Raw genomic sequence first — 144,179 nt, 5'->3', positions numbered from 1 at the left:
TGAACAAAGCTATGCCGCCTGTGTACTCCTGTTACCAATGTTGAACTGCATTTACCTACTTACTTACTTGGGCCTGGTAACTGTGTCAGTCTCTCATTACAGTTGTCCTCCTCCGCTGCACAAAGCAGTGCCGCCTGCGTACTTCTGTTACCAATTTTGAACTGCATTTAGCCTACTTACTTACTTGGGCCTGGTAACTGTGTCAGTCTCTCATTACAGTTGTTCTCCTCCGCTGAACAAAGCTATGCCGCCTGTGTACTCCTGTTACGAATTTTGAACTGCATTTAACCTACTTTTTTATTTTAGGCCTACTAAGTCTGTCTGAGCCACTTATTACAGTTGTCCTCCACTGAACAAAGCAATGCCGCCTGTGTACTCCTGTTACCAATTTTGAACTGCATTTAGCCTACTTTTTTATTTTAGGCCTACTAAGTCTGTCTGAGCCACTTATTACAGTTGTCCTCCACTGAACAAAGCAATGCCGCCTGTGTACTCCACTTACCAATTTTGAACTGCATTTAGCCTACTTACTTATTTGGGCATAGTAACTGTGTCAGCCTCTCATTACAGTTGTCCTCCGCTGACCAAAGCTAGGCCGCCTGTGTACTCCTGTTACCAATTTTGAACTGCATTTAGCCTAGTTACTTATTTGGGCCTAGAAACTGTGTCAGCCTCTCATTACAGTTGTCCTCCTCCGCTGAACAAAGCTATGCCGCCTGTGTACTCCTGTTACCAATTTTGAACTGCATTTAGCCTACTTTTTTATTTTAGGCCTACTAAGTCTGTGTGAGACTCTCATTACAGTTATCCTCCTCTGCTGAACAAAGCTATGCCGCCTGTGTACTCCTGTTACCAATTTTGAACTGCATTTAGCCTACTTTATTATTTTAGGCCTACTAAGTCTGTGTGAGCCTCTCATTACAGTTGTCCTCCGCTGAACAAAGCAATGCCGCCTGTTTAGTTCTGTTAACAATTTTCAACTGCTTTTAGCCTACTTTTTCATTTTGGGCCTATATATGTGTTTCCTCCTCATCCTGCCCATTGCCCAGCCACTGCTAGATGAGCCTGCTGGTACATTGACCCAGACCACTACATTCCCCTTGCACTCTACACAGCCAGAATCTGACCCTGATGAAAGTCAGGTTCCCCTTCCCGCATACTATACCACCTTACACGGGGACAAAGAGGAAGGTGCACATGAAAGTGCAGGTTCCTTCATCAGGTGGGGGGGCATGCTCGTTGGCAGTGGACATGGTTCGAGATTCCCCCTGTGCAGCGGTGGGAAATCGAAACTTTACAATGTGTGTATGTATGTTTATATATATACAGTGGGGAAAAAAAGTATTGCAATTTCAGTGTTCACAGACTGGTGCAGGGCTACAATTTTGTTTCTGGCGTCATTCGACAGCTCTTTAGTCTGCATCATAGTGGAGTTTGGAGTGTGACTTTTTGAGGTTGTGGACAGGTGTCTTTTATACTGATAACAATTTCAAACAGGTGCCATTACTACAGGTAATGAGTGGAGGACAGAGGAGTCTCTTAAAAAAGAATTTAAAGGTCTGTGAGAGCCAGAAACCTTGCATGTTTTTGGGTGACTAAATACTTATTTTCCACCATAATTTGCAAAATAAATCTTGCAAAATCAGACAAGATGATTTTCTGGATTTGTTTTCTCATTTTGACTCTCATAGTTGTGGCTACCTATGATGTGATGATGTGTGATGACCTATGATGTACCTAAATACTTTTTTTCCCACTCTACGCAGTACAAACCAAAAGTTTGGACACACCTTCTCAATGAAAGATTTTTCTGTATTTTTATAACTATGAAGATTGTAAATTCACACTGAAGACATCAAAACTATGAATTAACACATGTGGAATTATATACTTAACAAAAAAGTGTGAAACAACTGAAAATATGTCTTATATTCTAGGTACATCAAAGTAGCTACCATTTGCTTTGATGACTGCTTCGCACACTAATGGTGTGGGGTGGCATTCTTTGGAGGGCTGCACAGCCCTCCATGTGCTCACCAGAGGTAGCCTGATTGACATCAGGTACCGAGATGAGATCCTTAGACCACTTGTGAGACCATATGCTGGTGCTGTTGGCCCTGGGTTCCTCCTAATGCAGGACAATGCCAGACCTCATGTGGCTGGAGTGTGTCAGCAATTCCTCCAAGATGAAGACATTGAAGCTATGGACTGACCCACCCATTCTCCAGACCTGAATCCGATTGAACACATCAGGGACATCATGTCTCACACCATCCACCAAAGTCACGTTGCACCACAGACTGTCCAGAAGTTGGCAGATGCTTTAGTCCAGGTCTGGGAGGAGATCCCTCAGGAGACCATCTGCTGCCTCATCAGGAGCATGCCCATTCATTGTAGGGAGGTCATATAGGCACATGGAGGCCACACACACTACTGAGCATCATTTCTCTGTCTTGAGGCATTTCCACTGAAGTTGGATCAGCCTGTAACTTCATTTACCACACTGATTTTCAGCATCATTCCAACTCCAGACCTCCGTGGGATATTACCGTATATACTCGAGTATAAGCCGACCCGAGTATAAGCCGACCCCCCTAATTTTGCCACAAAAAACTGGGAAAACCTATTGACTCGAGTATAAGCCTAGGGTGAAAATGCAGCATTTACCGGTGAATTTCAAAAACAAAAATAGATCATTATTTCCCCATAGCTGTGCCATATAGTGCTCTGCACTGTTCATATTGCCCCATAGCTGGGCCATACTGTGCTCTGCAGCGTTCATGTCTCCCATAGCTCTGCCCCATACTGTGCTCTGCAGCGTTCATGTCTCCCATAGCTCTGCCCCATATAGTGCTCTGCTGCGTTCATGTCTCCCATAGCTCTGCCCCATACTGTGCTCTGCACCGTTCATGTCTCCCATAGCTCTGCCCCATGCTGTGCTCTGCACCGTTCATGTCTCCCATAGCTCTGCCCCATACTGTGCTCTGCACCGTTCATGTCTCCCATAGCTCTGCCCCATATAGTGCTCTGCAGCGTTCATGTCTCCCATAGCTCTGCCCCATACTGTGCTCTGGAGCGTTCATGTCTCCCATAGCTGTGCCCCATACTGTGCTCTGCACCGTTCATCATGTCTCCCATAGCTCTGCCCCATATAGTGCTCTGCAGCGTTCATGTCTCCCATAGCTCTGCCCCATATAGTGCTCTGCAGCATTCATGTCTCCCATAGCTCTGCCCCATACTGTGCTCTGCACCGTTCATGTCTCCCCATAGAGCTCCACATAAATCTGTGCCATGGCCGCTGCTGCTGCAATAAAAAAAAAAACACACATACTCACCTCTCTTGATTGCAGCTCCCAGTGTCCGGTCCCGGCGTCTCTCCGCTCTGACTGATCAGGCAGAGGGCGCCGCGCACACTATATGCGTCATCGCGCCCTCTGACCTGAACAGTCAGAGCGCAGACGCCGGGAAGATGGAGCGACGCCCGGCGGCTGGAACGTGGACAGGTGAATATAACATACTCACCTAGTCCTGGCGATCCTCGCGCTGTCCCCTCCTGTCACAGCTGGTCTTCGGTGCCGCAGATTCTTTCTCTATCAGCGGTCACCGGCACCGCTGATTAGAGAAATGAATAGGCGGCTCCGCCCCTATGGGAGGTGGAGCCGCCTATTCATATCTCTAATGAGCGGTCCCACGTGACCGCTGAAGAGGGGAAGAAGCTGCAGCACAGAAGCCCGTGGGACGGCAGGGACAGCGCGAGGATCGCTGGGACTAGGTAAGTATTCCTCAGCGCCCTCTCCCCCTCACCCGCCGACCACATCGCTACCGTGACTCGAGTATAAGCCGAGAGGGGCACTTTCAGCCCAAAAATTTGGGCTGAAAATCTCGGCTTATACTCGAGTATATACGGTAGGTTGTGATTCACGTTGATAATTTTTAAGTTTTAATGTTCTCAACAGATTCCACTATGTAATGAATAAAGATTTACAACTAGATTATTTACAGTAATAGATGAAAAATGAAGGTTCTTAGTGCACAAATTGGCCAAATCATGTAAGCCAATCAACCACAGATAAACATATATATCCGTATGGAAGTTGTTGCCCATAGGTCAGATGTTTTATTTATTTTTTTTATTTGATTATATAGAACCATCATATTCCACAGTTCATCATCATTATTACTGTCCCTACTAGGGCTCACAATCTAAATTCAATATCAGTATGTCTGTGGAGTGTGGGAGGAAGCCTGATAACCTGGATGTTGAAATAATATATAACATGAGGTATATGTTCTTATGTGGAATGTCCTTACACAGAAAAACATAACTTTATGTACTTTTCTATACAGACACAGAGATATAGGTATTACTGGCCCAAATTAATTCCAGAAAAACACTCTTTTGGCATCAATTACGCAATTTAGGCCTGTGAATATACAGTATTTAACGTATGTACATGAAGCTTTCTCTATTGATAGAGCACACAAAGGGCTCTAATGTCATGTGAACAAAGTTAGAGACTTAGCTAATTTCACCACAAATTTGTTTGAGAACATAACTACGAAGAGAATCTACCACCATATTTAAACCAACATTAGAATAAGCTCCAAAATCTTTTGGAGGTTTTCAGATAATGGGTTGTAGTTAGTTTATACTGGCCAAATCATTCAGATTCTATCCCTAATGAATCATTAGTCACAATAATTATGTATTGTGAATTGCTTGAGCAACTGAACGATGCGTCCACAAAACACTTGTTGGTTGTTCATAAAATTCTATGCAAGTAAAAAAACTATCATCTTTCGACGGTTGTATAATGGAAATTCAAATAATGAATAGGTAGTAGGTATTATCTGTCAGTGTGAACTATTTGTACAATGTTCGATGTAATGACTAAATGATCGTTTTCCAAAGATTTGTAGCCCGATTCTTATCCAGTGTGAACACTGGTCTGACATGCTTTTCTGCTTGTGAGTTAAGATTGTATCCTTCATTAGTTGAACAGTTACCTGCTTGTATAAATGGACCTTTACTTCCAATATTTAAAGTAATCAACTAACTACAGAATAGGATTGGTGGGAGTCCGATTGCTGGGATCTCTACCAATCCCAAAATGGGCACTGAAATGTGTAGCATTCACTCCATTCATTCACTTCCCTGTAGGACACAGCCAAATGGTGCCGGTGCCAGAAGCATTCAAGTAATGTAGCCTTTATCATTACTGGAGCTATTCCTTAAGATCCTAATAAAAAAGAACAATTAATGATCTTATGTATTTTATAATGACTGTTTTTCCATACCTTACTTTTCAGTAAGCCTTATTTAGTTTATGCTTTACTAGTACACGATTAACTCTGAAAATACATTTAAAAAAAATAAAATATGAGACCATTTTCACTTCAATGTCTCTAGTGTCTAGTTTCCTTCTTTAAGTCCTTACACGCCTAGCACCTGACCCAGTTGCTTTTCTTGTTAACTGCTCATTAACATATAAGTGATTCATATGGCAGGACATTTTCTGTTGATAACACATAGTCTACAAATCTGTACAGGTCTACAAGGTCCGTGTGGAAATGCATTGAGGAAGGTTGCTGAATGTGTTTTGAATTATAAAAAAAATGTAAAGTTTGCCACTTGAAGTCCGTAGTTATAGGAGGTATAGCTCACGGTTTATTGCACTACAACAGCAATCTGCCCAGGTCTCCTGCTGATTTATACCATTTACCTGGATTAAATGCAGAGACAAACTTGTAAAAGAAATCTGTTGGCTCCTTTGGGAATTACAAGGATTAGGTGGATGCTGGTTTCTCATTGAAGTCCTGTAACTGGTTGTCTCAGGTTCAAAAGCCTTTGATAAAAGATCCCAGTGAGACTGCAGTACTATTCGTAAGACAGAAAAAAGGCAAAAAGGACAAAAGTCATCATGTAGTGCAACAACTTAAAGCATGACAAATGTTTAGCCGGTTGGAGCTCGTAGGATGTAGTTTCCAAACAGTGTACACATCCGACCCACTATCTCCACACCATCAAAGGAAACAGGGCACCTCAGATGAATGAAGGTCAATTGTGAGCTAGCCTTGTTCTACCAGATGTGTATTACTAACATACTAGATATGCTGAGGTCATGCTCAGCCTCAGAAATAATAGTGTATGACTCACTTAAAGACTATAGTATTTTAGTACAGGGATAAGCAATTTGTTTTGAAATTATGAATTTATGAGCAATTTTTCAGCGTCAGTCTGGATGATATAGTTTATCGACTTCTAAACTACTCTAACAAAGTACTCTATATGTATACCTATAATATGAATATGGGGAACACAAATGTTTCTTAAATAAAATGTCACATAAAGGCTAATACTCACATTTAGAATGTCTCTTGTTTGCAATTTGAAAGCAATACTAGCCAAAAACATTAAAATGAAAAGGATGAGTAGATTCCTAAGATCCAAGTTTACAGTTGTTATTCATCAGTTATTGCAAATCTTTCACCTGTGAATAATTTCTTCTATCATGTACAGCTAATCTAACATTTCCATTAATATTTTAAAATGCACAAAAATACTCTTCAGAGAGAAAGAGAACTGGAAATCCAATGCCATCTGTTGGGGGCAGCAGTCCTAAAAGTCAATACCGGCCCTTACACAAGCCTTGCCACTTGACTTAGAAGATCTAAGGGAGCTAAATCAGACTCTCTTGTCTGGTTTTGGGTTTTTATCCTGTCAGCGGCCTCTCAGTTAGCCAATCTTAACCTCCTGCTTTGCACTGATGAAGACCAAATACCCCCAAACACTTATCTGCAAATGGAGTATTAGGAGTAGCTTTTTTCCTAAATCATGTGGCAAGTCTCATTAAATGGTCACTATTGGCTTTACCAATAAGTGGCAGTAGAGTTGAAGTCCTCTTCCTATATGAAGACAATATTTGCATATTTAATTTCTCCCAGATTAGCATTGCATGGCGTATCAGTCACCTTATAATTGCAATCTGCACAAAGAGAAATGTTCCCGCTGAGCTCCTCTTTTTTAATATAGGAACTATTTTACTATTTTTGCCAAACTGATCTTGTCCCACATAAGAGCTAGTCCCTGTTAGTAAAGTAAGGATTAGAAACAGGAAAGCACTCCCAGTGCAGATCAATCATTGATGGAATCGGAAAAGGTGAGCTGCTAGGCTTCTTTCACACTTCCGTCGTTTGGCCTCCGTCTCAATTCGTCGTTTTGGAAAAAAAATGCATCCTGCAAATGTGTCCGCAGGATGCGTTTTTTTCAAATAGACTCGTATTGCCGACGGATCGCGACATATGGCCATACGTCGCGTTTGTGGGCACTGGATGCGTCGTGTTTTGACGGACCGTCATCAAGAAAAAAACGTTCAAGGGAGCGTTTTTTCATACGTCGGGTCCTGCATTTCCTACCACGCATGCGCGGCCGGAACTCCGCCGCCTCCTCCCCGGGAATTTTGAATGGACAGCGGATGCCAAATTTTGCCGAATTTTCACAATGTCCATCGGTACATCGCGCCGATGCTTCGTGACGGCCCTGTACCGACGGAAGTGTGAAAGAAGCCTTACACTCACCTGTTAATGTTATGCATGCAGGCACAACACTGATAGACATGTAAATGTGTAGATGATCTCTCCCCATTGGCTGCAGCTGCGTCCACTCGACTCAGGGGCCGTGAGTGTTCACCTGATGAAGGGGCCAGATTGGCTCTGAAATACATAGTTTTAGATAAAAGTTTTTTAAACTAAACCTTCTGGATATTCATCCTCCTTGAAGTTCTCACCAAGTCTGCGATATTTGCTCCATATCTACTATTACAACTTTTGTTATACAGTACGTAATATTGAAACTTGTAAGACTGAATATTTTCTTCTAGTTGGCCGTGCTGCAAGAGGCAGGTACGGAGGTATAGTATGCATAGGGCCCATATTCACTATTTGAAGCAATTCTTGTGGAGTCTAACTCCATAATATGATTTTAGAGGTAGTAAGAAGCTTTTACATCCAATTCAATGAGTGTAGGTGCCCAGAAGAAAAAACAGTCTGCTTCAGTTTATTTGTGTATATTTGTTTATTCTCTTTTATATTGATTTGTTTATAGAAATCCTTGATAAAGGATTTGTATTGTATGTAATCTGTTCTACACTGTGCGTGACACATACATTCTGCCCACCTGAAGTGGTCTACAGGAAGAGAATACATGGCACAACAAGACTCCAGAGAATCCTGTGAGCAACTCCCTCTTGATAAAGACCATAACTAAATTTAGAGCCCATTTCTCTAGAACCGTGCGTAGTAGTAGTCCCATCATCCGGCTACATTCATACATTACATGCAATACATACATATAGACATACAGTACATTAAACATAGGTTACATACTCACCATTACTTGTCATTTTGATCCCCGAAGCCAGTGTCACCTGTAAAAAATATTAAAATAACAAACAACCAATATACTCCCTGATCCGCAGAAATCCATGAGTGTCCCACAATGATCTCCCATGGAAAACGGCAACATCAGCTGATGCGACCACCTCCAGTGGCTCCAGGAACACAATGACGGGAGGAAGGTATCTTTCCGCACTGTATTCCTCCACCACTGTAAAAAAAAAGTCCCCATTCTCACTTATGGCATTGCTGTATGAGAAATTTTCCCACGCAGCAATTGCCATAAAGTGAGACTTTGAACTATAGTAACCTCAGTGATGCACTGCAGGAGCCATTGTCTCCTGTCAGTGTGTCACTGAGGGTCCTATAGAGCAGTGACATCACCCGATGTCACTGTTCTATAGGGGAGATCATCGTTGGACACTCGTTATTAATTGGACTACGGCAGACAGGTAGTATATGGTTTAGTATTTTACGTTTTTTGCAGGCGCTGAAGTATGGTAAGTATGGTTAAATGAAGAATATTAAAATACTTTTTTCCTACTGTGTGTGTGTTTTATTAACCATTTATTATTATTGGATTAATAATGGATAGGAGGCTTAATGTCACCTTACAATAGCAAGGTGACATTAACCCCTTATTACCCCATATCCCACAGCTACACAGGAGTGGGAAGAGAGGGGCTAAGAGCCGGAATTGGCGCATCTTACAGATGTGCCATTTCTGGGGTGGCTGCGAACTGGTATTTGTAGCCGGGAGGCCAATATCCATGGCCCCTTTCTAGGCTATGAATATCAGCCCGAAGCTGTCTTTGTAGCCTTTCTGGCTATAAAATATAGGGGGACCCCCACGTCATTTTTTTTGGGTCCCCCTATTTTAATAGCCAGTAAAGGCTACGCAGACAGCTTTGGGCTGATATTCATAGCAGGCTACAAATATTGACCCCCCGGCCGTCGGCTTTCCCCCTCTGGCGCAGAAAATTGCGCGGGAGCCCATGCCGTTTAATTTCCGTTTTTATTTTTAAACTGAACGCTCATTAAGGCTTCTTTTATACTTGCATTGGTACGGGTCCATCGCTATGTGTCGGGCCGACGTACCGACGCACGTTGTGAAATTTGTGCATGACGTGGGCAGCGGATGCAGTTTTTCAACGCATCCGCTGCCCATTCTGAAGTCCGGGGAGGAGTGGGCAAAGTTTCGGCCCGCATGCACCATAGAAAATGGCGGACGCGACTGACAAAAAAAGTTTACTTGAACATTTTTTCGTGCCGACGGTCCGCCAAAACATGACGGATCCATTGCACGACGGACGCGACATGTGGCCATCCGTCGCGATCCGTCGCTAATACAAGTCTATGGGTAAAAAATGCATCCTGCGAGCACATTTGCAGTATCCGTTTTTTTCCCAAAATGACGGATTGCTAAAAACGCAAGGGTGAAAGTAGCCTTAGAAACATCGGCCTTTCTATTATATATCTATGGTTACTATACTATAACCCTGCAAGTTAACAGCCCAGTTATGGCTCTCATCCAGCCACGTTTCAGTTATCCCCACCATGTCATAATTATGCTCCAAAAACATTAGTTCTAATTCGTCCATTTTGTTGGCGAGGCTTCTGGCATTAGTATACATGCACTTGATGTTCCTCTCTGTACCTCTATTCTTTCTTAAATTATTATCTGTTCTAAACCCACCCCCCATACCACCACCACCCCATCTTCCTTATTTGTGCCCAGGTCTCTACCTGCACTATCTTCCCCTCCTATAAAATGAAAACCCTCCCCCCAATGCCTAATTTAAACACTCCTCCAACCTTCTAGCCATTTTCTCCCCCAACACAGCTGCACCCTCCCCATTGAGGTGCAGCCCGTCCCTAGCGTAGAACTTGTAGCCAACTGAGAAGTCGGCCCTATTCTGCAGGAACCCAAACCCCTCCTTCCTACACCAATTCTTCAGCCACTTATTAACCTCCCTAAATGGATCCGTTTTTTTCAAAACTCGCCGGATTGTGCCTGACGGCAAAAACCTGATGTGTGAAAGCAGCCAGATATATGGATAGATACATCTATGTATCTATAGCTATATATCTATAAATATATTTATAGATAGATGTATCCATAGATATATAATAGAAAGGCCGGACTTGTATTAGCGATGGATCGCGATGGATGGCCACACGTCGCGTCCATCATGCAACAGATCCGTCGTGTTTTGGCGGACCGTCAGCACGAAAAAACGTTCAAGTGAATGTTTTTTAGTCTGTCGCATCTGCCATTTTCTACCGCGCATGCGTGTCTGAAACTCCGCCCCCTCATCCCCGGACTTCAGAATGGGCAGCGGATACGTTGAAAAACTGCATCCGCTGCCCTCGTCGTGCACAAATTTCACAAAGTGCGTCGGTACGTCGGCCTGACGCATAGCGGCGGACCCATAACCAACGCAAGTGTGAAAGAGGCCTTAATGAGCGTTGAGTTTTAAAAAAAAATGGAAAAAAATGGCATGGACACCCATGCAATTTTCTGCACCAGAGCAGGAAAGCCGACGGCCGGGGCAAATATTTGTGGCCTGCTATGAATATCAGCTGTCTGCGTAGCCTTTACTGACTATTAAAATAGGGGGACCCCCCCAAAAAATGACGTGGGGTCCCCTATATTTTATAGCCAGAAAGGCTACGCAGAGAGCTGCGGGCTGATATTCATAGCCTAGGGAGGGGCCATGGATATTGCCCCTCCAGCTACAAATACCAGTCTGCAGCCCCCCCCAGAAATGGCACATTTGTAAGATGTGCCAATTCCGGCACTTAACCCCTCTCTTCTCCACTCCTGTGTAGCGGTGGGATATGGGGTAATAAGGGGTTAATGTCACCTTGCTATTGTAAGGTGACATTAAGCCAGAAAAACACCAAAAAAGGACACATTCAAGAAAAAACACCAAAAAACAGGCAAAGATGCTTACCTGTCTAAATAGGCCTCAATACAAATGCACAAGCAGGGTGTAGCGGACCCAAACAAAATAGCAAGTGCACAGGTGCAATACCTAATGAAACAGCTAGCCTTCAATAAGGGTTTGGCCGTGTGGTACACCAATGCACTAAGATAAAATACTCTGTATGTGGCGTGTTCACACAAGGAAAACAAAGCGTCTGGATACAGCCTATTAATGACGCCATATGGCGGGCTGCCCAGTGCTAAAATGCATCCCGTGCGAACAGAGGCCACAGTGTACAGAACAATTTTTTGGTGTTTTTTCTTGAATGTGTCCTTTTTTGGTGTTTTTCATGCTAGAGTAGAACTGGCAATACGTAAGGACCCTTGGCGTGGGTTGCCAGCTTCCATATTTTGGCCCTAATATCAACTAATACCTTACATATATTTATATGGTTTTTTTTGCACGTATATTTTTTGCAGGGTGCAGCTGGGCCCAAATTGTTCTGTACACTGTGGCCTCTGTTCGCACGGGATGCATTTTAGCACTGGGCAGCCCGCCGTATGGCGTCATTAATAGGCTGTATCCAGACGCTTTGTTTTCCTTGTGTGAACACGCCACATACAGAGTATTTTATCTTAATGCATTGGTGTACCACACGGCCAAACCCTTATTGAAGGCTGGCTGTTTCATTAGGTATTGCACCTGTGCACTTGCTATTTTGTTTGGGTCCGCTGCACCCTGCTTGTGCATTTGTATTGAGGCCTATTTAGACAGGTAAGCATCTTTGCCTGTATTTTGGTGTTTTTTCTTGAATGTGTCCTTTTTTGGTGTTTTTCATGTTAGAGTAGGACTGGCAATACGTAAGGACCCTTGGCGTGGGTTGCCAGCTTCCATATTATGGCCCTAATATCAACTAATACCTTACATATATTTATATGTTTTTTTTTGCACGTATATTTTTTGCAGGGTGCAGCTGGGCCCAAATTGTTCTGTACACTGTGGCCTCTGTTCGCACGGGATGCATTTTAGCACTGGGCAGCCCGCCATATGGCGTCATTAATAGGCTGTATCCAGACGCTTTGTTTTCCTTGTGTGAACACGCCACATACAGAGTATTTTATCTTAGTGCATTGGTGTACCACACGGCCAAACCCTTATTGAAGGCTGGCTGTTTCATTAGGTATTGCACCTGTGCACTTGCTATTTTGTTTGGGTCCGCTGCACCCTGCTTGTGCATTTGTATTGAGGCCTATTGAGACAGGTAAGCATCTTTGCCTGTTTTTTGGTGTTTTGACATTAAGCCAGGTTAATAACGGAGAGGCGTCAATAAGACGCCTATCCATTATTAATCCAATAGTAATAAGGGATAAATAAAACACACACATTAGGAAACAAGTATTTTAATATTCTTCATTTAACCATACTTACCATACTTCAGCGCCTGCAAAAAACATAAAAAAATAAACCGTATACTACCTGTCCACCGTAGTCCATTTAATAACAAGTGTTGCACGACGATCGGGTGATGTCACTCCTCTATAGGACCCTCAGTGAGACACTGACAGGAGACAATGGCTCCTGCAGTGCATCACTGAGGTTACTATAGTTCTAAGTCTCACTTTATGGCAATTGCTGCATGGGAAAATTTCTCACACAACAATGCCAAAAGTGAGACTAGAGACTATTTTTTTACAGCGACGGAGGAATACAGTGTGGAAGAATACCTTCCTCCCATCATTGGATTCCTGGAGCCCCTGGAAAGTGGTCGCATCAGCTGATGCTGCCATTCTCCACAGAAGATCGTTGTGGGACACTCGTTGATTTCTGCGGATCAGGGAGTATATTGGTTGTTTGTTATTATAATATTTTTTGTTCAGATGACACTGGTTTCAGGGAACAAAGTGACAAGTGATGGTGAGTATGTAACCTACAGTATGTTTAATGTACTGTATGTCTATATGTATGTATTGTATGTAGTATGTATATGTTAGGGGTCGAGTTCCCACCTCTGCAAAGGGGGAATCTCGGGCCATCTCCGCTGTGGTCTCCCATTCTTCTCCTGCCACAGTGAAGCCTGCTCAGCGGAGACGTCGGTCCCAGCGTCTCGCTCTGTCTGACTCTGTGCAAAGGGTTACTGCTGCTTTTCCAGCTTCTGCCATTGAAGCCAGTGTTGGGCAGCGGCGAGCAGACGCTTTTGGGACTAAGTCCTGCTTTTCCCCTTCTGAGCATGCCCAGGGTAAGATCTATCATTGGAGATCGAGGGTCATATGCTCAGATACTGCAGCAAGACCCATTGGATCTCCAGGAAGGTCCTGAAGTTCCTCAGGCTCTGTGGCAGCCTCTCATTGGTCCTTCTAGGAAGGTCCTGCACATGCTGCAGCTATATAAGGTTCGCATGGCCGCACGGCCATGCGCTAGTATCAGTTTATGTATGAGCTCAGCGCCAGTGTGGTCATGTTTGTATGCAGAAAAAAACACCAGTACACAGGCAGAGATGCCTACCTGCCCAAGGCCTCCAACAATTGCACTAGCCAAGGTGCAGCGGACCCAAGTTAAGATGACAGATACACAGGTGCAGTAATACCGATAAGGCAGCCACTTATCTGCCATCTTAACTTGGGTCCACTGCACCTTGGCTAGTGCAATTGTTGGAGGCCTTGGACAGGTAAGCATCTCTGCCTGTGTACTGGTGTTTTTTTTTGTCTAGAGTAGTGGAGGTTTTTCCTCTTATGGTGTTTTTCATGTTTGTATGCAGTCAGGGGCCTGGCTGAAATAAGCCCCTAGAATGCTGGCACCTCCGGTGAGGAGTTTTGTGTGTGTGTGTATTCAGGAACCCGGCTGAAATAAGCCCCTAAAATACTGGCACCTCCGGCAAGGAGTTTCATGTTTGCATTTGACTGCATGACCACCATCTGCTCTACTAAGTAGCTGTGTTCCTCTGTGAGCCAAACAGGGCACAGCGTTATATTTACTAACAGACTCTGTGAAGTAACATAGTCTGTTTATACTGCTTTTTGTACCGCCATATCTAGCAGCAGGTGCTTTCCTGCACGGTGGATCCCGGGTTGCGAACGCACCAACTTCTTCTAAATAAATATATATTTGGTTTGTTCCGCCAACCCTAACAGTATGTATGCAGTATGTATGTATGTAGTATGTATGTAGTATGTATGTATATAGTATGTAGTATGTATGTATGTAGTATGTATGTATGTAGTATGTAGGTAGTATGTATGTAGTATGCATGTAGTATGTATGTATGTAGTATGTTTGTAGTATGTATGTATGTAGTATGTATGTAGTATGTATGCAGTATGTATGTAGTGTGTATGTAAGTATGTAGTATGTATGTAGTATGTATGTAGTATGTAGTATGTATGCAGTATGTATGTATGTAGCATATATGTAATATGTACGTAGAATGTATGTAGTATGTATGTATGTAGTATGTTTGTAGTATGTATGTAGTATGTTTGTAGTATGTATGTATGTATGTAGTATGTATGTAGTATTTTTTTTTTTTTTTTACATTCAACACATTAGCCAGATGATGGGACTACTACTGTCACATCATTGGCTAATGTGTCAATCACTGTCACTGTAGCAGGCATCGTCTGATGAGACACACCCACTGAAGCAGGCACACACAGACCCCCAAGAGGCCCGTACAGACCCCCGGCAGCCCGCACAGAGCCCCGGCAGGCCCGCACAGACCCCTGGCAGGCACGCACAGACCCTCGGCAGGCACGCACAGACCCTCGGCAGGCACGCACAGACCCTCGGCAGCCCGCACAGACCCCCAAGAGGCCTGTACAGACCCCGGCAGGCCGGCACAGAACCCCCACCATCACGCACAGATGCTGTCCGCACACCCTTCAGTCTCCGCCCATGCACCGCCCACACTCCATTATAGTGCATCATTGCTCTATGGGAACTTCGGATTTCGGTATCCGATATCGCAAAAGTATCGGAACTTGGTATCGGAATTCCGATACAGCGAATATCGGCCGATACCTGATATTTGCAATCGGAATGATCAACACTAATCCTTAGGCCATGTTCAGTATTTGGTCAGTATTTTATATCAGTATTTGTAACTTTCAGAAGAAGTTGTTATTTTAAGTGTGAATGAGATTCCATTAAGCAGCATGTACTATTCAGTTAATAAAAATAAAGTTTAGCAATCACAGATCTGAATTGCTAATTTCCAGTTCATATGCAGTATAATAACACTTGGCAGGTAGCTAAAACAGCTTTTATTTTTAATTTCCTGTTAAGACATATTAATTATGCAAATGGTGAATAATTTATACAAAACCAGTTTTGAATGAACTATGTTTTCTGGAACAACTAAAAGGATAAATAAAGGTGTTATCCAGGTCTTAAAGAAAAAAACGAACAACAGTGAATGTAAAAAAAAAAAAAAAAAACACTGCAAACCTCACTTTTTACTTCCAGCCATCTATGGCCGCCGTCACACTTGCGAGTTTTACGGACGTAAGAGCGCAGAAACTACGTCCGTAAAACTCGCAAAAAATATGGCACAATTATTCTCTATGCCCCTGCTCCTATCTGCCGTATTAAACTGATCAGTTTTAGACGGCTTTCTACGGCCGTTGAAAATCGCAGCATGCTGCGTTTGTCACCGTACTGCGCAAGAAATACGCCAATGAAAGTCTATGGAAGCGTGAAAAATACGGATTACACACGGACAAGCAGTGTGACTTGCGAGAAATACGCAGCGGTGTTAGAGAGAAAAGCCGGTAATTCAGTGCGGTGTACAGTAAAATCACACTGACAGCTTCCAGTCCAATAGGTAGAATAAATGTGTACACATAGAATAGGGGTATATATTTATATATGTCAGTGAGACACATATATGTATATATATTAATATTTATTCCAGCGCTAGACAGCTTGAAAGCCGGTAATTCAATTACCGGCTTTTTCTTTCTCCTTCCTAAACCCGACATGATTTGAGACATGGTTTACATACAGTAAACCATGTCTTCTCTCCATTTTTTTTTGCAGATTCCACACTACTAATGTCAGTAGTGTGTATCTGCAAAATTTGGCCGTTCTATCTACTAAATTAAAGGGTTAAATGGCGGAAAAAATTGGTGTGGGCTCCCGCGCAATTTTCTCCGCCAGAGTAGTAAAGCCAGTGACTGAGGGCAGATATTAATAGCCTGGAGAGGGTCCATGGTTATTGGCCCCCCCGGCTAAAAACACCTGCCCCAAGCCACCCCAGAACAGGCACATCTGGAAGATGCGCCTATTCTGGCACTTGGCCACTATCTTCCCATTCCCGTGTAGCGGTGGGATATGGGGTAATGAAGGTTTAATGCCACCTTGCTATTGTAAGGTGACATTAAGCCAAATTAATAATGGAGAGGCGTCATTTATGACACCTATCCATTATTAATCCATTTGTAGTAAAGGGTTAAATAAAACACAAACACATTATTTAAAATTATTTTAATGAAATAAAAACAATGGTTGTTGGAGTATTTTATTCTACGCCCAATCCAGTCACTGAAGACCCTCGTTCTGTTACAAAAAAAACATAATAAACCAACAATATCCTTACCCTCCGCAGATCTGTAACGTTCAACGATGTAAATCCATCTGAAGGGGTTAAAATAATTTGCATCCACGAGCTTTGCTAATGCAATGATGCTCATGGCTGCATAAACCCCGGAAAATGAAGGTAAAGTAGGTCAATGACCTATATTTACCTTCATTTGCGGTGAGGCGCCCTCTGCTGGTTGTTTCTAGATCGTGGGAACTTTCCTAGAAAGCTCCCTGGCTCGAGTTCATATGAGGACAACCAGCAGAGGGCGCCCCACCGCAAATGAAGGTAAATATAGGTCATTGACCTACTTTACCTTCATTTTCCGGGGTTAATTTGGCTTAATGTCACCTTACAATAGCAAGGTGGCATTAACCCTTCATTACCCCATATCCCACCGCTACACGGGAATGAGAAGAGAGTGGCCAAGTGCCAGAATAGGTGCATCTTCCAGATGTGCCTTTTCTGGGGTGGCTGGGGGCAGGTATATATTTTTTTTTTTGGGACACATGGATCACTTCTATAGCGGTATGTTGGTTTTGCAAGCCTGCGAGAAAACCATGCAGTACGGATGCCATACGGATTACATACGGAGGATGCCATGCGCAAAAAACGCTGACACACCCTGCCTACGGAGGAGCTACGGACCACTATTTTCGGGACTTTTCAGCGTATTACGGCCGTAATATACGGACCGCATTGTTTTACGCTGTGTGTGACGCCGGCCTATCACTGATGCATTAGCGATCTCTCCAGTCTTTTTTTTACCAGCGGCCAATTAGTGGCTGCAACAAGAAGTCTGTGAACACTTTTTTCTAAAAAAAACCTTTTGTATATGTTTTTATGTTATTATTTTATTTTTTCGTCAATCCAATAATAGTATCCTAGAACTAAATAAAAAAAAACTTGTGGACAAAACACAAAAGTACACATATTAAAAAAATGTGCCGGACTCAGAAAGAACAAAAAGAAAAAAAATCACTTTCTTATTGTGTTAGATTTAAAAAAAATCAAATATATAAAAACGTACAAGACCAGACACAAAAGATAATAATACTAGGTGAGTACTTGCTTCCTATTAATATATATTACCAGCAGTGTAATAAATACAGTCCGTCAAATTATCATGCAATTCATTGAACATAAAACTGAATATAGTAAGAACAAGCAAAATGCTTGAAGAATAGCAGAAATAAATCAACATACCAGCAATTGCCTCAACACACTGAAAAATGGATAATCAAAAAACAATCAATAAATGTAGCAGAAAACAGACAAACAAAAAACAGGGAAGAAAGTAATAAATATAGCAAAAAAAAGGATACAGTAAAAAAAAAACATATGCAATAGTAGCAATGATAGTTCACTTAAAGGAAGGCAACCCATGTACGTTTAGCTTCAAGCTTCATCAGTGGGATAAAAACAGCAATGAATGTTAAAAAACACAAACACATTCAGATGTTCCATCCATCCATTACTGATACTTTTGCTGTCAACTTGGTCATAATTTACAAGCAGTCAGCAAGTTACTGCTATGACCATTTATTTATTTTGAAATTTTGTATTTTTTTTAAACATTTTTACATCATTATATAACGCTGCAAATATGACTAGGGCTGAATGTCAACAGCAACAGATTCCTGTGCAAGAACCATAACAACTTTATAAACTTAAAATGAGAATCAATGAATGCAACTAAAAAATCCTAGCATCCCATTGAGATGTCCATGTTTCACATACGTATTCTATCTGTGAACACGTACCTGTTAGAATATATGGAACAGATTCACATGTCCGTCTATTTTTGAGAACCATTTGTCTGCAAAAACATCACAAAGACATGGGTTTTTATATCCAAGTTATGGATCAAAATTAACCAGTCAAGACAATGGGTCTGTAAAATAATGACTGACTGCACACATTGTCATCCATGTGCTATCTGTATTATTATTATTATTATTATTATTATTTATTGTTATAGCGCCATTTATTCCATGGCGCTTTGCTTTGTGATTACATTTGTAATGGAAAGTGGAAGCTTTGCAATTTATTTACTTATTTTTTCATCTGAGAAAATCACTGATGAAATCCTGATAGTAAATTCTGACACACTGACCAACCCTTGATGAAACTCCTATCAAAAAACACTGATATGCCTGGACATTTTCATTTAGCATTCAAAAAAAAAACACTGACATCTGAATGAGGCCTAACCAGTTCATTAAATGAATTAGTTTTCACCATGTTACATCTTTAATTCTATGGCCTTAAAAAGATAACATTAAGAACACGTATACTAGATGTGGCATTTTGTGTTCCATATTTTGTTAGGAGCTGCAGAAGATATGAAAGTATGTGCTGTGATTCAATCTCAACCACCTTTCAGCTGAACATATTTTCTCAGGGTGGAAACAGCTATGCCTCGCCTGTAAAACAGGGAACAAGCTGGGAACTCCTCTAAACTTTCCCACTCTCCATCTTTTGATCTTACGCCTACGCAAACCTAGGAGTAGTACAGGTATGGCTACTCTGCAGTGGCAATGAATCATATCCTCTTATCTAAGCCAGACTATAACTCTATAACCTGATGTCTTGTTTAACCCCAACACCTCTGCAAATATAAAACTTCAATGAGTCTACACTCCACCTCCACAGTTTTGTGTCTATATATTACTGTACCTGCATGAAATAGACCAATCAGGTCTTGACATGGGAAGTTTTCTGATAGTGGACAAGACAGTTTGTTTTTCTTCAAATACGTGTTGTCTACTCATTTTGAGAGCCCATTGATATTGACTGTAGATCACATGGTGGGGGAGGGGGCAGCAGATGGGTACCCTATAATAAGCTAGTTACTGGAAGATAAACAATCTAAGGTACACTATTTATTAGAGATGAGTGGATCACTTTGCGCAACTCTGTGTTAGGTGGCAAGTTCCGCCTCCGCACAGGGGGAATCTCGAGCCATGTCAGCTGCAGTCTCCCATTCTTCTCCAGACGCAGAGGAACCTGCTCAGCGCAGATGTCGGTCCCAGCGTCTGGCTCAAGCTGATACTGTGCGACTGGTTGCTGCTGCCTTTCCAGGCTCTGCCTTTGTAGCCAGCACTGATCAGCAGCGAGCAGGTTTTCTGCGACTAAGTCCTGCTTTTCCCATACTGAGCATGCCCATGAGACCACCTTCCATTGGAGGTCGGGGGTCACATGCTCAGGTCCTGTTGCAGCTCCTATTGGACCATCAGGAAGGTCCCTTAGCACTATGGCTATAAAGTGTTTGCATGGCCGCTCGGCAATGCGCTAGTGTAAACTTGATAATGTGTGTGTGTAGATGTATGACTGTCGCTCCTTAATCATTCCCCTTCCTAGTGTTGTTGACTGCTCGCGAATGGTGGATGCTATCTAGCGCCCGACAGTGCTACCTGCACACCTAGCACTTGTTACAGTGCCTTTTGCAGTGCCCACTTATATGGCACCATGCACAATCAGTGCGCATTCCTGACAGCCTGTCAGTGTAGGGTGGGAATTCCCACTTGGACTCAGCATCTGACTCAGGGCGTCCTCAGGCACGGGCTCACAAGCCACCGAGGTTCAGAGTGAGTCCAATCACCAGTTTCATGGGGGTGATTCATAGAGATCCCACTAGTGTCTTTCAGCTGCACCCTGTGACTGCTAACAGGATGCAGCGTATATTTGGCGACTCTGTGAAGCAACAGAGTTCGCTTCCATTCACACTGGGTGAGGTCTAAACCCACGTGTGAGCAAGCATCCATCCACCATTAGTCAGCAGCAGGTGTCATCTCTGCACGGTGGACCCCGGACTGCAAACGCACCTCATATTCTCTATTATTATTATTTGGTGCATTCCGCCAGTGCTAACACTCTGTTTCATAGTCCGGGTGAGTGCTTGCTGTCAGTGAACAGGAGCTGCATAAGTTTCCTGAGCTCCTGAGTTTCCTATGCAGCATTTAGTGTGCTGGCCTGGCATTACGTTGTATGTTTGGTGCACAGGTGACGATGCGCTAATTCAGCAACTCATAAGCCAAACCATGGGGTAAGGAAATTTTTACACAGCTCTTGTCCATGGCCAGAGAGCATTGACCTGGTCCTCTGAGTGGGGTTGCTTGAAGCAATCTGCTCATCTCTAGTATCATTAAATCTTTTTGAAAAAAAAATTATGTTTATATAGTTTCTATGAAATTAGCTAATTTGGACCATGCCTACTAGAAATCCCTGGGAACGCCTCCCAACCTTGTGCCTTTTTGCAGTTCGCATTGTACTGGCAAAGTTGTAAGAGTTGGCAAGTCAGTCTTTGATAAAGTGCCAAAGTATACTAAACTATCCATGTCAAACTGTCCTATTTGCCATCAATTGCTGTGACTTGCTCATACAAGATCCACATTTTAACTGATTGCGTGCTTAGACCTGTGGGGTTTTCCAAAGTATGTTTTCTCAAGAAAACCCTGCAGCATTTCAGATTAAAATATACACAGCAGCAACATTAGTGATAGTCTCTATGTTGCAGTCATTCATGCTGCCCGTGGTTTGGACAGTATAAATCTCCTGTCATAGTTTCATAGCTTTAAAGGGGGTGTCCACTACTCGGACAACCCCTCTCAATCTGTATGTTTTCCCTTTGTAAAATAATTATATAGACTTACATAGTTCACTTATACTCACCCTGCACCTGGCTATCCAGGTGATCGTGTGACAAAGTTATAGTTTGAGATGAAGTTGTCCAAGCAGTAGACAACTCTTAAGGTTTAATGAAGACACAAGTGAATCAAGTTCAACCTATAACTGAACTTGTTAATCTGGAAGATCCCTGTCAAGTTCCCTTGAAAATAGTTCCAGAGAGCAAGATGGACAGATTTCCATGGTCCAATACGCTTGTCTAATAGGCTATTCATGATCACAAACCCATAAAACAGAAAATTCAGGAAGTTTAAAACCAGCCCCATGAACCATGTTGTTACATTTACCGGGCAGCACGGTGGCACAGTGGTTAGCACTCTAGCCTTGCAGCGCTGGAGTCCTGGGTTCTAATCCCACTCAGGACAACATCTGCAAAGAGTTTGTATGTTCTCTCTGTGTTTGCGTGGGTTTTCCTCCGGGTACTCCGGTTTCCTCCCACATTCCAAAGACATACTGATAGGGAATTTAGATTGTGAGCCCCATCGGGGACAGTGATAATAATGTGTGCAAAACTGTAAAGCGCTGCGGAATATGTTAGCGCTATATAAAAATAAAGATTATTATTGCCTGATCCTTCTGAATATATATGTCACAAAATGTCGGTGGAGTCCCCTCCATTGTTTTCACTGAACTGCTTTTTGGGAAAATGGCTGCTGGAGGCAAGTTTAAAAAAAACTGGGCGCGCCGAAGGGCATGTGTCGAGTGAGCCAATAAGGACCCAGAAAACAAAACCCAAAGTAGTTGCCCAAGAAAGGATAGGAGGTAGATGCAGCAGGACAGAACGCAAAATGGCCGACAGGGAAAACTAGGTTCAATTAAAAATAACAGCAGATATGGCAAAGAGTCTAAAAAGCCCTTCAGTTTGACAAAACAAAAGTAGCAATCATCACTATGAATGATTTTTGGGTTCTCTCCAAATCATGGGAACAGCAAATGGCATAGCCATATACAATCTCTTGCCCGCTCGTGCCGCTTACACCTAAAGAACATCTCTAGTGGTGGTGGTGGGAGACTCACTACTGAGAGGCACCGAAGCAGCCATCTGCAGACCGGACATAACTGCAAGAGAAGTATGCTGCCTTCCAGGTGCGATGATCAAGGATGTGACCGATAGGATACCAAAGCTCTTCAGCTCCAAGGACGTCCACCCATTTCTTCTGATACATGTTGGCACCAATGACACGGCAAGGAAGGACCTACCGACAATCTGCAAGGACTTTGAAGAGTTGGGGAAGAAAGTAAAGGAACTGGATGCACAGGTAGTTTTTTCTTCTATCCTTCCAGTAGACGGGCATGGCACCAGGAGATGGAACAGGATCCTTGATGCAAACAACTGGCTAAGACGATGGTGCAGACAACAAGGATTTGGATTCCTGGACCACGGTGTGAATTACTGGTATGATGGACTCCTCGCCAGAGACGGACTACACCTCAACAAACCTGGGAAACACACATTCGCCAGAAGACTCGCTACACTCATCAGGAGGGCGTTAAACTAGAAGAAGAGGGGACGGGAAGAAAAACATTAGACTCGAACAAAGACGACCCAGGAAAACATACTCAGAAGGGAGGTAAGAACATTTCTAAAACAATCCACAGTGAGGAGATTGGAACAAAACAAAATCCTCTAAACTGCATGCTCGCAAACGCCAGAAGCCTGACAAACAAGATGGAAGAACTAGAAGCAGAAATATCTACAGGTAACTTTGACATAGTGGGAATAACCGAGACATGGTTAGATGAAAGCTATGACTGGGCAGTTAACTTACAGGGTTACAGTCTGTTTAGAAAGGATCGTAAAAATCGGAGAGGAGGAGGGGTTTGTCTCTATGTAAAGTCTTGTCTAAAGTCCACTTTAAGGGAGGATATTAGCGAAGGGAATGAGGATGTCGAGTCCATATGGGTTGAAATTCATGGAGGGAAAAATGGTAACAAAATTCTCATTGGGGTCTGTTACAAACCCCCAAATATAACAGAAAGCATGGAAAGTCTACTTCTAAAGCAGATAGATGAAGCTGCAACCCATAATGAGGTCCTGGTTATGGGGGACTTTAACTACCCGGATATTAACTGGGAAACAGAAACCTGTGAAACCCATAAAGGCAACAGGTTTCTGCTAATAACCAAGAAAAATTATCTTTCACAATTGGTGCAGAATCCAACCAGAGGAGCAGCACTTTTAGACCTAATACTATCTAATAGACCTGACAGAATAACAAATCTGCAGGTGGTTGGGCATTTAGGAAATAGCGACCACAATATTGTGCAGTTTCACCTGTCTTTCACTAGGGGGACTTGTCAGGGAGTCACAAAAACATTGAACTTTAGGAAGGCAAAGTTTGAACAGCTTAGAGATGCCCTTAATCTGGTAGACTGGGACAATATCCTCAGAAATGAGAATACAGATAATAAATGGGAAATGTTTAAGAACATCCTAAATAGGCAGTGTAAGCGGTTTATACCTTGTGGGAATAAAAGGACTAGAAATAGGAAAAACCCAATGTGGCTAAACAAAGAAGTAAGACAGGCAATTAACAGTAAAAAGAAAGCATTTGCACTACTAAAGCAGGATGGCACCATTGAAGCTCTAAAAAACTATAGGGAGAAAAATACTTTATCTAAAAAACTAATTAAAGCTGCCAAAAAGGAAACAGAGAAGCACATTGCTAAGGAGAGTAAAACTAATCCCAAACTGTTCTTCAACTATATCAATAGTAAAAGAATAAAAACTGAAAATGTAGGCCCCTTAAAAAATAGTGAGGAAAGAATGGTTGTAGATGACGAGGAAAAAGCTAACATATTAAACACCTTCTTCTCCACGGTATTCACGGTGGAAAATGAAATGCTAGGTGAAATCCCAAGAAACAATGAAAACCCTATATTAAGGGTCACCAATCTAACCCAAGAAGAGGTGCGAAACCGGCTAAATAAGATTAAAATAGATAAATCTCCGGGTCCGGATGGCATACACCCACGAGTACTAAGAGAACTAAGTAATGTAATAGATAAACCATTATTTCTTATTTTTAGTGACTCTATAGCGACAGGGTCTGTTCCGCAGGACTGGCGCATAGCAAATGTGGTGCCAATATTCAAAAAGGGCTCTAAAAGTGAACCTGGAAATTATAGGCCAGTAAGTCTAACCTCTATTGTTGGTAAAATATTTGAAGGGTTTCTGAGGGATGTTATTCTGGATTATCTCAATGAGAATAACTGTTTAACTCCATATCAGCATGGGTTTATGAGAAATCGCTCCTGTCAAACCAATCTAATCAGTTTTTATGAAGAGGTAAGCTATAGACTGGACCACGGTGAGTCATTGGACGTGGTATATCTCGATTTTATATAGTAAAAAAGAAGAATATGTGGCACTCACCCAGAAAAGCTGCTGAATTAGAGTCCTTTATTCATGATGCGATAAAACAGAACACTTTTGGAGAGGCGGCTGGGATCGGGAGATGGTGCTGGGAGGAGGAGAGGTGGACGACGATCGTTTCGCGCAAATGCGCTTCAACGGGTCCACCTCTCGATTTTTCCAAAGCGTTTGATACCGTGCCGCACAAGAGGTTGGTACACAAAATGAGAATGTTTGGTCTGGGGGAAAATGTGTGTAAATGGGTTAGTAACTGGCTTAGTGATAGAAAGCAGAGGGTGGTTATAAATGGTATAGTCTCTAACTGGGTCACTGTGACCAGTGGGGTACCGCAGGGGTCAGTATTGGGACCTGTTCTCTTCAACATATTCATTAATGATCTGGTAGAAGGTTTACACAGTAAAATATCGATATTTGCAGATGATACAAAACTATGTAAAGCAGTTAATACAAGAGAAGATAGTATTCTGCTACAGATGGATCTGGATAAGTTGGAAACTTGGGCTGAAAGGTGGCAGATGAGGTTTAACAATGATAAATGTAAGGTTATACACATGGGAAGAGGGAATCAATATCACCATTACACACTGAACGGGAAACCACTGGGTAAATCTGACAGGGAGAAGGACTTGGGGATCCTAGTTAATGATAAACTTACCTGGAGCAGCCAGTGCCAGGCAGCAGCTGCCAAGGCAAACAGGATCATGGGGTGCATTAAAAGAGGTCTGGATACACATGATGAGAGCATTATACTGCCTCTGTACAAATCCCTAGTTAGACCGCACATGGAGTACTGTGTCCAGTTTTGGGCACCGGTGCTCAGGAAGGATATAATGGAACTAGAGAGAGTACAAAGGAGGGCAACAAAATTAATAAAGGGGATGGGAGAACTACAATACCCAGATAGATTAGCGAAATTAGGATTATTTAGTCTAGAAAAAAGACGACTGAGGGGCGATCTAATAACCATGTATAAGTATATAAGGGGACAATACAAATATCTCGCTGAGGATCTGTTTATACCAAGGAAGGTGACGGGCACAAGGGGGCATTCTTTGCGTCTGGAGGAGAGAAGGTTTTTCCACCAACATAGAAGAGGATTCTTTACTGTTAGGGCAGTGAGAATCTGGAATTGCTTGCCTGAGGAGGTGGTGATGGCGAACTCAGTCGAGGGGTTCAAGAGAGGCCTGGATGTCTTCCTGGAGCAGAACAATATTGTATCATACAATTATTAGGTTCTGTAGAAGGACGTAGATCTGGGTACTTATTATGATGGAATATAGGCTGAACTGGAAGGACAAATGTCTTTTTTCGGCCTTACTAACTATGTTACTATGTAGAATACGCCCTTTTCTCACCATGGAGACAGCTAAAACCCTCACTGTCGCCCTGATCCACTCCCGCCTGGACTACTGTAACGCTCTATTAATTGGCCTCCCCCTCACTCGACTTTCCCCTCTTCAGTCCATCCTTAATGCAGCAGCCAGGGTCGTCCATCTGGCTAATCGTTACTCGGACGCGTCCGCTCTTCACCAGTCGTTACACTGGCTACCCATTCATTACAGGATACAATTCAAAGTACTTGTTCTCACCCACAAAGCTCTCCACAGTGCGGCACCCCCTTACATCTCCTCCCTCATTTCTGTCTATCAGCCTAACAGACCACTGCGCTCTGCAAATGACTTTCGATTAACCTCTGCACTAATCCGTACCTCCCACTCCCGACTCCAAGAGTTCTCCCGTGCTGCGCCAATCCACTGGAATGCTCTACCCCAAGATATTAGGACCATCCATAATTTGCATAGTTTTAGGCGCTCGCTCAAAACACATTTGTTCAGAGCGGCCTATCACGTTCACTAATCAAAGTCATTTTATGTTTGTGTGTGTGTGTGTGTGTGTAGCCCATTCACTATCCCCATCTATTCCCCAACCCCTGAAGATGGCTGGACCATGATTGTAAATACATCATTGTAAATACACACCTGTACTTTGCATCTCCCCCACCTCATTGTAGATTGTAAGCTCTCACAAGCAGGGTCGTCTTATTTTGCTTTAATTATTGTATTGTTAACGTTGTTACTTATGACTTTTGTGTTTGAAACTGTTAAACTGTAAAGCGCTGCGGAATATGTTGGCGCTATATAAATAAAGATTATTATTATTATTATTATTATTATTGCCACTTTCCTCATATTCAACCAGTCACCAAGACCATTTGAACAACTTGAGCATATCACATGAGGGGTCCAGCTTTTGTCTTGATCACCAAGTGGACACTTAGGGTATGTGCACATGTAGAATGATCCTCTGTGGATTTTTCTGCAGCGGATTTGATAAATCCGCAGGGCAAAAACTGTGCGTTTTTCCTGCGGATTTATTGCAGATTTATTGCGGATTTACCGTGGTTTTTGTGCGGAGTCCACTGTGGTTTTACACCTGCGGTTTTCTATTACGGGGCAGGTGTAAAACCGCTGCGGATTTCTCACAAAGAATTGACATGCTGCGGAATATAAACCGCTGCATTTCCGGGCATTTTTTTCCGCAGCATGTGCACTTCAGATTGCGTTTCACATAGGTTTACATTGTACTGTAAACGCATGGGAAACTGCTGCAGACCGGCAGCTGCGGAAACGCTGCGGATCTACAGCAAAAGCGTGTGAACATAGCCTTAAAGTACATCTAGTACATCTTTTTGTGTAAAAGAGCCACAGACAGCAAAATCTGTTTGGATGATTAATACACTGTCAGGGCATTTTTCTCCTTTAAATCAGATCAAACAGTAGAATAAGTTCAGTTAAATGGTGGTGACAAACGAAAAAATAAATGGATGAGCCGATCGACTATATGTAGATATTTCCCCAGAGATGACAGAGGCAGCTTGTGTTTAGAACCGATTTTACTGGAGGTAATCTGTAGATAACTGCAATGCCTGCTGCAGCACAGTATCACACAACCTCCACCAGGGGGTGTGGGTGAAGGAAAAATAGGTATACTCACAGAGAAACCACAGAGCAGCAGGCAGAAATCCACTAGGTGGCAGAAGAGTAGTCAGAAAAGCCAGGTCAGCAACAGAAAGGGAACAAAGTACCAGAGGTCACAGCAATACATGTGGTCAGAAATAAGCCAAGAAGTCAAAGCCGATTGGGAGCAGGAAAGCCAGAGTCGGAAGAAAATCAAACAGGACAGGAGACAAGCTGAGTCAAATACCAAGAGGTCACAACACAGACAGCGAGTACTATGATGAGCGAAGTCACAGGGGAAAACAGGAACGGGACCTAGGTAAACGGGCAGAGGACAAATCAAGGTGTAATGGGGTCAGCTGCTCAAGCCAGAGACTGGAACTATTACTGACACAGCTTGCAGGTAACAGCAGACTGAAATAGCCAGACAGATACCAAAATGAAGCAGGGAAGATTAACTCCCACATGACCATCCCGGGGAGAAAGTAATCAGAAACAAACAATAACTGTATACAGTTGTGAGGTAAACAGGTCAGCCTATTCCATACAGATGAACATTTGCAGACAGGCAGTTTCTCAGTGTGATATTGGTTGCTTTCAGGTTCTCTCTCTATGGCGACCCTCACTCAGTTACACCTCAGTGACTGAGCTGTTTTCTTCCCTCTGAGGCGACTTGCCCTCCCAGAAAAGCAGTGAAAATCCTCTCACAGTGGTGGCTGTCCGCTGCCTTCCCTTCTATCTTCCTGTAGCAGGGCTCAGATCCCAGTAGAGGCCTGTCTCCTCTCAGAGTCTCACATACCAGTCCTTGCTGCCATCACCATCCTTTTCTGACTGACTCAAATCTTACCGACTCATAAAAGTTAGCTCCTCCCCATAACATGTGACTTTCCGAGAAGCAGTCATTGGTTTACTGCACTGTCAATACTCCTTCCCATAAAACTCACTAAAACCTTTACTGATGTTGTCCCTGTAAGAAAATTGACAATTAAGTAAAACAAGCAAAGAAATGGGAATAATATAGGAAAAACCACATACATTGAAAATGCAGAAATAACACAATAACAAAAATACTTCTATCTCAGACATTTTATGTGATGGAGCAAAACTAAGCATATTTTTGGAATCATAACATCAAACTCCATAAAACAGACATATTACCTTTGCTGATGATTTTTTTTGTGTTGACCAGTATTATAGATGTTTCTTATTTATATTAATCTGAAGAAACTTATTCAGATTATTATGACTGTAGTTATTTCACACTTCACAGTGAATGCAGCTGATGTCTTCATATCAGCATTATGGGCCGTAGACACGCATCACCTACAATTATAATAATTTAGTATGGTTTTTGCAATGTGTATGTTAAAAATATTGATTTTTTTACAACCTGCCTAAAGAATAGTCAAATTGGCAACCCTAATGATGAGCTCAGACTTTCTGTTATGACATGTGACAATCCCAGAGCTCAGAGACTGAAGCACACGACACTACTGTGTTTGTTGCAGACTTTGCTTTATCCAATAATCTTTACTCACACAATACCGGTATAAATCTTTATACTATAGGTGTATAATGTGATATTTATTTTCTAGTTCATGTAGAGAAGGGTTAAAACAAAATTCTAAAACAATAAATTCCCTTACAAATTAGATACTGTCAGTCGAACCATCAGTTCAGCCAACCCGGACAACCCCATACACAGGAATGTTCGGCTTAACAGGGCGCTCCTTTGTTCTCTCTGTAGTTGGCTGTCAGACTATACATGTGGGGGCTTATCTCTTGGAGAACAAAAGGATCGGCTGTCAGAAATCCAACTGATCAGGGGTCAGGAGCCCCCATACACATTAGACTGTCGAACAATCCCACCAATATTGGCAGGTTGTCTGACTTGAGTCTAAGGGTACCGTCACACAGTGCAATTTTGATCGCTACGACGGCACGATTCGTGACGTTCGAGCGATATAGTTACGAGATCGCAGTGTCTGACACGCTCCTGCGATCAGGGACCCCGCTGAGAATCGTACGTCGTAGCAGATCGTTTGAAACTTTCTTTCGTCGTCTAGTGTCCCGCTGTGGCGGCATGATTGCATGGTGTAACATATATCGTATACGATGTGCGCATAGTAACCAACGGCTTCTACATCGCACATACGTCATGAAATTATCGCTCCAGCGTCGTAGATTGCAAAGTGTGACAGCAGTCTACGACGCTGGAGCGATATTGTTACGACGCTGGAGCGTCACGGATCGTACCGTCGTAGCGATGAAAATTGCACTGTGTGACGGTACCCTAATATATATGGGGGCCTTTGAAATTGAGTATCTTGAGTTTCTTTTCTGTATGTCCCTCCCAAGTCAAGAGACACTAGCAATTTTTTGAAAAATCTCTACGTGCTAGGATTTCTGACTGATTCTCAATAGTAGTAGCTACTTTTTTGCACTTGTTAAGGTTTTGATTGCATACGAAAAATAAAAAATCTGCAGTCATAGCTTACAGAATGATAATAAAGCTGACTTCTGAGGAACATGCTGTTAATATGGTTGGTTTATCATTTTGTTTGATAAAAAAAAGCACCTGTAGACTTCCCTGCCACTGCGTATGACATCCATAATGATCAGGAGGTTTAGCTCTTCTCTTCACGTTAAATTACTATTGCCACCTAGTGGCATGTTGCTATATTGCATCTCAGTAGTGGTATAAACGATACAAATTAATTGACAGTGACACATATAACGATTAGCAAAAATCAGTTTTTTAATATTTATTTGAAACTTTTGTAATTGGTGGAATGAAAGAAAATGTAAAGTGGAAAATTTATAACTAAAGCATCTAGTTGAAATAGAAAGTCAACTAAAGAGATTGATTAAAAGATTCCCTTAACTTTACATATTACTTACTCTGATACCCCAATTGTGGTGTCGATCGCAAGAGGTCTACATTAACTCTAATCCTTTGTCCTGGGATAGAGTTCTGTGGTTCCTTGCTTGCGCTCTCTGTGCGGTACCGCGACCCTGTGACTTAACAGGGATCGCTTTCTTCATACAGGGTGAAGTTAACCCATGTGTGTATCCTCATTGTAACACCATATAGTCCGTCATTACTTAGCAGCAGGTTCCATCTCTGCACGGTGGACCCCGGGCTGCGAACGCACCTTATTCTACCTTTATTATTATTTGGTGCGTTCCGCTAGCCCTAACATTATACTAGCACTAGGGTCTGGCTAGTAATGACGGACAAGCAGCAATCTTTGCAGTACATCCAGCAGATGGAGGGTAGGTTGGCGGCTCTTGAGCGCAACCTCAGCTGTGGATGTAACCGCAGTTGCTGTTCAGGCTGCTAGCGTGGCAGCAGCAACCTTGTCCACTGCCACCCCTGTTCCGACTCTATCTCGCCTCCCGCTGCCAGAAAAATTTTCTGGTGATAGTAAATCTTGTAGGAGTTTCGTGAGTCAGTGCTCTATACATCTCGAGCTTCTGGCCGCATGTTTCCCCACAGAGCGGGCTAAGGTGGGATTTATTGTGTCTCTCCTGTCGGACAGAGCGTTGGAGTGGGCTACGCCGCTGTGGGAGCGTGGTGATCATGTGGTGCAGAATGCTCCGTTGTTTCTGAGCACTCTGAAACAGGTCTTTTTAGGACCTCGTGTCACCCATGATACGGCGCTCCAACTGTTGGCATTAACTCAGGGCTCGTCCTTGGTACTTTCGCACACTAGCATCTGAGCTGGAGTGGTCGGATAAAGCCCTTATTCCGATATTTTGGAGGGGGCTGGCTGACCATGTGAAGGATGGTCAGGCCACTAGGAAGATTCCAGCCACACTGGGGAGTTAATAGCAGTGGCCACTCGTGTTGACCTCCGTTTTCACGAGTGGAGGTTAGAGCAAGCCCAGTGTAGGCAGAGGTTTCGCCTGGCTCCTACCTTCGCCAAACCTCTGGAATCTCTGGTTCTGGTTCCTGAGTCACATGAGGCCATGGAAGTGTCACGAGCGGGATCTAAGTCCCGGACCGCTCGTGCACTCCAGGTTTGTCATGTTTGCCAGCAGTCAGGACATCTTGCCACCAGATGTCCCCAGCGGTCGAGGAAACGTCAGCGTCTAGTGGTACTAGGTGGAGGTGCACTAGACACGGCGACGTTTGCCTCCAAATTGTCCTATAATGGGACAATTACTATAGGCTCATTTGCCCACTCGGTAGAGCTCTGCGTGGATTCTGGGGCGGAGGGCAATTTTATGTCATCTGCCTTCGCCCAACGTCACGCAATTCCCCTGGTAATGTTAGCTCAACCAGTGACCGTACAAGTGGTAAATGGGTCGACACTGCCCTCACAGATAACACACCAGACCATCCCTTTCACTCTGTCCATGTTGCCATCTCATCAGGAGATTATATCTCTGCTTGTCATTCCTGAGGGAATTGACGAGGTCCTGTTGGGGATGCCTTGGCTACGGTACCACTCTCCTCATATTGAGTGGTCCACAGGCAGAATTTTGGGATGGGGTGAATCTTGTGGGGGTAGATATCAGAGGGAATGTGTTCAGGTTGCTACTACTGAGGTACCCGCAGATCTATCCTCTCTCCCCAAGCAATATTGGCCCTATGCAGATGTGTTCTCCAAAAGAGCTACAGAGACCCTTCCGCCTCACCGCCCCTATGACTGTCCTATTGACCTCTTGCCTAGTGCTGAGCCTCCCCGGGGTCGAGTCTCTCCATTATCTCTCCCAGAGATGAGGCAATGTCACAGTACATCAAGGAAAATTTGGCAAGAGGATTCATTAGGAAGTCAGTGTCACCTGCAGGGGCTGGGTTCTTCTTCGTGCAGAAGAAGAATGGGGAACTACGTCCATGCATAGATTACAGGGGTCTTAACGCCATCACCGTTAAGAATAAGTATCCTTTGCCCCTGATATCTGAGCTCTTTGATAGGCTTCGGGGGGCAAGGGTATTTACAAAATTAGATCTGTGGGGTGCTTACAACCTCATTCGCATCCGTGAGGGGGACGAATGGAAGACGGCTTTTAACACCAGGGATGGGCACTATGAATATCTGGTGATGCCCTTCGGGCTCTGTAATGCCCCAGCCATTTTCCAAGACTTTGTGAACGACATCTTCCGGGATATGCTCTACACCTCAGTCGTAGTCTATCTGGATGATATTCTCATCTACTATCCAGATATTGACTCCCACCGGAGAGATGTTTGCAAAGTCTTTGACCTCCTACAGGCAAACTCCCTCTATGCCAAGTTGGAGAAGTGTGTGTTCGAGCAGGAGTTCCTACCTTTCCTAGGCTATATCATCTCCGCCCAGGGATTGGCTATGGATCCTGCCAAACTACAGGCTGTGATGGACTGGCAGGAACCCCATTCTCTTAAAGCGGTGCAGCGCTTTATGGGGTTCATTAATTACTATCGCCAGTTCATTCCACACTTCTCAACTTTGGTAGCTCCCTTGGTTGCCCTCACCAAGAAGGGAGCAAATCCCAATTTGGGGTCTGAGGAGGTCTCCAAGGCCTTTCTCTCCATTAAGTCTCACTTCGCTAGTGCTCCCATCCTACATCGCCCTGATGTAAATAAGCCATTTATAATGGAGGTAGATGCCTCATCTGTTGGTGCTGGAGCAGTCCTTTTCCAAAAGGATGCTCAAGGTCAGAAGCATCCTTCCTTCTTCTTTTCTAAGACCTTCTCACCAGCAGAGAGGAATTATTCCATCGGGAACAGGGAGTTGCTAGCCATGAAGTTGGCCTTCTCGGAGTGGAGACATCTCTTGGAGGGAGCTCGTTTTCCCTTCCAAGTCTTCACAGATCACAAGAATTTGGTGTACCTGCAGACATCCCAGCGGTTAAATTCTCGCCAGGCCAGATGGTCCTTGTTCTTCTCCCGGTTTCATTTCACCCTTCATTTTCTTTCCGGGGAGAAGAACATTTGTGCCGATGCTCTCTCTCACTCCGTTGTATCATCTGTGGAGGAGGAAGAGAAGCCTCGGCTTATTGTCCCTACCGAGTGCCTGAGAACTGTGGCCCCGGTTTCGCTAGAGTCTGTGCCTCCGGGCAAGACTTTTGTAACATCCAGTTTGCGTCCGGAGGTTCTCTCTTGGGCTCATTCATCCAGGGTGGGTGGACATTTTGGGTCAAAAAGGACATCTGAGTTACTGGCGAGGACATACTGGTGGCCGCATATGGCTCGTGATGTCGCAGACTATGTTCGGGCGTGTATCTCTTGCGCCAAGAACAAGTCTCCTCGGCAATGGCCAGCTGGGTTGCTTCACCCCTGCCGGTGGCGGACAGGCCCTGGGAGATGGTCGGGATGGACTTTGTAGTGGGCTTACCCACGTCTCATAGCTGCAACATTATCTGGGTGGTCACCGACCATTTTTCCAAAATGGTTCATTTGGTGCCACTTCTGTTATGATCTGGTGGTTTAGGAGCAACATGGAACGAGCTCTGAAGGAAGTGGTATCTGTACTGACCGCAGTCCCTAAGCTCAACACAACACTAGAAGTAGCCGTGGGATGCTCCTAACTCTCCCTAGGCACCTCGTCACAGCCTAAGAGCTAACTACCCCTAAAGATAGAAGCAGGAAAACTATCTTGCCTCAGAGAAAATCCCAAAAGGATAGATTAGCCCCCCACAAATAATGACTGTGAGTGGAGAGAGAAAAGACATACACAGAATGAAACCAGGATGAGCACAGGAGGCCAGTCTAGCTAGATAGATAGGACAGGATGGAATACTGTGCGGTCAGTATAAAACACAACAAAAATCCACGCAGAGATTATAACAATCTCCACACCTGACTAAAGGTGTGGAGGGTAAATCTGCTTCCCAGAGCTTCCAGCAACACATAGATAATTCATACTGATAAGCTGGACAAACAAAGAAAGCACAGAACGGATAAGTCCACAATCTGTGGACAGAAAAGAGCAAGCAAGAACTTAGCTTTGCTGAACTGGTCAGGATAACAGGGAAATCCAAAGAGATGTGAATCCAACCAGGGACCATTTACAAGTGGCACTGGCTGAAGGAAAGAGCCAGGCATAAATAGCCGAGCAGAAAAGACAATCAGTAGAAGCAGCTGCTGACAGCTAAATCCAAGGAGCAGCCATACCACTTGAAACCACAAGAGGGAGCCCAAGAGCAGAACTCACAAAAGTGCCACTTACAACCACCGGAGGGAGCCCAAGAGCGGAATTCACAACAGTACCCCCCCTAGAGGAGGGATCACCGAACCCTCACCAGAGCCCCCAGGCCGATCAGGACGAGCCAAGTGAAAAGCACGAACCAAATCGGTGGCATGGACATCGGAGGCAACAACCCAAGAATTATCCTCCTGGCCATAACCCTTCCACTTGACAAGATACTGAAGCCTCCGCCTCGAAAAACGAGAATCCAAAATCTTCTCAACCTCATATTCCAACTCTCCCTCAACCAACACCGGGGCAGGAGGGTCAACCGAGGGAACAACGGGCACCACATATCTCCGCAACAAAGATCTATGGAAAACATTATGAATGGCAAAAGAGGCTGGAAGAGCCAAACGAAAAGACTCCAGATTAATAATTTCAGAAATTTTATAAGGACCAATAAACCAAAGCTTAAACTTAGGGGAAGAAACCTTCATAGGAACATGACGAGAAGACAACCAAACCAAATTCCCCACACGAAGCCGGGGGCCAACACACCGATGGCGGTTAGCAAAACGTTGAGCCCTTTCCTGAGACAACGTCAAATTGTCCACCACATGAGTCCAAATCTGCTGCAGCCTGTCCACCACAGAATCAACACCAGGACAATCAGAAGGCTCAACCTGCCAAGAAGAAAAACGAGGATGAAAACCAAATTTACAAAAGAAAGGTGAAACCAAAGTAGCCGAACTAGCCCGATTATTAAGGGCAAACTCGGCCAATGGCAAGAAAGACACCCAATCATCCTGATCAGCAGACACAAAGCATCTCAAATAGGTCTCCAAGGTCTGATTACTTCGCTCAGTTTGGCCATTAGTCTGAGGATGAAACGCCGAAGAAAAAGACAAATCAATGCCCATCCTAGCACAAAAGGCCCGCCAAAACCTAGAGACAAACTGAGAACCTCTGTCAGACACAATACTCTCCGGAATGCCATGCAAATGAACCACATGCTGAAAAAACAATGGAACCAGATCTGAGGAGGAAAGCAACTTAGGCAAAGGTACCAGATGGACCATTTTAGAGAACCGGTCACAAACAACCCAGATAACAGACATCTTCTGGGAAACAGGAAGATTCGAAATAAAATCCATGGAAATATGCGTCCAGGGCCTCTCAGGGACCCGCAAAGGCAAAAGCAACCCACTAGCGCGGGAACAGCAAGGCTTGGCTCGGGCGCAAGTCCCACAGGACTGCACAAAAGCACGGACATCGCGCGATAAGGAAGGCCACCAAAAGGACCTAGCAACCAAATCTCTGGTACCAAAAATCCCAGGATGACCAGCCAACACTGAACAATGAACCTCAGAAATCACCTTACTTGTCCATCCATCAGGAACAAACAGCTTCCCCACAGGACAGCGGTCAGGCATATCAGCCTGAAATTCCTGAAGCACCCGCCGCAAATCAGGGGAGATGGCAGAAAGAATCACCCCTTCCTTAAGAATGCCAACCGGCTCAAGGACTCCAGGAGAATCAGGCGAAAAACTCCTAGAGAGGGCATCAGCCTTAACATTCTTAGATCCCGGAAGATACGAGACCACAAAATCAAAACGGGAGAAGAACAGGGACCATCGAGCCTGCCTAGGATTCAGCCACTTGGCCGACTCGAGGTAAATCAGATTCTTATGATCAGTCAGGACCACAACGCGGTGCTTAGCTCCCTCAAGCCAATGTCACCATTCCTCAAACGCCCACTTCATAGCCAACAACTCCCGATTGCCGACATCATAATTGCGTTCCGCAGGCAAAAACTTTCTGGAAAAAAAAAGCACACGGTTTCATCAAAGAACCATCAGATTCCCTCTGAGACAAAATGGCCCCTGCCCCAATCTCAGAAGCGTCGACCTCCACCTGAAATGGAAGAGAAACATCCGGCTGACGCAACACAGGGGCAGAAGTAAATCGGCGTTTAAGCTCCTGAAAGGCCTCAACAGCCGCAGAGGACCAATTCGTCACATCAGCGCCTTTCTTCGTCAAATCAGTAAGGGGCTTAACCACACTGGAGAAGTTGGCAATGAAACGGCGATAGAAATTAGCAAAGCCCAAAAATTTTTGAAGGCCCTTCACAGATGTGGGTTGAATCCAGTCATGAATAGCTTGGAACTTAACAGGATCCATTTCTATAGACGAGGGAGAAAAAATAAAACCCAAAAAAGAGACCTTCTGAACTCCGAAGAGGCACTTAGACCCCTTCACAAACAAAGCATTATCACGAAGGATCTGGAACACCATCCTGACCTGCTTCACATGAGACTCCCAATCATCGGAAAAAATCAAAATATCATCCAAATATACAACCATGAATTTTATCAAGATAATTGCGGAAAATATCATGCATGAAGGACTGGAACACAGATGGAGCATTAGAGAGCCCAAATGACATAACAAGGTATTCAAAATGGCCTTCGGGCGTATTAAATGCAGTTTTCCATTCGCCACCCTGTTTAATACGAACAAGATTATATGCCCCTCGGAGGTCAATCTTAGTAAACCAACTAGCCCCCTTATTCTGAGCAAACAAATCAGTAAGCAAAGGCAAGGGGTATTGGAATTTGACCGTGATCTTATTAAGAAGACGATAATCTATACAGGGTCTCAAGCAGCCATCCTTCTTAGCAACAAAAAAGAAACCCGATCCCAATGGTGACGAAGACGGCCGAATATGCCCTTTTTCCAAAGATTCCTTAACATACCTCCGCATGGCGGCATGCTTTGGCACAGACAGATTGAAAACTCGGCCTTTAGGGAACTTACAACCTGGAATCAAGTTAATAGCACAATCACAGTCCCTATGTGGAGGAAGGGAACTGGACTTGGGCTCATCAAATACATCCTGGAAATCCGACAAAAACTCAGGGACCTCAGAAGAGGGGGAAGAAGAAATTGACATCAAAGGAACGTCACTATGTACCCCTTGACAACCCCAACTAGTCACAGACATAGTTTTCCAATCCAGCACCGGATTATGTTCCTGTAACCATGGAAAACCCAGTACAACAACATCATGCAGGTTATGCAACACCAGAAAACGGCAATTTTCCTGATGTGCAGGAGCCATGTACATGGTCATCTGCGTCCAGTACTGAGGTTTATCCTTTGCCAATGGAGTAGCATCAATGCCCCTCAAAGGAATAGGGCTCTGTAAAGGCTGCAAGGAAAAAGCACAATGCCTGGCGAATTCTAAGTCCATTAGGTTCAGGGCAGCGCCTGAATCCACAAATGCCATGACAGAAAAGGATGACAATGAGCAAATCAGGGTCACAGATAAAAGAAATTTAGGCTGTACAGTACTAATGGTAACAGACCTAGCGACCCTTCTAGTACGTTTAGGGCAATCAGAAATAATATGAGCAGAATCACCACAGTAAAAACACAGCCTATTCTGACGTCTGAATTCCTGCCGTCCTGTTTTAGTCAAAATCCTATCACATTGCATAGATCCAGGACTCTGCTCAGAGGACACTGCCATATGGTGCACAGCTTTGCGCTCGCGCAAACGCCGATCAATCTGAATGGCTAGAGACATAGACTCGCTCAAACCAGTAGGCGTAGGGAAGCCCACCATAACATCTTTAAGGGCTTCAGAAAGACCCTTTCTGAAAATAGCAGCCAGAGCATCCTCGTTCCATTTAGTAAGCACAGACCATTTCCTAAATTTCTGGCAGTATAATTCTGCCGCTTCCTGACCTTGACACAAGGCCAACAGGGTTTTTTCTGCATGATCCACAGAGTTAGGTTCATCATACAATAATCCGAGTGCTTGAAAAAATGCATCTACATTCAGCAATGCCGGATCCCCTGATTCAAGGGAGAATGCCCAGTGCTGAGGGTCACCACGCAGCAAGGATATGATGATTTTTACTTGCTGAATGGAATCGCCAGAAGAACGGCGTTTCAAAGCAAAAAACAATTTGCAGTTATTTTTAAAGTTCAAAAACTTGGATCTGTCTCCAAAAAACAAATCTGGAGTAGGAATTTTAGGCTCCAAAGCCGGAGTCTGGACAACATAATCTTGAATACTCTGTACTCTTGCAGCAAGTTGATCCACATGAGAAAACAAACCCTGAACATCCATGCCAGAGCACAAATCCTGCACCACCCAAAGGTCAAGAGGAAAAAAAAAAAGACAAAAAGAGAGCACAGAAAAAAAAATGGCTCAGAATTTTTTCCTTCTTTTTGAGATGCATTTATTTCATTTAAGGCCACTTGTACTGTTATGATCTGGTGGTTTAGGAGCAACATGGAACGAGCTCTGAAGGAAGTGGTATCTGTACTGACTGCAGTCCCTAAGCTCAACACAACACTAGAAGTAGCTGTGGGATGCTCCTAACTCTCCCTAGGCACCTCGTCACAGCCTAAGGCTACGTTCACATTTGCGTTGTGCGCCGCTGCGTCGGCGACGCAACGCACAACGCAAATAAAAACGCACCAAAACGCACGCAAAAACGCTGCGTTTTGCGACGCATGCGTCCTTTTTTGCCGAAATTTGGACGCAAGAAAAATGCAACTTGTTGCGTTTTCTGCGCCCGACGCTTGCGGCAAAAAAAATGCATACGTCGCACAACACAGCACAACGCATGTTAAATATTGGGGCGCATGACGCATGCGTCGCCGCTGCGTTGCCCGACGCAAACACGCAAAACGCTAATGTGAACGTAGCCTAAGAGCTAACTACCCCTAAAGATAGAAGCAGGAAAACTATCTTGCCTCAGAGAAAATCCCAAAAGGATAGATTAGCCCCTCACAAATAATGACTGTGAGTGGAAAGGGAAAAGAGATACACAGAATGAAACCAGGATGAGCACAGGAGGCCAGTCTAGCTAGATAGATAGGACAGGATGGAATATTGTGTGGTCAGTATAAAACACTACAAAAATCCACGCAGAGATTACAAAAATCTCCACACCTGACTAAAGGTGTGGAGGGTAAATCTGCTCCCCAGAGCTTCCAGCAACACAGAGATAATTCAAACTGATAAGCTGGACAAACAAAGAAAGCACAGAACGGATAACTCCACAATCTGTGGACAGAAAAGAGCAAGCAAGAACTTAGCTTTGCTGAACTGGTCAGGATGACAGGGAAATCCAAAGAGATGTGAATCCAACCAGGAACCATTTACAAGTGGCACTGGCTGAAGGAAAGAGCCAGGCATAAATAGCCGAGCAGAAAAGACAATCAGTGGAAGCAGCTGCTGACAGCTAAATCCAAGGAGCAGCCATACCACTTGAAACCACAAGAGGGAGCCCAAGAGCATAACTCACAAAAGTGCCACTTGCAACCACCGGAGGGAGCCCAAGAGCGGAATTCACAACACTCTTCCGCAGCTACCTTCTGCACGGGTTCTGGCAGTGTTGTTCATCAGGCATATCTTTCGCCTACACGGTATGCCGGACAAAATTGTCAGTGACCGGGGTCCCCAGTTTGCATCTCGATTCTGGAGAGAGCTTTGTCGTCTACTCAGTATTGAGTTGAATCTCTCTTCGGCATATCATCCCGAGACAAATGGGTTGATTGAGAGGGCCAACAAGACCCTGGTTACATATTTATGACATTTTGTTTCTGCCAGGCAGGATGACTGGGCATCCTTGCTACCATGGGCAGAGTTTGCGCTTAACAACGCCGTAGCCGACTCAGGATGGCAGACTGGGCTGTGGAGGGATGGGACATCTGGGACTGCACTCAGGATGCCATTCGGGCCTCCAAGGAGAGAATGAGGCCCTCCACCGATGCACATCGGCGTCCCGCTCCGACTTTTGCTCCTGGCGACTTGGTGTGGCTCTCCGCCCGTAACATCAGGCTGCGCGTTGAGTCCACTAAGTTTGCACCTCGCTACTTGGGTCCCTTCAAGGTTCTCAAACAGGTTAATCCTGTGGTCTACCGTCTGGCCCTTCCTCCACGCCTGGGTATCACCGACACCTTTCATGTGTCCCTCTTGAACCCCGTATACATGTCCCGGTTTTCCGAGTCATCTGCCGGGACATTGGGTTCGTCTACGGACGATTACGAGGTGAACGCTATTTTGGGGTGCAAGGTGGTACGTGGAAAAAATTTTATTTGGTGGATTGGAAGGGTTATGGCCCAGAGGACAGGTCCTGGGAGCCTGCTGAACACATTCGAGCTCCACAGCTCATTGCTGCCTTTAAGCGTAGTGAGGTCCAAGGAGGGGGGCCCTAAGAGGGGGGGTAATGTTAGGTGTCGAGTTCCCGCTTCTGCACAGGGGGAATCTCGAACCATCTCCGCTGTGGTCTCCCATTCTTCTCCAGCCGCAGTGGAGTCTGCTCAGCGGAGACGTCGGTCCCAGCGTGTAGCTCAGGCTAATACTGGACGACTGGTTACTACTGCCCTTCCAGGTTCTGTTCTTGTAGCCAGCAATGTTCAGCAGCGAGCAGGTCTTTCTGGGACTAAGTCCAGGTTTTCCCTTTCTGAGCATGGCCACGGGATGACCTCCCATTGGAGGTCGGGGGTCACTTGCTCAGATACTGCAGCAGATCCCATTGGTCCTATATTGGAAGGTCCTGAAGGTGCTAAACTTCTGTGGCAGCTTCCCATTGGTTCTTTATTGGAAGGTTCTGAATGTGTTGCAGCTATATAAGCTTCGCATGACCGCACGGCCATGCGCTAGTATACAATTGTTATCGTGTGTGTGTTGATGAGTGCAAGTCGTTCCTTAAAAAACCCATCCCTTGTGTATGACTGTTCGCGTAAGGTGTATGGCTGCAATCTAGCGCCCGGCTGAACTCACAGCTTTAACGCACAAAACAGCGTCTAACTGCTTTGACCGCTAGTGCAGCGCCGTGCGCTATTAGAGCGCTTACCTTATCCAAGTCTAGGTGGTTTGTGGCATCCACTAGTGTGGTACAGCATGCACTTCTGTGCATATTAGTTACTCTGATACCCCAATTGTGGTGTTGATAGCAAGAGGTCTACACTAGCTCTAATCCTGTGTCCTGAGATAGAGTTCTGTGGTTCCTTGCTTGCTCTCTCTGAGCGGTAGCGCGACCCTGTGACTTAACAGGGATCGCTTTCTTCATACAGGGTGAAGTTAACCCATGTGTGTATCCTCATTGTACCGCCATATAGTCCATCATTACTTAGCAGCAGGTTCCATTTCTGCACAGTGGACCCCGGGCTGCGCACGCACCTTATTCAACCTTTCTTATTATTTGGTGCGTTCCGCTAGCCCTAACAAACAGTCTATAATTTAAAGAGGCACAGATACCAGATACCCACATTGTCTAAATACCTTGCATAAAATTATGCAAAACAAAGACTCAAAAAAGAGGACAGCAAAGGAAACCAACTCCATATACTATCTAGAAAAATTAGGAGGAAAAGGGAGTACTTAAGTTAAAAAGAGTATTTTATTGTGAAAATTTAATGAAGTGTAACACACAGTAAAAATTACAACAGGATGACACGAAAGATCATGAGTGCCATATACCCCACGCAGCTGCCAGTATCACATAAATCAGGAAGGCATGCCATAATAAAAGTGCTAATATAGTGCAATAGTATGGTCTCATTGAATAAATCCTTACACAATAGCACTTCCCTGCAGCAGCACCAAAGGAAATGAGTAGCACTAAAGAAAAAAAAAATTAAAAAAATGAAGTGCTAACCCAAAGTAACCATATAATCATCAAAACAAATAGCTAACACCAGAATGGGGTGGATGGCACCAGAGGAATCCAACACAGCCCCCAGAGGCTCTGGTGCCATCCACCCCATTCTGGTGTTAGCTGCTGGTAAGCGCCATTTACAGCTATTTGCTTTGATGATTATACGGTTACTTTGGATTAGCACTTCATTTTTTAAATTTTTTTTTTCTTTAGTGCTACTCATTTTGATTGGTGCTGGCTGCAGGGAAGTGCTATTGTATAAATTACTGTATATAAATTTATTTGCACTTTGCAGTGAGAAATAAGTATTTGATCCCCTACCAACCATTAAGAATTCTGGCTCTTACAGGCCAGAATTAAATGCTCCTAATCAACTCGTTACCTGCATTAAAGACAGCTGTCTTACATAATCACCTTTATAAAAGACTCCTGTCCACAGACTCAATTAATCAGTCAGACTCTAACCTCTATAACATGGGCAAGACCAAAGAGCTTTCTAAGGATGTCAGGGACAAGATCATAGGTTGCAATAGGAAGAAAATGGAAGAAATACAAAATGCCTGGCAATCGATGCAAAATCTCACCTCGTGGGGTATCCTTGGTCATGAGAAAGGTGAGAGATCAGCCTAAAACTACACAGGGGGAAATTGTTAATGATCTCAAGGTAGCTGGGACCACAGTCACCAAGAAAACCATCGGTAACATATTACGCCGTAAAGGTTTAAAATCCTGCAGTGCCCGCAAGGTCCCCCTGCTCAAGAAAGCACATGTGCAAGCCAGTGTGAAGTTTGCAAATTAACATCTGGGTGATTCTGTGAGTGATTGGGAGAAGGTGCTGTGGTCAGATGAGACAAAAATTGAGGTCTTTGGCATCTCAACTCGCCGTGCTTGGAGGAAGAAAACTGCTGCCTATGACCCAAAGAGCACCATCCCAACTGTCAAGCAATGAGGTGGAAACATTATGTTTTGGGGGTGTTTCTCTGCTAAGGGCCCAGGACTTCTTCACCACATCAATGGGAGAATGGATGGAGCCACATACCGTAAAATCCTGAGTGACAACCTCCTTCCCTCTGCCACGACATTAAAAATGGATCATGGCTGGGTCTTCCAGCAAGACAATGACCCAAAATATACAGCCAAAGCAACAAAGGCGTGACTCAAAAAGAAGCACATTAAGGTCATGGAGTGACCTAGCCAGTCTCCAGACCTTAATCCCATAGAAAACTTATGGAGGGAATTGAAGCTCCAAGTTGCCAAGCGACAGCCTCAAAATCTTAGTGATTTAGAGATAATCTGCAAAGAGGAGTGGATCAAAATTCCTCCTTGCCTCCTTCCAGATACTGACGGACACCTTTGCCACTCTGGGGCAGGGACATTAGTTTGGTCCACCTATCGGATCCACACTTGATCTGTTATCTGCATAGGATACATCTCATACCCCTGAAGCGGAGTACTACTACTCGACCCTCTCCAACATATTATCCTCATTAGGATTGCTATATGGGATCCACGTTAGGACCTTATTTAAACCTTGAACCACATATTCATATTACTCCAAAAGAAGCATAAAAAAGCCAGATTAATGTTTTCAATTGCACACAGGAACAAAGACCATAAATTTTGGAGACGTATCCTGTGATCTGATGAAGCTAAAATAGAACTTTTTGGACACAATGACCAAAGTTACATTTGTAGTAAAAAGGGAGAAGCTTGGAAGCATAAGAACACCATCCCAACTGTGAAACGCGGGGGTGGCAGCATCATGTTGTGGGTTTGTTTTGCTGCAGGAGGAACTGGTACACTTCACAAAATAGATGGCATCATGTGAAAAGAAAATTATGTGGCAATACTGAATCAACATCTCAAGACATCAACCAGGAAGTTAATGACCCAAAGCATACTACCAAAATGGTAACAAAGTGGCTTAAGGAGAATAAAGTCAATCTTTTGTAGTGGCCTTCACAAAGCCCTGATCTGAATCCTATTGAAAACTTATGGGCAAAGCTGAAAAGGTTGGTGCGAGCAAGGTGACCTACAAACCTGTTGTGAATTCTGCTCTTGGGCTTCCTCCGGTGGTTGTAAGTAGCATTTTTGTGAGTTCTGCTCTTGGGCTCCCTCCTGTGGTTTTGAGTGGTATGGCTGCTTCTTGGATTTAGCTTCAGCAGCTGTTTTCACTGATCGTCTTTCTGGCTCGGCTATATTAGTCTGGCCTTATCCCTCATTCAATGCCAGTTATCAATTGTTCCTGCCTGGAGTCATTGCTCTGCGGTGGACTTTTTCTAGTTTTTATTACTGACCGCACAGCGTTCTGTCCTGTACTATTCTATCTAGCTAGAAGTGGCCTCCTGTGCTTAATCTTGTTTCATACTATGTATGTCATTTCCTTCTCCTCTCACAGTCATTACTTGTGGGGGGTGAATCTATCCTTTGGGGATTTTCTCTGAGGCAAGATAGTTTTCCTGCTTCTATCTTTAGGGGTAGTTAGCTCTTAGGCTGTGACGAGATGCCTAGGCAGAGTTAGGAGCATTCCACGGCTACTTCAAGTGTTGTGTCGAGCTTAGGGACTGCGGTCAGTATAGTTACCACCTGCTCAGAGCTAGTCGCATGTCGCTCCTTAATCACCAGACCATAACACAAACCTGGATCAGTTTCACCTGTTTTGTCAGGAGGAATGGATCCAAATTCCAACTATTGCTGTGGTTGTCCGGCACTGCTGAGGGTGTCTGGTGCTGTGGGTGTCCAGCGCTGCGGAGGTTACCAGCGGTGCTGCTGCGGGTGTCTTTGAGGTCTGAGATCTCATCTCCCGAGATCTTGATGCCGAGATCTCCATCTGCGCATGTGCTGCCCCCCGGCGGCTATTTTCCCAGAGTCTACCGCACAGGAAACCATGGAACTGCGGGGGCTCTGGCATTTCACAAAATGTCGGCAGTGCCCCCCCGAGGCACTGGAGACACCTACAGCAGCACCGAAGTCACCCGCAGCAGCACCATAGACACCTGCAGCAGCACTGCCGGACACCCCCTCAGCAGCCCCATACACCCCCTCATCCCAGCCAGCGACCTGCAGCAACGGTACCGGTAAGATATATCCGCATTATAAAATGGATCCACATATTCCCCCCAAATTTGGGGGGAAAAAATGGGTCTTAAAATCCATAAAATACGGTATATATATGTATATATACACAGTATATATATATATATATATATATATATATATATATATGAAAAAAAAGAAAGTATGACGGCACCAGTATGAGTGGTTAATGATGGTAATTGATATAGGCAAACAAGCTGCAAAAAATCAATGTTTCATGCAGCAGGCAGACAAACCGTGGATTAGAATCGCATAGTGGTGCACAACCAAGCAGCAAGTCATATAAGGGCGTCCAGAGAGAAAAAAAAAAGAAAAAAGTTGGCACTCACCCAGCGATGAAAGTAGAAAAGTCCTTTATTAATGGGTCCTGGACCCGTTGAAGCGCAGTCCGCGCGAAACGGCCGTCGTCCGGTTCCCTCCTCGCACCCTCTCGTTTGTACTGCAGCCCTACAGGCATGTCCACATCCCATTGTATGGATAAATAAAGGACTTTTATCGCTGGGTGAGTGCCAACTTTTTTCTTTTTTTTTTTTTCTCTCTGGACGACCCTTATATATATATATATATATATATATATATATATATATATATATATTAAATATACCCGTATTTTTTGGACTATAAGACGCACCGGACCATAAGACGCACCTAAGTTTTAAAGGTTGAAAATAGGAAAAAAAATATTTTGAAGCAAATAACGGGGTAAAATATTTAATAACATAATATTCCACCAATGCAAATGTAAACAGAACTCAGCAGCAACAACCATTACTGATTTAAGTACAGAAACTCCTCAGTCATCAGGGAACCCCAAGAACTCCTCCTCATCACTACTGTCCGTATTTAAGAAGCTCGGTTCCTCAGAATTACTAGTATCACTGTCTTCACTCTGTTCATAGAGGATGTCATCTTCAGAGCCATCTAAGGCATTGCTGATGCCACATTTTTTTTTTTTTTTTAAATTCGTTTATTAATTCCAGAATAAACTGCACAATACACACGTTTGCATTTGTCATTATTAGTAACAGTATGAAATACAGATAGGGGTCATGCATTATTATATCTAAAAGTATTACAAAAGTGACAAACTGTGTATGTTAAATCATTGACGTCTTATAAATCACCTAGTATACAACATTTAACTACATTAACTTAACAATAGCAATAATGCGCCGCCAAAGGAAAATTAATACAGATTTCACCCCGTAAGTGATGCCCCCCAAACCACGAGCCCAACCTCCACATAGTAGCCAAGCTAATGAGGATTATAAAGTATTATAAGAGGAGTTCCATCTACCCCAAATCTTTTCAAATTTGCCTGGGCATCCTCTGTTTTGATATAGTGTACGCTCATACGGGATAATCGAATTCACCAGATCAACCCAGGCTCTGAGAGACGGGCAAGAACCACCCATCCATCGTAATGCTAACACCTTTCGTGCCATAAAAAGTGACTCTCGTAGAAATATTCCGGTGCAATGATCCCAAGCTTCCGCATCCCACACCCCAAATAAGCAGATCAGTGGTTCAAGTGGGACAGGGATCAGTAATAAGGATGTTAAAAAAGACGTCACCTCACTCCAATACTGACGAATAACAGGGCATTTCCAAATCATGTGGATGAAATCCGCATCACCCGAATGGCACCTCAAGCAATCCGACGAGTGGAAGCGGCCCATTTTAAAAAGCCGTACCGGGGTCAAATAAGACTGATGCAGAATATATAATTGAGTCATTTTATTATTAATTGAGGGAGAGACTTTAGTTGGGGACTCCAAAATATCCTCCCATTCTTCTCCCGATACATCAGGAAGAAGTCCCTCCCACTTCCCTTTGACGGAATTTATAGTAGACCCATCTCCCATGGACAACAAATAAGTATATAAGGAGGAAATAAGTCCTTGAGGGCCCTGTGAGTTGAGAATACCTATCAAAGGTAAGGATGAAATAGCTCGATCCCCACCCATACTCCGCATATGTGATTGAAAGGCTGATCTTAGCTGTAAATAACGGAAGAACTGAGACCTCGGAACACTGTGGGTATTCTGTAATTGTACAAAGGATGCAAAGACCCCCTGGTTATATACATCTCTCACCGAGAGAACACCATGCGAGATCCAAAAATTAGTGGATGGATGGTTCAACAGTCCCGGAAAGTAACTATTATTCCATAGAGGCATTTCAGCCACTACATCTACAAATCCAGTAACTTTTTTAATTTGTCTCCATATTGATCGTGCCAGCCGGTGCAACTGCAGCAAACGGGGGGCATTAACTTTCTCTAGTTCTAGAAACCCCAGTGGACAATCAGCCCGGGCACCATGGAGCAAATGGCTCTCCGAGTTAGGCAGGGAATTATTAGGCATCCATTTATTTATCGCCTTGGCCTGGCCGGCGAGATAATATAAGTAGAAATCTGGCAAAGCCGCCCCACCCCCCTGCTTCGGCCTCTGTAATGTCGACAATTTAAGTTTGGGCCTAGTTTTCCCCCATATAAAGGATGTAACCAGGGAGTTTAACCTTGCGAAGAAGTGCTTGGGTATGGGCACGGCACTGTGCTGAAGGCAATAGTTAAGCTTAGGGAGTAGTATAATTTTAATTAGATTAATTCGGCCGGCAACCGAGAGCGGGAGTTTGTTCCAGGTTGTAAATTTAATTCTAACCAAATCTAATAGTGGGTAGATATTAAGTTGCAGATCTAATTGGCTGTATTTGGACATGTGAATACCTAAATATTTGAAACTGGATACAATGGGGAGCGGCGAGAGAGTTTCGAGGCAGGGTGCCTGGGTATGTGAGAGAGGGAACAAGGCAGATTTATCCCAGTTTATATATAGCCCTGAAAATTTACTGAACTTATCTATAGTCGCAATCACCTGTGGTAACGTTTCCTCTACTTTGTCCATAAATATCACCATATCGTCAGCATAGAGACCGATGGTATCCACTCGATCCGCAATATTTATTCCCTTAATACCATCAGAGGTTCTTATGCGTATTGCCAAGGCCTCTATTGCCAAGGCGAAGAGAGCCGGGGATAAAGGACATCCCTGGCGAGTTCCCCTATAAAGGGAAAAGGGCTCAGAAATGGTATTATTCACAACTATACGTGCCCTGGGCTTCCTATATAGTATATCTATCCCTCTTAGAAATTTGTCCCCAAAACCGTATTTCCTCAGACACGCAGATAGAAAGGGCCATTCGAGAGAGTCGAAAGCCTTGGCTGTATCTAACGATGCTAGTGCCCAGTTATTATCTGTTTCTAGAGAGCTATACTGAATCACTGATTGAACCCGTCTAATATTGATGGAGGTGCTTTTTCCAGGCATGAAGCCAGTCTGGTCAGGGTGTATAAGGTCTGATATGATTGCGTTCAGTCTAGTAGCCAGAATTTTAGTAAAGATTTTATAATCCACATTTACCAACGATATAGGACGATATGACCCACATTCCAGAGGATCCTTCCCCTCTTTCCTGAGCATAACAATATTTGCATCATAAAATGTTTCGGGCACAGGTCCTCCCTCCCATATTTCCCGAAGTACCTTCAATAAGAGTGGTGCCAGTTGATCACAGTATTTCTTGTAAAACTCAATAGGAAACCCATCCGGCCCAGGGGCCTTCCCAGTGGCCATATCCGCCATAGCATGTTCTACTTCCTCCATGGTAAATTCAGCGTCCATATAGGCCCGCTGGGTTGGACTCAACAAAGGAAACACTATATCTGATAGATAATCCAGACACTCAAAGACATCAAGACCACTACCAGATTTATACAGCGTCTCATAGTAATCATGAAAACACTGAAGTATCTTATCCGTGGAGGACACCAATGTGCCATCAAGTGTGCGGATTTGTAGTATAGTATTGGAGGTATTATGTTGGCGTACTAAGAAGGCAAGGAGTGTGCTAGCCTGGTTCCCTAGCTCGAAGTAGGATTGACGGGTAAAGAATAATTTGCGTTTTGACTTGGTGTCTGCATGTTGAACATATAACCTCTGAGAAGCAAGCCACTCAGCCCTGTTACCACTAGTTTGACTAGATATATAGGCAGCCTCCGAGTCTTTCAGCCGCTGCTCTATCTCATCATCTTCCCTCGCCGTCACCCTTTTAATGTAGGAAATTGTGGAGGACAAACACCCCCTTAAATAGGCTTTTAGAGTATCCCAAAACAAGCCAAGATTTTGGGGTTCCGGGTGAGTTGAATTAAAGCAATTCAGCTGGTCAACCGTTCTATCATTAGAATCCATTAATTTTAACCAAAAGGGGTTCAACTTCCAGGGCATATTATTATATGATTGGCCATATTTAAGTTTGAGGATAACCGGACTGTGGTCCGAAATCCCTCTACTGCCATGCTCAACACCATCCACCCACAGTGCCAGATTACTAGAACCGAATATGTAATCTATGCGAGATAAAGATTGCCTAGTGGATGAGTGGCAGGTATATCCTTTAGTCTCTGGGTGACGCACTCTCCACAAATCCAGCCATCCACTACCACCCATAAACAACGCCAGTTGGGAGGGGGGCCAAGACCGGGGATCCCCAATTGTCGCGTCATCTAATCTCAATCTGTCCAGGGACCCATCCATGACTAGGTTAAAATCTCCCATACAAATAACACTAGCATCAGGATAATTTAAGGAGAAACCCAATGCCATACGAAGGATCGAAGTACCAGCGGGGGCAGGGGGATTATAGATACATAATATCACATATTCTCGCGAGTTGATAAATGCATGCACAAAGACAAAGCGACCCTCCGGATCCCGCCGTGCCTCCCTGGCCTCCCATCTAACATCTCTATGTATTAACAGAGAAACCCCTCTCGAGTAGCTGGTGTGGAATGCGTGAAGAGACCACTGCACCCACGGTTTTTTTGTATATCGAGCTGTGTCTCTAGTCAGATGTGTCTCCACCAGTGCCACAATGTGTGGGCGATACCGTCTAATCTGCGAGAATACTTTAATTTTCTTCCGGGGGGTTTTGATACCTCGTATATTCCAGGTCATAAATATGATCTCAGATCCCATATTGATACTTAAAAGAAAGGAAGATGTGAAGTAGTACTCGGGTCCGGTTCAGAGGCACCAAACAAGGCTTAAAAATAGTGTTAGCGGCAACCATACACATTGAACAATCAAAACTAATACAAAAAACAACCCAACATAATGTAACTTTAACAGTAGAGAAGTACAATCCTGCACTCCTGTGATCAAATAGAAAAGGGGATACCCTCACTGACTCCAGCGTCCGGTATTAGTAATAAGCTCAGCACCCACACGAAGAGCTCCTTTTTCCCCCCATATTGCCATTGGACAGAAGAAGCCGATTAGGAGTCATTTACAGTGGACACCTTGTAGGACCGCAACCATTCAGTGACCTCCGCCGGGTCCGTAAAGAATAAGGAGGAACCATCATGGACAATACGTAGTCGAGCAGGATAAAGCATGGCGTAGATAATATTTTTATCCCGTAGTTGTTTCTTAATTTCCATAAACCGCGCCCGCTGCTTCTGAAGCTCCATTGAGAAATCCGGGAAAATTGATATGGTAGCATTGTTGAATTTAATAGGACCCTTCTGTCGCGCCAAGCGGAGAATAGCATCCCTATCCCTGCAGTTGAGGAGGCGCGCCAAAAAAGGTCTAGGCGGAGTTCCAGGGGGGAGAGGTCTCGCTGGGACCCTATGGGCCCTCTCCACCGAGAATGTTGAGGAGAATCCATTTCCCAGAGAGGTTTTAAGCCAGTCTTCCAAAAATTGTTCAGGTTGCTGACCCTCCGAGCGCTCTGGCAGGCCAATAATTCGAATGTTATTGCGGCGCAGCCTATTCTCCAGGTCATCTGCCTTTTGTTTCCAGGCGTTTATGGAACCGGCGACTTTTTTCAGAGTAGTCTCCATAGGGGTGATAGTATCCTCCACATGGGACACTCGTGTTTCAACCTCTGAAATGCGTCCTCTCATGGCCTGCATATCATGCCGCAGACGACCCACTTCAGTGTGCACGTCCTCTATCTTTTCAGTAAGGGACGATCTAGTGAGGGATATAGCCTGCATTAATTGCTCAGATGCTTGCTTAAGGGTCAGTTCCTCTTCTTGCTCTCCCTCCTCAATATCATCGGAGGGACGATTTTTACGCTGGGCCGGCGTAGAATTATTCCTGAGAGTACGTACATTATCAGGGGGATCCTCCCTGGAGTATTTCCTCAATTTCTCAGCAGCCCCTGCCCCTTTGGAGTGATACATGGTGGGCAGCAGAAGGAGCCACACAAGTCAGCGGGCACAGGATATAGGGCTGTTTTTTTAGAGAAAAAAGGGCCACAAAACAAGCAGCTGGCGTAAGGAGAGTTGTAAAAAGTATTAAATGTAGCCTGAGGTGTTATATATCAGGACAGGCCCACAGCCACCACAGGAGGACCAGCAGGGAGGGGGTTAATCCCTCCAAAGTTATGGCGCCAGTGAAAGAAATGTCTATCTGGCAGGGGGGGGCGCAGGGCCCAATCTTTCAGGGCACACACACCACGCCGCCCCTGTATATCCCGGGTTATCTGTTCACTTCTTGAGCAGCACCGTTAAAGTAATGAAGAGCGCCTCTTCCCTCACTGTCAGGGCGTGCGCACTGGTAATGGCCGCCGTCCCCTGCAGCCACTGCCGCCCGTCCCGGAGCTCTCAGCCCCTGCACTCCTATGCCACACAGCATTCACCGCCGAAGAGCGCAGCCCCACCGAGTCCACCAGAGGAGAAGCCGGGTGTCAGAAGAGGCCAGTGCCGCGTCTTGTCCCGCCGGAGCGCGTGCTCCAAGATGGCCGCCGCTGCACAGGTACCCTCCGTCCGCCCAGACCACTCACGGATTCCAAGTCCCGGGTCCTTACTGCAGCCTTTTGGGGAGGTCACCTGACTCCCGGGGGTCCCAGGCGCCAGTGCCAGCCGATACCGCTGGCAAATAAGGGGTCTTAATGGCAGGATACAATCAGGATGGCCGGAGCTCTCACGAGGCACGTCTTTCCTCCTCAGTTACATAGCCACGCCCCCGATGCCACATTTTTTGAAGGACTTCACAATGGTTTCATCCTTAACGGACTGCCATGAGGTTTTCACCCACTCACAAACTTGGGTGATTGTGGGTCTCTTCATTCGTCCAGTTGGTGTCAGATCATGGTTTTCAGCAGCCATCCATTTATTCCACTCTTCTCTCATGAAAACTTTAAATGGCTTGTTGATGGAAACATCCAAAGGTTGCAACTGACTGGTAAGCCCCCAGGAATTACGGCAATATGGGTTTTCTCTTCTTTAAATCTCCTTTTTGTGGCTTCAGTGATATGTGCCCTAAACTGGTCCAGCACTGATAGAGCAGTTTTTTTCAGGAACCCTCCAGGACGTTTGGACCACACTTTTTCTATCCATATCTTCATGCCATTTTCATCCATCCATCCCTTGTCGTGAACATGGACAATGACTCCTTTTGGGATTGCCTCTTTTGGCATGGTTTTTCTCTTGAAAATCAGCAGTGGAGGCAATTTGGTGCCATCTGCACAGCAGGACAACACAACGGTATAATGGGTTTTCTCATGCCCTGACGTCTTCACGGCTATAGTTTTGGCACCTTTCACATCAACCGTTTTGTTTGACGGAACATCGAAGGTCAACGGGACTTCATCCATATTGCCAATCTGAGTCATTTCATATCCATTTTTCTTTCTTGCTTCCAGTACAAATTTGTGAAAAGACACAATCTTGGTTTCGTATTCTTTAGGCATTTTTTGTGCAATCCTAGTTTTTGTGCGCATAGCAAGGCCACATCGCTTCATAAATCTATAGCACCATGATGGTGTTCCTGAGAAGTCCTGAATGCCTTTCTCTGCAGCAAGACGTTTAGCTTCATAAATGATCATTTTTGTCGATACAGAATATCCATTGTTCCTGTGACGTATGATCCACACTTTCACATCCACTTCTAAATGTGGCCACTTTGCAGCATGCCCACGTAAACATTTTTTATCTTTGTCCATTTTTTGAAGCTGATCCTCCTGTTTCCTCCATTCCCGTATCATTTTTTCAGTTGGAGGTGGCCCAAAGTGTTTCTCCGCTGCCCTGTTCCCATGTTCTTTGGCGTACTTCACTACCTCCAGTTTAAAAGGGATTTTATATGAAATCCTTCTCTGCTTTGACATCTTTCCAGGAGAGTATGGTAACGTACGGTATCTTTCTGCAAGAAAATACAAAATTATGGTATCAGTACGGTACTTTGTACTGCTGCTGACACTGTTATGGTGGGGGATCTGCTGCTGGATGGCCAAAGGTAGTGCTACACTCTTTTACCGAACAACACCCCACCAAGGAGAACATTTGCAAGGAGTTTGTATGTTGTCCCCAGGTTTGTGTGGATTTCCTCCGTATTCTCTGCTTTCCTCCCACACTTCCAACATATACAGATAGAGATATTGTGAGCCCCAATGGGGACAGTGATGATAATGTCTGTAAAGCGCTGTGGAATAGGATAGTCGAATATACGGTACCGTAGGCAATGCATAAAAAAAAATACGGTAATACCGATACCGTAATTGACCACTACCGTAACTCTGTGGTACGGTAATTTTTCTGTTCACCGTATGTGTGAGGTTTTTTTAGCAAGCTGGAATTTTTATTGGTACCAATTTGTGGTATGGTACCGTAGTTACGGTATGATTTTCAATCACTTTTTTATGCGGCGGGATGAAAAAAAAGTGTGTGTACAGATTGGTGACATCTTGTATTTTTTGATGGGTTAAAAGGGTTTTTCTGGCACCGTTTGCTTCAGGATTGGGAAGTGAGTAGTGCTGACATCCTACCATCAAAGTGAACCAAGGCATCGGCATGACACTGTAGTTACCGTACCAATCATGCATCTGTCCACATGTGAATGCAGCTCACCTCCCAATGCGGAAGTACCGTAAACTCTACGGTATAAAGGGAACCTGACAGCTGATACATGCTACCGTAATCCACGGACAGCATGTATCAGACACTGGCTGTATGATCTACCGTACCGAAAGCCAGGTATGGTATGCTTCACTCTGAAATGCTACAGCGTTTCAGAGAAAAACACACTGTATCGTACCTTTGGCTTTTCCCCTCCTGCTGCCAATCACTGACAGGTCTCTTCCTGTATGCGCACGCAGAAAGAAAATTGTCACTCATTGGGAGCAGATGGGGAGAAGCGGCTGGGGACCTGTCTGACTAGTCTTTAGGTGGCTTTTAAAGTACGGGCTGTTCAATGCATAGTCAGCATGTACGGTATTAGCGTAACAGTGGGCTGTATGACTTTAGCCACTTTTTTTTCCTCTGAAATGCTGTGGCATTTCAGAGAAAAAAGTGGCTAAAGTCATACAGCTTGCTGCTACACTAATGCACGCTGCCTACGCATTGGACAGCCTACGGTATATTTAGAAAACATCACCTTTAATACCGTATGTCATAGGTGCCATTTATTGTACGGTATGTTTCCACGTTCATTCAGGAAACGCAGTGCTTTGGAGGCAGCGGATGCCCCGCTCCACCCAAAGCATCACCCCCTGTTGTATGCGTAGTGATTCCAAATGTGTTAATTGAGCACATGTGGAAGCACCGCATCATATTCATTGACTGGTATGTACGCAAGATAGACATGCTGCAGTCTATAGAGACGCGCTGCATGTCCGGATACACAGGGCCGCCGTATGCGGCCCTGCACGCATAGTGGAGATGGGATTTCATAAAATCCCCTCCACTATGCTGTAACATCTGGACGCTGCGGATTGGACGCTGTGGATGTACGCAGCTTCCAATCCACAGCAAATCCGGATGTATTATGCCACATGGAAACAGGCCCTAACTCCCAACATGCAGCTCCTGTAAGATGCTGGGAGTTAGGCTAAGTTCACATTGCGTTAATGGGTGTCCGCTAGCGGACTCCGTTACATGGCAAAATTGTCGCAATTAGTGCCATGTAACGGGTCCGTTAGCGCACCCATTGACAGCAATGTGCTAACGGGTCGCCAACGCATCGCTAGCGCGTGCCATTTTCGGCACGCGCTAGCGATGTCCCGCTATTTTCAGACGGACCTTGGACGCTGCAAGCAGCATCAGAGGTCCGTTCCTTGCTAGCGCAGATCGGGCATCTGCGCTAGCGGGATCGGCAAACGCGATCCCTAAAGTGACATTGCGTTAGTGCAATCCGCTAGCGCTATGCGCTAAACGGATTGCCCTAACGCAATGTGAACCTAGCCTTAGAGTTCACGAGTGTGAGTGTTTTAGTGTAACTTTTTTTTTTTTTACTTTTAATGCAAATTACCGTGAAGGGAAGACATTTTCCTATCCAGATCACGAGCCGCAGTGACAGTAGCTGATGAGACAGGGCCAGTACATCACTGCAGCACGTGACCGGATGTGAGACCTCCTACTTCCTGTTGCCGCAGTATACCGATTCAGTACAGCGGCTGCTCTAAGACCTCCAGGAGCTGCTCCACCGACAGACCTCAGCGACTCCGCCGGCGGCTCCCACGATGCTGCTCCACCGCCGGTGGCTCCACCAGGGCCGCTGCACTGCTGGTGGCTCCCGCAGTGGCCGCTGCACCGGACTCCGCCGGCGGCTCCCCCACTGCCGGTGGCTCCGGCTGGTGGTTCCTGCAGTGGCCGCTGCACCGACTCCACCAGCGACTCCGCCGGCGGCTCCCCCACTGCCAGCGGCTCCGGCTGGGCCGCTGCATTGCAGGCGGCGGTCGTAGTGGCCACTCCAGCAGGGCCACTCCGGACAGACCTCTGCCGGCGGCTCCCACACTACCGCTTCACTGCCGGCGGCTCCGGCTGGGCCACTGCACTGCAGGCGACTCCCGAAGTGGCCGCTCCGGAACAGAGCTCCGTGACTCCACCGCTGGCGGCACTGGCAGGGCCGCTCCACTGTCGGCGGCTCAGGGAGTTGCTGTAACACCGCCGGCGGCTCCCGCAGTGGCCGCTCCACCGCCGGCGGCTTTGGCAGCGCTGACAGACCTCCGTCCCAGCTCCTGCGAACCCCATCTAAAGGTACATTCCATCTATACGATGCACCCTCATTTCTCCCCCAAATTTGAGGGGGGAAAAGTGTGTCTTATAGTCCGCAAAAAACAGTATATACAAATTTGAATACTTAGCCTTAATTACACTTGTGAAATATTTATGTTATCACAAGGGTAATTACAGCCTACAGATAAAAATTTGTATACAACTCTATTCAATTAATGGTATGTAGAGGTATTGTAGGGCTGGAAACACTTATATAACTGCAATATTATGGCTCTATTTAGGTTAAATGTAGATTTTTATATTTTTATAAGTCTTATTCAGACATACAATTTTTATGTATGAGTGATGATTTAAAAAAAATTGCACTTGTAACTTTAAAGGGAATCTGTCACCCCCTAAATCAAGGGTGAGGTAAGCCCACCGGCATCAGGGGCTTATCTACAGCATTCTGTAATGCTGTAGATAAGCCCCCGATGTATCCTAAAAGATGAGAAAAAGAGGTTATATTATAACACCCAGGGGCGTTCCCGCTGCTGGTCCAGGTCCGGCGCCTCCTATCTTCTTCAGATAACGTCCTCTTCTTGTCTTCAGGCTGCAGGCGTACTTTGTCTGCCCTGTTGAAGGCAGAGCAAAGTACTGCAGTGCGCAGGCGCCGGGAAAAGTCAGAGAGACAGGGCAGATAAAGTACGCCTGCAGCCTGAAGACAAGAAGAGGACGTTATCTGAAGAAGATAGGAGGCGCCGGACCCAGACCAGCAGCGGGACCGCCCCTGGGTGAGTATAATCTAACCTCTTTTTCTCATCTTTTAGGATACATCGGGGGGCTTATCTACAGAAATACAGAACGCTGTAGATAAGCCCCTGATGCCGGTGGGCTTACCTCACCCTCGATTTTGGGGGTGACAGATTCCCTTTAACAATAGCCTATGGTGCCATCCACATGTCTGTAATTATTCATGGACAGTGCAGACCACAGAAAATCATAGACATGTTTGATTTTGATCCAAAATGTGGATCAAAATCGTCAATGCAAGTTTATGGGTCTGTGAAAAAATTGGTCAGCTCTTGCATAACATCCAAGTGTTACGTGATTTTCATAGGCTGTCAGAATGGAGAAACTTTTTTCCCCCTAGGTACAAGAAAGACTGATGACACTGGACCAGACTGTCAAACTCTGATCATAGTCTGATTAAAAAAATTGGTCTGCTTTACTTGTAGGTGGAAAAATCGTACATCTATATGAGGATTAAATCAGATAACAATGTGCCTGTACATGATATTAAACACTAAATCTGTGGGAAACTTAGTGGTGAGTAGAGTTGAGCGACCTTGACCTTTTTAGAGTCGAGCCGGGTTTCGCGAAACCCGACTATCTCAAAAGTCGGTCGAGTGAAATCGCCCGATTATGACGTAAAGTCGGGATCGACCGAAACACGAAACCCAATGCAAGTCAATGGGGCAGCATAGTCGGCAGTGAGTGGGGGCCAGGAAAACACCTAGAGTGCCCATTTTAATGTCAAAACCATCCATTCTTCTTAATGAAGCTTGTCAAGCGTAATTTACCTTATAATAATTGGAAGGCATTTGAAATTGGGGGTCATTTGGCTAAAGTTGTGGTGGGTAGGGCTGGTTCAAGTAATTAGTGGGCCCAGGAAATCTGGACCACGTCACGGCAGTGGAGCAGGGAGAGGTAAGTATTTCAACTTTGCAAGTGCTGTGAACCTGAGCAAGCAGGGGGGGCCCACTCGTTGGCATTGGCACTGGCACAGGGCCCCTCAAAGTACAGCGGTGTGTTTGCACGGCGGGGGAGCCTCCCACCGGCAGCAACACTTTTGCGTACCATGAGAGGCCCTGTGCCAGTGACGTCACCAACTAGTATTCCTCCCCCCACCTGATGAAGGAACCTGCACTTTCATCTGCACCTTCCTGTTTGTCCCCGTGTAAGGTGGTATGGTATGCGGGAAGGGGGACCTGACTTTCAGCAGGGTCACAATCTTGCAGTGTAGCGTGCACGGGAAATGTTGCGTTATGGGTCAATGTACCAGCAGACTCATCTATCACTGGCTGGGCAATGGGCAGGATGAGGAGGAAACACAGATATAGGCCCAAAGAATAAAGTGGGCTAAATGCAGTTCAAAATTGGTAACACAGGACTAATCAGGGGGCATTGCAGTGGAGGACAACTGGAATGAGAGGCTGACACAGAGAGTAGGCCCAAATCAGTAAGTAGTCGAAATGCAGTTCAAAATTGGCAACAGTAGTAAACAGGCGGCACAGCTTTGTTCAGTGGAGGAGAACAGCAAGGAGTGGCAGACACCGATAGTAGGCCCCAACCCAACTAGTAGGCCAAATGCAGTCTAACATTAACACCTACTTAACGAGCGCCTGAAAACGGAATTTCAGGACAGGAAACCAGGAGAACAGCAAGGAGCGGCAGACACCGATAGTAGGCCCCAAACCAACTAGTCCGCCAAATGCAGTTGTTCCGTTTAACCACAATTTAATGAGAGCCTGAAGATAGAAGTTCAGGAAAGGCAACCTGGAGAACACCTTGGAGTGGAACACACCATCTCTCTACACCCCATACCCAATTTGTAGGCCTAATGCAGCGTAGTTTCCAACAACTACTAAACGAGAGCATGATGATCGAAGCATTGGCGAGGAAACCTGGGGAACACCTTGGAGTGGAACACACCATCTCTCTACAGTGGAACACACCATCTCTCTACACCCCATACCCAATTTGTAGGCCTAATGCAGCGTAGTTTCCAACAACTACTAAACGAGAGCCGGAAGATCGAAGCTCAGGAAAGGCAACCTGGAGAACACCTTGGAGTGGAACACACCATCTCTCTACACCCCATACCCAATTTGTAGGCCCAATGCAGCGTAGTTTCCAACAACTACTAAACGAGAGCCGGAAGATCGAAGCAATGGAGAGGAAACCTGGGGAACACCTTGGAGTGTAACACACCATCTCTCTACACCCCATACCCAATTTGTAGGCCTAATGCAGCGTAGTTTCCAACAACTACTAAACGAGAGCCGGAAGATCGAAGCAATGGAGAGGAAACCTGGGGAACACCTTGGAGTGTAACACACCATCTCTCTACACCCCATACCCAATTTGTAGGCCTAATGCAGCGTAGTTTCCAACAACTACTAAACGAGAGCCGGAAGATCGAAGCAATGGAGAGGAAACCTGGGGAACACCTTGGAGTGGAACACACCATCTCTCTACAGTGGAACACACCATCTCTCTACACCCCATACCCAATTTGTAGGCCTAATGCAGCGTAGTTTCCAACAACTACTAAACGAGAGCCGGAAGATCGAAGCTCAGGAAAGGCAACCTGGGGAACACCTTGGAGTGGAACACACCATCTCTCTACACCCCATACCCAATTTGTAGGCCCAATGCAGCGTAGTTTCCAACAACTACTAAACGAGAGCCGGAAGATCGAAGCTCAGGAAAGGCAACCTGGGGAACACCTTGGAGTGTAACAAACCCTCTCTCTACACCACGGAAGGGCTGATTCTTAGGAAGGAAGGCTGTCAGAAAGAAGCAGGGCGCGTCCGAGGGTGATTATATTCTTATTAGGTATATACTCACCCTCGGACGCGCCCTGCTTCTTTATTTGTAATGAATGTTTATTTGCAATGTGGTTTTGACTTACTCTATTTTTTTGGTAAATAATGATTTTATTATTTTCATTGTTTTGCATCTTCTTGGCAATAATATAAAGAAGACGCGACAGGACAACACTCGGTGGATGCCATATCTGTGTTTAAAATTGAAAAAACCTTTCAGTTAACTACTTGCAGTAGAAAGTTATTGTAGCCGGTGGCCATTTTTAGTACTGTACCAGATTTTTGTTGTATGTGTTTGTTTTTAATGTTAAAATGTCTGCATTTGATATCTCTCCAGTATTTTCTTTTTTATAAGCAAAATACTTATTTTTATATTTTCTGATGTTGGTTCCAGGGGTACACGGGCAGCAGTGGTGTGGTCAGTGGAGGCCTAGTGGAAGGAGTGACCGCAGACAGGCATCGAAGGCCTAAAATAATAACACATGGCTGTAGGCAATTTTAAATTGGTTCCAGGGGTACACGGGCAGCAGTGGTGTGGTAAATGGAGGCCTAGTGGAAGGAGTGACCACAGACAGGCATCGAAGGCCTAAAATAATAACACATGGCTGTAGGCAATTTTAAATTGGTTACAGGGGTACACGGGCAGCAGTGGTGTGGTCACTGGAGGCCTAGTGGAAGGAGTGACCGCAGACAGGCATCGAAGGCCTAAAATAATAACACATGGCTGTAGGCAATTTTAAATTGGTTCCAGGGGTACACGGGCAGCAGTGGTGTGGTCAGTGGAGGCCTAGTGGAAGGAGTGACCGCAGACAGGCATCGAAGGCCTAAAATAATAACACATGGCTGTAGGCAATTTTAAATTGGTTCCAGGGGTACACGGGCAGCAGTGGTGTGGTCAGTGGAGGCCTAGTGGAAGGAGTGACCGCAGACAGGCATCGAAGGCCTAAAATAATAACACATGGCTGTAGGCAATTTTAAATTGGTTCCAGGGGTACACGGGCAGCAGTGGTGTGGTCAGTGGAGGCCTAGTGGAAGGAGTGACCGCAGACAGGCATCGAAGGCCTAAAATAATAACACATGGCTGTAGGCAATTTTAAATTGGTTCCAGGGGTACACGGGCAGCAGTGGTGTGGTCAGTGGAGGCCTAGTGGAAGGAGTCACCGCAGACAGGCATCGAAGGCCTAAAATAATAACACATGGCTGGAGGGAATTTTAAATTGGTTACAGGGGTACACGGGCAGCAGTGGTGTGGTCAGTGGAGGCCTAGTGGAAGGAGTCACCGCAGACAGGCATCGAAGGCCTAAAATAATAACACATGGCTGTAGGCAATTTTAAATTGGTTCCAGGGGTACACGGGCAGCAGTGGTGTGGTCAGTGGAGGCCTAGTGGAAGGAGTAACCGCAGACAGGCATCGAAGGCCTAAAATAATAACACATGGCTGTAGGCAATTTTAAATTGGTTCCAGGGGTACACGGGCAGCAGTGGTGTGGTCAGTGGAGGCCTAGTGGAAGGAGTGACCACAGACAGGCATGGAAGGCCTAAAATAATAACACATGGCTGTAGGCAATTTTAAATTGGTTCCAGGGGTACACGGGCAGCAGTGGTGTGGTCAGTGGAGGCCTAGTGGAAGGAGTGACCGCAGACAGGCATCGAAGGCCTAAAATAATAACACATGGCTGTAGGCAATTTTAAATTGGTTCCAGGGGTACACGGGCAGCAGTGGTGTGGTCAGTGGAGGCCTAGTGGAAGGAGTCACCGCAGACAGGCATCGAAGGCCTAAAATAATAACACATGGCTGTAGGCAATTTTAAATTGGTTCCAGGGGTACACGGGCAGCAGTGGTGTGGTCAGTGGAGGCCTAGTGGAAGGAGTGACCACAGACAGGCATGGAAGGCCTAAAATAATAACACATGGCTGTAGGCAATTTTAAATTGGTTCCAGGGGTACACGGGCAGCAGTGGTGTGGTCAGTGGAGGCCTAGTGGAAGGAGTGACCGCAGACAGGCATCGAAGGCCTAAAATAATAACACATGGCTGTAGGCAATTTTAAATTGGTTCCAGGGGTACACGGGCAGCAGTGGTGTGGTCAGTGGAGGCCTAGTGGAAGGAGTCACCGCAGACAGGCATCGAAGGCCTAAAATAATAACACATGGCTGTAGGCAATTTTAAATTGGTTCCAGGGGTACACGGGCAGCAGTGGTGTGGTCAGTGGAGGCCTAGTGGAAGGAGTGACCGCAGACAGGCATCGAAGGCCTAAAATAATAACACATGGCTGTAGGCAATTTTAAATTGGTTCCAGGGGTACACGGGCAGCAGTGGTGTGGTCAGTGGAGGCCTAGTGGAAGGAGTCACCGCAGACAGGCATCGAAGGCCTAAAATAATAACACATGGCTGTAGGCAATTTTAAATTGGTTACAGGGGTACACGGGCAGCAGTGGTGTGGTCAGTGGAGGCCTAGTGGAAGGAGTAACAGCAGACAGGCATCGAAGGCCTAAAATAATAACACATGGCTGTAGGCAATTTTAAATTGGTTCCAGGGGTACACGGGCAGCAGTGGTGTGGTCAGTGGAGGCCTAGTGGAAGGAGTCACCGCAGACAGGCATCGAAGGCCTAAAATAATAACACATGGCTGTAGGTAATTTTAAATTGGTTACAGGGGTACACGGGCAGCAGTGGTGTGGTCAGTGGAGGCCTAGTGGAAGGAGTAACCGCAGACAGGCATCGAAGGCCTAAAATAATAACACATGGCTGTAGGCAATTTTAAATTGGTTACAGGGGTACACGGGCAGCAGTGGTGTGGTCAGTGGAGGCCTAGTGGAAGGAGTGACCGCAGACAGGCATCGAAGGCCTAAAATAATAACACATGGCTGTAGGCAATTTTAAATTGGTTCCAGGGGTACACGGGCAGCAGTGGTGTGGTCAGTGGAGGCCTAGTGGAAGGAGTGACCACAGACAGGCATCGAAGGCCTAAAATAATAACACATGGCTGTAGGCAATTTTAAATTGGTTCCAGGGGTACACGGGCAGCAGTGGTGTGGTCAGTGGAGGCCTAGTGGAAGGAGTGACCGCAGACAGGCATCGAAGGCCTAAAATAATAACACATGGCTGTAGGCAATTTTAAATTGGTTCCAGGGGTACACGGGCAGCAGTGGTGTGGTCAGTGGAGGCCTAGTGGAAGGAGTCACCGCAGACAGGCATCGAAGGCCTAAAATAATAACACATGGCTGTAGGCAATTTTAAATTGGTTCCAGGGGTACACGGGCAGCAGTGGTGTGGTCAGTGGAGGCCTAGTGGAAGGAGTGACCGCAGACAGGCATCGAAGGCCTAAAATAATAACACATGGCTGTAGGCAATTTTAAATTGGTTCCAGGGGTACACGGGCAGCAGTGGTGTGGTCAGTGGAGGCCTAGTGGAAGGAGTCACCGCAGACAGGCATCGAAGGCCTAAAATAATAACACATGGCTGTAGGCAATTTTAAATTGGTTACAGGGGTACACGGGCAGCAGTGGTGTGGTCAGTGGAGGCCTAGTGGAAGGAGTGACCACAGACAGGCATCGAAGGCCTAACATAACAAAAATGTCAATACAATGGTATTGTCAGTGGCAGGCATTGAAGGATGTCAGCGCATAGACTAAACATTGGTGGAGCTGTGAGATAATTTTGCAAGTGGTAAGAGCACTGTTTGAGCTGGGGTGGGGGGAAACTGTCTTGTGGCCGGCGGTACAGGCCCAGGGCCCCTCATATTACAACGGTGTGTCTGACGTTGGGTGCGCACCACCACCGCCAGAGACACTTTATTGTACTAGGAGGGACCCAGTGGCAGTGCCGTCGACCAAAAGCGGGCTCACCCACCTCTTCAGACAAACTGCACTCTCACGGGTGCTGTCGCCAAGTGTCGATACCACGGCCCCGTGTGGGGAGTTTGGCCATTTAGTGAGGTGTAAACATGTCGTATGCTGGACAATCAGGTGCAGAAAATTACGAGATTGGAAAAGGCATTCAGAATAGTCCACAGGAAAGACCTTTTCATAGGAAAGCTAGGTGTCAGCCGGGCAAGGTGGGGCAAAAGATTTCGAAATCCAGTTGTGGTTCATTTTAATGAAGGTTAGATCATCTACATTTTGGGTAGCCAGACGAGTTCTTTTTTCTGTTAGTATTGAACCTGCAGCACTGAATACTCTTTCTGATAGGACACTAGCTGCCGGGCAAGCAAGCTCCTGCAATGCATATTCTGCCAATTCTGGCCAGGTGTCTAATTTTGATGCCCAGTAATCAAATGGGAATGACGGTTGAGGGAGAACATCGATAAGGGATGAAAAATAGTTTGTAACCATACTGGACAAATGTTGTCTCCTGTCACTTTGAATTGATGCTGCAGTACCTGTCCTGTCTGCGGTCATAGCAAAATCACTCCACAACCTGGTCAGAAAACCCCTCTGGCCAACGCCACTTCTGATTTCTGCCCCTCTAACTCCTCTGGTCTGCTGGCCCCTGCAGCTCGTGTGAGAACGATCACGGGCGCTGTGTGCAGGGAATGCCAGAAGCAAACGGTCAACAAGAGTTGATTGTTTGGTTGCTAATATTAGTTCCAAGTTCTCATGTGGCATTATATTTTGCAATTTGCCTTTATAGCGAGGATCAAGGAGGCAGGCCAACCAGTAATCGTCATCATTCATCATTTTAGTTATGCGTGTGTCCCTTTTGAGGATACGTAAGGCATAATCCGCCATGTGGGCCAAAGTTCCAGTTCTCAAATCTGCGGTTGTGCTTGGTTGAGGGGCAGTTTCAGGCAAATCCACGTCACTTGTGTCCCTCAAAAAACCAGAACCCGGCCTTGCCGCGCCACCAATTTCCAGTGGCCCCGGAAAAGCTTCCTCATTAAAAATATAATCATCCCCATCATCCTCCTCGTCCTCCTCCTCCTCTTCGCCCGCTACCTCGTCCTGTACACTGCCCTGGCCAGACAATGGCTGACTGTCATCAAGGCTTTCCTCTTCCTCAGCTGCAGACGCCTGATCCTTTATGTGCGTCAAACTTCAGCAGACGCATTAGGGGGATGCTCATGCTTATTATGGCGTTGTCTGCACTAACCAGCCGTGTGCATTCCTCAAAACACTGAAGGACTTGACACATGTCTTGAATCTTCGACCACTGCACACCTGACAACTCCATGTCTGCCATCCTACTGCCTGCCCGTGTATGTGTATCCTCCCACAAAAACATAACAGCCCGCCTCTGTTCACACAGTCTCTGAAGCATGTGCAGTGTTGAGTTCCACCTTGTTGCAACGTCTATGATTAGGCGATGCTGGGGAAGGTTCAAAGAACGCTGATAGGTCTGCATACGGCTGGAGTGTACGGGCGAACGGCGGATATGTGAGCAAAGTCCACGCACTTTGAGGAGCAGGTCGGATAACCCCGGATAACTTTTCAGGAAGCACTGCACCACCAGGTTTAAGGTGTGAGCCAGGCAAGGAATGTGTTTCAGTTGGGAAAGGGAGATGGCAGCCATGAAATTCCTTCCGTTATCACTCACTACCTTGCCTGCCTCAAGATCTACAGTGCTCAGCCACGACTGCGTTTCTTTCTGCAAGAACTCGGACAGAACTTCCGCGGTGTGTCTGTTGTCGCCCAAACACTTCATAGCCAATACAGCCTGCTGACGTTTGCCAGTAGCTGCCCCATAATGGGAGACCTGGTGTGCAACAGTGGCAGCTGCGGATGGAGTGGTTGTGCGACTGCGGTCTGTGGATGAGCTCTCGCTTCTGCAGGAGGACGAAGAGGAGGAGGAGGGGGTGCGAACGGCTACAGCCAATTGTTTCCTAGACCGTGGGCTAGGCAGAACTGTCCCAAACTTGCTGTCCCCTGTGGACCCTGCATCCACCACATTTACCCAGTGTGCCGTGATGGACACGTAACGTCCCTGGCCATGCCTACTGGTCCATGCATCTGTTGTCAGGTGCACATTTGTGCTCAAAGATTGCCTGAGTGCATGGACGATGCGCTCTTTAACATGCTGGTGGAGGGCTGGGATGGCTTTTCTGGAAAAAAAGTGTCGACTGGGTAGCTCGTAGCGTGGTACAGCGTAGTCCATCAGGGCTTTGAAAGCTTCGCTTTCAAATAACCGGTAGGGCATCATCTCTAACGAGATTAGTCTAGCTATGTGTGCGTTCAAACCCTGTGTACGCGGATGCGAGGCTAAGTACTTCCTTTTTCTAACCATAGTCTCATGTAGGGTGAGCTGGACTGGAGAGCTGGAGATCGTGGAACTAGCGGGGGTGCCGGTGGACATGGCAGACTGAGAGACGGTGGGAGATGGTATTGTTGCCACCGGTGCCCTAGATGCAGTGTTTCCTACTACGAAACTGGTGATTCCCTGACCCTGACGGCTTTGGCCTGGCAAAGAAACCTGCACAGATACTGCAGGTGGTGCGGAAAATGGTGGCCCTACACTGCCGGAAGGGATGTTGCGTTGCTGACTAGCTTCATTGGCCGAGGGTGCTACAACCTTAAGGGACGTTTGGTAGTTAGTCCAGGCTTGCAAATGCATGGTGGTTAAACGTCTATGCATGCAACTTGTATTGAGACTTTTCAGATTCTGTCCTCTGCTTAAGGTAGTTGAACATTTTTGACAGATGACTTTGCGCTGATCAATTGGATGTTGTTTAAAAAAATGCCAGACTGCACTCTTTCTAGCATCGGATACCTTTTCAGGCATTGCAGACTGAGCTTTAACCGGATGGCCACGCTGTCCTCCAACAGGTTTTAGCTTTGCCACGCGTTTTGGGCAAGATACGGGCCCGGCAGATGGAACCTGTTGCAATGTTGATGCCTGCTGCGGCCCCTCCTCCTCCGCTTCAGAACTGCTGCCGCCTGCACCCTGTTCCCCCAATGGCTGCCAATCGGGGTCAAGAACTGGGTCATCTATTACCTCTTCTTGTAGCTCATGTGCAACTTCGTCTGTGTCACCGTGTCGGTCGGTGGTATAGCGTTCGTGATGGGGCAACATAGTCTCATCAGGGTCTGATTCTTGATCAGCACCCTGCGAGGGCAATGTTGTGGTCTGAGTCAAAGGACCAGCATAGTAGTCTGGCTGTGGCTCTGCATCAGTGCACTCCATGTCAGATTCAACTTGTAATGGGCATGGACTGTTAACTGCTTCACTTTCTAAGCCAGGGACGGTATGTGTAAAGAGCTCCATGGAGTAACCCGTTGTGTCGCCTGCTGCATTCTTCTCTGTTGTTGTTTTTGCTGAAGAGGACAAGGAAGCGACTTGTCCCTGACCGTGAACATCCACTAACGACGCGCTGCTTTGACATTTACCAGTTTCACGAGAGGAGGCAAAAGAGCTAGAGGCTGAGTCAGCAAGATAAGCCAAAACTTGCTCTTGCTGCTCCGGCTTTAAAAGCGGTTTTCCTACTCCCAGAAAAGGGAGCGTTCGAGGCCTTGTGTAGCCAGACGACGAACCTGGCTCCACAGCTCCAGACTTAGGTGCAATATTTTTTTTCCCACGACCAGCTGATGCTCCACCACTACCACTACCCTCATTACCAGCTGACAATGAACGCCCCCGGCCACGACCTCTTCCACCATACTTCCTCATTGTTTTAAAAACGTAAACAAACTAACGGTATTTGTTGCTGTCACACAAATTACACGGTGAGCTATAACTTCAGTATGATTTAGCTACCCCTTTACAGGTGAGTGAGACCACAACGAAAATCAGGCACAATGTTACACACTCTGTTGTTGGTGGCAACAAATGAGAGAGATGCCACACACACAGGACTGTCACTGAAGCACAAATGTAAATATTAATCTCCCACTGATTTGATTTTTTTTTTTTTTTTCAGGGAGACTTTAGGAAAAAAAAAATAGAATAAAATGATTTTTTCAGGAAGAATTTAGAAACCAAAGAAAATAAAATGATTTTTTCAGGGAGAATTTAGAAAACAAATAAAACAAAAAAAGGCTTTCTATGGCCCACTGAGTGAGAGATGACGCACACAGGAGTCAGGAGTGGCACACAAGCCCAGAGGCCAATATTTATCTCCCACTGATTGATGTAGTGATTTTTTCAGGTACATTTTGGAACCCAAATCAAGCTAAAAAAAATAATAGGCTTTCTATGGCCCACAATTGGAGAGAGAGAGAGAGATGGCACACCCAGGAGTCAAGACTGGCACACAAGCAGAAAGGGCAATATTAATCTCCCACTGATTTGTTCTTTTTTTTTTTTTTCAGGGAGACTTTAGGAAAAAAAAAATAGAATAAAATGATATTTTCAGGAAGAATTTAGAAACCAAATAAAATAAAATGATTTTTTCAGGGAGAATTTAGAAAACAAATAAAACAAAAAAAGGCTTTCTATGGCCCACTGAGTGAGAGATGACGCACACAGGAGTCAGGAGTGGCACACAAGCCCAGAGGCCAATATTTATCTCCCACTGATTGATGTAGTGATTTTTTCAGGTAGATTTTGGAACCCAAATCAAGCTAAAAAAGATAATAGGCTTTCTATGGCCCACAATTGGAGAGAGAGAGAGAGATGGCACACCCAGGAGTCAAGACTGGCACACAAGCAGAAAGGGCAATATTAATCTCCCACTGATTTGTTTTTTTTTTTTTGTTTTTCAGGGAGACTTTAGGAAAAAAAAAATAGAATAAAATGATTTTTTCAGGAAGAATTTAGAAACCAAATAAAATAAAATGATTTTTTCAGGGAGAATTTAGAAAACAAATAAAACAAAAAAAGGCTTTCTATGGCCCACTGAGTGAGAGATGACGCACACAGGAGTCAGGAGTGGCACACAAGCCCAGAGGCCAATATTTATCTCCCACTGATTGATGCAGTGATTTTTTCAGGTAGATTTTGGAACCCAAATCAAGCTAAAAAAATAATAGGCTTTCTATGGCCCACAATTGGAGAGAGAGAGAGAGATGGCACACCCAGGAGTCAAGACTGGCACACAAGCAGAAAGGGCAATATTAATCTCCCACTGATTTGTTTTTTTTGTTTTTTTTCAGGGAGACTTTAGGAAAAAAAAAATAGAATAAAATGATTTTTTCAGGAAGAATTTAGAAACCAAATAAAATAAAATGATTTTTTCAGGGAGAATTTAGAAAACAAATAAAACAAAAAAAGGATTTCTATGGCCCACTGAGTGAGAGATGACGCACACAGGAGTCAGGAGTGGCACACAAGCTCAGAGGCCAATATTTATCTCCCACTTTTTTTTTTTTGTTCCAGGGAAAATTTATAAACCCAATAAAAAAAATAATAAATAGGCTTTCTATGGCCCACTATCTGAGAGACAGAGAGAGATGGCACGCTTAGGACTGGCACACAAGCCCAAAGGCCAATATTAATCTCCCTTTTTTTTTTAAGGGAGAATTTATAAAACCAAAAAAAAAAAAATAAATAGGCTTTCTATGGCCCACTATTTGTGAGAGAGATGGCACGCTCAGGACTGGCACACAAGCCCAGAGGCCAATATTAATCTCCCACTTTTTTTTTTTTTTTCCAGGGAAAATTTATAAACCCAATACAAAAAAAAATAAATAAATAGGCTTTCTATGGCCCACTATCTGAGAGAGAGAGATGGCACGCTTAGGACTGGCACACAAGCCCAAAGGCCAATATTAATCTCCCACTGATTGATTTATTGATTTTTTCAGGTAGAATTTAGAACCCAAATAAAGCAAAAAAAAAATAAAAATGGCCTTTCTATGGCCCACTGAGTGAGTGATGATGCACACAGGAGTCAGGAGTGGCACACAAGCCCTGAGGCCAATATTTTTCTCCCACTGATTGATGTAGTGATTTTTTCAGGTAGATTTTAGAACCAAAATCAAGCAAAAAAATAAATAGGCTTTCTATGGCCCACTGAGTGAGTGATGATGCACACAGGAGTCAAGAGTGGCACACAAGCCCTGAGGCCAATATTTTTCTCCCACTGATTGATGTAGTGATTTTTTCAGGTAGATTTTATAACCCAAAGCAAGCAAAAAAATAAATAGGCTTTCTATGGCCCACTGAGTGAGAGATGACACAGACAGGGATGGCACTCTAGCAGAAATGTCAATCTTAATCTCCCACAAAAAAAAAAAAAAAAAACAGGGAGTGTCCTTCAATTACTATCTCCCTGCAGTAATCTCAGCCAGGTATGGCAGGCAGCAATAAGGAGTGGACTGATGCACAAATTAAATAAAAAGTGTGTACAAACCAAAAAGATAGCTGTGCAGAAAGGAAGGAACAAGAGGATTTGTGCTTTGAAAAAAGCAGTTGGTTTGCACAGCGGCGTACACACAGCAATGCAGCTATCAGGGAGCCTTCTAGGGCAGCCCAATGAGCTACAGCGCTGAGGGGGAAAAAAAAAATGTAGCTTCCACTGTCCCTGCACACCGAAGGTGGTGTTGGGCAGTGGAAATCGCTACAGCACAAGCGGTTTGGGGGTTAATGGACCCTGCCTAACGCTATCCCTGCTTCTGACGAAGCGGCAGCAACCTCTCCCTAAGCTCAGATCAGCAGCAGTAACATGGCGGTCGGCGGGAACTCCCCTTTATAGCCCCTGTGACGCCGCAGACAGCAAGCCAATCACTGCAATGCCCTTCTCTAAGATGGTGGGGACCAGGACCTATGTCATCACGCTGCCCACACTCTGCGTTTACCTTCATTGGCTGAGAAATGGCGCTTTTCGCGTCATTGAAACGCGACTTTGGCGCGAAAGTCGCGTACCGCATGGCCGACCCCGCACAGGGGTCGGATCGGGTTTCATGAAACCCGACTTTGCCAAAAGTCGGCGACTTTTGAAAATGAACGACCCGTTTCGCTCAACCCTAGTGGTGAGCACTGTTGCTTTGTAGCATTGATGTCATGGATTCAACTTTCACGAAGGACAGCAACGATAAGGAATCTATATGTTATCCCCATATTTGCATGGCTTTCTTCCTATGCTCCAAAGACACACTGCTAGGGAAATTAGATTTGCAGTCTCAAAGGGAACAGTGATGATGATGTCTGTAAAGTGCTATGGAATTAATGTAGCTATATAAGTATAAGAAACTAATAAATACTTTTTGACTCATCTAAGTTATTGGCATCTTGAAGTTAGAACCAAGACAAATTATCAGTCTTGCAGGTTTGCTGAGGTGACTCATTCCCTCCTTATATAAGTTTTCCACAAGAGTTGTTCAGTATTTCAAAATCATATTTTTGAACTCCACGACATAGACAGTGCCACTGATTTCTGCAATGCCACTCTCGCATCAGATTTTGACACGGTTGCCCCTCTCGTTCATGGCAGAGTGCGACGTATCAGTAGAAAACCCTGGCACAATAACACCGCTAAAAAGCTCCGGCAAGTGTCCAGAGTTGCAGAGCAGCATTGGAAGAAAACACATTTACAAGACGACTTCACTGCATTCAAACAGGCAACACTCGCTTTTAAATCTGCTCTCACCTCTGCTAAACAGGCCTACTTCAAAACCCTCCTATCTTCCCTATCCTACAACCCCAAACAATTATTCAAAACCTTTCACTCCCTCCTCCACCCCCCACTGCCCCTCCAACCTCCCTCATCTCTGCTTAGGACTTTGCCACACACTTTAACCCCTTTCTGACCTTGGATGGGATAGTACGTCCGAGGTCAGATCCCCTGCTTTGATGCAGGGCTCCGCGGTGAGCCCGCACCAAAGCCGGGACATGTCAGCTGTTTTGAACAGCTGACATGTGCCTGTAATAGGTGCGGGCAGAATCGCGATCTGCCCGCACCTATTAACCAGTTAAATGTCGCTGTCAAACGCAGACAGCGGCATTTAACTACCGCTTCCGGCCGGGCGGCCGGAAATGACGTAATCGCCGACCCCCGTCACATAATCCCGGGGTCGGCGATGCGTCTCCATTGTTACCATAGACGTCCTTGAGACCTCTATGGTTACTGATCGCCGGTGGCTGTGAGCGCCACCCTGTGGTCGGCGTTCACAGCACACCTGCATTTCTGCTACATAGCAGCGAACAGCAGATCGCTGCTATGTAGCAGAGGCAATCAGGTTGTGCCTGCTTCTAGCCTCCCATGGAGGCTATTGAAGCATGGCAAACGTAAAAAATAAAAGTTGAAAAAAATGTTAAAAAATAGAAAAAGTATAAAAGTTTAAATCACCCCCCTTTCGCCCCAATCAAAATAAATCAATAAAAAGAAATCAAATCTACACATATTTAGTATCGCCGTGCTCAGAATCGCCCGATCTATCAATTAAAAAAAAGCATTAACCTGATCGCTAAACAGCGTAGCGGGAAAAAAATTCGAAACACCAGAATTACGTTTTTTGGGTCGCCGCGACATTGCATTAAAATGCAATAACGGGCGATCAAAAGAACGTATCTGCACCGAAATGCTATCATTAAAAATTTCATCTTGGCATGCAAAAAATAAGCCCTCAACCGACCCCAGATCACGAAAAATGGAGACGCTACGAGTATCGGAAAATGGCGCAATTTTTTTTTTTTTTTTTAGCAAAGTTTGGAATTTTTTTTCACCACTTAGATAAAAAATAACCTAGTCAGGTTAGGTGTCTACAAACTCGTACTGACTTGGAGAATCATAATGTCAAGTCAGTTTTAGCATTTAGTGAACTTAGCAAAAAAGCCAAACAAAAAACAAGTGTGGGACTGCACTTTTTTTGCAATTTCACCGCACTTGGAATTTTTTTCCCGTTTTCTAGTACACGACATGCTAAAACCAATGATGTCGTTCAAAAGTACAACTCGTTCCGCAAAAAATAAGCCCTCACATGGCCAAATTGACGGAAAAATAAAAAAGTTATGGCTCTGGGAAGGAGGGTAGTGAAAAACGAACACGGAAAAATGAAAAATCCCACGGTCATGAAGGGGTTAAAAATAAGATCGACCAAACAAGGCAAGTCTTCATTGTTCAACCACCACAACCCCTTTGTATACCAGACCAATGCCCAAACCCCATAACCTCCCTATCCAACATCATTGAAGGGGGGCTTAATTGTCTCCTCTCCAAATCGCACATCACCACCTGTGCACTCAACCCCTTCCCATCCCACCTCCTCCCCAACCTCACTACCACTCTTATTCCATCCCTAACCCACCTCTTCAGCCTATCATTAACTTCTGGCACCTTCCCTACTGCTTTCAAACATGCCACAATCATGCCTATCCTTAAAAAGCCAACCCTCGATCCAACAGCTATGTCCAGCTATCGCCCAATATCGCTGCTTCCATTCGCTTCCAAACTCCTGGAGCAGCACGTCCACGCTGAACTTTTCCTCCCACCTCTCATCTAACTTGCTCTTTGACAATCTACAATCTGGTTTCCACCCCATCACTCAACTGAGACAGTCTTGACCAAAATTACTAACGAGCTACTTACAGCCAAAGGTAATGGACAATACTCTGTACTCCTCCTTCTAGACCTGTCCTCTGCTTTTGACACAGTTGACTACTGCCTCCTACTACAGATGCTCTCCTCCTTTGGCATCAAAAACCTCGCCCTATCCTGGATCTCCTCATACCTTTCCAATCGCACATTCAGTGTCTCCTGCTACCTCCTCATCCTCATTCTAGGAGCCCTATTCTTCTTAATCTATACACTTGGCCTTGGACAACTCATAAAGTCTCATGGATTCCAGTACCAGCTTTATGCTGATGACACTCAAATCTACCTTTCTGGCCCAGATGTCACCTCTCTGCTATCCTGAATACAGGAGTGTCTATCAGCCATATCCTCCTTCTTCTCTCGCTTCCTCAAACTCAATGTGGACAAATCTGAACTCATCATCTTTCCTCCATCTCATAGATCTTCCTTACCTGACCCATCTATCGCAATTAACGACATCACGCATGATTATATTTGTTCAAACAAAAAAATGTATGCATTCATCACTCTGTGTTAAATGACCCTTAAATCAGCAATCCAAAAGTCACAAAGAAGTCCAAGAAGTTTTACTGTAGACAAGAAAGGGATCTCACACTTGAAAAGTAGTAATTTCTTACGTTGTCCTATAAAAATGGGTCTGCCAGCAAATTTTATATTACAAACTGCATACTTTACTAAATGTATCTAGACCTGATAAGTTTGGCATGCTCACTTTTAAAATCCATGTCATAATGACTGTACAATATTTTTTGAAGATTTAAACTCTCAGTCTAATTGACAGTTCTTCAGTTTCCCTCCTCCCTCATCCCTGCTGAGATCTCACATTGCTCAGTAGAAGCTGCAGTTGTTAGGCTGGGTAAAGAAAGATTTAATACAATTATCACTCACTATTAAAGGCCCCTTCACATTAAGCGATGCTGCAGCGATACCGACAACGATCCGGATTGCTGCAGCGTCGCTGTTTGGTCGCTGGAGAGCTGTCACACAGACCGCTCTCCAGCGACCAACGATGCCGGTAACCAGGGTAAACATCGGGTAACTAAGCGCAGGGCCGCGCTTAGTAACCCGATGTTTACACTGGATACTATGCTAAAAGTTAAAAAAAACAAACACTAGATACTTACCTACCGCTGTCTGTCCTCCACCGCTGCGCCCTCCTTCTCTGCTCTCCTCCTGTACTGTCTGTGAGCCGGAAAGCAGAGCGGTGACTCTGATTATTTGATAAAGTTAAGGCCCCAATTCATCAAGACCACTGATTCTCTTAACAGTCTTGATTAGGGAGAGAGTTGAAGCAAACGCTCCTGATACATTAAGACAGGGGTCCCCAACTCCAGGCCTCGAGGGCCGCCAACAGTGCAGGTTTTCATGCAATACTAAGGAAATCCTGAAAACCTGTACTGTTGGCGGCCCTCGAGGCCTGGAGTTGGGGACCACTGCATTAAGAGGTGTGCGAGTTTTAATGAATCAGGGGAGTCATGTAGTAGTGTCCACCTCACCGCAAATCATACTCCAATCCCTACATGCAGTGTCTTCCACCATCCCAGAATGTCATAGCTGAGGTGAAAATGGCATAAAAATGCCAAAAGTTCAATTTGTTTGTGCAGCCTCATGTCCAAAAAATAGGAATTTGATGAATTGGAGACAAAGTTTATATTTTTCTTATGGTGCTGAATTGCAACTTTTTTCTGCTCTCTCACTCTTTTCCTTTTAATTATAATGTCAGGATTATACATCAGTCTCGTCAGGCCTTGGAGACTATATATAAAATTTATAAATGACACTTTTAAGTAGAGGCTCTGTGGTGTCAATAAAGCATTGGAGCAAACTGCAGTCATACAATAGCTTTAATTCACACGTTTTGAGTGGGCTAAAAATTTATGTCCAAATCTGTAAAAGAAAATAGTCTGTTGAGTTTTTTATTAAAAACAAAGCAAATTATCACAAATTATGACAATACACCTTGCCCAGGCTGGTTTCACACTCTATATTATAATTGTATCCAACAAGTTTTTTTTTATTATGCCTGAGTCGCCCACATCTATTCAAAATCAGACAAAAAATGCTACATGCAGCTTTATTTTTTTTCTTACGCTGAGAGATGTCTTCTATTTTGTTCTACATCTGAAGGAAACAAAACCGGATACTGTATATCAAGGAGGCCTTGGACAGAAATGTTTTTATTTTTAAGAAGCTGTGCCATAGTACAGAAGCTGATCCCTTGTCTCACATTGTGTTTAATAAAATACTATGACGTGTATTTATTATCGGTATCTAAAATCCTAGTTTTCTGAACTAATCTTTTGAAATAATGTAGCTCAGATCTTCAGTATCACATCCATGTAAAGGAGAATCTTTGACACATGTTTATAATGCATCAATGGATTGCTTCTGTTGGTCAGAGACTGAGATGATGACCTGAGGTTCATGTGCACAGACCTTGTTTCCTTACTGGATATGTTCTTTGATGCAGTATTATCGACTGATTTATAAAGCAGATCTCTTATCCCTCAAACCTTTAACAGAACATCAACAGGGTCACTCATCAAAGGTTTTAAGAAGTGCAAACATTGAGGTGACACTACTGTGGGCATGTTCCTCACAGTATCTAAGAGTAAGAACACTGAACTTTTATGACTTTGTGCAGATGAAAAGTCTGGACGGAAGTTATCAAGGAAAGGACTAATACTTTGAAGGAAAGTAAAATGCAAAGGACAAGGCTGTAAAATATCTATCCTGCTTCACTGGGTTTAAAATAAAAAAAATAAAAAAAATATATATATATATAGAGAGAGAGGACAGAAATAGTTATGATTTATTAAAATAACTAAAGATATAGGATCCAGCTGTCACATATATAGCATTGGCTACTGGACACATATATTAAAGGTGTTAAACCCTGACTATAATGTTATGTGAAAAAGTGGTTGCCCCTTCCTAATTTCCTATTCTTTTGTATGTTTGTCACACTTAAATGTTTCAGATCACCAAACAATTTTAAATATTAGACAAAGTTGACACAGGTAAACACGAAATGCAGCTTTCAAATGAAGATCTTTATTATGAAAGGGAAAAATAAATCCAAACCTACAGGGCCCTGTGTGAAAAAGTGATTGATACCCCCTTAAAACATAAATGAACTATGGTTTATCACATCTTTGGGAAGCTGAGTTCAAATACCCTAGCTACATGCAGGGTTGATTACTGCCACAACTTTTCTCAATCAAGAAATAACTTAAATAGGACCTGCCTGACAGAGTGAAGTAGACCAAAAGTTGTAAAAAGCTAGATATCATGCCACAATCCAAAGAAATTCTGGAACAGATGAGAAACAAAGTAACTGAGATCTATCAGTCTGGAAAAGGAAAACGTTATATAGCCATTTCTAAAGCTTTGGATCTCCACTGAACTACAGTGACAGCCATTATCCACAAATTGCAAAAACATGAAACAGTGGTGAACCTTCCGAGCAGTGGCCGGCCAATCAAAATTACACAAAGAGGTCACAAAAGACTCTACAACAATGTCCAAAGAACTGCAGGCCTCACTTGCCTCAGTTAAGGTCAGTGTTCACTCCACCAAAAGAAAGAGACTGGACAAAAATGACCTGCATGTCAGAGTTCCAAGACAAAGACCACTGCTGAGCAATAAGAACATAAAGCCTTGTCTAGGTTTTGCCAGTAAAAATCTTGATGATCCCCAAGACTTTTGGGAAAATACTCTGTGAACTGAGGAGATACGTTGAACTTTTATTACATAAAGTGACTGCAGACTTTAATGCCAAATCTGGACAACACCTTTAAAGTACTCATGTCACTGTTGTATTACATTAAAAATTGTCTGGGCAAGCATTCCACAAAATGTTATCTACCCAGTATAAAATCGGAATGACATGATGGTACAGTATGATATTTTTATGTCTTTGCAACTTGGAGGTTGTTCAGATTTGGAATACACTTTGACATTTAACATAAGACGATCTATGACAAGGAATCCTAATTTCAGTATTTTCTTGTGCTTGAAGGCAGAGATGAGACTGACAATGAATAGAGATCAGTGTACTTCCTTTTTAACATTATGCCACTGGTTCTTGGAGTTGTTCCCATAAGGTTTGTCATGGGTTAATAATTATATAAGCCAATTAACACAGGAAAGAATGTAGCTCCTAATGGAATGTAAACACTCTGCAGGGTAATATACCTCACCAAACAGGGCAGGTAACAAAAACAGTCCAAGTTCAATACCTTATTGTTTCCTCCCAGTGAAACAACAAAGCACTGAACTTCCAGTTGGTCATCAGTCCAGGAAATCCTCAGAAAAGAAACAATCTTTATTGTAACAAGTGCTTAGTATTGGAATTACCGGTTAGGACTTTTGCTAAGTACAGAAAAACAAAGCTGTCTTCAGACCAGTAAGACAGGATGCGTTTATCTGTCATAGATTAATTAGGGTGTAGAACCATTAAATAGGATGCTAAGTATGAAGGCATAGGATATATGTGAGCTTAAATATTTAACTCCTTAATCTCATATGATGTACTATCCCGTCGAGGTGACCTAGGACTTAATTCCCAGTGATGGAATAGTACGTCATAGGCGATCGGCCGCGCTCACAGGGGGAGCACGGCCGGCCGATATCCGCCGGGTGTCAGCTGATTATTACAGCTGACATCCGACACTATGTGCCAGGAGCAGTGACGGACCGCTCCTGACATGATTGCAGCGTTCCTGCTCATATGGAAGCATCGCGCAGGGAGGGGGCTCCCTGCATGCTTCCCTGAGACCCTCGGAACAACGCGATGTGATCGCGTTGATCAGAGGGTCTCCTACGTCCTTCTCCATGCAGGCCCCCAATCCAAAATGGCCGTGGGGCTCCTTCCGGGTCCTGCAGGGAGGTGGCTTGCAAGTGCCTGCTCAGAGCAGGCGCCGGCAAGCCTGGAGCACTGCCTGTCAGATCGCTGATCTGACACAGTGCTTTGCAAAGTGTCAGATCAGCGATCTGACACTATACTGTGATGTCCCACACTGGGACAAAGTAAAAAAGTAAAAAAAATATATATTTACATGTGTAAAAAAAAATTCCTAAATAATGAAAAAAAAATTGTTCCAATAAATGTTCCAATAAATACATTTCTTTATCTTAATAAAAAAACAATAAAAGTACACATATTTAGTATCACCGCGTCCGTAACGACCCGACCTATAAAACTGACCCACTAGTTAACACCATAAAAAAAATACCATACTGCCGAACAAAAAGTGGAATAACACGCGAGCAAAAAGGCGGATATCAATAATCGTGGTATTGCTGAAAACGTCATCTTGTCCCGCAAAAAACGAGAGGCCATACAGCATCATCAGCCAAAAAAATTAAAGTTATAGTCCTTAGCATAAAGAGATGCAAAAATAATAATTTTTTTATATAAAACTAGATGGCAGCCCGATTCTAAAGAATCGGGAGTCTAGAATCCATATATACTTTATTTATTCAAATGTAAGAATAATACAATTAATAAATAATAGTAAGAAAGAACAAAAATAATAGGCAGTATATGGAGAAAACACCAAACAAAAGTTCAAAATTGGTGTGAAAATGTCACTGAACCACTTCACAACTAAATATATATAGTTTTGGTAAATGGTATTATCATTTTTTTGACGAAATTCGGCAGGAGCTTGAAGAGCAACGTCACTGGGCCCGCCTCCACGCAGTAGAAACTTGCTGTGAGGTAAAAATTCAAAAATCACACCAAAATGGCGGGCGGAGTGTGTCACAGTACGGCACGTTTCTGATTGGTCGCTCGCAGCAGGCGGCAACCAATCAGACACTGGACACTGTTGACGTCATTTATCTCCGGACATTAGCTCCGGACATTAGCTCCGGACAGGAAGTTGGCACAAATTGCAGGAAGTAGTATTCTAGGCAATTATATATTAGATAGCACCAAAACATAAAAAAATGATATAAATGAGGTATCGCTGTAATCGCACTGACCCGAAGAATAAAACTGCTTTATCAATTTTATCAAAAATCGAACGGCATAATCGCCCCCCTAAAGAAATACATGAATAGCTGGTTTTTAGTCATTCTGCATCACAAAAATCAGAATAAAAAGCAATCAAAAAATGTCATGTGCCCGAAAATGATACCAATAAAAATGTCAAATCGTCCCGCAAAAAACAAGACCTCACATTACTCTGTGGACCAAAATATGGAAAAATCATAGCTCTCAAAATGTGGAGATGCAAAAACTATTTTTTTGCAATTAAAAGCGTCTTTTAGTGTGTGACAGCTGCTAATCATAAAAATCCGGCTAAAAAAAGGCTATAAAAGTAAATCCAACCCCCCTTCATCAACCCCCTTAGTTAGGGAAAAATAATAAAATTAAATTTTTTTATTTATTTCCATTTTCCCATTAGGGTTAGGGTTAGGGCTAAAGTTGAGGTTAGGGTTGGGGCTAAAGATAGGGTTAGGGTTGGGGCTAAAGTTAGGGTTAGGGCTACAGTTAGGGTTGGGGTTAAAGTTAGGATTAGGGTTTGGATTACATTTACGGTTGGGATTAGGGTTAGGGGTGTGTCAGCGTTAGGGGTGTGGTTAGGGTTATGGTTGGGATAAGGGTTGGGGTGTATTGGAGTTAGGAGTTTAGTTAGGGTTGGGATTAGGGTTAGCGGTGTGTTCGGGTTAGGGGTGCGGTTAGGGCTATGGTCAAGTTTGGGATTAGGGTTTGGGGTGTGTTTGGGTTAGGGTTTCAGTTAGAATTGGGTGTTTCTACTCTTTAGGCACATCAGGGGCTCTCCAAACGCAACATAGCGTCCGATTTCAATTCCAGCCAATTCTGCGTTAAAAAGTAAACCAGTGCTCCTTCCCTTCTGAGCTCTCCCGTGCGCCAATACAGGGGTTTGCCCCAACATATGGGGTATCAGCGTACTCAGGACAAACGGGACAACATGTTTTGTGGTCCAATTTCTCTGGCAAAACAAGGGAAAAAAAAATTTGTGGGGCTAAAAATCAATTTTGTGGGAAAAAATTATTTTTTATTTTCACGGCTCTGTGTTGTAAACTGTAGTTAAACATTTGAGGGTTCAAAGATCTCACAACACATCTAGATACATTCCTTGGGGGGTCTAGTTTCCCATATGGGGTCACTCATGGGGGTTTCTACTGTTTAGGTACATCAGGGGTTCTGCAAATGCATCTAAGTCTGCATTCGAATTCTAATTATGCCCTTTAAACGTCGTTCCTTCCCTTCTGTGCTCTGCCATTCGCCAAAACAATGGTTCCCCTTCACATATGGGGTATCAGCATACTCAGGACAAATTGCACAACAACTTTTAGGGTCCAATTTTTCATGTTATCCTTGAGAAAATAGAAAACTGGGGGTTAAAAATAATTATTGAGGAAAAAAATGATTTTTTATTTTCACGGCTCTGCGTTATAAACTGTAGTGAAACAATTGGGGGTTCAAAGTTCTCACAGCACATCTAGATAAGTTCCTTGGGGGGTCTAGTTTCCAATATGGGGTCACTTGTGGGGGCTTTCTACTGTTTAGGTGCATCAGGGGCTCTGCAAAAGCAATGTGATGCCTGCAGACCATTCCATCTAAGTCTGCATTCCAATCGGCGCTCCTTCCCTTCCGTGCTCTGCCATGCACCCAAACGGTGACTCCCCCATATATAGGGTATCAGCGTATTCAGGATAAATTGGAGAACAACTTTTGGGGTTAAAATATAAAAATGGGGGCTAAAATATAATTTTTGTGGAAAAAAAATAATTTTTATTTTCATGACTCTGAGTTATGAACTTCTGTGCATCACTTGGTGGGTCAAAGTGCTCACCACACATCTAGATAAGTTCCATAGTAGGTATCCTTTCCAAAATGGTGTCACTTGTGGGGGGTTTCAATGTTTAGGCACATCAGGGGCTCTCCAAATGCAACATGGCGTCCCATCTCAATTCCAGTCATTTTTGCATTGAACAGTCAAACGGCCCTCCTTCCCTTCAATGGTCTGCCAAGTGCCCAAACAGTGGTTTACTCCAACATATAGGGTATCAGCATACTCAGGACAAATTGTACAGCAACTTTTGGGGTCCAATTTCTTCTGCTACCCTTGAGAAAATAAAAAATTGGGGGCAAAAATATCATTTTTGTGAAAAAATATTATTTTTTATTTTTACAGCTCTACATTATAAATTTCTGTGAAGCACTTGGTGGGTCAAAGTGCTCACCACACATCTAGATAAGTTCCTTAGGGGTCTCTTTTTCAAAATGGTGTCACTTGTGGGGGGTTTCAATGTTTAGGCATATCAGGGGCTCTCCAAATGCAACATGGGATCCCATCTCAATTCCAGTCATTTTTGCATTGAAAAGTCAAACGTCGCTCCTTCCCTTCTGAGCTCTGGTATGAGCCCAAACAGTGGTTTACCCCCACATATGGGGTATCAGTGTGCTCAGGACAAATTGCACAACACATTTTGGGGTCCAATTTCTTCTGTTTCCCTTGGGAAAATAAAAAATTGGGGGCGAAAAAATAATTTCTGTGAAAAAATATGATTTTTCATTTTTACGGATCGACATTATAAACTTCCGTGAAGCACTTGGTGGGTCAAAGTGCTCACCACACATGTAGATAAGTTCCTTAGGGGGTCTACGTTCCTAAATAGTTTCACTTGTGGGGGTTTCAATGCTTAGGCACATCAGAGGCTCTCCAATCTCGACATAGCGTCCCATCTCAATTCCAGTCAATTTTGCATTGAAAAGTCGAACGGCCCTCCTTCCCTTCAAAGCTCTGCCATGGGCCCAAACAGTGGCTTACCCCCATATATGGGGTATCAGCATACTCAGGACAAATTGTACAGCAACTTTTGGGGTCCAATTTCTTCTGCTACCCTTGAGAAAATAAAAAATTGGGGGCAAAAATATCATTTTTGTGAAAAAATATTATTTTTACAGCTCTACATTATAAATTTATATGAAGCACTTTGTGGGTCAAAGTGCTCACCACAAATCTAGATAAGTTCCTTAGGGGGTCTCCTTTTCAAAATGGTGTCACTATTGGGGGGTTTCAATGTTTAGGCACATCAGGGGCTCTCCAAATGCGACATGTCGTCCCATCTCAATTCCATTCAATTTTGCATTGAAAAGTCAAACGGCCAAATCTTTGGAATCTCTGGTCCAGGCGCCCGAGTCACATGAGGCTATGGAGGTGTCATGAGCAGGATCTAAGTCCCAGACCGCTCATGCACTCAAGGTCTGTCATGTCTGCCGTCAGTCAGGACATCTTGCCTCCAGATGTTCCCAGCGGTCAGGAAAATGTCAGCGTGTAGTGGTTGTAGGAGGAGGTACACTAGACAGGGCGACGTTTTCCTCCAAACTGTCCTTTATGGGGACACTTACCATAGGCTCATCCACTCATTCGGTAGAGCTTTGCATGGATTCTGGGGCGGAAGGCAATTTTATGTCTTCTGCCTTCGCCCAACGACACGCAATACCCCAGGTGATGCTTGCCAAACCAGTGACCATACGAGTGGTGAATGGGTTGACACTGCCCTCACAGATAACACACCAGACCATCCCATGTACTCTATGTCGCCATCTCATCAGGAGATTATTTCTTTACTCGTCATTCCTGAGGGAATTGATAAGGTCCTGTTAGGGATACCTTGGCTACTATACCACTCCCCACATATAGAGTGGTCCACAGGCAGAATTTTGGGATGGAGTGAATCTTGTGAGGGTAGATGTCAGAGGGAGTGCGTTCAGGTTGCTACTGCTGAGGTACGCACAGATCTTTCCTCTCTCCCCAAGCAATATTAGCCCTATGCGGATGTGTTCTCCAAAAGGGCTGCGGAGACCCTTCTGCTTCACCGCCCCTTTGACTGTCCTATTGACCTCTTGCCTGGTGCTGAGCCTCCCCAGGGTCGAGTCTACCCGTTATCTCTCCCAGATACAGAGGCAATGTCTCAGTACATCCAGGAAAATCTGGCAAGAGGATTCATTAGGAAGTCAATGTCACCTGCAGGGGCTGAGTTCTTCTTTGTGCAGAAGAAGACTGGAAAATTACCTCCATGCATAAATTGCAGGGGTCTTAACGCCATCACCGTTAAGAACAACTACCCACTGACCCTGATATATGAGCTTTTTGATAGGCTACGGGGAGCAAGGGTTTTTACTAAATTAGATCTGCGGGGTGCTTACGACCTGATTCGCAGCCGTGAGGGGATGAATGGAAGACAGCTTTTAACACCAGGGATGGGCACTATGAATACCTGGTGATGCCCTTCGGGCTCTGTAATGCCCCAGCCGTTTTCCAAGACTTTGTGAACGATATCTTCTGGTTCTATGCTCTCCACCTCGGTTGTAGTCTATCTGGATCATATTCTCATCTACTCTCCAGATAGAGACTCCCACCGGAGAGATGTTTGCAAAGTCTTCGACCTCCTATGGGCAAACTCCCTCTATGCCAAGTCTTTCCTGGGCTATATCATCTTGGCCCAAGGATTGGCTATTGATCCCGCCAAGCTACAGACTGTTATGGACTGGTAGGAACGCCATTCTCTCAAAGTGGTGCAGCGCTTTATGTAGTTCATCAACTATTATCGCCAGTTCATTCCACACTTCCTGGTTACCCTCACCAAGAAGGGAGCAAATCCCAAATTATGGTCGGAGGAGGTCTCCAAGGCCTTCCTCTCTATTAAGTCCCAGTTTGCTAGTGCTCCCATTCTACATCGCCCCGATGAAGGTAAGCCGTTTATAATGGAGGTGGATGCCTCATCTGTCAGTGCAAGAGCAGTCCACTTCCAAAAGGATGCTCAAGGTCAGAAGCATCCTTGCTTCTTTTTCTCCAAGACCTTTACACCTGCGGAGAGGAATTATTCCATCGGGGACAGTGATTTGCTAGCTATGAAAATGGCCTTCTCAGAATGGAGATACCTCCTGGAGGGGGTTCGTTTTCCCTTCCAAGTGTTTACCGACCACAAAAATTTGGTTTTATTTGCAGACTGCCCAGCAGCTAAACTCTTGACAGGCTAGATGGTCCCTGTTCTTCTCCCGGTTCCACTTTACTCTCCATTATCATTCCGGGAAGAAGAACATCCATGCCAATGCTCTCTCTCACTCCATGGTGTATTCAGTAGGGGAGATAGAGGAGACTCAGCTTATTGTCCCTTCTGAGAGCCTGAGGACCATGACCCTGGTTTCGCTAGAGTCTAATTCCCCAGGCAAGACTTTTGTGTCATCTAATTTGCGACCGGAGGTTCTCTCTTGGGCTCACTCGTCCAGGGTGGGTGGACATTTTGGGACCAAGATGACATCTGAGCTTCTGGCGAGGACAAACTGGTGGCTGCATATGGCCCATGATGTCGGGGATTATATTCGGGCTTGTGTCTCCTGCTCCAAGAATCGGTCTCCTTGGCAACGGCCTGCTGGGCTACTCTACCCCCTGCCTGTGGCAAACAGGCCCTGGGAGATGGTTGGGATGGACTTCGTGGTGGACTTACCCAAATCTTGTAGCTGCACCATTATCTGAGTAGTCACCGACCATTTTTCTAAAATGGTGCATTTGGTGCCGCTTTCACGGTTACTTTCTGCAGGGCCTTGGCGGCGTTGTTCATTAAACATGTTTTCTGTCTACTTGGCATGTCTGACAAAATTCTCAGTGACCGGGGTCCCCTGTTTGCATCTCAGTTTTGGAGAGAGCTCTGTTGTTTACTCAGGATTGAGCTGAATCTCTCTTCTGCGTACCATCCCGACATTTGGGAGCGCACACAGGATGCCATCCGGGCCTCCAAGGAGAGAATGAGGATTTATGCACACCGGTGCCCCGCTCCGACCTTTGCTCCTGGTAACTTAGTGTGGCGCTCTGCCCGTAACATCAGGCTGTGAGTTGAGTCCACTAAGTTTGCTCCTCGCTACATAGTCCCTTTCAAGGTTCTGGAATAGGTTAACCCTGTGGTCTACCATTTGACTATTCCTCTGCGCCTAGGTATCACTGACACTTTTCATGTATCCCTCTTAGAGCCTGTCTATATGTCCCGGTTTTATGAGTCATCTGCCGGGACATCAGGTTCGTCCACAGATGAGTACGAGGTGAACTCTATCTTGGGATGCAAGGTGGTACATGGCAATAAATACTATCTTGTGCACTGGAAGGGCCAGAGGACAGAACCTGGGAACCTGTGGAACACATTCGGGCTCCGCTGCTCATTGCAGCCTTTGAACGTAGCGAGGCCCAAGGAGGGGGGCCCTATAAGGAGGGGTAATGTTAGGTGTCGAGTTCCTGCCGCTGCACAGGGGGGAATCTCGAACCATGTCCGCTGCAGTCTCCCATTCTTCTCCAGCTGCAGTGGAACTTGCTCAGTGGAGACATCGGTCCCAGCGCCAGGCTGGGAGAGACACTGCACGTTTGGTTACTGCTGCCCTTCCAGATTTAGGCATTATAACAAGTACTGTTCAGCGGCGAGCAGGCACTCCTGGGACTAAGTCCTGCTCTTCTCCTTCTGAGCATGCCCAAGGGAAGACCTCTCAATGGAGGTCGGGGGTCACACGCTCAGGTCCTGTAGCAGCTCCTATTGGTCCACTAGGAAGGTCCTGGAGAGCTACAAAGATAAAAGGTGTGGCCATGCGCTAGTATCATTTGTGTTTGCCTGTTGCCAGTGAATACTCTACCACTCAGTTTATATGTGGTGTGAGTTTAGCTTTGGGGCTGTACACTCAGGCAGGCAGCTAGTGTCAGTGGGGGCACTTAGCCTTGGCTGAGCATCTGGTTCCTTCATGTGTGCAGTTAGCACAGAAGAATTCCAGAGCAAGCACAACCCTAGTTAGGGTATTATTCTCTGTTTACAGCGCAACTCTGTGAGGCAACTGAGCTCGCTTTCATTTCACACGGGGTGAAGTTTAACCCACGTGTGAACTCAGTGTCCATCCGAAATTACTTTGCAGCAGGTATCTCTGCACGGTGGACCCCGGGCTGCGAACGCACTTATTATAAATCTCTCTATTACTTAGTGCATTCCGCTAGCCCTAACAATCAGCATAGTCAGAACAAATTGTACAACAACTTTTGGGGTCCAGTTTCTCCTGTTACCCTTGGTGAGCTGAAGTAATTTTTTTTGTGAAAAAAGGTTAAATGTTCATTTTTTTTTAAATATTCCAAAAATTCCTGTGAAATACCTGAAGGGTTAATAAACTTCTTGAATGTGGTTTTGAGCACCTTGAGGGGTGCAGTTTTGAGAATGGTGTCACAGTTGGCTATTTTCTATCATATAGACCCCTCAAAGTGACTTCAAATGTGATGTAGTCCCTAAAAAAAATGGTGTTGTAAAAATGAGAAATTGCTTGTCAAATTATAACCCTTATAACTCACTAACAAAAAAAATTTTGGTTCCAAAATTGTGCTGATGTAAAGTAGACATGTGGGAAATGTTACTTATTAAGTATTCTGTGTGACATATCTCTGTGATTTAAGGGCATAAAAATTCAAAGTTGGAAAATTGCAAAATTTCAACATTTTCTCCAAATCTCCATTATATTCACAAGTAAATGCAGGTAATATCAAAGAAATTGTACCACTATCATGAAGTACAACATGTCGTAAGAAAAAAATTCTCAGAATCATCAGGATCCATTGAAGCATTCCAGAGTTATAACCTCATAAAGGGACAGTGGTCAGAATTGTAAAAGTTGGCCCGGTCATTAACGTGCAAACCACCCTTGGGGGTTAAAGGGTTAAAGGGGTTGTGCATGATTAAAATGAAGCCAGATTAATACTCAAATTGCTGTTCTGCAGTGCAGCAGTGCTAATTAGTGATGAACGAGCGTGCTCTCCACTACTCGGTATTCGCCCAAGTATCACTGTGCTCGGTGTACTCGGCGAGCAACGAGCATTTCCTGGATTATTCGTTGGGAGTTCGGGTCTCCTCCTTTTAATTTTGGCACATTTTAGAATGCCAATCAACATGCAGGGATTGTCTGCCATGCACTGCATTACCGCAACCATCTTTGTTGTGGTATTACAGTGATTAGCTGGCCGCACAGCATCATCAGGTTTATAAGAGACCTGGCACCTCCCTGCTCGCCGCATTCTGCTCTGGACTTAGCTAGTGTAGGGAGTGCTGCTGCTGAGATAGGGTCAGATTCTTACTTTTATTAGTTAGTGTGGGTCTACTAGTGTTCAGTCCACAAATCCTGATAAACCAACAGTCCTTTTTAGGGCTAGTTTGGGGGTACATAGATTGCAGCCCTAGGTAGGCAGGGGAGTCTATGTGCATGTATCCACATCAGTGTAAGGCATGCTGGCACTGTATCTAAGTATATATAGTACAGACCAAAAGTTTGGACATACCTTCTCATTTAAAGATTTTTCAACTAAGCCCACTGCATCATATAACAGGTGCTGTCAGCAACGTTTCCTATAAACCTACATACCAGGCATGCTCACTCCTCAGGCACCATATCTATTATGGCAAGTGCAGACAAATATTCACTATATAAAGTACAGATCAAAAGTTTGGACACACCTCATTTAAAATTTTTTCTGTATTTTCATGACTATGAAAATTGTAGATTCACACTGAAGGCAGCAAAACTATGAATTAACACATGTGGAATTATATACTTAACAAAAAAGTGTGAAACAACTGAAAATATGTCTTATATTCTAGGTTCTTCAAAGTAGCCACCTTTTGTTTTCATGACTGCTTTGCACACTCTTGACATTCTCTTGATGAGCTTCAAGAGGTAGTCACCGGTAGGGTTGAGGGAAACAGATCGGACAATTTCAAAAGTCGCCGACTTTTGGCAAAGTCGGGTTTCATGAAACCCGACACGATCCTAGTGTGGGATCGGCCATGCGGTCGGCGATCTTCGCACCAAAGTCGTGTTTCATATGACGCGTTCAGCGCCATTTTATATATACAGTGCCTACAAGTAGTATTCAACCCCCTGCAGATTTATCAGGTTTACACATTTGGAATTAACTTGGCATTGTGACATTTGGACTGTAGATCAGCCTGGAAGTGTGAAATGCACTGCAGCAAAAAAGAATGTTATTTCTTTGTTTATTTTTTTTTTAAATTGTGAAAAGTCTTTTCAGAGGGTCATTTATTATTCAACCCCTCAACCCACCAGAATTCTGCTTGGTTCCCCTAAAGTATTAAGAAGTAGTTCAGGCACAAAGAACAATGAGCTTCACATGTTTGGATTAATTATCTCTTTTTCCAGCCTTTTCTGATTTTTTAAGACCCTCCCCAAATTTGTGAACAGCACTCATACATGGTCAACATGGGAAAGACAAAGGAGCATTCCAAGGCCATCAGAGACAATATCGTGGAGGGTCACAAGGCTGGCAAGGGGTACAAAACCCTTTCCAAGGAGTTGGGCCTACCTGTCTCCACTGTTGGGAGCATCATCCGGAAGTGGAAGGCTTATGGAACTACTGTTAGCCTTCCACGACCTGGACAGCCTTTGAAAGTTTCCTCCCGTGCCGAGGCCAGGCTTGCCCGAAGAGTCAAGGCTAACCCAAGGACAACAAGGAAGGAGCTCCGGGAAGATCTCATGGCAGTGGGGACATTGGTTTCAGTCAATACCATAAGTAACATACTCCACCGCAATGGTCTCCGTTCCAGACGAGCCCGTAAGGTACCTTTACTTTCAAAGCGTCATGTCAAGGCTCATCTACAGTTTGCTCATGATCACTTGGAGGACTCTGAGACTGACTGGTTCAAGGTTCTCTGGTCTGATGAGACCAAGATCGAGATCTTTGGTGCCAACCACACACGTGACGTTTGGAGACAGGATGGCACTGCATATGACCCCAAGAATACCATCCCTACAGTCAAGCATGGTGGTGGCAGCATCATGCTGTGGGGCTGTTTCTCAGCCAAGGGGCCTGGCCATCTGGTCCGCATCCATGGGAAGATGGATAGCACGGCCTACCTGGAGATTTTGGCCAAGAACCTCCTCTCCTCCATCAAGGATCTTAAGATGGGTCGTCATTTCATCTTCAAACAAGACAACGACCCAAAGCGCACAGCCAAGAAAACCAAGGCCTGGTTCAAGAGGCAAAAAATCAAGGTGTTGCAGTGGCCTAGTCAGTCTCCTGACCTTAACCCAATTGAAAACTTGTGGAAGGAGCTCAAGATTAAAGTCTACATGAGACACCCAAAGAACCTAGATAACTTGGAGAAGATCTGCATGGAGGAGTGGGCCAAGATAACTCCAGAGACCTGTGCCGGCCTGATCAGGTCTTATAAAAGACGATTATTAGCTGTAATTGCAAACAAAGGTTATTCCACAAAATATTAAACCTAGGGGTTGAATAATAATTGACCCACACTTTTATGTTTAAAATTTATAAAAATTTAACTGAGCAACAAAACTTTTTGGTTTGTAAGATTTATGCATCTGTTAATAAATCCTGCTCTTCTTTGAAGTTTGAAGGCTCTAACTTATTTGAATCTTATTAAACCTGCTAAATCTGCAGGGGGTTGAATACTACTTGTAGGCACTGTATATATATATATATATGTATATATATATATATATATATGTCATTGAGACACATATATATATATTTATATTTACTTCAGCGCGATATAGCAGAAAAGCCGGTAATTCAATTGCCGGCTTTTCATTTCTCCTTCCTAAACCCGACATGATATGAGACATGGTTTACATACAGTAAACCTTGTCATATTCCCATTTGTTTTGCATATAACAGACTACTAATGTTAGTAGTGTGTATGTGCAAAATTTGGGCGCTGTAGTTATTAAATCTAAGGGTTAAATCGCTGAAAAAATTGGCGTGGGCTCCCGCGCAATTTTCTCCGCCAGAGTGATAAAGCCAGTGACTGAGGGCAGATATTAATAGCCTAGAGAGGGTCCACGGTTGTTGGCCCCCCCTGGCTAAAAACATCTGCCCCCAGCCACCCCAGAAAAGGCACTTCTGGAAGTTGCGCCTTTTCTGGCACTTGTCCACTCTCTTCACACTCCTGCCTAGCGGTGGGATATGGGGTAATGAAGGGTTAATGTCACCTTGCTATTGTAAGGTGACATTAAGCCAGATTAATAATGGAGAGGCGTCAATTATGACACCTATCAATTATTAATCCAATAGTATGAAATGGTTAAAAAAGCACACACAATATTGCAAAGTATTTTAATGAAATAAACACACTGGTTGTTGTAATATTTTATTCCACTCTCAATCCACCTGATGACCCTCGACCTGTAACAAATTAAAAATAATAAACCAACAATATCCCATACCTTCCGATGATCTGACTTGTACCACGATGTAAATCCATCTGAAGGGTTTAAAATATTTTACAGGCAGGAGCTCTGCTAATGCAGCTGTGCTCATGCCAGTAAAACCCCAGCGAATGAATGGAAAGTAGGTCAATGACCTGTAGTTACCTTCATTCGCGGTGATGCGCCCTCTGCTGGATGTCCTCATATGACCTCGAGGCTGGGAAAATATTCAGAAAAGTTCCCACGCTCGAGGTCATATGAGGACATCCAGCAGAGGGCGCATCACCGTGAATGAAGGTAACTACAGGTCATTGATCTACATTACCTTCATTCCCTGGGGTTTTACAGGCACAAGCACAGCTGCATTATAGCAGAGCTCCTGCCTGTAAAATATTTTAACCCTTTCAGATGGATTTACATCGTGGGATGTGACAGATATATTACAAAAACCTGTGTGTTTATTTCATTAAAATACTTTGCAATATTGTGTGTGTTTTTTTTTAACCATTTCATACTATTGGATTAATATTGGATAGGTGTCATAATTGACGCCTCTCCATTATTAATCTGGCTTAATGTTACCTTACAATAGCAAGGTGACATTAACCCTTCATTACCCCATATCCCACCGCTAGGCGGGAGTGGGAAGAGAGTGGCCAAGTGCCAGAATAGGCGCATCTTCCAGTTGTGCCTTTTCTGGGGTGGCTGGGGCCAGATGTTTTCAGCCAGGGGGGGCCAACAACCGTGGACCCTCTATAGGCTATTAATATCTGCCCTCAATTCTGGCCTTTTTTTTGTACTATAGTATGTTTTGGAGAGACTTACAACATTTTTGGACACCATTTTGCCAAAAAATCTGTAGCTGGCCCAAAAATGTTAAGCTACAGTTCTTATATTTAGAACTTTGATTTGTATGCCACATGCACTGCATATCATTGCCCTAAATATTTAACAATTTTAGTACTCCAATTTTATCTTTTAGTGTCATAGCCTACTTATTGACACAATGGGCCACAGTGGGCCAAAAAAAATAAAGGCCACATTTTGATCAGTTACCCTATGCAGTAATTTGTGGTTAAAAAAAAACAAAAACTCAAGCCACATATTGAAACAGTCTGTTATCTCAGTTAGACACCTGGGCTATCTATGGTGTACCAAATCCTTGCTTTTCAGGCATACATTAAAGTTTTTTACTGCTTCCCTACGTCTATACAGTATTTTGTGGTTACAAATTTTTAAAAAATATAGGCCACATATTGAAACAGTCTGTAATCTCAGTCAGACGCCTGGTCCATCTGTGATGTCCCAATTCTTGCTTTTCAGGCATACATTCCAGTTTATTCTCTGATATCCTTGGTCTATACAGCATTTTGTGGTTAAATTTTGTTTTAAAAAATACAGGCCACATATTGGAACAGTCTGTTATCTCCGTCAGACTTCTGGTCTGTCTGTGATGTCCAAATCCTTGCATTTCAAGCATACATTCCAGTTTTTTGTCTGCTACCCTTGGTCTACACATTATTTTGTGTTTAAATTTAAAAAAAAAATCCAGGCCACATATTGAAACAGTCTGTTATCTCAGTTAGAAGGCTGGTCTATCTGCGGTGTACCAAATCCTTGCTTTTCAGGCATACATTACAGTTTTTTTTTCTGCTTCCCTTGGTCTTTACAGTATTTTGTGGTTAAAAAAATATAAAATATAGGCCACATATTGAAACAGTCTGTTATCTCAGTAAGACACCTGGTCTATCTGTGGTGTCCAAATCCTTGCTTTTCAGGCATACATTCCAGTTTATTCTTAGCTACCCTTGGTCTATACAGTATTTTGTGGTTAAAAAAAATTTAAAAATACAGGCCACATATTGGAACAGTCTGTTATCTCCGTCAAACACCTGGTCTGTCTGTGATGTCCAAATCCTTGCTTTTCAGGCACACATTCCAGTTTTTGGTCTGCTACCCTTGGTCTATACAGTATTTTGTGGTTACATTTTTTTTTTATAAATCCGGGCCACATATTGAAACAGTCTGCTATCTTCGTCAGACGCCTGGTCTCTCTGTGGTGTCCAAATCCTTGCCTTTCAGGCATACAGTCCAGATTCTGCTCTGCTACCCTGGTCTACACAGTATTTTGCGATTAAAAGAATGTAAAAAAAATAAAGGCCACATATTGAAACAGTCTATTATTTCCGTCAGACGCCTGGTCTATCTGTGGTGTCCAAATCCTTGCTTTACAGGAATAGATTCCAGTTTTTTGTGTGCTACCCTTGGTCTACACAGTATTTTGTGTTTACATTTTTAAAAAATCCAGGCCACATATTGAAACAGTCTGTTATCTCTGTCAGACGCCTGGTCTATCTGTGGTGTCCAAATCCTTGCTTTTCAGGCATACATTCCAGTTTTTTGTTTGCTACCCTTGGTCTACACAGTATTTTGTGATTAAAAAATGTAAAAAAAATAAAGGCCACATATTGAAACAGTCTGTTATCTTCGTCAGACACCCCGTCTATCTGTTCCAGTCTTTTATCTGCTACCCTGTGATGGAAATATATATATATATATATTTTTTTTTTTTTTCATATAGCTCTCACTTGCATATAAACTCATATACACTCACAGCTAATATATACACTATAATCAATCAATTGCTTAGAATGGCTGACATAAACTGATATAAGCCAGACAGACTGTTTGGTCTATCTGTGGTGTCGAAATCCTTGCTTTTCAGGCATACATTCCAGTCTTTTATCTGCTACCCTTGGTCTATACAGTATTTTGTGGTTAAAAAAAATTTAAAATATCCAGGCCACATATTGAAACAGTCTGTTATCTCAGACGCCTGGTCTATCTGTGGTGTATCGCACCTGTGCATTTGCTATTTTGTTTGGGTCCGCTGCACCCTGCTTGTGCATTTGTATTGAGGCCTGTTTAGACAGGTAAGCATCTTTGCCTGTTTTTGGTGTTTTTTCTTGAATGTGTCCTTTTTTGGTGTTTTTCATGTTAGAGTAGGACTGGCAATACGTAAGGACCCTTGGCGTGGGTTGCCAGCTTCCATATTATGGCCCTAATATCAACTAAGACCTTACATATATTTATATGTTTTTTTGCACGTATATTTTTTGCAGGGTGCAGCTGGGCCCGAATTGTTCTGTACACTGTGGCCTCTGTTCACACAGGATGCATTTTAGCACTGGGCAACCCGCCATATGGCGTCATTAATAGGCTGCAGCCAGACGCTTTGCATTCCTTGTGTGAACACGCCACATACAGAGTATTTTATCTTAGTGCATTGGTGTACCACACGGCCAAACCCTTATTGAAGGCTGGCTGTTTCATTAGGTATCGCACCTGTGCATTTGCTATTTTGTTTGGGTCCGCTGCACCCTGCTTGTGCATTTGTATTGAGGCCTGTTTAGACAGGTAAGCATCTTTGCCTGTTTTTGGTGTTTTTTCTTGAATGTGTCCTTTTTTGGTGTTTTTCATGTTAGAGTAGGACTGGCAATACGTAAGGACCCTTGGCGTGGGTTGCCAGCTTCCATATTATGGCCCTAATATCAACTAAGACCTTACATATATTTATATGTTTTTTTGCACGTATATTTTTTGCAGGGTGCAGCTGGGCCCGAATTGTTCTGTACACTGTGGCCTCTGTTCACACAGGATGCATTTTAGCACTGGGCAGCCCGCCATATGGCGTCATTAATAGGCTGCAGCCAGACGCTTTGCATTCCTTGTGTGAACACGCCACATACAGAGTATTTTATCTTAGTGCATTGGTGTACCACACGGCCAAACCCTTATTGAAGGCTGGCTGTTTCATTAGGTATCGCACCTGTGCATTTGCTATTTTGTTTGGGTCCGCTGCACCCTGCTTGTGCATTTGTATTGAGGCCTGTTTAGACAGGTAAGCATCTTTGCCTGTTTTTGGTGTTTTTTCTTGAATGTGTCCTTTTTTGGTGTTTTTCATGTTAGAGTAGGACTGGCAATACGTAAGGACCCTTGGCGTGGGTTGCCAGCTTCCATATTATGGCCCTAATATCAACTAAGACCTTACATATATTTATATGTTTTTTTGCACGTATATTTTTTGCAGGGTGCAGCTGGGCCCGAATTGTTCTGTACACTGTGGCCTCTGTTCACACAGGATGCATTTTAGCACTGGGCAGCCCGCCATATGGCGTCATTAATAGGCTGCAGCCAGACGCTTTGCATTCCTTGTGTGAACACGCCACATACAGAGTATTTTATCTTAGTGCATTGGTGTACCACACGGCCAAACCCTTATTGAAGGCTGGCTGTTTCATTAGGTATCGCACCTGTGCATTTGCTATGTTGTTTGGGTCCGCTGCACCCTGCTTGTGCATTTGTATTGAGGCCTGTTTAGACAGGTAAGCATCTTTGCCTGTTTTTGGTGTTTTTTCTTGAATGTGTCCTTTTTTGGTGTTTTTCATGTTAGAGTAGGACTGGCAATACGTAAGGACCCTTGGCGTGGGTTGCCAGCTTCCATATTATGGCCCTAATATCAACTAAGACCTTACATATATTTATATGTTTTTTTGCACGTATATTTTTTGCAGGGTGCAGCTGGGCCCGAATTGTTCTGTACACTGTGGCCTCTGTTCACACAGGATGCATTTTAGCACTGGGCAGCCCGCCATATGGCGTCATTAATAGGCTGCAGCCAGACGCTTTGCATTCCTTGTGTGAACACGCCACATACAGAGTATTTTATCTTAGTGCATTGGTGTACCACACGGCCAAACCCTTATTGAAGGCTGGCTGTTTCATTAGGTATCGCACCTGTGCATTTGCTATTTTGTTTGGGTCCGCTGCACCCTGCTTGTGCATTTGTATTGAGGCCTGTTTAGACAGGTAAGCATCTTTGCCTGTTTTTGGTGTTTTTTCTTGAATGTGTCCTTTTTTGGTGTTTTTCATGTTAGAGTAGGACTGGCAATACGTAAGGACCCTTGGCGTGGGTTGCCAGCTTCCATATTATGGCCCTAATATCAACTAAGACCTTACATATATTTATATGTTTTTTTGCACGTATATTTTTTGCAGGGTGCAGCTGGGCCCGAATTGTTCTGTACACTGTGGCCTCTGTTCACACAGGATGCATTTTAGCACTGGGCAGCCCGCCATATGGCGTCATTAATAGGCTGCAGCCAGACGCTTTGCATTCCTTGTGTGAACACGCCACATACAGAGTATTTTATCTTAGTGCATTGGTGTACCACACGGCCAAACCCTTATTGAAGGCTGGCTGTTTCATTAGGTATCGCACCTGTGCATTTGCTATTTTGTTTGGGTCCGCTGCACCCTGCTTGTGCATTTGTATTGAGGCCTGTTTAGACAGGTAAGCATCTTTGCCTGTTTTTGGTGTTTTTTCTTGAATGTGTCCTTTTTTGGTGTTTTTCATGTTAGAGTAGGACTGGCAATACGTAAGGACCCTTGGCGTGGGTTGCCAGCTTCCATATTATGGCCCTAATATCAACTAAGACCTTACATATATTTATATGTTTTTTTGCACGTATATTTTTTGCAGGGTGCAGCTGGGCCCGAATTGTTCTGTACACTGTGGCCTCTGTTCACACAGGATGCATTTTAGCACTGGGCAGCCCGCCATATGGCGTCATTAATAGGCTGCAGCCAGACGCTTTGCATTCCTTGTGTGAACACGCCACATACAGAGTATTTTATCTTAGTGCATTGGTGTACCACACGGCCAAACCCTTATTGAAGGCTGGCTGTTTCATTAGGTATCGCACCTGTGCATTTGCTATTTTGTTTGGGTCCGCTGCACCCTGCTTGTGCATTTGTATTGAGGCCTGTTTAGACAGGTAAGCATCTTTGCCTGTTTTTGGTGTTTTTTCTTGAATGTGTCCTTTTTTGGTGTTTTTCTATCTGTGGTGTCCAAATCCTTGCTTTTCAGGCATACATTCCAGTTTTTTGTATTTTGTTAGCCTACTTCGTGACAGTAATTGTCTTTTCAAAAAATAAAAAAAGGTCACATATTGAACATTGTGGTTTTTCTGTCAGACGCCTCCTCTATCTGTGTTTGAAAAATTGTTGCATTTGAGTGCTCCTGGTTTTGGTGTGTCTTACCCTAGTTATTAATAGAATTTGTTAAAAACAAAATAAAAAAATTACCAACATTCCATCGAATTAAAAGTGTGTTTCTTCGGAACACTGATCATATATAAGTTTCTCAAAATTAATCTATTTGTATTGAACTTTTAAAATATTTCAGTAGTCCATTTAAAATGCGCAAGGCAAGGGATGGGGAAGTGGATGTGATGCTGATGGTGCATGCAGAGGATGAGGCCATGGCCAAGCTGAAAGTGGGCCACAACAAGGACCCACATCTTCTTGCTCGACCTTCCTGTCCCAGTTTCTAGGGGACCGCAGCACACCACTATTGAAGTCAGAGCAGTGTGAAACGGTTGTTGGTTGGATAGCGGATAATGCTTCCAGTCACTTAGCCACCCACATCACCACCATGTCTTCCACACAGTCAAGTCTGAGTAGCCGTGAGTGTGGACCACATATTACTCACCCTGATCCTCCTTCCCCCACCATGTTGAGTACCCTGAGACAACTGATCCGACACTTGGACACTCCAAAGAGCTGTTCATTCTTACCTTTAAAGATTCTAGACTCTTGGCTGATCAACTTGAAGTGGGGCAAAATGAGATCGCATGTAGCGATGCCCAAAGATTTGAGCAGCCACAGTCACATGAAGGCAATAGTGGTAAAGTGTCACAAAAGGTGGACGATGATGAGACACAATTTCCAGAAAGTCAGGAGGAGGAGAGGGTACGAATGTGGAAGACAAGGTGGTGGATGACAGAGTAACTGGCCCAACCTGGCAGGAAGATATGCAGAGCAAGGACATCAGCACACATGGGGAAGGAGGCATTGCACCTCAACAGGTATGAAGAATCAGTGTGGTGGCCGCAGCCAGAAGGCGTGCATAAATTCCAAGTAACACCAACATGACCGAAGTTGCCATTCCAACTGTAAGATCTTACCGAGTCTGGTTATTTTTCACAGACTCTGCTGATAACCACAAACAGGCAATTTGCAGCACCTGCTATGCCCGCATCAGTAGGGGTCGCAAAACTACCAGCCTGACCACCACCAGCATGATCAGGCAGCAAAGCACCGGACTATGTGGGCCGAACCCCAGGCTCCAGGAACACTGTCTGCAGGTTACACCATTGCTTCTTCCACTGTTTTGCGTACAAGCCAATCCCCTGTCCATGGTGCATGTGAAGAAGCCTCCTGCCCTTCACCTGTCTTGCACATACTCAAGTAGCACCATCATCAAGCTTGTCCACTTCCTTGTCCCAGTGCAGCGTTCAGTTGTCCATACCCCAGTCCTTGGAACGCAAATACACAGCCAACGCCCCACAGGCCATGCTACTAAATTCACAGATTTTTTGACTGCTTGCACTCGAAATGTTGCGTTTTAGACTCATGGATACGGAAGCTTTCTGCAACCTGATGGTGGTGGCCGTCCCTTGGTACTTGGTCCCCAGCTGCCACTATTTCTCCTGGTGTGCCACCCTGCATTACTCAAGCATGTGTCCCACAACAATAGCTGTGCCCTCAGCAATGCAGTTATTGGGAAAGTCCACCCAACCACCTTCTGAGCAGAGACAGTACATCTCGCTGACGGCACACTGGGTTAACATAGTGGAAGCCAGGACCCAGTTGGACCTTGGGATGGATCATGTCCTCCTGACACCAAGGAGTGCGGGCCCTAGGTCAATCAGGGTTGCCCCCACAGTCTACAGCTCCTGCACCTCCTCCTCTTCAGCCTCAATCTCCGAAATGACCACACCAGTCACAAGCTGGAAGCACTGCAGCACTGCCTCAGCCAAGCGGCATCAGGCTGTGCAGATGCTAATATGCTTAGGTGCCAAACCGCACAATGCTGAAGAGATGTGGACAGTTCTGAAAAAGCAGGCAGACCTGTGGCTGACACCGTTAAACCTACAAACAAGTATGATCATGTGTGACAATGGCCGGCACCTGGTGGCAGCTCTAAAGCAAGGGGAGCTCACACACGTACCATGCCTGGCCCATGTGCTTAACATCGCGGTTCAGCGGTTTCTCAAAACCTACCTGGAGCTGCCGGATCTGCTTGTCAAAGTACTTAGTCTTTGCCTGTGTGCCCATTTTAGAAAGTCAGTTACAGCTTCACCCGCCCTTGCAGTGCTACAGCAGTGTTACCAGCTTCCGGGTCACTGACTGGTGTGTGATGTTCCCTCACGTTGGAACTCTACACTGCAGATGTTGGGAAGAATTTGTGAGCAGAAGAGGGCAGTTGTTGACTACCAGCAATAACAAGGCTGTCGGTATTCAGTTTAGACCATACATAAGACCTCAGGAGTGGACATGGATGTCAGACATGTGTACCATGCGCTAAAACTTTGTGGACTCCACCAAGATGGTGAGCGGCGATGACTCCATAATTAGCATCACCATCCCACTTCTCTGTCTTCTGAAATGCTTTCTGCTCACAATCAAAAAGGATGGATTGCAGGTGGAGCACAATAAGATGGAGCAAGGAACCATACAGGCAGATTACACACAGCCCGGCATCGTCTCATCCAAAAATGGATTGGGTGACTGAGGAAGAGGAGGAGGAGGAGGAGGAAGAACAGGAGCTACTTTCATGTGCTGTAGACGGTAGTACCTGCATATCTGTCATACCATCTTTTCAGCATGGATGGCCTCAGGACAGGGATGAGGAGGACAGCATGGTCAGTCATCCTCTTGGTGAGGACATGGAAGCCTCTGCTGTTAGCAGTCTGGCACGCATGGCTGAGTTTATGTTACGCTTTCTTGACTGTGACCCATTATCAAAATTTTTGGTGACACTCATTACTGGTTGGTGACACTTCTAGACCCACGCTACAAGGAGAACTTTCTACTGCTTATTCCTGAAGCGGACAGGTCTACTAAAATGAGGCAGTACCAGAAGGCCCTTGTTGCGGAATTATTTAAAAAATTCCTAATTGAAAATGCTGCCGGCAGAGGTCACATTTCCTTGGATAATCAAGGAGTACAGGTGAGAGAGACACAACTCCAATCCAACTCCAATCCAGCAGAGGCAGGGGAACACTCTCAAAGTTCTGGAATAGTTTTCTCAGACCCTCCCATCGCACAGGCCCTGAAGCGTGGTGTAGACTCACAAGGAGTACAAAGTTTGAGAAGATGCTGAGGCAGTACCTTGCTGACTGTGCCAACATCCTCCTTGATTCCTCTGTGCCTTATAATTATTGGGTCTCAAAGCTGGATACGTGGCATGAACTGGCTCTCTATGCCTTGGCAGTCCTGGCCTGCCCTGCCCCTAGCATTTTGTCAGAGCACGTTTTTAGTGCTGATGGTGGAATTCTTTGCCCCAAACCGTCCGACTATCAACCACATTCGGATCCTTCAGATGGAACCTGAAAACCCACTTCTTCAGGAAAGCCTACAGCCTGCACTGACCCCGCTGCCTTCTCACCACTATCGAAGCTACCACCTCACCAACACCGGAGCTCCTGCAACTCTCAACCGATTGTCTCCTTCCCCACCATCCTGTAGAATGTAAGGGCAGGGTCCTCGCCCCTCTGTATCGGTAATTGTTAGTTTGTTAGTTTGCTTACTGTAAGTGATATCGGTAATTTGTATGTAACCGATTCTCTTGTACAGCACCATGGAATCAATGGTGCAATATAAATAAATAATAATATTAATAATTATAACTGATAAGCGCATCCGCCTATCATCTGAAAATTCTTACAGGCTCTTATAAAAATGAACAAGGTCTAGATTGAGCCAGACTTCTGTACACCACCGAATGATAGCAGTTTAACATAAACTCAAATCCAGTGTCTTTCTTTGGGAGTTCTAATCCCATGCACATCTTCACACCTACATCTGGGTATACGCTTCCTGATTTTGACAATTTGCTGTTGTCCTCCTCCTTCTCCTCATCCTCATCATCCACCACCACTAGATCACCAGGGTAAACGTGGTCCATGATGCAACACCCACATAATTTTTTTAAATGGTATTTATGATGCCCGTACGAAAATTAATGTTTATACAGTATGTTCATGTATAACTCCCAGGGGTAAATGTTTGAAGGAAAGAATGTGTGGTCAGGCTGAGCGCTGGGCATATATAAGTACAGAAGGTTATAAAATGTTCAAACCTTTATTAAAATGCTGAAGGGGTAAATGTTTGTCAGCCCATACACTTAATGTTTGGGCATTACAAGTATAGGAGACTTTATAATGAGAGACTTTTTTCAGGAGGCCCCCCTCTACGTCTCTTCAAAGGGGCATTGGAGTGGCTCAAAATTTTTTCCAGCCCTTGTATTCACTGCATAGGCAAACAGTATGGGATGCTCACTTGCTAATAATGGGAAAATTGCTTTATGAGGCCCTCCTCCACGTGGTTTTGGGATGTGCTCAAATTTGTGGCAGCTCTTGCATTTACTGCATAAGCAAACAGTATAGGCGCCCCACCCCCTTGTGGACCTCCACCCCTTGTTATGACCCCCAGTATGGAGTGTGCTGCTTTCCCACGGAACCTTCCATCCCATGGTATCTCTCAACCAGTCCAATCAGTCCATCGGCATTCTGGGGATCACCCTGGGCAACCCAAGTGTGTACGAGCCTCTGCAGGGAGTGCACAAACCGGTCTATCACCACCCGTTCTACCATCTGCGCAGGCATAAAGAACTCTGGCTGCATCCACTTCTGGACCAGGTGCAACAGGTCAAATATTTGGGAGCACGATGGTTCTCCCAGCGACACGCCCAACGGTGAACCCGCTGTGCCCTGTTGTCATTGTTACCCACAAGCGTGCAAGAATCTCCATTTTCAACTTGCCATACTCTTTAGCATCCTACAAAGCTAAATCATAGTATGCTTTCTGGGGTTAACTTGTCAAGTATGACCTCAGTACCTCTGTCCACTGCTCTGGCAGGAGTTTCTCCCTCTAGGCGACCCTTTCAAACTACATCTGGAAAGCCTCAACATTGCAATTCCCCATTATAGAATCTTCAGTCTCAACAATGCAGTTCTCTACTGCATATTTTTCAGCTTCAACCATGCAATTCTCCACTGTAGGTTCTTCAGCCTCAACACTGCAATTCACTGCAGGTCCTTCAGGCTCAACACTGCAATTTTCCACTGCCGGATCTTCAGCCTCAACACTGTAATTCACCACTGTAGGTTCTTCAGGCTCAAAACTGCAATTGTCCACTGCTGGGTCTTCAGCCTCAACACTGCAATTCTCCACTACACGTTCTTCAGTCTCAACATTGCAATTCTCCACTGCCGGGTCTTTAGCCTCAACACTGAAATTCCATCCACTGCAGGTTTTTAAAGCTCAGCTGTTATGATCCGGTGACCTTGGAGCAGCATGAAAACTTTCACTGGAGCAAGTGGTAACTATACTGACCGCAAATCCTGATCTTAACACCGCAACTAGAAGTAGCCGTGGGATGTACCTAACAACCTAGACACCTCGTCACAGCCGGAGGACTAAATACCCCTATAGATGGAAATAGGAATACTATCTTGCCTCAGGATAGGCAGCACCCCACAAATATTGGCTGTGAGTAGGAGAGGAAAAACACACGCAGGCAGAAAAACAGGATTTAGCACTAGAGGGCACTTCTAGCTAAAATAGGAAAGGATAGGACAGAGTTCTGTGCGATCAGTATTAAAACCCTTCCAAAAATATCCACAGCAGATTATACAAAAATTCCTCCATCTAACTAAAGACGTGGAACGTATATCTGCAACTCCAGAGACTAATACACTCAGAGCAGGAATACAATCAAAAAACAAGCACACAGCTTGTGTGCCATGGAAAAAGAAACAGACACTTATCTTTGCTGAATTGGCAGCTAAGCAGGAGAAGCCAGACAGTGATCCAACACTTCCCTAGAAACATTGACAACTGGCAAGGACTAATGAGTCCTGCAAACCTAAATACCCCAGTCAGAATTGCAATCAGCAGATACACCTGTCCAGGACTGCCGCCCAGGGACAACTGCATTACTACCTACAACCACCGGAGGGAGCCCAAAAGCAGAATTCACAACAGTACCCCCCCTTGAGGAGGGGTCACCGAACCCTCACCAGAGCCCCCAGGCCAATCAGGATGAGCCAGATGAAAGGCACGAACCAAATCAGCGGCATGGACATGAGAGGCAAAAACCCAAGAATTATCCTCCTGGCCATAACCCTTCCATTTGACAAGGTACTGAAGCTTCTGCCTCAAAAACGGGAATCCAAAATCTTCTCAACAATATATTCCAACCCCCCATCAACCAACACATTGGCCGGAGGATCAACAGAGGGAACAACGGGCTCCACATATTTCCGCAATAAAGATCTATGGAAGACATTATGGATCGCAAAAGAGGCCGGAAGCGCCAGTCGAAAAGACACCAGATTAATAATCTCAGAAATCCTATAAGGACCAATAAACCGAGGCTTAAATTTAGGAGAAGAAACCTGTTGTGAATTCTGCTCTTGGGCTCCCTCCGGTGGTTATGAGTGGTAGTGCTGCTGTCTTTAGATCGCAGCATTCATCAGGTGTGTCCACTTATTGCAATTTGGACTGGGCTATTTAGTCTTGCTTAATTCTTTAGTCAGTGCAGGTTGTCCATTGTTTCTGGAGGATTCACATCCCTGCCCGGTCTCTCCTGCTTTGCTATTCATATCAACAAAGATAAGTTCTGGCTTTGTTTTTGCAGTCCACATGCTGTGGGCCTTATAGTTCAGCGCATTTCCATGTTTTGTCTTGTCCAGCTTTGTCTGTGTAAGGATTTTTTCAGCCTAGCTGGTATCTCTGGAGATGCAGATATACCCTCCATATCTTTAGTCAGATGTGGAGATTTTGCATTTTCTGTGGTGGATATTTTCTAGTGTTTTAATACTGACCGCATAGTACTCTGTCCTTTCCTTTCTTTTTAGCTAGTCTGGCCCCCTTTGCTAAATCCTGATTTCAGTCTGCGTATGTCATTTCCCTCTCCTCTCACAGTCAATATTTGTGGGGGGCTGTCTATCCTTTGGGGATTTTCTCTGAGGCAAGATAGTTTTCCCGTTTCTATCTCTAGGGGTATTTAGTCCTCCGGCTGTGTCGAGGTGTCTAGGGAGTGTTAGGTACAACCCACGGCTACTTCTAGTTGTGGTGTTAAATTCAGGGTCTGTACAGGTACCACCTTCTCCAGAGTACGTCTCATGCTGCTCCTAGGCCACCAGATTATAACAGAAACCTTCATAGGAACATGACGGGAAGACAACCAGACCAGATCCCCAACCCGAAGCCGGGAATCAACACACCAACGACGGTTAGCAAAACGTTGAGCCTCCTCCTGAGACAACACCAAATTGTCCACCACATGAGCCCAAATCTGCTGCAACCTGTCAACCACAGAATCCACACCAGGACAGTCAGAAGGCTCAACCTGCCCAGAAGAAAAACGAGGATGAAAACCAAAATTACAAAAGAAAGGCGAAACCAAAGTAGCCGAACTAGCCCGATTATTAAGGGTAAATTCGGCCAATGGCAAGAAAGCCACCCAATCATCCTGATCAGCAGACACAAAGCATCTCAAATAAGTCTCCAAAGTCTGATTAGTTTGCTCGGTCTGACCATTTGTCTGAGGATGAAACGCAGAAGAAAAAGACAAATCAATGCCCAGCCTAGCACAAAAGGCCCGCCAAAACCTAGAAACAAACTGGGAACCTCTGTCGGACACAATATTCTCCGGAATACCATGCAAACGGACCACATGCTGAAAAAACAACGGAAACAAATCCGAAGAGGAAGGCAATTTAGGCAAAGGCACCAAATGAACCATCTTAGAGAACCGGTCACAAACAACCCAAATAACCGACATCCTCTGGGAAACCGGAAGATCGGAAATAAAATCCATAGCAAAATGTGTCCAGGGCCTCTCACGGACCGGCAATGGCAAAAGCAACCCACTAGCACGGGAACAACAAGGCTTGGCCCGCGCACAAGTCCCACAGGACTGCACAAAAGAACGCACATCACGCGACAAAGAAGGCCACCAATAGGTCCTACCAACTAAGTCTCTGGTACCAAAAATGCCCGGATGACCAGCCAACACCCAACACGGAACAATGAACCTCAGAAAGCACTCTACTAGTCCATCTGTCAGGAACAAACAGTTTCCCCACAGGACAGCGGTCAGGTTTGTCAGCCTGAAATTCCTGAAGAACCCATCGTAAATCAGGGGAAATGGCAGAAAGGACCACCCCCTCTTTAAGAATACCGACCGGTTCCAAGACCTCAGGAGAATCAGGCAAAAAACTCCTACAGAGGGCATCAGCCTTAATGTTCTTAGAACCCGGAAGGTACGAGACCACGAAATCAAAATGGGAAAAAAACAAGGACCATCGAGCCTGTCTAGGATTCAGCCGTTTGGCAGACTCGAGGTAAATCAAATTTTTATGATCGGTCAAGACCACAATACGGTGCTTAGCTCCCTCAAGCCAGTGTCGCCACTCCTCAAACGCCCACTTCATAGCCAACAACTCCCGACTGCCGACATCATAATTGCTTTCAGCAGGCGAAAACTTACGTGAAAAGAAGGCACACGGTTTCATTAAGAAACCAACAGGATCCCTCTGAGACAAAACGGCTCCTGCCCCAATCTCAGACGCGTCAACCTGAAACGGAAGAGAAACATCCGGTTGGCGCAACACCGGAGCAGAAGTAAATCAATGTTTAAGCTCCTGAAAGGCATAGACAGCCGCAGAGGACCAATTCGCCACATCAGCGCCTTTCTTCATCAAATCGGTCAAGGGTTTAACCATGCTGGAAAAATTAGCAATGAAAAGGCGATAAAAATTTGCAAAACCCCAAAATTTCTGAAGGCTCTTCACGGATGTGGGCTGAATCCAATCATGAATGGCCTGAACCTTAACCGGATCCATCTCTATAGACGAGAGAGAAAAAATAAAGCCCAAAAAAGAGACCTTCTGCACCCCAAAGAGACACTTAGACCCTTTCACAAACAGGGCATTGTCACGAAGGATCTGAAACAACATCCTGACCTGTTCCACATGAGACTCCCAATCATCGGAAAAAATCAAAATATCGTCCAAATATACAATCAAGAACTTATCAATATGAGTACAGAAAATATCATGCATGAAAGACTGAAAAACCGATGGAGCATTAGTGAGCCCGAATGGCATCACAAGGTATTCAAAATGGCCTTCGGGCGTGTTAAACGCAGTTTTCCATTCATCACCCTGCTTAATACGAACAAGATTATATGCCCCCCGAAGGTCAATCTTTGTAAACCAACTAGCTCCCTTAATCCTAGCAAACAAATCGGTAAGCAAAGGTAAAGGGTATTGAAACTTGACCGTGATTTTATTCAAGAGGCGATAATCAATACAGGGTCTCAAGGAACCATCTTTTTTAGCAACAAAAAAGAACCCCGGTCCCAACGGTGAAGAAGATGGCCGAATATGCCCTTTCTCCAAAGACTCCTTAATATAACTCCGCATGGCGGTATGTTCAGGCACAGACAGGTTGAAAAGTCAAACCTTAGGAAACTTACAGCCTGGAATCAAGTCAATAGCACAATCGCAGTCCCTGTGCGGTGGAAGGAAACTGGACTTGGGCTCATCGAATACATCCTGAAAATCAGACAAAAACTCTGGAATTTCAGAAGAGGAAGAAGAGGAGATTAACATCAAAGGAACATCATTATGAACCCCCTGACAACCCCAACTAGTCACAGACATGGACTTCCAATCCAACACAGGATTATGTACCTGCAACCATGGAAAACCCAGCACGATAGCATCATGCAAATTATGCAGCACCAGAAATCAACAATCTTCCTGATGGGCTGGCACCATGCGCATGGTCACCTGTGTCCAAAACTGGGGTTTATTTTTAGCCAAGGGTGTAGCATCAATGCCCCTTAAAGGAATAGGGTTCTGCAAAGCCTGCAAGGGAAAACCACAACGCCTGGCAAACTCAAAGTCCATTAAGTTCAAGGCGGCGCCTGAATCCACAAACGCCATGACAGAAAATGATGACAATGAGCAGATCAAGGACACAGATAACAGAAATTTAGGTTGTACAGTACTGATGGTAAATGAACTAGTGATCCTCTTTGTCTGCTTAGGGGAGACTGAAATTACATGAGAAGCGTCGCCACAATAATAACACAACCTATTCTGACATCTGAATCCTTGTCGTTCCGTTCTAGACAGAATCCTATCACGCTGCATTGGCTCAGGAATCTGTTCTGAGGACAACGCCACAGCGCGCACAGTTCTGCGCTCCTGCAAGCACCGGTCAATCTGAATGGCCAGAGACATAGAATCACTCAGACCGGAAGATGTGGGAAACCCCACCATAACATCTTTAACGGATTCAGAAAGACCCTTTCTGAAAATAGCCGCCAAATCATCATTATTCCATTTAGTCAACACAGACCATTTTCTGAATTTCTGACAATACAATTCTGCCACCTCTTGACCCTGAGACAGGGCCAACAAGTTCTTCTCAGCTTGATCCACAGAATTAGGTTCATCATATAATAATCCTAAAGCCTGAAAAAAGGAGTCTACATTAAGCAAAGCCGGATTCCCAGATTCCAGGGAAAACGCCCAATCCTGCGCGTCGCTACGCAGCAGGGAGATGATGATTTTAACCCGCTGAATGGAATCACCGGAGGATCGCGATCTCAAAGCAAAAAACAGTTTACAGTTGTCTTTAAAACTCAAAAATTTGGACCTGTCGCCAAAAAACAAATCAGGAGTAGGAATCTTCGGTTCCAAAACAGGAGTCTGAACAATATAATCCGAAATACCCTGTACCCTAGCAGCAAGCTAGTCTACACGAGAAGCTATTTCCTGAACATTCATGCAAGCACAATGCTCCTCAGCCACCCAGAGATTAAGAGGAAAGAGAATATAAAGCAGACTGAAGAAAAAAAAATGGCTCAACACCTTTCTTTTCTTCTTCTGAGATGCATTTAACTCATTATTGGCCATTTGTACTGTTATGATCCGGTGACCTTGGAGCAGCATGAAAACTTTCACTGGAGGAAGTGGTAACTATACTGACCGCAAATCCTGATCTTAACACCGCAACTAGAAGTAGCCGTGGGATGTACCTAACAACCTAGACACCTCGTCACAGCCGGAGGACTAAATACCCCTGTAGATGGAAATAGGAATACTATCTTGCCTCAGAGCAGAACCCCAAAGGATAGGTAGCCCCCCACAAATATTGGCTTTGAGTAGGAGAGGAAAAACACACGCAGGCAGAAAAACAGGATTTAGCACAAGAGGCCACTTCTAGCTAAAATAGGAAAGGATAGGACAGAGTTCTGTGCTGTCAGTATTAAAACCCTTCCAAAAATATCCACAGCAGATTATACAAAAATTCCTCCATCTAACTAAAGACGTGGAACGTATATCTGCAACTCCAGAGACTAATGCACTCAGAGCAGGAATACAATCAAAAAACAAGCACACAGCTTGTGTGCCATGGAAAAAGAAACAGACACTTATCTTTGCTGAATGGGCAGCTAAGCAGGAGAAGCCAGACAGTGATCCAACACTTCCCTAGAAACATTGACAACTGGCAAGGACTAATGAGTCCTGCAAACCTAAATACCCTAGTCAGAACTGCAATCAGCAGATACACCTGTCCAGGACTGCCGCCCAGGGACAACTGCATTACCACCTACAACCACCGGAGGGAGCCCAAAAGCAGAATTCACAACACTCAACATTGCAACTCTCCACTGCTGGGTCTTCAGCCCCAACACTGCAATTCACTGCAGGTTCTTCAGGCTTAACACTGCAATGCTCTACTGACAGGTCTTCAGCCTCAACACTGCAATCCTCCAGTGCAGGTTCTTCAGGCTCAAAACTGCAATTGTCCACTGCCGGGTCTTCAGCCGAAATACTGCAATTCTAAACTGCAGGTTCTTCAGCCTCAACACTGCAATTCACTGCCGGGTCTTCAGCCTCCAAACTGCAATTCTCCAATGCAGGTTCTTCAGCCTCAACACAGCTATTCTCCACTGCAAATTTTTAAGCCTCAACACTGCAATTCACTGCATAGGCAAACAGTATGGGAGTATCAACATTCTAATAATGGGAACATTGCTTTCTGGTGGCCACCCTGTACGTCTGTTCAAAGGGTTATTGTGGGGCATCCAAATTTGGGTTAGGCCTTCCATCAACTACATTGGCAAACACTATGGGAGTACCAACTTTCTAATAATAGTAACATTGCTTTCAGGTGGCCATCCTGTAAATCTGTCTGTTCAAAGTGTTAGTGGGGTGAGTCCACATTTGGGAAAGGCCTTGCATTCACTTCATGGGAAACAGTATGAGAGTACCAACTTCCAAATAATAGAAACATTGCTTTCAGGTGGCCATACTGTACATCTGTTCAAAGGGTTATTGGGGTGCGTCCACATTTGGGGAAGGTCTTTCATTCACTTTATGGGCAAACAGTATGGGAGCACCAACTTCCTAATAATGGTAACATTGCTTTCAGGTGGCACTCATTTACATCTGTTCAAAGGGTTATTGATGTGTGTCTAAATTTGGTGCTGGCAGACCTTGCATTCAATACATAGAGAAAGAGTATGGGAGTACCAAATTCCTAATAACGGGAACTTTGATTTCAGGAGGCCCTCCTGTACGTCTCTTCAAAGGGGTATTGTTGTGTGTAAACATTTTGGGTAGCCCTGCCACTCACTTCATATGCAACAACAGTATAAGAGACCCACTGTTCAATAATGTGAACAAAACATAGCCGGCTGATGGCTCTCTAAGAGTAGTAAGGGCTGATGGCTAGCTATTGAAGAATAATAATTGCCACCTGAAGGCCTTATAAGAATAGGCTTTGAGACTTTCAGAGTCCTTCCATCATAAATGAAACAGGATGTGTAAGATGATGTGTCACACACCACATGGCCAGACAAGGTTGTAAAATGACATTTCCCAGTGAATGCATTTGTCTTGGTTGAAAACAATGCTAAAGTTGAAAAATGCATCAAAAACACTACGTGTGAACATAGGCCATGTGACGGAGGAGAATTTTTGTTTTTGGTCATTTATTTTGCCTTTTATACAAGTCATATGTTCCTTAACATATTTCCCAGGAAAATCCATATTGGTTTAGTTTTTGTATGTTTTATTGTGAGTCTGTAAAAGTGGCGTAAGACTTTGACAACATTGTTCACAGCAGTGACCTGGGAGTCAGAAATACTTCAAGGGGTCTTCCCCAAGCTGTTCCCATGTCATTTGAGCACTGTTCCCATCAATTTGCTTGACCCGAGCAACGAGCACCCAAGCATTTTAATGTTCGCACATCACTACACACCACTAAATGATAGGGTGGGATATGGCATGCTGTTTCATATTTAGCAAGTGAAAAAAGAAAATTTAGAATGGTCTACTCTTGCATGGACCACAATAGAAGCAGTGCACAACACAGTTGTGTGATATGCGCCCTGCTGGCTTTGTCTGTGGACCTCAGTAAAGGCACACAAAAAAATTGCTGGAAGGTCGATTTCACAGCCACACAGGACACTAGCTAGCTAAACTATCTGACTAAGGAACAACCACCTAGCTAACTAGCTAAAATCTAGCTGCTAACAGTGCCAACATCAGGAGCAGCCTCTCTGCGCTGTAACAGTGTCAAAATGGCACTAAAACAAGATGTCCGCTCTTTATATGGGGAGGAACATGTGATTTCAGCAGCCAATGTCACAGGCCATTCAGGACATTGTGGATATTTCCTGCTCCCTGACTGGCTAGCTGCAACGTACACACATGAAGTTAGGAAAAAATAAAAATTACTGTTTACAAGCACGCCATGCCTCAGAGCTCTGCCAACCCACTCCCTTCATTAAACACTTGCCCCTCGCTCAACATACACCACCATTATCGCAGCCAAAGTGCTTAAAATACTTTAGTGGTAACACAAATATTTTCTCGCACTTTTTACCAAATGTTTCTGTTTTTATAAAATTTTGCTCATGTTTCCGATCACGAATCTGAATGTGCCATATTCGTGATGATTTTATGTTTGGTGATCATTTTTCAAACAAATTCGCTTATCATTAATCAGGATGAGATGAGATAATGTACTGTATTGCATATATAGTGTAATGTCGGCCCTCCCCCGCACATAATAAAAACATTATAGGGGGGGTCTCATGGCCTCACAGGCCCTGAAGGAACCATTATTTATTATTGTGAAGGGGCTGTGGTGAATTTTGAGGAACAAGTAAGCTGTGGTTTTTATTCCACGAGCAGCTGGAACTGGTTTTATCCAGTCCTTTGGCGCCTGAAATAACGGCTGTTCATTGGCTGGTTAAGTGTTTGGCGGGCTTTTATTTGAATATAAAAAGCCCTGTTTGCGCTGAGTTACCTCACTCAGATGTGGTTTCTGAAAAAACTGAAGTCGACTGACCTGGATGGAGAACCTTTTGCAGCAGCTGTTGTCGAGGGCCGGCCAGGAGGATGGGGCGGACTGGATTAAGAGCTGTCTAGCTATAAAACCTCTGCCGGCAGCTTCTGACTCCGTCCCCCCTACTCCTGAGCCGTGCTTCCCGGTCCAGACGTCGGGTCAAGAAGCCTCTGCAGCGATGGAGCGTTCCAGCCGGGGGAGGAGGAAGACGCCCCGGAAGTCCTACTCACCGCCGTCCATGCCGTCAAGATCCGGCTGCCGCGCACCGGACGTGCGCAATAGGCCCCGCCGCCCTTCTTCAGTGAGGTCTCGCAGTCCAGCGCGAGACCGTCGGAGCGGCCATCAAGCGACGCTGACAGCGTCATCAGAAGCTGCCGGCAGGCCGCCCATCCCCCGTGGCCGTAAAAGCGCTGCGGCAGCGTCGGCCTGCCAGGCGGTATGTGCCGCTACAGCACCAGCTTCTGGGACTCATTCTACAGCATCGCCTGTCAACTTGGAAGAAGAGGAGTCAGACGATGGCCAGATCCCTGCTCAGACGGAAGAATCACAGCTGTGCTCGCCCTCTCTTCAGGGCTGGAGCGCTGGCTGCCCAACTGAGCGAACATCTACAAGACAACCGGCAGGAAGGGGTGAGATGTTAAATGTGCCCCTGTCTGTGCCACACAATCAGCTTAGGGACATTATAAAAAGTATTGTAACGGAAGCATTAGGGGAATCAGTTCCCCCCCCTCAGCTCCTTTAGTTAGCCCAGTAACAGATTGTGTCCCTTGCCCGCAGAACCCATTTAAGGAGGCTTTAATGTGCAAACTTTCACCCCTAGAGTTCCATCTGAGCTCCACGGTTAAGGATCTCATTTGGAGCAATGGGTATGTGGATTTATTTTCATTACTTCCCCGCAAGGACAGCCTGAGTAGATTTGAAAAGAGGGAAGATAAGCCTGATAGTGAGGATTCTAAGCGCAGCTCTCTTAAGTCGTTTAATAATTGGATCCAGGCTTTTTCAATTTACTCAGCTGTTTTGGGGGAAAAGTTTCCCAACCTATGCAGTAAACTTTTCCAGCATTTGGATATTATCCTGGAGGCCTATCGCAATTTTGGTGGCTTAGCTTGTCTTCACTACGATGAAGCTTTTAGATAAAAGTTGGCGGTTCACCCTGATCTTAATTGGGGTGTGAAGGATGTGGGATTGTGGATAAACCTTATGCTCCCACAGAGGCAGTACAGCAGCAAACAACAGCCCGCCAGTGCTACGAGGAAGGGTGTATGTTTTGCATACAATGAATCAGTGTGCAAATGGAATAATTCATGTAGGTTTCGCCATGAATGCTCCTTCTGCGGAAATTCTCATCCCGTGTTTAAATGCTTTTGTAAGCAGTCCTCTCAATTATCTTCCAGAGATTCTAACCCAAAGAGCTCCGACTCCGGTGAAACTAGCAGAAATGGTTTAGTGGCTAAGCAGGTTGCCAAACAAGGAGATTAGTTCACTTCTATTTAATGGCTTTTCCAGGGGTTTCGATATTCCTAAATTTAAAGGCCCGGGTTGTTCAATTGTAAAGAATTTATCATCTTTAAATCTTCATCAGGAGGTGGCTAGGAAAAAGATTTCTGATGAACTAAAGCTTGGTAGGATTGCTGGCCCTTTTTCTTCCCCCCCTTTTGCTAATTTCCGTATTTCCCCCCTTGGCATTGTTCCTAAGGAGGAGCCGGGTAGTTTTTGTATGATACACCATTTATCTTACCCCCACGGTTCCTCCCTAAATGACGAAGTGGATAAATCTGCATGTTCAGTTTATTACTCCTCTTTTGATACGGCTATCGAATTACTCAGAAAATTTGGCAGAAATGCGTTCATGGCGAAATCTGATATTAAATCCGCGTTTAGGCTACTTCCGGTTCATCCGTCAGGTTTCAATTCCCTAGGTTTTCATTTTGATAATCAATTTTTTTTTGATAGATGTCTCCCTATGGGCTTTTCCATATCCTGTTTTTATTTTGAAACTTTCTCGTCATTTTTACATTGGGTTTTAGAATCCAGCACCAATGAAGCAGGCATTCTCCACTACCTGGATGACTATCATTTTGTCGGTCCTCCTGGTTCTGGTGGTGGTTTAGCAACCTTAAACAGCTTTATTAGTATGTGCAACAATTTTGGGGTTCCCCTGGCTCACGACAAAACATGCTTCACGACGACCGTGATTGAATTTTTGGGCATTACCCTGGATTCCAATGAGATGGAATGTAGGTTGCCCATGGACAAAATTTTGAAGTTACGCGATTCCTTAGAGACATTTGTGGCAAAGAAAAAAGTGACACTAAAGGAAATGCAATCTTTATTAGGCCTCCTTAATTTTGCCTTACGCGTTATCCCCATGGGTAGGGTGTTTTCTAGGCGCCTTTATAATTCAACTGTAGGTATTTTAACCCCTGGGTCCCATATCAGAATTTCATCGGATTTAAGAGAAGACGCAAAAATTTGGCTTTCGTTCATTTCGGATTTCAATGGCAAATCGTGTTGGCAATCTTCTTTTGTTTTGGCAGACACCTTACCACTTGCTTTTTCCGTGGATAGCAGCTTCGGCATTGGCATTCTTTTTTCTACGCATTGGTTTGCTCACCCTTGGCCTGATTCATGGGTGGCGAACCAAATTACCGGAAACGCGATGGTATTAGAACTTTTTGCCATGTTCGTCAGCTTAAAACTATGGGGTCCTCAATTAAAGGATGCTAGATTATTAATTCTATCCAATGACAAAGGTGTTAATATGTCTATTAATACCCTTTCCTCCAAAAATGTATGGGCTACCAGGATCCTGAGACAGTTAGTTTTGTTATGTTTGAAATTTAATATCTGGTTGAAAGCCAAAATGGGGTCAAGTGTTTTATCCTCAGTAACGGATTCGCTTTGTTATCATCAATGGCAAATCTTTCGCCAACAGGTTCCCAACACGGACGTGGAAGCGACGCCCTGCCCACAAGAGCTTTGGGACATAGTTTTGAAATAATTCCTCATTTTATTGAACATTCTTTGTCGGCACGAACATGGGCTGATTATTCGGCTGCATGGCAACAATGGGTAGCGTTTTGTAATCTGAATAATTTTAATTTCTGTATCTCTAGTACTATCTCTGGGTTGCGTTTTGTCGAGTTTTTATGCAGCAAGGGGCTATCTTATTCGGCGGTGGCCAAATCCCTTGCTGGCATTTCCTTTTTTCTTAAGTTATTTGGTAAACCCCCCCTAACGGGTTTATTCCCAATTAAGCAATTTTTGAAAGGTTTCAAGAGAGTTAATTTTAGACCAGATTCTAGACGCCCTATTTCTCTTCCACTTTTAAAAGACCTGTGCCTAGCTCTTCGAGAAGTATGTATCAATTCTTTTGAGGAGCTTTTGTTCTCTTCAGCTTTTTCGTTAGCCTTCTTTGGGGCCTTGCGGATAGGCGAATTAGTATCAATTAAGAAGTCCGATCCGTCGGGACTGTTGGTTTCAGATGTGACTTTATTTGATACCCATTTAATTTTATTTGTTAGGAAATCCAAGACCGATCAGCTGGGTAGAGGGTTTAGATTAAAAATTGACCCCACATCGGAACAGGTTTTTTGCCCATTAGCTAACGCCAGGAATTGGTTACTCGCTAGGCCTTGTTTTCCTGGCCAGTTTTTTATTCATGCGGATGGTACCCCTGCAACTGTTTTTCAGTTCAATTCTGTTTTGAAAAAGTGTTTAGAATTTTTGGGGAAAGGACATTTGAGATTTACCTCACATTCCTTCAGGATAGGTGCAGCAACTGAGGCATCAAGATCGGGCCTTCAGGACTCTCAGATAATGCAATTGGGCAGATGGGAATCGGGTAGATTTAAAATTTATGTCCGTCACAATTTATATGTTAATTAACTCTGAATTTGTTTTTAGGTCCCAAAGTTGTATGGATCATGGGACACTCCTATGTGTTTTGGGCGCAGAAGAGAGCCAGTCAACGCTCATATTCTGAAAACCTTTCGTTTAGCCAGGAAGTCGTACAAGTTTTTTGGCACAGTATTAGAGGAATGTCTTGGTTTAATTTAGTTCTGGAATTCAAAAGATGTGTTATTAATCTGCCCTATCCTGATTTAGTTATCCTTCATTTATCGGGACATGATCTCGGAAAAATCAAAACTCTTGATTTATTGGCTATCCTTAGGTCCGACTTTATTCACCTCAAGCAGTCTTTTCCATACGTTTCTTTTGTTTTTTCAGAGATCATCCCCAGATTACTTTGGAAAAAAGGTAATCTTTCCTTTTTGGAAAAGATACGTAAGAGGGTTAACAGGGAGATGTCTAAATTTCTTCCTATGCTTAATAGTTTTTCATTCAGGCACGAGGACTTAGAGGGATTTTTACCTGGTTTTTATAGGAATGATCTAATTCATCTATCAGATATTGGCTTGGATATATTCAATTTGAATCTTCAGACAATGGTGGAAAGATGGCTGTGGTTCAATGGGGGGGCCACGTCTCTTTGAGCCTTGGCGGTTGGAAAGTTACCCTTATTGGGTGGATTGGTTCTATGGTGTTTAAACTGATGGTTATTTAAAAGTAATTTAAAGAATTTGGTGTATAGGAATTTAAGTAACTCAAAAATAAATGACACGGCCATTTTTTCCAAACATTGTCTGGAGTATTTATTTATTGTATGAATGGGCCTTGTTAGGCCATGTCGGCCCTCCCCCGCACATAATTAAAACATTATAGGGGGGGGGTCTCATGGCCTCACAGGCCCTGAAGGAACCATTATTTATTATTGTGAAGGGGCTGTGGTGAATTTTGAGGAACAAGTAAGCTGTGGTTTTTATTCCACGAGCAGCTGGAACTGGTTTTATCCAGTCCTTTGGCGCCTGAAATAACGGCTGTTCATTGGCTGGTTAAGTGTTTGGCGGGCTTTTATTTGGATATAAAAAGCCCTGTTTGCGCTGAGTTACCTCACTCAGATGTGGTTTCTGAAGAAACTGAAGTCGACTGACCTGGATGGAGAACCTTTTGCAGCAGCTGTTGTCGAGGGCCGGCCAGGAGGATGGGGCGGACTGGATTAAGAGCTGTCTAGCTATAAAACCTCTGCCGGCAGCTTCTGACTCCATCCCCCCTACTCCTGAGCCGTGCTTCCCGGTCCAGACGTCGGGTCAAGAAGCCTCTGCAGCGATGGAGCGTTCCAGCCGGAGGAGGAGGAAGACGCCCCGGAAGTCCTACTCACCGCCGTCCATGCCGCCAAGATCCGGCTGCCGCGCACCGGACGTGCGCAATAGGCCCCGCCGCCCTTCTTCAGTGAGGTCTCGCAGTCCAGCGCGAGACCGTCGGAGCGGCCATCAAGCGACGCTGACAGCGTCATCAGAAGCTGCCGGCAGGCCGCCCATCCCCCGTGGCTGTAAAAGCGCTGCGGCAGCGTCGGCCTGCCAGGCGGTATGTGCCGCTACAGCACCAGCTTCTGGGACTCATTCTACAGCATCGCCTGTCAACTTGGAAGAAGAGGAGTCAGACGATGGCCAGATCCCTGCTCAGACGGAAGAATCACAGCTGTGCTCGCCCTCTCTTCAAGGCTGGAGCGCTGGCTGCCCAACTGAGCGAACATCTACAAGACAACTGGCAGGAAGGGGTGAGATGATAAATGTGCCCCTGTCTGTGCCACACAATCAGCTTAGGGAAATTATAAAAAGTATTGTAACGGAAGCATTAGGGGAATCAGTTCCCCCCCTCAGCTCCTTTAGTTAGCCCAGTAACAGATTGTGTCCCTTGCCCGCAGAACCCATTTAAGGAGGCTTTAATGTGCAAACTTTCACCCCTAGGGTTCCATCTGAGCTCCATGGTTAAGGATCTCATTTGGAGCAATGGGTATGTGGATTTATTTTCATTACTTCCCCGCAAGGACAGCCTGAGTAGATTTGAAAAGAGGGAAGATAAGCCTGATAGTGAGGATTCTAAGCGCGGCTCTCTTAAGTCGTTTAATAATTGGATCCAGGCTTTTTCAATTTACTCAGCTGTTTTGGGGGAAAAGTTTCCCAACCTATGCAGTAAACTTTTCCAGCATTTGGATATTATCCTGGAGGCCTATCGCAATTTTGGTGGCTTAGCTTGTCTTCACTACGATGAAGCTTTTAGACAAAAGTTGGCGGTTCACCCTGATCTTAATTGGGGTGTGAAGGATGTGGGATTGTGGATAAACCTTATGCTCCCACAGAGGCAGTACAGCAGCAAACAACAGCCCGCCAGTGCTACGAGGAAGGGTGTATGTTTTGCATACAATGAATCAGTGTGCAAATGGAATAATTCATGTAGGTTTCGCCATGAATGCTCCTTCTGCGGAAATTCTCATCCCGTGTTTAAATGCTTTCGTAAGCAGTCCTCTCAATTATCTTCCAGAGATTCTAACCCAAAGAGCTCCGACTCCGGTGAAACTAGCAGAAATGGTTTAGTGGCTAAGCAGGTTGCCAAACAAGGAGATTAGTTCACTTCTATTTAATGGCTTTTCCAGGGGTTTCGATATTCCTAAATTTAAAGACCCGGGTTGTTCAATTGTAAAGAATTTATCATCTTTAAATCTTCATCAGGAGGTGGCTAGGAAAAAGATTTCTGATGAACTAAAGCTTGGTAGGATTGCTGGCCCTTTTTCTTCCCCCCCTTTTGCTAATTTCCGTATTTCCCCCCTTGGCATTGTTCCTAAGGAGGAGCCGGGTAGTTTTTGTATGATACACCATTTATCTTACCCCCACGGTTCCTCCCTAAATGACGAAGTGGATAAATCTGCATGTTCAGTTTATTACTCCTCTTTTGATACGGCTATCGAATTACTCAGAAAATTTGGCAGAAATGCGTTCATGGCGAAATCTGATATTAAATCCGCGTTTAGGCTACTTCCGGTTCATCCGTCAGGTTTCAATTCCCTGGGTTTTCATTTTGATAATCAATTTTTTTTCGATAGATGTCTCCCTATGGGCTTTTCCTTATCCTGTTTTTATTTTGAAACTTTCTCGTCATTTTTACATTGGGTTTTAGAATCCAGCACCAATGAAGCAGGCATTCTCCACTACCTGGATGACTTTCTTTTTGTCGGTCCTCCTGGTTCTGGTGATTGTTTAGCAACCTTAAACAGCTTTATTAGTATGTGCAACAATTTTGGGGTTCCCCTGGCTCACGACAAAACATGCTTCACGACGACCGTGATTGAATTTTTGGGCATTACCCTGGATTCCAATGAGATGGAATGTAGGTTGCCCATGGACAAAATTTTGAAGTTACGCGATTCCTTAGAGACATTTGTGGCAAAGAAAAAAGTGACACTAAAGGAAATGCAATCTTTATTAGGCCTCCTTAATTTTGCCTTACGCGTTATCCCCATGGGTAGGGTGTTTTCTAGGCGCCTTTATAATTCAACTGTAGGTATTTTAACCCCTGGGTCCCATATCAGAATTTCATCGGATTTAAGAGAAGACGCAAAAATTTGGCTTTCGTTCATTTCGGATTTCAATGGCAAATCGTGTTGGCAATCTTCTTTTGTTTTGGCAGACACCTTACCACTTGCTTTTTCCGTGGATAGCAGCTTCGGCGTTGGCATTCTTTTTTCTACGCATTGGTTTGCTCACCCTTGGCCTGATTCATGGGTGGCGAACCAAATTACCGGAAACGCGATGGTATTAGAACTTTTTGCCATTTTCGTCAGCTTAAAACTATGGGGTCCTCAATTAAAGGATGCTAGATTATTAATTCTATCCAATGACAAAGGTGTTAATATGTCTATTAATACCCTTTCCTCCAAAAATGTATGGGCTACCAGGATCCTGAGACAGTTAGTTTTATGTTTGAAATTTAATATCTGGTTGAAAGCCAAAATGGGGTCAAGTGTTTTATCCTCAGTAACGGATTCGCTTTGTTATCATCAATGGCAAATCTTTCGCCAACAGGTTCCCAACACGGACGTGGAAGCGACGCCCTGCCCACAAGAGCTTTGGGACATAGTTTTGAAATAATTCCTCATTTTATTGAACATTCTTTGTCGGCACGAACATGGGCTGATTATTCGGCTGCATGGCAACAATGGGTAGTGTTTTGTAATCTGAATAATTTTAATTTCTGTATCTCTAGTACTATCTCTGGGTTGCGTTTTGTCGAGTTTTTATGCAGCAAGGGGCTATCTTATTCGGCGGTGGCCAAATCCCTTGCTGGCGTTTCCTTTTTTCTTAAGTTATTTGGTAAACCCCCCCTAACGGGTTTATTCCCAATTAAGCAATTTTTGAAAGGTTTCAAGTAAGTTAATTTTAGACCAGATTCTAGACGCCCTATTTCCCTTCCACTTTTAAAAGACCTGTGCCTAGCTCTTCGAGAAGTATGTATGAATTCTTTTGAGGCGCTTTTGTTCTCTTCAGCTTTTTCGTTAGCCTTCTTTGGGGCCTTGCGGATAGGCGAATTAGTATCAATTAAGAAGTCCGATCCGTCGGGACTGTTGGTTTCAGATGTGACTTTATTTGATACCCATTTAATTTTATTTGTTAGGAAATCCAAGACCGATCAGCTGGGTAGAGGGTTTAGATTAAAAATTGACCCCACATCGGAACAGGTTTTTTGCCCATTAGCTAACGCCAGGAATTGGTTACTCGCTAGGCCTTGTTTTCCTGGCCAGTTTTTTATTCATGCGGATGGTACCCCTGCAACTGTTTTTCAGTTCAATTCTGTTTTGAAAAAGTGTTTAGAATTTTTGGGGAAAGGACATTTGAGATTTACCTCACATTCCTTCAGGATAGGTGCAGCAACTGAGGCATCAAGATCGGGTCTTCAGGACTCTCAGATAATGCAATTGGGCAGATGGGAATCGGGTAGATTTAAAATTTATGTCCGTCACGATTTATATGTTAATTAACTCTGAATTTGTTTTTAGGTCCCAAAGTTGTATGGATCATGGGACACTCCTATGTGTTTTGGGCGCAGAAAAGAGCCAGTCAACGCTCATATTCTGAAAACCTTTCGTTTAGCCAGGAAGTCGTACAAGTTTTTTGGCACAGTATTAGAGGAATGTCTTGGTTTAATTTAGTTCTGGAATTCAAAAGATGTGTTATTAATCTGCCCTATCCTGATTTAGTTATCCTTCATTTATCGGGAAATGATCTCGGAAAAATCAAAACTCTTGATTTATTGGCTATCCTTAGGTCCGACTTTATTCACCTCAAGCAGTCTTTTCCATACGTTTCTTTTGTTTTTTCAGAGATCATCCCCAGATTACTTTGGAAAAAAGGTAATCTTTCCTTTTTGGAAAAGATACGCACGAGGGTTAACAGGGAGATGTCTAAATTTCTTCCTATGCTTAATAGTTTTTCATTCAGGCACGAGGACTTAGAGGGATTTTTACCTGGTTTTTACAGGAATGATCGAATTCATCTATCAGATATTGGCTTGGATATATTCAATTTGAATCTTCAGACAATGGTGGAAAGATGGCTGTGGTTCAATGGGGGGGCCACGTCTCTTTGAGCCTTGGCGGTTGGAAAGTTACCCTTATTGGGTGGATTGGTTCTATGGTGTTTAAACTGATGGTTATTTAAAAGTAATTTAAAGAATTTGGTGTATATGGAATTTAAGTAACTCAAAAATAAATGACACGGCCATTTCTTCCAAACATTGTCTGGAGTATTTATTTATTGTATGAATGGGCCTTGTTAGGCCATGTCGGCCCTCCCCCGCACATAATAAAAACATTATAGGGGGGTCTCATGGCCTCACAGGCCCTGAAGGAACCATTATTTATTATTGTGAAGGGGCTGTGGTGAATTTTGAGGAACAAGTAAGCTGTGGTTTTTATTCCACGAGCAGCTGGAACTGGTTTTATCCAGTCCTTTGGCGCCTGAAATAACGGCTGTTCATTGGCTGGTTAAGTGTTTGGCGGGCTTTTATTTGAATATAAAAAGCCCTGTTTGCGCTGAGTTACCTCACTCAGATGTGGTTTCTGAAGAAACTGAAGTCGACTGACCTGGATGGAGAACCTTTTGCAGCAGCTGTTGTCGAGGGCCGGCCAGGAGGATGGGGCGGACTGGATTAAGAGCTGTCTAGCTATAAAACCTCTGCCGGCAGCTTCTGACTCCGTCCCCCCTACTCCTGAGCCGTGCTTCCCGGTCCAGACGTCGGGTCAAGAAGCCTCTGCAGCGATGGAGCGTTCCAGCCGGGGGAGGAGGAAGACGCCCCGGAAGTCCTACTCACCGCCGTCCATGCCGTCAAGATCCGGCTGCCGCGCACCGGACGTGCGCAATAGGCCCCGCCGCCCTTCTTCAGTGAGGTCTCGCAGTCCAGCGCGAGACCGTCGGAGCGGCCATCAAGCGACGCTGACAGCGTCATCAGAAGCTGCCGGCAGGCCGCCCATCCCCCGTGGCCGTAAAAGCGCTGCGGCAGCGTCGGCCTGCCAGGCGGTATGTGCCGCTACAGCACCAGCTTCTGGGACTCATTCTACAGCATCGCCTGTCAACTTGGAAGAAGAGGAGTCAGACGATAGCCAGATCCCTGCTCAGACGGAAGAATCACAGCTGTGCTCGCCCTCTCTTCAGGGCTGGAGCGCTGGCTGCCCAACTGAGCGAACATCTGCAAGACAACCGACAGGAAGGGGTGAGATGTTAAATGTGCCCCTGTCTGTGCCACACAATCAGCTTAGGGACATTATAAAAAGTATTGTAACGGAAGCATTAGGGGAATCAGTTCCCCCCCTCAGCTCCTTTAGTTAGCCCAGTAAGTGTTTGGCGGGCTTTTATTTGAATATAAAAAGCCCTGTTTGCGCTGAGTTACCTCACTCAGCGGTGGTTTCTGAAGAAACTGAAGTCCCCACCCTCCCTCCCTTATTTATGTATTCTTCCCTGTCGTGATCATTTTTTTTGTGGGAAAGTCACCCTTATTGGGTGGATTGGTTCTATGGTGTTTAAACTGATGGTTATTTAAAAGTAATTTAAAGAATTTGGTGTATATGGAATTTAAGTAACTCAAAAATAAATGACACGGCCATTTCTTCCAAACATTGTCTGGAGTATTTATTTATTGTATGAATGGGCCTTGTTAGGCCATGTATTACCAGCGCAATCAAAGAATTTCGTGTGCTATGGGCAGCACGGTGGCTCAGTGGTTAGCACAGCAGCCTTGCAGCGCTGGGGTCCTGGGTTCTAATCCCACCCAGGACAACATCTGCAAAGAGTTTGTATGTTCTCTCCGTGTTTGCGTGGGTTTCCTCTGGGTTCTCTGGTTTCCTCCCACATTCCAAAGACAAACTGATAGGGAATATAGATTGTGAGCCCCATCAGGGACAGCGATGATAATGTGTACAAACTGTAAAGCGCTGCGGAATATGTTAGCACTATATAAAAATAAAGATTATTATTATGTGCAATTTAATTTCTCTTGGGTAACTAGAAATATTGTAAAAAAAAACTTGTTTAGGTTTTTTTAAAAGCAAAAACAATAAAAATTCCAATTTTCCCAATAAAAAGTGGTTTTATCTTGAAAAAAAAACATGATTCCAAAAAGACCAGTTTAAACCCACACAGGTAAATTAAAAAGTGATTAAAAAAGAGTCTGACAACATCATGACCAAAAAAAAAAAAATCAATAACCACCGTATACTGTAAAAACTTTCTTTTTTTTGTCCTTTTTATTTTAAACTTATTAACCCCTTCATGACCCAGCCTATTTTGACCTTAAAGACCTTGCCGTTTTTTGCAATTCTGACCAGTGTCCCTTTATGAGGTAATAACTCAGGAACGCTTCAACGGATCCTAGCGGTTCTGAGATTGTTTTTTCGTGACATATTGGGCTTCATGTTAGTGGTAAATTTAGGTCAATAAATTATGCGTTTATTTGTGATAAAAACGGAAATTTGGCGAAAATTTTGAAAATTTCGCAATTTTCACATTTTGAATTTTTATTCTGTTAAACCAGAGAGATATATGACACAAAATAGTTAATAAATAACATTTCCCACATGTTTACTTTACATCAGCACAATTTTGGAAACAAAATTTTTTTTTGTTAGGAAGTTATAAGGGTTAAAATTTGACCAGCGATTTGTCATTTTTACAACGAAATTTACAAAACCATTTTTTTTAGGGACCACCTCACATTTGAAGTCAGTTTGAGGGGTCTATATGGCTGAAAATACCCAAAAGTGACACCATTCTAAAAACTGCACCCCTCAAGGTACTCAAAACCACATTCAAGAAGTTTATTAACCCTTCAGGTGCTTCACAGCAGCAGAAGCAACATGGAAGGAAAAAATGAACATTTAACTTTTTAGTCACAAAAATTATCTTTTAGCAACAATTTTTTTATTTTCCCAATGGTAAAAGGGGAAACTGAACCACGAAAGTTGTTGTCCAATTTGTCCTGAGTACGCTGATACCTCATATGTGGGGGTAAACCACTGTTTGGGCGCACGGCAGGGCTTGGAAGGGAAGGAGCGCCATTTGACTTTTTTAATCAAAAATTGGCTCCACTCTTTAGCGGACACCATGTCACGTTTGGAGAGCCCCCGTGTGCCTAAAAATTGGAGCTCCCCCACAAGTGACCCCATTTTGGAAACTAGACGCCCCAAGGAACTTACCTAGATGCATAGTGAGCACTTTGAACCCCCAGGTACTTCACAAATTGATCCGTAAAAATGAAAAAGTACTTTTTTTTCACAAAAAAATTCTTTTAGCCTCAATTTTTTCATTTTCACATGGGCAACAGGATAAAATGGATCCTAAAATGTGTTGGGCAATTTCTCCTGAGTACACCAATACCTCACATGTGGGGGTAAACCACTGTTTGGGCACATGGTAAGGCTCGGAAGGGAAGGAGCGCCATTTGACTTTTTGAATGAAATATTATTTCCATCGTTAGCGGACACCATGTCGCGTTTGGATAGCTCCTGTGTGCCTAAACATTGGCGCTCCCCCACAAGTGACCCCATTTTGGAAACTAGACACCCCAAGGAACTTATTTAGATGCCTAGTGAGCACTTTAAACCCTCAGGTGCTTCACAAATTGATCTGTAAAAATGAAAAAGTACTTTTTTTTCACAAAAAAATTATTTTCGCCTTAATTTTTTCATTTTCACATGGGCAGTAGGATAAAATGGATCATAAAATTTGTTGTGCAATTTCTCCCGAGTACGCCGATACCTCATATGTGGGGGTAAACCACTGTTTAGGCACTCGGCAGGGCTCGGAAGGGAAGGCGCGCCATTTGACTTTTTGAATGGAAAATTAGCTCCAATTGTTAGCGGACACCATGTCGCGTTTGGAGAGCCCCTGTGTGCCTAAACATTGGAGCTCCCCCACAAGTGACCCCATTTTGGAAACTAGACCCCCCAAGGAACTTATCTAGATGCATATTGAGCACTTTAAACCCCCAGGTGCTTCACAGAAGTTTATAACGCAGAGCTATGAAAATAAAAAATAATTTTTCTTTCCTCAAAAATGATTTTTTAGCCTGGAATTTCCTATTTTGCCAAGGATAATAGGAGAAATTGGACCCCAAATATTGTTGTCCAGTTTGTCCTGAGTACGCTGATACCCCATATGTGGGGATAAACCACTGTTTGGGCGCACGGCAGGGCTCGGAAGGGAAGGAGCGCCATTTGACTTTTTTAATCAAAAATTGGCTCCACTCTTTAGCGGACACCATGTCGCGTTTGGAGAGCCCCTGTGTGCCTAAACATTGGAGCTCCCCCACAAGTGACCCCATTTTGGAAACTAGACCCCCCAAGGAACTTATCTAGATGCATATTGAGCACTTTAAACCCCCAGGTGCTTCACAGAAGTTTATAACGCAGAGCTATGAAAATAAAAAATAATTTTTCTTTCCTCAAAAATGATTTTTTAGCCTGGAATTTCCTATTTTGCCAAGGATAATAGGAGAAATTGGACCCCAAATATTGTTGTCCAGTTTGTCCTGAGTACGCTGATACCCCATATGTGGGGGTAAACCACTGTTTGGGCGCACGGCAGGGCTCGGAAGGGATGGCACGCCATTTGGCTTTTTAAATGGAAAATTAGCTCCAATCATTAGCGGACACCATGTCACGTTTGGAGAGCCCCTGTGTGCCTAAACATTGGAGATCCCCCAGAAATGACACCATTTTGGAAACTAGACCCCCAAAGGAACTAATCTAGATGTGTGGTGAGGATTTTGAACCCCCAAGTGCTTCACAGAAGTTTATAACGCAGAGCCATGAAAATAAAAAAAAAAAATTATTTTCTCAAAAATGATCTTTTAGCCTGCATTTTTTTATTTTCCCAAGGGTAACAGGAGAAATTTGACCCCAGAAGTTGTTGTCCAGTTTCTCCTGAGTAGTCTGATACCCCATATGTGGGGGTAAATCACTGTTTGGGAACATGCCGGGGCTCGGAAGTGAAGTAGTGACGTTTTGAAATGCAGACTTTGATGGAATGCTCTGTGGGCGTCACGTTGCGTTTGCAGAGCCCCTGATGTGGCTTAACAGTAGAAACCCCCCACAAGTGACCCCATTTTGGAAACTAGACCCCCAAAGGAACTTATCTAGATGTGTGGTGAGCACTTTGAACCCCCAAGTGCTTCATAGAAGTTTATAATGCAGAGCCGTGAAAATAATAAATACGTTTTCTTTCCTCAAAAATAATTATTTAGCCCAGAATATTTTATTTTCCCAAGGGTTACAGAAGAAATTGGACCCCAAAAGTTGTTGTCCAGTTTCTCCTGAGTACGCTGATACCCCATATGTGGGGGTAAACCACTGTTTGGGCACATGCCGAGGCTCGGAAGTGAAGTAGTGACGTTTTGAAATGCAGACTTTGATGGAATGCTCTGTGGGCATCACGTTGCATTTGCAGAGCCCCTGATGTGGCTTAACAGTAGAAACCCCCCACAAGTGACCCCATTTTGGAAACTAGACCCCGAAAGGAACTTATCTAGATGTGTGGTGAGCACTTTGAACCCCCAAGCGCTTCATAGAAGTTTATAATGCAGAGCCGTGAAAATAATAAATACGTTTTCTTTCCTCAAAAATAATTATTTAGCCCAGAATTTTTTAATTTTCCCAAGGGTAACAGGAGAAATTTGACCCCAATATTTGTTGTCCAGTTTCTCCTGAGTACGGTGATACCCCATATGTGGGGGTAAACCACTGTTTGGGCACACGTCGGGGCTCAGAAGGGAAGTAGTGACTTTTGAAATGCAGACTTTGATGGAATGGTCTGCGGGTGTCACGTTGCGTTTGCAGAGCCCCTGGTGTGCCTAAACAGTAGAAACCCCCACAAGTGACCCCATTTTAGAAACTAGACCCCCCAAGGAACTTATCTAGATATGTGGTGAGCACTTTGAACCCCCAAGTGCTTCACAGACGTTTACAACGCAGAGCCGTGAAAATAAAAAATCATTTTTCTTTCCTCAAAAATTATGTTTTAGCAAGCATTTTTTTAGATTCACAAGGGTAACAGGAGAAATTGGACCCCAGTAATTGTTGCGCAGTTTGTCCTGAGTATGCTGGTACCCCATATGTGGGGGTAAACCACTGTTTGGGCACACGTAAGGGCTCGGAAGTGAGGGAGCACCATTTGACTTTTTGAATACGAGATTGGCTGGAAACAATGGTGGCGCCATGTTGCGTTTGGAGACCCCTGATGTGCCTAAACAGTGGTAACCCCTCAATTCTAACTCCAACACTAACCCCCCCACACCCCTAACCCTAATCCCAACTGTAGCCATAACCCTAATCACAACCCTAACCACAACCCTAATTCCAACCCTAACCCTAAGGCTATGTGCCCACGTTGCGGATTCGTGTGAGATATTTCCGCACCATTTTTGAAAAATCCGCGGGTAAAAGGCACTGCGTTTTACCTGCGGATTTTCCGCGGATTTCCAGTGTTTTTTGTGCGGATTCCTATTGAGGAACAGGTGTAAAACGCTGCGGAATCCGCACAAAGAATTGACATGCTGCGGAAAATACAACGCAGCGTTTCCGCGCGGTATTTTCCGCACCATGGGCACAGCGGATTTGGTTTTTCATATGTTTACATGGTACTGTAAACCTGATGGAACACTGCTGCGAATCCGCAGCGGCCAATCCGCAGCCAAATCCGCACCGTGTGCACATAGCCTAATTCTAAAGGTATGTGCACACGCTGCGGAAAACGCTGCGGATCCGCAGCAGTTTCCCATGAGTTTACAGTTCAATGTAAACCTACGGGAAACAAAAATCGCTGTACACATGCTGCAGAAAAACTGCACGGAAACGCAGGGGTTTACATTCCGCAGCATGTCACTTCTTTGTGCGGATTCCGCAGCGGTTTTACAACTGCTCCAATAGAAAATCGCAGTTGTAAAACCGCAGTGAAATGCGCAGAAAAAAACGCGGTAAATCCGCCATAAATCCGCAGCGGTTTAGCACTGTGGATTTATCAAATCCGCTGCGAAAAAATCCGCAGAGGACCAGAATACGTGTGCACATGCCGAAACCCTAACCCTAGCCCTAACCCTACCCCTAACCCTAGCCCTAACCCTAGCCCTACCCCTAACTCTAGCCCTAACCCTACCCCTAACCCTAACCCTAACCCTAGCCCTAACCCTACCCCTAACCCTACCCCTAGCCCTAACCCTACCCCTACCCCTAACCCTACCCCTAACCCTAACCCTAACCCTATTCTAACATTAGTGGAAAAAAAACATTTCTTTATTTTTTTATTGTCCCTACCTATGGGGGTGACAAAGGGGGGGGTCATTTATTATTTTTTTTTATTTTGATCACTGAGATATAATCTATCTCAGTGATCAAAATGCACTTTGGAACGAATCTGCCGGCCGGCAGATTCGGCGGGCGCACTGCGCATGCGCCCGCCATTTTGGAAGATGGTGGCGCCCAGGGAGAAGACGGACGGGACCCCGGCAGGATTGGTAAGTATGATGGGGTGGGGGGGGACCACGGGGGGGGGGATCGGAGCACGGGGGGGGGAATCGGAGCGCGGGAGGGGTGGAACGGAGCACGGGGGGGCTGGAATGGAGCACGGGGGGGTGGAACGGAGCACCGGGGGGTGTGGATCGGAGTGCAGGGGGGGTGATTGGAGCACGGGGGGGTGATTGGAGCACGGGGGGAGCGGACAAGAGCACGGGGGGGAGCGGAGCACTGGACGGAGGGGAGCCGGAGCAGTGTACCGGCCAGATCGGGGAGCTGGGGGGGCGATCGGTGGGGTGGGGTGGGGGTACATTAGTATTTCCAGCCATGGCCGATGATATTTCAGCATCGGCCATGGCTGGATTGTAATATTTCACCAGTTATAATAGGTGAAATATTACAAATCGCTCTGATTGGCAGTTTCACTTTCAACAGCCAATCAGAGCGATCGTAGCCACGAGGGGGTGAAGCCACCCCCCCTGGGCTAAACTACCACTCCCCCTGTCCCTGCAGATCGGGTGAAATGGGAGTTAACCCTTTCACCCGGCCTGCAGGGACGCGATCTTTCCATGACGCCACATAGGCGTCATGGGTCGGATTGGCACCGACTTTCATGACGCCTACGTGGCGTCATGGGTCGGGAAGGGGTTAATATTGTAATTATGCCTAATCATCTATGTCTAATATAACGTTTCCTTATGCTTTTCAACAGTTCTAATGCAATATAGAAGATGTCCACTAGGAGTCACCATAGGACCATTATTACATTTTCCTGGCTTTCACTGTGTGTACTCTACAGAGATTCTTTAGTTTCTGTCATATTTCATACAATGTTAGCACAATGTAGATTTTTTTTAATGGAAGTGTATGTATGGATTAGACTAGTCAAGCATAAACACAGCTTTTTAGTTTTCTAGGGTAATACAGCAAAGTCTCACTATTATATAAATACTGATTTTCAGAATAAAATCATTATCTCTGTAAGCCTCTAGGAAGATGTTTGATATTTCTGGCATTCATATGTAGCTCCAGCTTTACATTATACTTTCATAATTATAGATTTTAAAGCATCGGCTGGCTCCAAACGGCACTAGTTTTTATCATTGCCATTAAAGGGGGTCCTCACACTAGAGATAGTGATGACATCTCGCTTGGATATGCCATCAGAGAGCAATCATTGGTGGTCTGCCTGCTGCAACTGCTACAACTGTGCATAATGACATATTGAAAAGTTCGAGTTAACAGAAACTGAAGAGTGACAGCTCTTTTCTAGTCCTTGTTGACATCACAAATAGCGATGAGCCGATCGATAAGAAAAGGATCGAACGTGAGTTGAATTTCCTGATATTTGTGGTTCCACGTGAATTCAAACACTGAGATTTGATTCACAATTCACAAAAGAACCCTGCTCGGCATTATTTCCATATTGCTGTGGCATCAGTGAGCGGACTTGTGTTATTTGGCGTGGCCACGCTGGCTTCCTCATTATCCACTGCAGTTGTGGCATCTATCAGATTATCATATCAGTTATATCAATGTACAAGCTTCTACATTGGCGCCTCTTTTCATTCTGTACAGCAGTCTCCATCTCCAGATCCCATTTAGGTTTGCAGACCATCCAGAAATTCCAGGAGAGTCCGTAAAAATAGGGCAGTTTTTTGTTCTGTCGATAAAAAAATGTAAAGCATTTGTGAGTTTTTAAAAAAAAATTAAAAGAATTTTTATTATTTTACAGTGAATGCAGGTAATGTCTCGATATCAGAATTATGGGCTGTAGAATTGAATCACTTATAATCATAATAATTTATTATGGTTTCCCATAGTGTCCTTAAAAAAAAAATATTGTCTGTCCATGATTTTTTTATATACTTTTTTTCTGGTATAATGGAACTAAGTGAGTTTACTGTTTGGTGGTAAAGTTATTGAGGCACTCCTGCTTGCTCTATAATGGAGGAACAATTGCAGTTTCCCTTGATTTGTTACAGGAATGGGAAATCCCAGGCCTGAGGGGACCCTATAACCTTTTCTCCAGCAGATTTCCAGAGACTGTAGTGTAGGAACCAGCAGCTAAGTTTTAACCCTGCTGTTTTGTTCGCATTTACTATACACTTGTAGTGTTCCGGGTCACTATGACCCGGCTTATTAAACCTTGATTTTAGACACTCTAACTCCATTTTTTTTATACTTTTTGCTTACTAGACTGTTTGTGAACATGTTTGTGATAAAAAATTAAAGATACGGTAATAAACATTACAATGTGAATATATTTACATGATCATATACATTTATGGATTCTTGCATGAAAAACAATACACATGATTTTTGCATAGAAATGTTTTACAGCCAGAACATGTTATACTCGTCTTGTTGTCACAAGTAGAAGGGCAATAGCTGCATCTTTTTCTTTTGATGCCGGAAGAGGCCATGGGGGTAGAAGCACACAGCTGCTCTCCAAAGAAACTGAAAGGTAACATGTCTGGGCTAGCATATGTGTACTGATAAGAGCAGAGAAGATAAGAACCCTTCTGAAAACAAGCAGATAAGCCAGGAAGACAGACTTACTTAGCAAAAAAATTATTTGCAAGACTTTACAGCTCAGCTTTACAAAAAAAACGTCTTAGACAGCGCGTTCTGAGCAGTCCGTTCTGCGCATAATATACACGTGTAGTGCACACCTAGTGATCTCTCCGGATGCACTCTACATTTTAGAATAGACTGCGCACCAAAAATAATCAATATAAAGCCATTTTTATGGTGCGCAGATCTCAATGCATACCCCCGGTAGAGCGCATGTACGACCCCATTGAAATAATTTAGGAAATAAATCAATTCATATACAATAGTAGATGCAATAAATAGACCCAACTGAGGTTATAACTCCTTTATTTCACTGAAAATATGGCCTCACAGCTGTAAAAAACGATGTCGGGTCACTATGACCCAAACACAACAAGTGTAACTTTTTGCATGTAGCAAAAAGTAAACGAAAAAAAAAAAATACTCATAGGTAGGTCCCCCAAAATGAGGAAAAGTCAAGGAGTCTCAAGTTTTAGAGACTTACAGAAAAAAATCTACAGGGCCGCAAAAAGTCTGTTCGGGTCACTATGACCCGAACAGAACAGCAGGGTTAAGGGCTGCAGGATCTTTCATTTCTTCTTACTTTGTGAGTGTGAGCATGCAGTGTTCACTACCGAATGCAGCAGCGTGTGCAATGAAATATTACACCAGCATAAGCATCAGGACTTACTTCGTGGGTGGAGTTAGTGCACAACGCACTCCAGTCCCACTGCGGTCCTGTGTCTTTCCTTGTGATGTATTTACTGCAGCCTTGCGTCTCCTCCTGTGATGTATATATCACAGCCCCATGTCTCCTCCTGTGATGTAAATATTGCAACTCTTTTTTTCCTCCTGCGATGTATGTACTGCAGACCCATGTGATAATGTATATACTCCAGACCTGGAGTCTTCTAAGTGTTGTATGTGCAACAGTCTCAGTTTCTTCTATGTGAGGTCTACGGCAGTTTTGGTGTCTCCTATGTAATATATACACAACAGTCTTGGTGTCTCATATGGGATGTATGCGACAGTCTCAGTGTCTCCTATATGATGTATATACAGTGGCATGTAAAGGTTAGGGCACCACTGGTCAAAATTACCGTAATTGTGCATATAGATGAACTAACCTTTTGACGTTCGGTTCAGTGAAATATTTAAATGTTTGCTGACTTATTCAACCAACAAAACCGAACGTCAAAAGCCACACCTCCACTCCTGCACTTTTTCAAGCACATAAAAGTTAATCTGATCAGCTGTCATTTGCCATTAATAGCAATAGGTGGAATTGCGATCCACCCATGGCTGTTAACATTTTAATGCCGGTGTCGAGTTACCAGTGGCATTTACCATGCACGCATCGGAAGCGTGTCACAAACCATAACCATCAGCGCCCCTGTCACATGACTGCAGGGTGTGGATGGGTTGGTATGACAACTAAGGGTCTGCCGGAGACCCTTGTGGTTGTCATTGCAGATCTGTCAAATGACTCACAGCTGTGACCAGAGGTAAAATTTTTACCTCCGGTCACTGGCGTCAGCTGATGTGACTACTGCTCCCATTAGCGTACGCCTGCTACCACTCATAACAGCTAGAGCAGGCACCACAGATGGGGATATTCATCAGTTGATGCCTGGACTATAAATAAATGAAAAAATGACATGGGTTTCCCTGTATTTTTGATAACCAGCCAGGCAAAACTGGCATCTTTGGGCTGCAACCCGCAGCTGTCAGCATTAGCAGAGCTGAATATCAAGAGCAGAGGGGTCCAAAGCAGTTTTAAAATTATTTAAATAAATTTTAAAAATGGCATGGGGTCCCCCCCAGTTTTGACAACCAGCCAAGCTAAAGCAAACAGCTGGGGGCTGGTGTTCTCAGGCAGAAAGGTCCTGGAAGTTCACAGCCAATTAAATAACTTCACCTAACTAATAGCACGGTGCTTGTGCAGACTTTAGTGAGTTGAGCTGAATTCATTGGCTGTGAACTCCCAGAACTCTTTGACGGCACCGCGACCAAGAGAATTTTATCATGTTCATGGTGATGCCAGTCGGGTTATAGGAGTTCAACGTGAGACACCAAGAAGTGGTAGCACAAGCTGCTCAATGTCTCTGCTAGATGGCAGGCTGAATAGTCGCATCATGCAACAATGCAGCATGCCATCTTATTCCCAGGCAGCGGTACATGTCACACTAATGATACAGTGTGCATGCATGTGGGACATTTAGTGGCCCGTGCTGCTACAGGAAACACTGACATCTGAAAAAGCCCTTACTGAACTCAATCATATACCGAACTTTAGCCAACCCTCGCCAATTTTTAGAAAAAATGCTTGGGAATCTGAGCACGAAGCCAAATGAACTACATTCGTGCCGAATTTGAGATTGGCAAATGTTTTCCGAACAACTTTGCTCATCTCTAATTGTGCACAGTTAAGCAAGTTGAAGATAAAGTGATCTCTAAAAGGCCTAAAGTTAAATATTTACACATTTCCTTTATATTTTAGGCAAATAAATTTGTCATTTTTTACATTTTAAAAGTTACAAAAAGGAAAATGGATGTATATATGACCATTGAGGCTGCTATATGGCTCTGCTTTGAGTTCAAGTAGCCAATTATGTTTTCATGAGTCACTTTTAGAAGCAAAAAAATGAAACATAGTAAAGCACATAGTATGAGCACTTTATGTCAATATATTGTAATTAACCATATCTAGCTAATGTCAAGAGCCTGTTGAGTGGATATCTGTTACTGTATAGAGGCAACATGAGAGGCAATATTTGTATATCTTTTAATGGAAAATTTAAGTTGAACAGGTCATTCAACAACACATATTTTATTGCCTTAGTTGCTTGCATTATTAAGATGCCTCTAATATCTTGTGCAGTTTGACAAAATGATCTTTCTGCTACCATTCAAGAGGACTTTAAGGAGGATTTTGCATAACTAAAAGTTATTTAAATGTTAGTGGTGCCATATGCATATTACTGTTGCCACTCTGTTGTTTGGTGTCCCGAGACCAGAGGCTCCTTTCCTATCCCTAATGCTAGGAGCGCCATAGCTTGCCTTGTTCCCCGGATTACTTCTAATGGTGAAGACACCGAGGCCACGTACCTTGCCTTACCTCCTGAATCAACCCTCAGTATGTTCCCTTTCCACCCAGGGAAGAGGGGAGTAGTATCGTACCGTAATACACCAACCAGACTAACAAGGTAATATGAACAGGGGTAACGAAAAATACCAAACATAAAAGTATACACACACGAATAGCAGAGAGATGCACAATGGAGTGGAGGAAGGGGTTAAACCAAAATAGAGGAAGAAATGGAATAATCACACACTGAAAACCTAGTAACAGTCCCAGATAAATCTACCAACTGCCTTCTCTAATAACCACCACCAACAACCTCCAGCCATGCAGCAAAAGCTCGCTCTGGCAATAAGAGCTAGCCAGGACCCACCTTATATAGGAGATGGGAGTGGCTAACAGTGCACAGCTGAGAGCCTAAACTTTTCAGGAGCTCTCAACTGAACAGATTAACCCTTGCACTGCCAAAAGAAGTTTAATATGATGGTGAAGAAATACTAACCAGTGCAGGAGTAGGAAAAATCAGACGCTGCGGTCTTTAGGCTCCTCTCTGTCACGGTAAACCCGTGACATGTACATTGGCCATTCCAAAAAAGTTGAAATCCAAAGTAAAATGTAAAAACAATCAAGAATGCAATTATTTGGAAATCTCTTAAAGCAATCCTTTATTTATAATTGAACATAGAGAAATGATAAGAAGTTTAAAGTAAAGCAATTTTCCATTTCATTTGAAAAAAATACATAATTTACAAATTGATTGCAGCAAACCATCTCAAAAACGTTGGCAAAGGGTTAATACTAGGTTATAAATGTAAGTGGTTCTAGTGAAAAACAGCTGCAGGGTCAGTTTTCAACTACATTTTATGAGAGAGTTTCAAGAGACAATGTTAGGGTATGTTTCTATGTTCAGTAAATACAGCGGGTTTGACGCTGCATTCATCTGCAGCGTCAAACCCGCAGCGTCCAGATGTGACAGCATAGTGCATGGGATTTGAAGAAATCCCATCTATGCGTACAGGGATGCCACCGGCTTCCCTGCATAAATGGATATGCAGCGCGTCTTTCGAGACCGCAGCATGTCAATTTATCTTGCGGAGATGCTCCGTCTCCACAAGATAGATTTCCCGTCCAATGTATTGGATGCGGTGATTCTGCATGGTTCAGTGAACACATGCAGAATCACCTGTGTCCAAAAGGCCGGCAGCTCTTTGGACGCAGCCGATATGTGCTGCATCCAAAGTGCTGCCGGTTCCTGACCGTGGAAACATACCTTAGAGTGGCAGATTCTCTCAGAAGAAAATATGGTCAGAGGTTCACAATTTGTGAATAACAATAGCATCTCATCTCTTGCAGGGAAAGCTTTGTATATTTCAACAATACAATGCTAAACCACATACTGCATCCATCTCCACAGCTTAGCTACACAGAAGAATTTGGGTGATGAATTTAACGCTTAGCACTTTATAGTAGGAGCTTCTTAATATACACTTTTCATAAGTACCTATATATTATGGAGACGGTTGATTGTTGAGTAAAGTGATACAGTACAGATCAAAAGTTTGGACACACCTTCTCATTTAAAGATTTTTCTGTATTTTCATGACTATAAAAATTGTAAATTCACACTGAAGGCATCAAAACTATGAATTAACACATGTGGAATTATACTGTATACTTAACAAAAAAATGAAACAGAAAATATGTCTTATATTCTAGGTTCTTCAAAGTAGCCACCTTTTGCTTTGATGACTGCTTTGCACACTCTTGGCATTCTCTTGATGAGCTTCAAGAGGTAGTCACCGGAAATGGTGTCCACTTCACAGGTGTGCCCTGTCAGGTTTAATAAGTGGGATTTCTTGCCTTATAAATGGGGTTGGGACCATCAGTTGTGTTGTGCAGAAGTCTGGTGGATACACAGCTGAGAGTCCTACTGAATAGACTGTTAGAATTTGTATTATAGCAAGAAAAAAGCAGCTAAGTAAAGAAAAACAAGTGGCCATCATTACTTTAAGAAATGAAGGTCAGTCAGTCCGAAAAATTAGGAAAACTTTGAAAGTGTCCCCAAGTGCAGCTGCAAAAACCATCAAGCGCTACAAAGAAATTGGCTCACATGAGGACCGCCCCAGGAAAGGAAGACCAAGAGTCACCTCTGCTTCTGAGGATAAGTTTATCCGAGTCACCAGCCTCAGAAATCGCAGGTTAACAGCAGCTCAGATTAGAGATCAGGTCAATGCCACACAGAGTTCTAGCAGCAGACACATCTCTACAACAACTGTTAAGAGGAGACTTTGTGCAGCAGGCCTTCATGGTAAAATAGCTGCTAGGAAACTACTGCTAAGGACAGGCAACAAGCAGAAGAGATTTTTTTGAGCTAAAGAACACAAGGAATGAACATTAGACCAATGGAAATCTGTGCTTTGGTCTGATGAGTCCAAATTTGAGATCTTTGGTTCCAACCACCGTGTCTTTGTGTGATGCAGAAAAGGTGAATGGATGGACTCTACATGACTGGTTCCCACCATGAAGCATGGAGGAGGAGGTGTGATGGTGTGGGGGTGCATTGCTGGTGACACTGTTGAGGATTTATTCAAAATTGAAGGCATACTGAACCAGCATGGCTTCCACAGCATCTTGCAGCGGCATGCTATTCCATCTGGTTTGCATTTAGTTGGACCATCATTTATTTTTCAACAAGACAATGACCCCAAACACACCTCCAGGCTGTGTAAGGGCTATGTGACCAAGAAGGAGAATGATGGCGTGCTACGCCTGATGACCTGGTCTCCACAATCACCAGACCTGAACCCAATCGAGATGGTTTGGGGTGAGCTGGACCGCAGAGTGAAGGCAAAAGGGTCAACAAGTGCTAAGCATCTCTGGGAACTTCTTCAAGATTGTTGGAAGACTATTTCTGGTGACTACCTCTTGAAGCTCATCAAGAGAATGCCAAGAGCGTGCAAAGCAGTCATCAAAGCAAAAGGTGGCTACTTTGAAGAACCTAGAATATAAGACATATTTTCAGTTGTTTCACACTTTTTTGTTAAGTATATAATTCCACATGTATTATTTCATAGTTTTGATGCCTTCAGTGTGAATTTACAATTTTCATAGTCATGAAAATACAGAAAAATCTTTAAATGAGGTGTGTCCAAACTTTTGATTTGCACCTTATATAGTTAATATTTGTCTGCACTTGCCATAATAGATATGGTGCCGGAGGAGAGACCATGCCTGGTATGTAGGTTTATAGGAAACGTTGCTGACAGCACCGGTTATATGTTGCAGCAGGCTTAGTTGACGTCACAGGGGATTTCCCCTACCCCCCACATCATGTTGGAAGCTGGAATCAAAACCATTTCCAGGGAATGAAGCACCAGGCATGCGCTGGATAACAATGCCAAGCACTATTGTGATAGTGAGGTACACCTCGGTGAGTCCTACTTATACCAAGCATGTCACACAGTATGCCATAGCCCCCCAAGGAAGCTAATGCAATACGAGCATTGGGGCTGCTGCGGTGACATTCTACACAGGTAATTCTTGGGTAAGAGCCTGTGTCTTGTTGTTCAGGTGACTGGTGAGCCTCAAGATTTCTATTGTGAATGGGTGGTCACACTGCTTGATTATATGTAGTTTATGGGTTGTAGACACAGAAGTCATTCTAAGTCAATACTTTGGGCATTAGTGCCATGACATGAGTTTTATGTAAACTGACATTAAGTCTTCCCATCCCCGTTAAAAATAATTTGTTTTCTACGTATAAACCTATTTTAGGCTCTCAAGAAATGGAAGAGTTAAAATTAAGTTTCTACTCAAACTGCATTCTGTATTGTTATATTGATCATGTCGTTCCCAGAGCCGCCTGAGGCATTCTCCAGAGCATGCAAAAAGCCACGCTAGTAAAATCTATCTTTTATCATTTTACCTAAAAGTGAGAGATAAAAAAAACACAGAAAAACAGGCACCCTGCATAAAATGTCAACTCATTTCATAGTGTGCCATCAATGCCATGCTGTTTGTAAATTACATTACTTGTAAAAATAGCTAAAGATTAACACTATAACTAGTGATGAGCGAACGTGCTCACCACTACTCATTACTCGCCCGAGTATCGCTATGCTCGTACTCGGCAAGCAGCGAGCATTTCCGGTATTATTCGGCAGCAACTGCAGTCTCCACCCAGTAGTTTTGGTGGACTTTAGAGACCCAATCACGGTGCAGGGATTGTCTGCCATGCCATGAAACGCCGCAGCCATCTTTGTTGTGGTCATGCAGTGATTGGCTTGGCTGTACAGCATCATCCCGAGTATAAGAGACTAGGTGCCGCCCTGCTTGTCGCATTCTGTTCCTGTTTCAGCGAGAGTAGGGAGAGCTGCTGCTGAGATAGGGTCAGAATCATGGTTTTAGGCTGGTTTCACATTTGCGGTTGTTGCCGCAACGTTTGTACCGCATATAAACGCATGCGTCGTGTATTCCTATATTTAAAGGGAACAGATGGAGATCGCGGCGGCCATTTTCCCAAAGCCGAGTTTGCATCTCGGCTTCAGGAAAATGGCCGCCGCGATCTCCATCTGCGAACGTGTGGCATCCCGCGGCCATTTTCCTGAAGCCCTGTGCAGCAGAGCACTCCATCTGCGCACGCGCGGCCTCAGGAAGATGGCCGCCCCCACCGATGACAAGGGTAATAGCGCAGATTGCGCCCTTTTTCTTCACCTGCGCGCAGTGGATTCGGCACTTGGACATGCGCACACCACTACACCACCAACGGAAAGCTGGGGAAGAAACAGCGATGTCACCATGCCCACCTGACCTGCCCAGCCTGATTGACAGGCGAAAACAGCGACTTTGGTAATGTATTTCGCAGCATAGGTGGGCAATCAGGGTACACTACATACACTATTGTAATGCACAGCGCAGGCCCTATTTAACAGTATTTTTATCTCAATCTGAAAAAACGGGGTGACAGGTTCCCTTTAACATTAAAAACGCATGCGTTTTTTTTGTTCGCGTTTTGCCGCGTTTGACGACGCATGCGTCATTTAGTCGTTTACGGCTTGGTGCGGAAATGCAACATGTAGTAATTTCTAGAGGCATCTATTTGCCACCAGGAAACGCATGCGTTCGATTGCGCAAGGTTTGCGTAAAAAAAATGCATTGCTGCCTATGTAAATGCATGCGTTTTTAAGCACATGCGTTTGGTTGCGTTTTTGAACGCATGCGTTTCAATTGAGAAAAACATGTCTAGACACTGATAAGCCACCCCCCACCATCAAGGTGATAAAAGGGAGGGTGTGGACAGTTACAGGTCACTTCTCACCAGACTCTGAAGCAGACGAGACACAGACAGGCTACATCTTGGAGGATAACATGACCCTGAACAGTGTGAGTATATCCTAGCCAATGCCTTTATTTTCTATTTTCTGTCTCTACATGTCCTAATTTCTGCCATTTCTTTCTTTCTACATGCATCAGAATGTCTTCTTCGGGTTCTTCATCTGGTGAGGAGTTTCGGCCAGGACAGTCGGAAGTGGAGCATGTCAGTGAAGTGAGTATTTGCCTCATCAGATTGGTAAGTATTCACTGCCACATCGACACATGTGACAATTTCATTTTTCCTTTTTTTTTAGAGCTCTTCTACTGCGGCAGAGACAGGGCATGAGCAGCGGAGTCAAGGTCCGGTGGAAAGACGGCAGCCGGTACGTATACAAGGCTGACTGTCCTCAGTGTAATATTCTTGAATCTTCCTTTCTTTCCTCTCGTATTTCTTTACTTTTTTCTTCTGGAATCCTTTTGTACGTTGACTTTCCTATTCATGCCATTTCTCAGCATCTTTTTTCTTTCTTTTCCTTATGTAATTGAGCAAACTTTAATGACTTTCTTTAATTTTTAGGTTTCACAACGGGACGATGATCTGATAGTGAATGACCTCCTTATCACCCTGGTCCAGGAGTGAGTCCCGTTGTGGGACAGCCGGGATCCACAGCACTCGAACAACATCACGATCCGGCGGTTATGGAATGAGGTGGCCCAAGCGATGTGGGATGGCTGGGACAATGCCCTGACACGGGTCCAAACTGCATTTGGTAAGTATTCCACTGCAATGTGAAGCAGCAGAGACCTTGGCCGTGCTCACTCGACTGTGTGTGATGAAAGAAACTCTCAGGAGTTTCTCTCATCACACACAGTTGTGTGAGCATGGCAAATAGTCAATTTTCTGACCATAATGTTTTTTTTTTAACAGTGGGCAAAGTCAAAACACGTTGGCGTTCGATGAAGGACCGCTTCAACCAGGACCTGCGTCAAGAGAGCCGTGTTCCCAGTGGTTCAGGAGCAAGGATCAGACACTACAAATACCATCGCGTTCTGTCATTTTTAAGACTGGTCTTGCCCAGAGACCGTAAGTATTTATCACTTGCATTTTGTTGTATTGTATTGCCATAATCTGTATTTTTAAATTCCACAGGATTTTGCGTCTGGTAAATTTTTGAAAATAATTTTCTTTTTCCTTTTTTCACAGCACATACAGCATGACTGTCGGCCCAGGTTCTGGAGAGGTCCTTCATCCGACAGCCACGGACCCGTCCCATCCATCCAGCAGCACAGCAGCAAGTGGGCCTTCCACACTAACTGGAGACCAGGGAGCTGGTCCATCAGGTCTTCCCCTTTCGCAGTCCTCTTCCACTGCCTCCTTTTTTTTGGGCTCATCCCGGCAGTGGCAGAGGCCTTTGGACAGGTCACTCATGCCCGAGTTTTTGCACTTGAGCTCGGTTTTACATGACGCAATCAAGGCTTTGGGTGACCGAATGGATGTTTCACATAACCTCTTAAATGCACGTATCCAGGAGGTCAGCAAAAGCCTTGATCAAGTGAAAGCTGACCTCCAGAGGCCAGCACATAATTTTTTAAATCAAATTGAGCAGGGCATGTCGGTACACCTTACTCCTGATCTCCAGCTGAGTGTCATGCAGGCCTGCAATGCTGCTTACGTGCAGGCTATCCAGCAGAGTCGGTATTTCCAGCAGACAGTGGGGGCATATCCACCTGTGCCTTCACTGTCACGATTGTCCTCAATGCCGACCTCTGCTGCATCCCACTGCACGGCCACCTCAATTCCTTCCACAGCCGGACACCACTACAGCACCACCATGCCAAGTGCAGTTGGACATCTCACCGCCACCACCGTGACATCCGCTGCTCCTGCTTGGACCTCCTCCACTGACACCATGAAGCAGCAGGACCCTGGCATGGCCTTCCGTACCGCCACCTCCACGATGCAGCAGGACCCTGGCATGGCCTTCCGCTCTACAAGCGCTATGGACTCTGGCATGGCTGCATGCTCTACGAGCACTATGGACTCTGGCATGGCTGCTTGCTCTACGAGCACTAAGGACTCTGGCTTGGCTGCGCGCTCTATGAGCACTTTGGACTCTGGCATGGCTGCACGCTCTACGAGCACTATGGACTCTGGCATGGCTGCACGATCTACGAGCACTATGGTCTCTGACACAGTGCAGCCGGACCCTGACAGGTCACCCGCCACCATGCCACACCATATGAGCCCACCAAGACCTCCCCCAACCAGGCAAACCAAAAAAAACACAGAAAAAAACAGAGGACTCTTAGCATTCCTCCCCCTTCACCTACCAATGTGTCTGTAATGTCAGGTTTGTCTCACCCTTCCAGTGCGTCTCAAGCCTCTCATGTGTCAAGCCCCATCCCCGAACTTCCAGACGCTTCTAGTTTCATTGCCCCTTCTCCTGCCACCTCTGCGTCGTCCACGGTTAGCCAGGCCTCAGTTCTTCACACCCCCCGTTTACATCACTCTACCCCAAGCCGGCGCAGTAAAAAATAATTTTTTGAGTTGTTATCAAAATAAAAAAAGTTTCATTTGCCACAATTATGTTTGGTTTATTGTGTCTTCTGCCGCCGGCAACACACACCGTGTGCCAAGAAATGTCGCCACACACTTACTTTTTGGGCCACATCATATCTCCAGTAGTTAAAAAATGAAAAGACTGCAGCTTTGTGTGTCTTTAGTATACAGATATGAGGTGGGCCAAAAAATATTACATGTATCTCCATAATCTCTTTTTGTCTGTGCCTAGTGTGGCAGTCTGAAGAGAAAATGGTGGAAATACAGTGCAGACCTCTACTGAACAGGTCAGGTGTCAAAAAACTCATTAGTTATGACACCTGACCTGTTGAGTAGAGAACTGCCTTGTATAACCACCATTTTCTCTTCTTTATACATAATCTATTACACCCAAATTGAGGGGACAATGGTGGTCACACACTACATATCTATGCTCACCTGCACAGGTGTCAGAAATAATGAATTCATGAGCCTTTATATGTTTATCATGAATTCATTATTTCTGACACCTAACTTGATGAGTATAGATATTATGACAGTGATTGTCTCTTCATTTTGTGTCCAATAGGTACAGGAGAAGAGAATCATGACGCAGTGACGTCAACAAGCTTACCAATAAAGCAACATGGCTGCCATTACTAGCAGTATGTGGCCAATGATTTTATATCAGTATTTGTAAGCCAAAACAAGGAGTGGAACAATTAAAGGTAAATTATGATATTAACATAATAACTAGCACCTCTGCCTTTATCACGCACTCCTGGTTTTGGATTACAAAAACTGATATTAAATACAGATCAAATACTGCCAGTTTTAGGACAGCCTTGGTTTGGGGAGGAAAAAGATAGGAGAGACGGTCAACACAACCAAAACTAAAGTTTATTAATGAGAAATATTATTATCATTGTAGAAAATTACTGGTACAGATGTAATTACAACAGGACATTTACACAACATTGTCCATGACACACGTCCAATATCTGAATCAAAAAAGGCAGCGAATTGGTCCCACATGTGACCAACGGCTGCAGTTGACCGCAGCAGGTGATGATGGAAATCGGGCAGTGGTTGTGCAACTGGTTCATCCAGTTCAATGTTGGGTTGCTCCTTAACCATTATATAATTGTGCAGAACCACACAGGCTTTGCCCACTTCGTCGACTGTTTCCACTTTTAGATTTATGGCTGATGTAAGAATGCGCCATTTAGCGACCAGAATGCCAAAGGTACACTCTACTGTTCTTCTGGCCCTGGTCAGTCTGTAGTTAAAGATCCTTCTAGTGTGGTTCAAGTCCCGACTGGAATAGGTCTTCAGTAGGTTTTCACACATCTGAAAGGCCTCATCCCCAACCATAACAAATGGCATCGGTGGACCTTGAGTGTTGGGGAGAGGTTGTGGCGGTGGAAAATTGAAATTGTTGCCATACACATGGCGGCCCATATCCGAGTTCTTGAAAGTCTGGGAATCGTTGCCACGGCCAAAAGCTCCAATGTCCACGGCGATGAAGCCATGAGCACCACAGAAAAATATTTTTTTGTAATTGAAGTACTCCGATCCTGTTCTGGCTGGTTTGATAATGCGAATGTGCTTTCCATCAACCGCTCCTAAACAGTTGGGGAAATCACACATTCCAGAATTTTTCCGCAATTTCAAGCCACATGTCCAAGGTGGGTAGGGGTATAAACTCATCCCGGAGTACATCCCACAAAGCCCGGCAGGTGTCCACAACTATTCCGGACAGGGTGGATATTCCAAGCTGGCATTGGAAGTGGACGGATGATAAACTCTCTCCGGTGGCCAGAAATCTGGAAGAAAAACAAACACACAAAAAAATTACAATCTATTATTTTTATGGTGTGGTTATGATAAAGAAAGAAAGGAAAATATCCAAAAAATACATGTCAGAAAACACTAAATTTGGACTGTCATTGGTTTAGATTTTGAACGTACCTTAGTGTAACCAGCAGACGTTCCTCGGGTGGAATCGCTCTACGGAGCTGGGTGTCATGTCGCCGTATGGCTCCTTGGACACGAGAAAGCAAATCCCGGAATGAGTCTTGCGACATTCGTGTGTATTCCTGGAATTTCTCCGGGTTGGCATTAAGCTCGGCATAGAGCGTGTGATAGGCTCCACGGCTCTCACGTAGTTCGATAATGGGGTGCCTCCAAAAAAGCCGACGTTGTCTCCTTCTCCAT

Source organism: Ranitomeya imitator, chromosome 1 (assembly GCF_032444005.1).
Source record: "Ranitomeya imitator isolate aRanImi1 chromosome 1, aRanImi1.pri, whole genome shotgun sequence".
In the NCBI taxonomy this organism is placed as follows: domain Eukaryota; kingdom Metazoa; phylum Chordata; class Amphibia; order Anura; family Dendrobatidae; genus Ranitomeya; species Ranitomeya imitator.
This window is presented reverse-complemented; position numbering follows the sequence as displayed.